At 34.2% G+C, this 131,278-nt stretch overlaps 4 protein-coding genes, 1 long non-coding RNA gene, 1 other non-coding gene and 1 pseudogene across 15 annotated transcripts; 3 read left to right on the forward strand and 4 right to left on the reverse strand.

Annotated features, from left to right (window-relative positions):
• Positions 1 to 5,931: 5,931 nt before the first annotated feature.
• Positions 5,932 to 15,818, reverse strand: LOC112732387 (uncharacterized). Of its 2 annotated transcripts, XM_072212110.1 has the most exons (10): positions 15,179 to 15,818; positions 14,935 to 15,037; positions 12,879 to 12,979; positions 8,434 to 9,134; positions 8,063 to 8,301; positions 7,773 to 7,976; positions 7,592 to 7,684; positions 7,398 to 7,502; positions 6,880 to 7,281; positions 5,932 to 6,149 (listed from the first exon to the last, which is right to left on the reverse strand). In XM_072212110.1, the coding sequence occupies exons 4-9, from the start codon at positions 8,861 to 8,863 to the stop codon at positions 7,138 to 7,140; spliced, it is 1,215 nt and encodes a 404-aa protein (XP_072068211.1). In that variant the 5' UTR covers positions 8,864 to 9,134; positions 12,879 to 12,979; positions 14,935 to 15,037; positions 15,179 to 15,818; the 3' UTR covers positions 5,932 to 6,149; positions 6,880 to 7,137. The 2 variants fall into 2 exon arrangements, with proteins under 2 accessions (XP_072068211.1, XP_072068212.1); XM_072212111.1 differs by lacking the exons at positions 5,932 to 6,149; positions 6,880 to 7,281; positions 7,398 to 7,502; ... (2 more) ...; positions 8,063 to 8,301; positions 8,434 to 9,134 and adding an exon at positions 9,338 to 10,109 and having other exon boundaries at positions 10,188 to 12,979.
• Positions 15,819 to 39,321: 23,503 nt separating this feature from the next.
• Positions 39,322 to 45,024, forward strand: LOC112732388 (mRNA-decapping enzyme-like protein). 8 transcript variants are annotated; one of them, XR_011869821.1, is made up of 15 exons: positions 39,332 to 39,636; positions 39,767 to 39,897; positions 40,012 to 40,046; positions 40,263 to 40,371; positions 40,453 to 40,515; positions 40,608 to 40,670; positions 40,804 to 40,938; positions 41,232 to 41,396; positions 41,510 to 41,550; positions 41,653 to 41,702; positions 42,614 to 42,673; positions 42,905 to 42,959; positions 43,484 to 43,849; positions 44,386 to 44,513; positions 44,662 to 45,024. XR_011869821.1 is itself a non-coding variant. In XM_072212112.1 (14 exons), exons 8-13 carry the CDS (start codon positions 41,232 to 41,234, stop codon positions 44,491 to 44,493), a joined length of 501 nt encoding a protein of 166 aa, XP_072068213.1. In that variant the 5' UTR covers positions 39,322 to 39,636; positions 39,767 to 39,897; positions 40,012 to 40,046; positions 40,263 to 40,371; positions 40,453 to 40,515; positions 40,608 to 40,670; positions 40,804 to 40,938; the 3' UTR covers positions 44,494 to 44,513; positions 44,662 to 45,024. The 8 variants fall into 8 exon arrangements, 2 of the variants coding, with proteins under 2 accessions (XP_072068213.1, XP_025636885.1); XR_011869822.1 differs by having other exon boundaries at positions 43,484 to 43,560; positions 44,263 to 44,513; XR_011869820.1 differs by having other exon boundaries at positions 43,484 to 43,560.
• Positions 45,025 to 53,459: 8,435 nt separating this feature from the next.
• LOC112732389 (DNA-directed RNA polymerases II, IV and V subunit 12) lies at positions 53,460 to 54,052 on the reverse strand. The gene is made up of 2 exons (XM_025781103.2): positions 53,827 to 54,052; positions 53,460 to 53,731 (listed from the first exon to the last, which is right to left on the reverse strand). Exons 1-2 carry the CDS (start codon positions 53,957 to 53,959, stop codon positions 53,643 to 53,645), a joined length of 222 nt encoding a protein of 73 aa, XP_025636888.1. The 5' UTR covers positions 53,960 to 54,052; the 3' UTR covers positions 53,460 to 53,642.
• A 2,866-nt stretch (positions 54,053 to 56,918) lies between these two features.
• LOC112732391 (uncharacterized) lies at positions 56,919 to 57,463 on the reverse strand. Its single transcript, XR_003168012.3, has 2 exons — positions 57,253 to 57,463; positions 56,919 to 57,157 (listed from the first exon to the last, which is right to left on the reverse strand). It is a non-coding gene; the product is annotated as an uncharacterized lncRNA (long non-coding RNA).
• Positions 57,464 to 58,622: 1,159 nt separating this feature from the next.
• On the reverse strand, positions 58,623 to 83,991 carry LOC112735138 (GDSL esterase/lipase At5g55050-like; annotated as a pseudogene).
• A 30-nt stretch (positions 83,992 to 84,021) lies between these two features.
• LOC112732392 (DNA-directed RNA polymerases II, IV and V subunit 12) lies at positions 84,022 to 87,544 on the forward strand. Of its 2 annotated transcripts, XM_025781105.3 has the most exons (5): positions 84,049 to 84,425; positions 85,506 to 85,609; positions 86,071 to 86,196; positions 86,336 to 86,428; positions 87,344 to 87,544. In XM_025781105.3, the coding sequence occupies exons 3-5, from the start codon at positions 86,157 to 86,159 to the stop codon at positions 87,364 to 87,366; spliced, it is 156 nt and encodes a 51-aa protein (XP_025636890.1). In that variant the 5' UTR covers positions 84,049 to 84,425; positions 85,506 to 85,609; positions 86,071 to 86,156; the 3' UTR covers positions 87,367 to 87,544. The 2 variants fall into 2 exon arrangements, with proteins under 2 accessions (XP_025636889.1, XP_025636890.1); XM_025781104.2 differs by lacking the exon at positions 85,506 to 85,609 and having other exon boundaries at positions 84,022 to 84,425.
• A 14,232-nt stretch (positions 87,545 to 101,776) lies between these two features.
• Positions 101,777 to 101,884, forward strand: LOC112739834 (small nucleolar RNA R71). The gene has a single exon (XR_003170770.1). It is a non-coding gene; the product is annotated as a small nucleolar RNA R71 (small nucleolar RNA).
• Positions 101,885 to 131,278: the final 29,394 nt, after the last annotated feature.

Raw genomic sequence — 131,278 nt, forward strand, 5'->3', positions numbered from 1 at the left:
TACTTAGAAACAATAATTCATAAGGAAGTATATATTGTTGCGGACAATTTACATATATACAATAATTTTAGGTAAAAAAATCCATATAAGCCAGGCTGAGAAACATATTACCCAAATCAGCCAAAATGAAAATTTTTTCAGTATTTAACCAAAGATCACTTTAATGTAATTCGAATCAATATAATTCGAACTACAATTGCAAGTAATTTGAATCAACTAGCTTCGAATTAAGAGCATAGAAATTTGCATGTAATTCGAATCAAGTTCTGTCGAATTACAATAGCATAATTCGAATCAAATCGATTCGAATTAGTAGGGAAAAACGAGTTAAACATAATTCGATATATGTCGATTCGAATTAGTAAGAAAAATAAATCAAACCTTAAAGTCTTTTTCTTATAGTTGCTAACATGGATAGCCCAACGCTGTGTCCCTGTCCCATATACTGATATACCTTCCATTAGTTTGAATAGTAAAATTTATTTTGAACATAATAATAATAATAATAATAATAATAATAATAATAATAATAATAATAATAATAATAATAATAATAATGAGATTTCTTTAAAATATTAATGAATTCGAATTCCATACAATACACTTTTGTCCAATTTTAATAGTTCATAAATATTTTTTAATAAATTTTTTCAATAAATTTATTTAAATTATACTACAAAAAATATTTTATTCTATGCAAAAAAATTTTAAAAAATGGCTTAAAAAATGTTAGGAGTACTATAAAAATTTGTAATGTTCCAATGACTTAGGTACTCAAATTTTAAATAAAGTACTCTATATAGTCATTAATAATTTAGAAATTAAAAAAATATTTTATTCCATACAAAACAATTAAAAATATATTTCATTTATTTTTCTACACATATTTCCTGTCATTATGTTGCCATTGGAATCCTCATATATTTCTAATTTCTCAACCTAACCTTCACAAATTCTAACACAATCTTCATATAATTTTACTTGAGATATGTGTCTCATTTTTTGTGATTTGTATAAGTGAGTCAATATATATAAATGGGTAATAAACATATCAGTACAAGTTTTATTATTGACTAATGATAACTCTATTTTTATTAATATAGAGAGTAAATCAAATAAATATTTAAATTATTGGTCTCTAAAATTTGAAAAAAAATATTATTCTTCGTTATAAATATGTTTATTATATTTTTTTAATTTTTAAAAGCTGTTTTACCAAACACACTTATAGTACTTGTGCTTATTAAAAAATATTTATGAGCTATTAAAAATGGACAAAAGTGTATTGTATGGAATTCAAATTAATAACTCATTAATATTTAAAAAAAATCTCGTCATTATTATTATTATTATTATTATTATTATTATTATTATTTTGTTCAAAATAAGTTTTACTATTCAAACTAATGGAAGGTATATCAGTATATGGGACAGGGACAGCGTTGGGCTATCCATGTTAGCAACTATAAGAAAAAGACTTTATGGTTTGATTTATTTTTCTTACTAATTCGAATCGACATATATTGAATTATGTTTAACTCGTTTTCCCCTACTAATTCGAATCGATTTGATTCGAATTATGCTATTGTAATTCGAGAGAACTTGATTCGAATTACATGCAAATTTCTATGCTCTTAATTCGAAGCTAGTTGATTCGAATTACTTGCAATTGTAGTTCGAATTATATTGATTCGAATTACATTAAAGTGATCTTTGGTTGAATGCTAAAAAAATTTTCATTTTGGCTGATTTGGGTAATATGTTTCTCAGCCTGGCTTATTTGGGTTTTTTACCCATAATTTTATCTTAAAATTATCTAATTATAATTTTTTGAAAATAACTACATTTTGGTTTTAAACTAATTCTATATAAATTGTGGGAGACTCTATGGATGTCAAGAAATACACATAAAATGCAAGAGATTAGCATGATGTACTAGTAAAGAAATTTTAACCTAAAGAGAATAGCAAAATTTACATACAATAGAAACAACACAAATTTTGAAGCCTAGGGGTAAATATAGTGGTTTACATGCAATTCCTATGACACATAAATATTATTTTGGTTTTAAACTAATTTCTATAACACATAAATCTTATTAGGAGGACATAGTGGTTTACATGCAATTCCTATTTCCTAAAATACATAAACTTTGTGAGCGTATAATAGTTTGCATATAATTTAATAATGTAAAAAATTCAATAAGTATAATTCACTTCTCTACTTTTTTAATTAACATGAAATTGCTAATAAGCAGGTAAGCACTAACTCAACACAAATAATTAATTAAGTCCCAAATTAATTACTAAAAAATTAATTATTAAAAATACTAAATAAAGATTACTTTGTTAAAAATTAATTATTAATTTAATTATTTTAATAAAATATTATTAATTCTAGTGATTTTTATTTTGTTAAAAGAAAAATATTTAAAAATTCTAACTCATCTTTTTAGTTATCTTCCTAATTTTTAAATAAAGTAAGTTTTGAATTGTTTGTCTTTTGTATTCTTTAAAAAACACATATATTTGAACTTATTATTTTTTTAAGTATTATGAGAATAATTAGGACTTTCAATTATTACACTTGTTAAAATATATAAAATGTATAATAACAATTCTTTGGTGACTATATAATAACTAATTTAATAATTATTTTTTGATATTTATAAAACAATTTTTTAAATATTTTAACCATAATTTCTACCTAGTGTTTACTTTTATTTTTCAGAAGTAACGATGATAAATAACATATATTAAAAACTAATACATTATTTAATAAGATTGTTTTAATATAATATAAAATGATAGATACATTGTTCATTGCTAGAGTAAATTAGTTTATATACGTTACGATATATTAATGGCACAGATTTCTCTTCCCTCAATGATATTGTTGTTTAAACACCTTTGAGCCAACTCATGGTTTAGGAATTACTTTCTTTTTACAAGTAAATCACTGTACCTTCCCAAAATTTATGTATTTTAGAAAGTAGATATTCCAAGATGGGTAAAGCATTAAATTAGTTTTTTATGTTAGGACTTAATTTTGTTTTAGTTTTTAAGGGTGTGTTATTTGAATTTAAATAAGTTTTATTTAGTTTCAATATAACTGACGAGTCCATATTTTTTGATATATTTTAACTTGATTTGAATGAATTTCATTACATAAACTCACACTTAAGTACCAAAATAGCATACTTTTGTATTATTTTCCCAATTTGGATCTAAATGTGAAAATATGCGTTTTTGTGCTTAAATTAGTGATTTTAATTCTACTTTCATGCCATTCGATGCTGTGATATGTTTTGTGAGTGATTTCAGGTTATTTAGGCAAGATTGGTTAGACAGAAGTGGAAGAAAGCATGTACAAGGGAGAATACATGAAGAAAACAAGGAAAAGTACACACAGTAAAGTGTGCGTGCGCACAAGCACCTGTGCGTACGCACAGGACCCTGCACGTGGTTTCATTAATGAAACGCGTGATGCGTGAATTCTGAGGGCTTTTGGCCCAATTTTGGAAGGCTAGAGGCTAAATTGAGGTGCTATATGAAGGGAATATCAACACATTAGAAGGGAGCTCACTTAGATAGTAGTAATTCATAGTATTAGGAGTAGGAGTAGTGTAGATAGCAAATTCTCTCTTAGGATTTTTACTTCAATTTACATTGTAGTATTTTATAGCAAGTTTGATCTTGGATTTTGCTTCTCTAATTGTAAGTATTCTTTAATTCCTCTTTAATTACATCAATTTTGCTCTCATTTCCTTTGGTTCAAGTGCTTTGTCAATATTTACAATTTTAAGTTCTTAAAATTTTGATTGATGAATTTAGTGTTTTATGCTTCTCACTACATGTTAGCTACGCATGTAAGTGAGAAAGCATTATAGGCAAAGGGAATATCAACTAATACTTGATGCAAGAGGAAAGTTAAAGTATAAGTGAATAACATGAAGAGCATGTTGCATCATGTTCACGTGAGAATTGACACGAACAAGATTAGTGATAAGTATGAAAGCATTTGGTCCCATCCTAACTCAATGATAATGAAGTACAAAAAACAAAGAATAATGAATTAGAAAGGACTAAAGCACTAATCTTTTGTGTGGAACAAGTATGACCATTAATGCTAAACAAGTCACGAAGTACCAAAACAGTGCAAGAAATTCTCAACAATTGAGTAAGAGAATTCAACACCCTTATTAAAATAAGAAACTTAGAAAATAAAATAAGAATAAGCTATAAAAACAAAATTAAAATGCAAGGAATGAAAATAAGCAAATGCAATAAAAGAAAATGGAAGAAAAGAAAAAGTTTTTTTTTAGTATTTTATTTATTTATTTTATATATATATATATATATATATATATATATATATATATATATATATATATATATATATATATATATATATATATATGTTTTTTTTGAAGAGAGAAAGAAGAAGTAAGAAAGGAAGAAGAGAGAAGAAGAAAGGTAGAAAGAAAGAAGAAGAAAAGAAGAAAGAAGAAGAAAGGAGAAAAACAGGGTGAGAATCCACGCATAAGCGTCACCCATGCTTATGCGTGGATGCAACAGGGACAATCCACGCGTAAGCGTCACGCATGCTTACGCGTGGATTGAGATTGTGCTCCCAGCACAAATCTTGCACAACTCTCGGGTTTTTTGAACCAGGAGTTGCGGAAGTGCAATCCACGCGTAAGCGTCATGCATGCTTAAGATTGAAATTTTTTTTAGAAGCATAAAAACAAAATTTAACACTCTTCTAACATATAAACATTCTAAAGCAACTAAAATTCAAATTTAACAAAAATCTTTAAGTTTTTGAAAAATTTTCCAAAACAAAACAAACAAAACTTACACTCCAAGCAAAATACTATTCAACAACAACTATTCTAAACAAATCATGAATCTAATAAGCAATCTATTAATCAAAACAAAATGTATAAGAGTATAGAAACTAAGAAAAACTACCTACAATGGCAACTCAATTTATTCATTGATTATATCTACAAGAGAATGGAAAGAGTTTACCATGGTGGGGTGTCTCCCACCTAACACTCACTACAAAAAAAGGCCTATGGTCACGGTAAAAAACCGTGACCATAGCTAGTAAAAAGAGTGACCATAGATCTATGGTCACGGTTTTGGACCTATGGTCACGATTTTTTACCGTGGCCTATTCTCTCGTGGCCATAGGTCTATGGTCACGGTTTTTTGATCTATGGTCACGGTTTCAATTTTCAAAATCTGACACTTTAGGCCACGTTTTTTTACCGTGACCATAGCCTCTATGGTCACTCCTCCTTAAAACCGTGACCATAGATAAGGCTATGGTCACGGTTTTCACCGTGGCCATAGCCTCTATGGTCACCCCTCTTTAAAACCGTGACCATAGCCCTATCTATGGTCACGGTTTTTCTCCGTGGCCATAGAATCTATGGTCACCCCACCTAAAACCGTGACCATAGCCTATCTATGGTCACGGTTTTTCTCCGTGGCCATAGCCTCTATGGTCACCCCTCCTTAAAACCGTGACCATAGCCCTATCTATAGTCACACTTTTTCACGGTGGCCATAGAGTCTATGGTCACCCTCCTTAAAACCGTGACCATAGCCTATCTATGGTCACGGTTTTTCACCGTGGCCATAGCCTCTATGGTCACCCCTCCTTAAAACCGTGACCATAGCCCTATCTATGGTCACGGTTTTTCACGGTGGCCATAGAGTCTATGGTCACCCTTGTTAAAACCGTGACCATAGCCCTATCTATGGTCACAGTTTTTCATCGTGGCCATAGCCTCTATGGTCACGGTTTTTTAAAACGGTGACTATAGCCTGTTGTTGTTTATGAGATTCAATTTTTTTAAATTATAATCACATCCCAAAATGATAATAATCACAAAATAAATCTAAAAATAAGAAATTCAAGAAATCTAAATCATAAAAGTTTCATTATAAGATAGATATGTTTAATCTTTAGTCTAAACAACACAAATCCAAATAGAGTTAAATTTTTTCAATTACATGTAATACCTCAAAAAGTACATAACACATCAAAATATTACATTTACATAACTAAGGTCATTGTAAGACCCATCCTATGTGATATTTGTATGGGACATATTTTCTTCATCACATCATGTCTTCCTGCACGTACGTAAAAGAAATAAACATGTTAGATATCTTGCAAAAATGGTTTTGATAATGCAATACATATGCAGCAAAAGAAGGGAAACATTCATCCACAACAAGACTCAAGAATTTTTCACAACCATCATTCACTTCAAACAGCAGCTATTGCAAGAATGTAGCAGTAGTGATAGCTTAGACTCATAAATTCATCAAAGTTATCACTACTGCACAAATAATTCAGAATTTAAACATTCCAGCAGCAGCCAACACAAGAATAAGGCAGCAATAATACTATGCAGCAGCATCATATAAACCAGTTTAGCACAAAAGTAAAACAATGAAATAGCAACATAGGATCAATAACAGTTTAAACCTAATCAACAGCACGAAGCAAACTAATTTAGCACAGGGCAGATCAATGAAGCAGCAGCAGGAAACTAAATTAGAACAGGGCAAGTCATTACCAGCACAGAAAAACCAATTTCAGATAGAATAAATATCAGAGTTCAAACCTAAATCCACTACAAAATCAATTGACTACCTAACCACCTAATTCAACTAAGCTAACTTAGTCAAACAGCAACCTAATCAAGTAACACTAACATGGAGTTTAATCAAAAGGAAATTTTTAACAGAAGAAACTAATTCCACTCAACTTTGTAAACTCAATCCCACTGAAATTCATGATATATCATTTACCAAAAGCATACTATTAATTTAACTAGAAGTTTTGAACAGTACTTACTTCCATATCCTTTGATACATGGTTCGATCCAAGTGAAGGAGGAATGCTTCGCCGCACATCAATTGGTGCACTACTCGCGTCAGGCGGAGATTGTTGGGCAGCTTCTATCATTACTTGTACTTGTTCTGCACTCATACCAGGATTGACTTGTTGCAACAATGTTTTAATCAAGTTTGTTAAACCGTCCAACTTGGAAGTTAAGTTATTTTGATTTTTCTCCATAGTTGAAACCACTTCATTATGTTGTTGCTGCATTTGTCAGATTTCCTTCTCCTTTTTAAGAGAGGATTTTGTGACTGATCGACCATAGAAACGAACTCTTCCATGTCTCTCCTTTCCGAAAACTGTTTGAACTGCTTCATCATCATTGTATCCTGCTTCTTTCAAATTTTGAAGATGTTCCTATTACACAAAAATAGGATCAAAATAAATGCATGCACCCAACAGCTTTAGAATAAATAAAAATAGCTAACACATTTCTTTTTTGGTGTACTTTTCTAAGAGACTAAAAAACTAACAATTGTCTCTTGTGTTCCTGAATCAGTCTCTCCTTTTTTACTCGTACGAGTTACAACAAACATCTCAGATTGTGATGGATCTTCATTGTCCTCCTTCTTTGCACGCTACAAAGAAACCACCAACATGTGACTAAGTAAACACACATAACATGAAAGATGCAAAAATACTTGAAATAAAAAGCACAAAAAAATACCAATTCAGCGCGTACTAATTCAAAACTAACTGGACCCATTCGATGATTCCATTTTTGCTTGGATCTATTTTCACGATTTTTGTCAGAAATAACCTACATTTGTTGCAATATAAAATTAAATAGAGTTAGTTAAATACACGATACCATCATTAAAGCCAAGAGAGTTGTGAAAATAACTTACTTTGATGATATCAAGCCTCCAAAATTGAACTAATTTTCGAAAATGCAGTTCAGGTACAGTCATTGGACGATTTTTCATCATCTCTCTAAATGAGTTGTACGGTGTATAGTGATATTTCTTTATGTGTTTCTTAAATTGCTTCCATGCCTCTCCGATGGTATCTATGACCCAAGGCTCAGCATCACTAGGAATGTTATATTTAGACTACAAGTAAACAACGAATAATGTTATTTTACCATACATGCTAAGCCTATTTGTAAACAATTTAAAAAGGAGAATGATCGACTCACCTTTGCATAATCCAACATTGAAGTTTTAGTCTCAATGGACACAGCTTGCCAATTAGTATATAACAATGTGACCAAATTAGAGTTTCTTGCAAGTGTCCCCAAGAACCGACTAAACAATTGAACCTGTGTCTTTGTTGGGCCTATGGGTTTGCCATTGTACCATGTTAACTCTATTTGTGTCTCCAAAGCATGAATATGCTTGAGTTGGGTGGGACCACGAACTTTTTTCTTTTTGGTACCTATTTCCAATGTCGTTACTAGAAAATATTAACAAAAATACTAATCTAATGAATAAAAGAGTAATCTAATGAATAAAAGTTAGGTTGGTGCCTTTCACTATTTGCTATTGAAGAAAGGGATAAAGGCATTACCGAGTTGACTGTCACTACTATCACCAATGGTTGGATTAAGCTCATCATAATCATATTCATATTTTTCATCATTTTCATCCAATGATATCCCATATTTTTCAAAAAATTCGTCTAAAGTCATAGCAGGGATAAGAGACTCAATCTTATGTTCTTCTTTGTTGGCATCTTCTTCATTCGATTCCTTCATCGGCATCTTATTGGTCGGCTTCTTGCTTTGACCCTCAGCGTCATTGGTATTTATCTTGACTTTATTACCCTCCACCTTTGATTTCTTCATTAGCACCTTCTTCCTAGACGGCTTCTTCCCACCTTGATCCTCATGTTCAACGGCTTTCATCTTGACTAAATGATTTTCTTCGTTGGAGTTCATTGTTGGCATCTTGATTTGATCCTCACCGTCTCTGATGTTTGTTATCTTCTTGGTTACCATTTTGCTTTGACCTTCATCGTCACCTCTTGTCAGCACCTTTTTTGGTATCTTGCCCTTTTTCCTTGTCTCATGTTTACTACTATTAGCCCCACATGCAGCTAAAACATGTTCCCTTTTTATTTAAAATTGTTTTAGCAAGGAATAAGCACTTGTGAATTGAATTTTTCCTGAATTTTTGACTGGACTCCTCATCTTCAAGGGACTTCTTTGTGACTCTATTTGTGACAGGGTCCTTAACCTTTTTCTTTTCAAATTTCCTTCATTGTTCATACTGTATAAAAAAAAAACAAAAACAAAAAAGAAGTCAAATAAAGCATCAATACTAACATTGCCAAAATTAAAAGAAAGAAGAAACATTGTAACGCATTAGAAAATAAAGTAAACAAACATGTGGTGATGCATTAGAAAATAAACATGATAATGCATTAGAAAATAAGTTAAAAAATAAAGCATCATGGACAATTTGTGCACTACCTCAAATTCAGCATCACTTTCAAAATCATCAGACACTATTTCTTTGTCTTTAGGTTTGATCTTGTTCGGTGTCACATCAACAATAGTAGGTCGCACACCCTGTCTAACCAAGTCTACCTCACCAATATCACTTAAGGGTATCGGACTATTCGCCGATTCATGTGGCTCTCTTATATTAGGGTCAAACTGTAATTGGACACCAATGTTAAACAAGTCTCTGGGAACCGTTTTCATCACATAATGCTTTTGGGGAATATATGGATCTTTCACATAAAAGCACTGGTGTGCTTGGCTTGCCAACACAAATGGTTCATCTTGGTAACATCTTTTGTTGAAATGAACGTATGTCAACCCATAATCATCTTCCTCAGCCAGAAACCACTCACACTTAAATAACACAACTTTAAATTGGCTATAATAGTCTAACTCGATAATATCCATGATTCTACCATAATATCTTATATTGGCCTTGATTGGTTTTTTGTCCTTAACACTCGCAAAGCTTGTAGTTTCAGCCACCACAGTGACACCACTATTTTGCGTTTTCCGCATCACTTCTCACCGCTTAGTATGAAATCTGTACCCGTTGACAACATAAGCAGAAAATGATTTTGCAACTTTATTTGGACCCTTAGACAGCTGTCGTATCCAACCGGGAACATCATCCTTCATGGCACGTCACGTAAACCACTCGATAAAGTTTTCATTCTGATTTTTAACGATGTTCCACTTCCGCTTCCGCTTGTCTTGCTTTTGTTGCTCACAATGTTCTCTACAAGGAGTGTATATTATTATGTAATACTACCAAGATTAGTCTAAGGAATAGAACTAATGAGAAGTGCAAATTTACCTCATGTAAGGCTCCACGTTATCGCAATTGTTCAATACATATGCATTAGCTTGAAGGAGTGACTTTTCGTCCAAAATAATTAGTTGCCCTTTTTTTCCACCCAATGGACTTCCCTTGTTTGTGAACAAATTTGAATCAGGATCTTTGGTTGAAGTGCCTGCATCATTATTTCGAGATACTTTGTTGAATCTTGTTTTCACTCCCTCATGCAAATATCTTGAACAAAAAGTTAAACACTCTTCAGCCAAATAACCCTCCGCAATTGATCCTTCTGGACGACTTCTGTTACGTACATACCCTTTTAGTGTGCACATGTATCTCTCAATCGGATACATCCATCGAAACTGGACAGGACCACCTAACCTTAGTTCATTAGCTAAATGAATAGGCAAATGAACCATTATATCAAAAAAGGTCGGCGGAAAAATCCTCTCCAACTGGCACAAAGTCTCTACAATCTCCAACTCCAAACCATTAATCTCTTCTAACGAGATTTCTTTTTGACATAGCCGACGAAAAAAGGAACACAAGCGCACTAGAGGAATAGCAACATGATCTGGAAGAATGCTCTTGATTGGTATCTGCAACAGGTAATGCAACATGAAGTGAGCATCATGAGTCTTGTAACCTTAAAGCTTTCTCTCTTCTTGTTGTACACAACGAGAAATGTTTGAAGCACTTCCATCAGGCAATTTGTTTTCTTCAAAACACCACAAAAAATAGATCTCTCTCCTTTGGTCATGAAGAAGCATGCTCTAGCAAGTTTAGTTCTTTTGCCATCCTTAGTATTTATTGGGTGAAGATTCTTTCGAATGCCCATCTCCTTAAGATCATAACGAGCTTTTGCATGATCCTTTGTCTTTCCAGGAATATCCAATAAGGTACTAATTATACTGTCAACTATGTTTTTTTCGATATGCATTACATCAAGGTTGTGCCTGATCATACAGTGCTGCCAATATGGTAACTCAAAAAAGATTGATCTTTTTTCCATTGGCCTTTATTTTTGCTTTGCGTCTTCCCAGAGGCATTATCTACTGACTTTAGCATATCTAGAACCTCTTCACCTGTTAACATTCGTGGTGGACCCCTGAATTTTGTTTTTCTATTAAAAGATCTCTTATTAGACCTCCATGCATGATCAACTGGCAAAAATCTCCTATGGTCCATGTAAACTGTCTTTTGGCTATGTTTCAAGTAACAAAAAGAAGTATCATGGTTACAACAAGGGCAAGCTAACTTTCCTTTCGTACTCCAACCGGACAACATCGTATACGCTGGAAAATCATTGATTGTCCAAAGAAGTGCAGCATGCATTTGAAAAGTTTCATTCTTAAAAGAATCATATGTATCTATCCCTGACACCCATAGCTCCTTCAGCTCTTCGATCAATGGTTGCAAAAAAATATCAATATTATTACCTAGTGAACAAGGTCCAGGTATGATTAAAGAAAGCATGCAATATTCTGACTTCATGGACATTCAAGGGGGAAAGTTGTACACCATTAAGACAACTGGCCATGTGCTATGTGACACATTCATAGTTCGAAAAGGATTAAAACCGTCACTTGCCAAACCAAGCCTCAAGTTGCGTAGTTCTTTTGAAAAGTTTGGGTACCGACTGTCCAAGTTCTTCCATGCTTGGCCATCAGCAGGGTGCCTTATGCAACCGTCTTTCAAACGCTGCTCATCATGCCACCTCAACGCCTCTGCTGTGTTTGGGCACATAAAAAGCCTTTTAAGCCTTGGTATTAAAGGAAAGTATCTTAAGGTTTTCGTAGCAACCTTATGAACTTTATTCGGAAGCGCAAAGTCCTCTTCATTGCCATCCGTAGTAGGAGTCTGATTATATCGAGACTCTCCACAGATACGGCAAACTGAGTCATTTATGTACTCATTCCGATACAGCATGCAGTCATTAGGACATGCATCAATCTTTTCATAGTCAAGACCCAACTCTTTAACCATATTCTTAGCTTTATTAAAAGAAGTGGGAATGTTCAAATCAGGTATAGCTTCTTTCAATAACTCCAAGAGGGAGGTAAAAGATGTGTTACTCCACCCATGTAGACACTTCAAGTGGTAAAGACGAATGATGAACGATAACCTCGAAAATCCAGATGTACAATTCGGATATAATTCCAGACCTGCTTCGTCTACTAGCTTATAAAATCTCTTCGCATCTTCATTCAACCCACTGTTCCCCTCCTCAAGATTTGCCATATTTTCGAATGCGTGACGCAGCAACCCGTCAATATCATCAAGGCCGCCTCGATCATCCATGTCAGTATCTACTGCTGTTGGGATTACTGATTCCCCATGATTAGTCCATCGTTTATAACCTTCGACAAACCCATAGCAAATAAGATGCTCATATACGGCGTCTCGTTCACGCCAATAAGTGTTTCCACACTTTGCACACGGACATTGGATTTCTTTTCCAACCGGTTTTTCCTTTAGGAAGGCAAACTCTAAAAAACTATTTACACTAACTATGTACTCGTTCTCAAATCTTGGTGAATCCATCCAATCTTTTGACAAAACATGATTAAACCTAATAATGCAAATATCTGAACTTACTAAACATGGTCTAATAGGTCAATTATAGTGACAATCTAGCTACCATATACACACTACCTAAATAACTAGAAGCTCAAATTATAATATATATCAAGTATGATATAAACTTACTGCTTAGTTCCTTCATTTTGAGATGCCATTTAAAGTTGTTATACACTGTGCCACAATAACTACTCAACTCCTTTTGTCTTTACCAGTCCAAAAATAATATCCTGTATGCAAAACAAAACAAACAAATTCAGGAGAAGGTAAATCTATATGAAGAATTAAATTATTAAACCTCCCTTCCCTGTCTCTAAATTTTATTTGAAAAAAGAAAAACTATATTTTTAATTTTATTTTTTTAACATCTCTAAATTTTATTTGAAAAAAAAAACTATATTTTTTAATTTTATTTTTTTAACATCTCTAAATTTTATTTGAAAAAAGAAAAAATATATTTTTTAATTTTATTTTTTTTAACATTGGAAAGAGCATTAATCTTTAAAATTGGTCTTTCAATTTAAGTTTTATACGACATTAGCTGTACCTTAATTTTTATTTAAATTTATTAATAAATAATTTTTTTATACACTTGATTTTGACATTAAAAAGGGGTTATGGTTAATTAGAGTATGTAGGGGCACAGATAAGATAAAAAGGGATAATTGAAGGGATAATAAATAATTGAAGGGATTAAAAGCTATGTTGCAAAGATAAGATAATAGTAGGGGCACACATATATATAAGAGAAAATTGAAAATCACAAACCTCACAGAATAAAAAGTCAAAATTCACAAAAGTAAAATAGAAAACACAAACTGTTTTCAATTTCGGCATAACAAGCAGTCAATCAATCACATAGCATTATATTTATAGCAACATGTCTACACCTAATTGCAATTTTTTTTTTCATTTTCTTTTCCAAGGCAACGCACAAGCTGAGCAATGGTGCTCCTTGTTTCTATGAAACTATTTTATAAAAAGTTCTCATTACATTGCACAGCAATACTATTTATAATTACTCTTAATGATCCCCACTATCCAACAGCTAATTCCTATTTCAAAATACTAAAATCGAAAACAACAAATAAATGAAAGCAGCATAGCCATTTATTTCCAGCAATATAAGTAAACCATCACTAAATAACTAATAAATGCAACAATAATTTGCTGTCCGAACACAAATTCAAGTATAATAACAGAACAGTTTACATTCATGAATTGCAATATATCTTGGCCTTATGTGAATGCTAGAGTAGAATGTTTCAAACTAAATTAAAATAAAATTCATTCAAGTGAAGGCATGATATTATTAGTGGAACATCTCAAAGGATAAAGCTTACCACTTGCTGTCACAAAACTTTTTTAATTAAGGGATGAGAAATATAGAAGAAATAGTCATATAAAAAATAATTAGTTTTTTTTTTCTGTATTTGGGCCTTGGCACAAGATTTGTGATGAACAACCAATATCACATTACAAAGCTTTAAAATCTTGTATAACATTAAATACATAATCAAATGGCACTGCAAAAAAACATTGACAACTCTTGCAAGGAGAAATTAAATACACATCTAAACAAAGACAAGCAACAATTCAATATCACATTACACAAGCATGCATAATTTGATGAGAGCCGTGAGAGGCCTTGCTTTCTTGTTGAACAAGGTTAATTAACTATCATCACTGATGACGTCACCATAAATTTGCTGACAAGGACATAAGGGGAAACAAGGAGGAATGAAAAGCCAAGTTTTAGTCATCATCATTTACCACCATAATATACTATGTAATTTTGCCATCTAGACATAATATTTAGGGATACATTGATTTATAATTTACATTCTAGCATATTAAAAAGGTCAAATATGATAAGAGCAAGTATTTAGTTAAAATAGCCTTTATCTTATTTTTAATATTGTATTTGTGTGACATAGCAGTGGATTATTTTGACAGGGTAATACAACTTTGCTGTCACTCTCTACACAAAGAACTACCCATAGCAGAAACTACATCAAGATGCAGCTAGTGATTTGATCAACTCAAATATATAGTGACTTCCCCAACAGGTAGGCGGCATAAACATTCTAGATTTTTTAAGTTCATATATAAGTAGTTATTGATTGCAAAAATAAATCACACAATCCTGCATAAACTTAAACTAAGGTATGTTGAATAATTTTACCAAGCCGTGGCTGAGAGTTGTGATATATAACTTCTCCCGCTTCAATACCAGTCTCCTCCCATGTTCTCTTCTCACATGCAGCTTCATCCAAACTTTCTCCAACCTAAATACAACAAGTGGATACATGCAAATTAAACTTCTACATGTGTGTACAACTAATTAAAACTATAAAAACTAGAAAATGATCTATGCAAACTTAGGCCAATAAAACCTAGTTCTATTTCTGCCAATCCAATATGCTTACCACTTAATAGCATCAAAGGTATTAAAACCCTATTGCTGAACTTGAAAATATTTACACGAGCACCCAAACTCTATTGCTTCTGCTGAACTTGAAAAGAGTACACATGGTGAGCTCACGGTGACAGAGAGCTCGCGGTGAGGCAGAGACACGACGCGAAGCAGTGACGGCAGCACATGACGCGAAATAGGGAAGCAACAACAAGCCTCGTGAGGAGGCAAAGAAGCAATGACGACCCTCGGCTCACGCAGTGAAGAGAGACAGAGTTCAGGTCCGCGATGGAGGGTTTTTGCCTTCGGCGATGGTTGGAGCTGGGAGAAAGGGAAACGGCGCAATGGAGAGAGACTGAGTTGAGCTCCGAAGGAGGTAGAAGAAGAAGAAGAAGAACGAAACGGTACACCACCACACACAAGGGTTTCGATGGCTAGCTAGGGATTTCTTCTTTTTCTTTTTTTTTTCTAAGTTACCAACTGGGACTAATGGGGATTTTGGGAGGGAAGGGGGAATTTTGGGAGGGAGGGAAAACGGCCACGTTTTGGTTTTGGGGAGGGATGATAAAAATAAATGAAAAAAATGGGATTTTAACTAAAGAGAAGAAACGATGCAGTTTTGGGATACCTATAAAAATAAAATTAAAAAAACCGTGGCTATAGGGTACTTTAGGCCACCTTTAATAACCGTGACCATAGATACCTTTAGGTCACTTACCAAAACCGTGACCATAGACCCTTTTAGGTCACCCTTTTGAAAACCGTGACCATAGACCTTTTTAGGCAACCCCTCAAAACTGTGACCATAGACCCCTTTAGGCCACCCCCAAAAACCGTGACCATAGACCCTTTTAGGTCACCCTTTTTGGTCACTGTAAAAAACCGTGACCATAGACCCCTTTAGGTCACCCCAAAACCGTGACCATAGACCTCTTTAGGTCACTCCAAAAAACCGTGACCATAGACCTCTTTAGGTCACCACAAAAAACCGTGACCATAGACCATTTTAGGTCACCCTTTTTTGAAAAACCGTGACCATAGGTCCTTTTTTGTCACTGTAAAAAACCGTGACCATAGACCGCTTTAGGTCACCCCCCAAAACCGTGACCATAGACCCTTTTAGGCCACCCTTTTTTAAAAAACCGTGACCATAGGTACTCTATGGTCACCCTTTTTCTAAAAACCGTGACCATAGAGGGTCTATGGTCACGGTTTTTTACCGTGACCAAAAAAACCGTGGCCATAGACCCAAAATGTTGTAGTGACTTTTATTTATTGTCCTTAAGTTGGACCTTTGGTGGGGCTTTTCTATGGTGGCTTACTCCACCTTTGAATCCTAAAATTTGAGCTTCCTTCCACTATGCACCTTGCTTCTTATTGCCAACCAACACCCAACTCTTTTCTACTTTCCAACCCACACATAGTTTTAAGTTGACCATCCGTTTCTAATAATGCATATTGATATAGGCCAAGGAAATTAAAGGATGAGATGGTTACCCATTCAACTTGTAATTTGGATGGTGACTTAGCAAGGAAGATATCTAATGGTCTTGACATTGTAGGCTCCACTTCCTTTGGCTCCTCCTTGATGACTTCCATCTTTTGACAACTTTCTTCAATTTCCTCTTGTTTGCTAACTTCTTCCAACTCCTTCTCATTAATCAAATTATGTGTTGGAGATTGCGCACCCTCCTCAACATCAGTTTCACATTCAATGGAAAAGGCTTCAACAAGATCACCATTGTCACTTGGTGTAGAGTTGTCTTCAATGATGGAGTTTCCTTCTTGTTCAACCTCCCCTAGATCTTCTTCAACTTCTTCTACTTCAACAATCTCCATCCCTTCCACTTGTTGCAAAATACACTTCATTTCCTTGTTCTCAAGTTGAGAATCCAAAATTTCCTTCATGATACTGTCCTTGGTTGATTTTTCACATTCATCATGTGGTTGAAGAGGAGATACACTAAATCTTGGAGGTTGGAAGGTGTTTTGGTTTAGGTGGAAGTATACGGGACATAAGTTCTTGGAGGGTAAAGGTGAAACTAGTGAGTGCGGTTTGGAGCTCTTCTTGCTCTTGCGGAATGATACCAAGTGTATCATCCATGGGAACTTGGTTTGAAGGGTAAAGATGTTGGGGTGGTGGTGATTCAATGGTTGCTTGTTCATAATTATCACAAGGATATGCATAGGGGGAATATGGACTAGGATTGTGTGGAGGCAATTGGTGAAAATAGGATGTGGATTGAGAATATGGTGGTTGGAATGATGGTGTTTGAGGACTATGCTGAGAGTATAGTGCATGGAATGATGGTGGTTGAGTGGCATAATCATGATAAGAACCATCATATCCATTGGAATGATATGCATTATAGGAAGGATTACCATCATAGTAGCTTGAATAAGGAGGTTGCCATGGTGATTGCTCATATGGATGTGGCTCCCTTCTCAAGAATTCATCTCTCCTATAATGTGAGACATCATTCAAGTTTCCATTACCTTGAACATAGTCATAACCATATCCAAAACCACAAGGATGAGAATTCATATGGAAAAGAGGAAATCAAAACAAAAATCTCAAAAAGGCAAAGAAAAGTAAACTCCTAATTACTAACAAGACCTAGAATTAACCAAAAAGCTAAATATTCACAATATGGACATATTCACAATAGCCAATAACATAACACTATTGCAACCCCCGGCAACGGCGCCATTTTGATGAGAGAGAAATTATTGTTGGTAAAGAATTTCTTAAAGAAATCTCGTTGTAAGCATAGTTCTAAACCAACAAACAATTCCTCACATCAAACATTTGGTTGTCACAAGTACAAACCCCTATAAAAATAACCGAAGTATTCAAACCTCGGGTCGTTCTCCCTAGGAATTGTAATGAAGTGTTCAATTATTGGCTATGAAGTATCTTTTGGGGTTTTTGAGATAAGAAACAAGAAATGTAAATGGCAAAAGAAATAAACTAACAATTAAGGAAGCTCTTGGCAAGGTATGAGAATTAGAAGTCCTATCCTAATTATCATCATCAATTGTGACATGAAAATTGTTCATTGCTCCCACTTAGTTAACCTCTAACTATGAAGGAAAGTCAAGTGGATACAATCAACTTGAGACCACAAGTCCTAGTCTAATCAAAGTGAAAGACTAACTTTAGTGACATTCAAGTTAATTAGCAACTTCCAATTATCAATCAACAAGAGAGTTTAATAATTCAAGAGTCACCAATTACTCAACCTAAGCCAAGAGGAACAAAAATCTAACTCATAACTAGAAGAAGCATTTCAACAAACACCTAGTGGGCAATACAAACAAAGAACACATAAATTGCAAGAATTAAAGGAATCTACAACTACAAAAGCAAGAGATCAACAATAGAGAACCAAAGTAATTATGAAACAACAAAGAAATCATGAATTGCATTAAAAGAAAATGTAGATCTACAAGAGAATCCATAAACTACAACTAACAATACAAAAGAACTACAAGAGAACTACAAGAGAAGAAGAATTATACAACTACAAGAGAACAATTAAAGATGGAAAAGGAAAATTAGAAGAGAAGAAGAAGTAGATCTAGATCTAAGAACTAAGAACCCTAATCTAGAGAGAGGAGAGAGCTTCTCTCTCTAACTAAAGCATGATGAAAACTAAACTAAAACTAACTAACCAACTAATCGGTTCATCCCTCTTCAATCCTTGGGTTAAATAACATCAGAAATGAGCTTGGATTGGGCCCAAAATGCTTCAGAAATCGCTGGCCACGAGTTGCCTTTAGTGAGTCACGTGCAGCTTTCCACGCGTACGTATCCCTAAACGCCAGGCAACTATGGCAAACTTTATATCATTTTGAATTCCCGGATGTTAGCTTTCCAACGCAACTGGAACCGCCTCATTTGGACCTCTGTAACTCAAGTTATGATCGATTAAGTGCGAAGAGGTCAGGATTGACAGCTTTGCGATTCCTTCATTTCTTCATGAGTTCTCCATTTTTACATGCTTTTTCTTCATTCCCTCAATCTAATCTTTGCCTCATAAACCTGAAATCACTTAACAAACATATCAAGGCATCTAATGGAATCAAGGTGAATTAAATTTAGCTATTTTAAGACCTAAAAAGCATGTTTTCACTCTTAAGCATAATTAAAGAAGAATTTACAAAATCATGCTATTTTAGTGAATAAATGGGAGAAAATTTGACAAAACTCTCTAAATTTAACACAAGATAAACCTTAAAAATGGAGTTTATCATTAGGTTGCATATTTTGTGATTTGGTTGATAGAGGTTGAGTTGGATACTTAAACTAATCAGGGATTCAATCATTTTAGTCCACTTAGCCATATTCATCTCACCTTGACCCTAACCCCATTACAACCCTAATAAGTCCTCATGATAATTGCATTCATGCATCACATGTTGTTGATTGTTAGATAAAAAGTAAATTTTTGAAAACATGATTAGAGAAGACTTGAGTGATTTGACCCTAAACACCAAGTGATTAGTGTGTACACACTTAGTGAGGGTTCAATTACTCAATTCTATGTCTCCACACTTCTTATCATATATTCTTGTAAGTTGCTTCATTTTTGATGAGTTAAATCAATTCTTTAGATTTTTGATTGCATTGAATTAATTCTTTGCTTGGCCCTATTTGTCTATACTCTTGTTTGGGAATTTGATTGCTTGTTTTCACCAATTTCATAGGATATTATAGATAGATAGATAGATATAGTATATAATATGCTTGCATGCATTTAGATAGTTGCATTCAATAAGTTGGTGACCCCTTTGGTTATTCTCCTTGTTGGTTTAGCATGAGGACATGCTATTGTTTAAGGGTGGGGGAATTGATGAGTCCATATTTTTCGATATATTTTAGCTTGATTTGAATGGATTCCATCACATAAACTCAAACTTAAGCACCAAAATAGCATACTTTTGTATTATCTCCCCAACTTGGACCTAAATGTGAAAACATGCGTTTTGTGCTTAAATTAGTGATTTTAATTCCACTTTCATGCCATTCGATGCCGTGATATATTTTGTGAGTGATTTCAGGTCATTTAGGCAAGATTGGCTACGCAGAAGTGGAAGAAAGCATGTACAAGGGAGAATACATAAAGAAAACAAGGAAAAGCATACACAACAAAGTGTGCATGCGCACAAGCACCTGTGCGTACACACAAGAAGGAATTAGCATGTGTGCGTGCATACAACCCTCTGTGCGTACGCATAGGAGAAAATTCAGAAAAGTGTGCGTACGCACACATTTGTGCGTACGCACATGACCCTGCACGTGGTTTCATTAATGAAACATGTGATGCACGAATTCTGAGGGCTTTTGGCCCAATTTTGGAAGGCTAGAGGCTAAATTGAAGTGCTATATGAAGGGAATATCAACACATTAGAAGGGAGCTCACTTAGATAGTAGTAATTCATAGTATTAGGAGTAGGAGTAGTGTAGATAGCAAATTCTCTCTTAGAATTTTTACTTCAATTTACATTGTAGTATTTTATAGCAAGTTTGATCTTGGATTTTGCTTCTCTAATTGTAAGTACTCTTTAATTCCTCTTTAATTACATCAATTTTGCTCTCATTTCCTTTGGTTCAAATGCTTTGTCAATATTTACAATTTTGAGTTCTTGAAGTTTTGATTGATGAATTTAGTGTTTTGTGCTTGCTTTATATTTGTTTGGATGTTTATTGTTGATTTTGTGATTAGTTGGTTATAGTTTGCTATTTTCCTTTGCAATTTCTTATGATTTGGTTTTATGCATACAAGGTGTTTGTGAAAATGCCAACTTTAGAATTTGAGTAAATTTTTACACCTTGGCTTAGGGTTTGAGTTCCTAGGATACTAGAGTCATGATGTCCGACATTTAGTGGTAATTCTTGGGTAGTTAGTTGGCTCTTGTATCCGTTGAAGCTAGCTTTTTACCAATTAATTTGGTAAGTTAGCTAGGACTTATGGATCAAGGTCAATTATGCTTGCTTGACTTACTCCTCGATGTTAGGGTTTAACTAGGCGAGATTGACTCATCATAATTACCATAGTTGTGGTCATGACGATGATAGGATTCCTTGGATTCTTATTCCCAAGTCAAGGCTATCCTTATTGCATTTATAGCATTTTCACTAGTTTTGATCTTGTTTTGTTTTTACTTGCGTTAATTTCCAATTTTGATCATCTCTTAGTTCTTTGATTTCTTAAGTTCTTTTAATCTTTCGTTCTTTGATTTGGAAACCACTCTGTTTGACCTAATAACCGAAGGCATAACACTTCAATTGCATCCCAAGGGAGAACGACCTGAGGTCGAAAGACTCTCGGTTTTTTGTTTTACATTTGAAAATATAAACTTTGATTGATGGTCGATTGTTGGGTTGGGACTATACTCACAATGCCAATTCTATTTTGAGATAAAAATTCCTAACCCGCTTTAGGCGATGCACCAGTAACCCAACAATAATTAATATCATCGTTCCATCATACTTTAATGTTCTTCTCTGAATAAGAGGTACAAACTCGAAAAGCACATGATCAACAACGAATGCATCACCGCGAGCCACTGGCATTGGTTCAAGCACATGGAGAATATTATCGAGAACTCGCTTTCTGCAGAAAAGTTCTGGTGGCAACAAAGACAATGCCACCGTCACCTCTACCGCAGAAAACTCCCCTTGATAACCAAAGAGTTTGGTTATATAAGTTTTCCATACCTGAAAATCAAATTTCGTTAATTATTTAATGTTGACTTTGCGGCAGGACTATATTGAAGTTAAATGAAATTTTTTTGGATTTAAATAGGATACTTTAAAACTTAAAGAACAAAATAGAATTAAACCTAAATGTAACAGACCAATTTAATACTTTATTCTCTCGATATTTATGTGGTGTTTTATATTGCATGAAAATCTTAGTATCTTCTTACAGTTTAATTAGGTTAAAATTTAATTTCTTTGTTAGTAAGTCGTAATAACCTCCAATTATTTACGTGTATTTTTTAAAATTGTTGGAGTCTCTAACAATTTATATAAAATTAATTTAGGATCAAAATGTAACAATTTTCAAAAAAATGTAATTGAATAATTTTGAGATGAAATTATTTTATATATATAAATGGCTCCACTTTTATATACATGTATAAGGAAACATTTTGTTTTTGTGATATAATGTCTTTGTGTTGGAAAAGAAACTCTACAACATTTTACTATTATCAGAAAGTTTATAATTTTATGTCTACATCAAGAGTGGGTTATTTAATACAATCTATTTTTTTAAAAAAATATTATGTGTATACTAAAAATAAGTTATAATATAAATATATTTATTGTTGTATACATTTTAAATATATATTTATGTTTTAATATATATTTTATATGATAGTAATTGATTAGTGGTTGAATTTTTGTGTATAAGTAACATAATTATTTTGTTTATCTTATCAAAATTATATAGATTTAACTCTCATTTATTTTAAAAATATATTTTAATACTATAATAATAAAACATTATTAATATTTTAATATATTCAATAAATTGAAAATGTAAAAAGTTATCTTTTTCAATAATTTTCAATTAATAAAATATTTTCTATTGTGATATTGTTAAAATATGTTCTTAGAACATATGTTAATAACACTGAAATTATATTAGCTTTTCGAAAAAAAATATTTAGAGCACTCTAAAATAATAATGTTAGCTAATTTGATAAAAATACCAGTAACAATGTATTTTACATTAATATTAATATATTTACTAATATGTATGAATTTGAGAGGGACATTATTATTATTTTTTTGTGAGCAAGGGACCTTATCAATTTAATTAAAAGTGTCAAAATTAACTCGTTATTTACTTATGTACCATTGGCATAAAAAAATATTATAATATAGTAACTAAAATCTAATCATCACCATATATAAATTCTTGAATTGCAGGTAAAACTACTTTTATAAATTTAAAATTGCGAGAACATATAAAATGATAGAAATACCTTGTTTGAGTTTTTAAAATCATATTGAAAATAAATAGTGCATTTTTTTCATGAATTATTATTTGCAAGTAATATTTTCTCCTACAAAAATAGTATGAAGATTATTTTGTTTTTCAAAGATAGGGAGACTTGAATTTGTAATTTCTAGGTGAGTATAAGAATACTATGCTATTTGAACTATTGTGTGAAAACATTTCATTATATAGTTTATATACACCATTATTTTCAATCACAACAAATATATATATATATATATATATATATATATATATATATATATATATATATATATATATATATATGGTTGCATCTAAAATGTTTCGGTAAAAAATTTAAATATTAATGTTTTTGTGAATATAATCCATTGAGATTATTAGATGATAGATCTAAAGGTTCATATTAAAATGAATATTATAAAATAAACTTATAAAAAAATACTTTAAAATAAAAAGATGTAACGAATTACTAAATCATTAGACATGTATGTATATATTGTGAATAGATGGTATAATAATTGAGTAATATAAAAAAATAAGTTGAATAAATATTAATAAAGTTTAAATATTAAAGCATATATATATATATATATAAAACATTTTTTTGAATAAATATCTTTCATTAAATAATATTACTAGAATAATAATTATTTTATTAATGCTCGTTAAAAAGGAGCTCATTCATGGCATATGCTAGTCCATCACAACCTTCAGCTCTTCCTAATATAAGCTGGTTGAAGTTGCACATCATAGGACTAGACTGTAATTTTATCTCTCACTTTATGGGTGAAAGAAAGGACAAGTTGCAGCTTCACCATGCTCTTCAGACAAAATGTTCCACATACAAAATTTTCACTTTCATCTTATCCTTCTATATATTTTATTATAAATTTTAATGGTCGAAATGATGGAAACAAAAATATTCCAATAAAACACGGTGGTATGTGTGAACCGCTTCCTATATTATATATGATCATATAAAAAATTTGAATGAACATTTAAATTATCTCCAAAAAATTCTAAATTAGACGCTCCCTCTAACTTCAAAGAAATTAAGAAACTTTTTTATGTGATCTCAGAATTAAAATTTATATACTTAGGGAGGATGTTTAACCCTTAAATTATTTTTGTAAAACCCTAAATACCAAAGCTCACGCTTCCGGCTGTGCGACTCTGATAGCTCGGGCATTACGACAACACTTATATGTTTAATACTAAAATATGAGCCTGTTTAAAACTTTAAACCGTAATACCGCTCCCAAAAAGAATACTTTCGTTCGATAACGTACATTCACAGAATACCATACAACTTACAAAAGTTCATAGAGAGTACATCCATATATATACACATATATAAATAAATAATATTACAAGCATTAGACAATACAATTCCTATCCCTCTTACAGAATATCTCAAGATAAAGGCGAGGGTACAAATAATAGTCTAAAGCAATACAGAACATTTCAACAACAACTAAATAAACTCTTCGTGACTTCTGCGCTTATATCCTGAAAGGGGAAAAATGTAGGGGGGTGAGAACATCATCCTCGAAAGGGTTCTCAGTAGAGGGTTTTTGGGAATTACTGTAATAGGATACATGAAGATAACCCGTACCAGTGATTAATAACCGTCTTATGCCTCTTTTAAAAAACTACAGTTTACAATGGAAGTAAAGTCGGAAATCTTTTTCTGAAAGAGGAACCGTTCAATTCTCAAAAGCATCAAAAGCTTTTCAAAAAGGTTTATCTATGCTGAACCAAAATAGCCTTTCATATTTTATTCCAAACCAGAAACACAAAACCGAAATTAACCATCGATTCATCTCATTTCAACCACGGCCCTAGGCCCAAACAATCCAACCATCAACCAATCACCACAGTCCAACAGAGTCCCAGTAGCAAACACAAATAGGAAGATGCAAGTACAAACAAACAGTTATTGCGAGTAGAACAATTAGCAATTAATCACATAGGTACACCAAGTATAATATGCACACCCAAACAATGTCACATAGATGCATATGATGCATGCCTGTCCCTAGTGGCTGATGATATCATCTGTCGGTTATAGAGACAACCCGACAAGTCCTGGTAGCTAACCATTAGACTGTCCCTCTGTTGCGCATCCCCAACTCGAGTTATACTCAATATAAACTTGATCATAATCATGATCCATATCCAACACCCTCACTGGTGTATATTCACGGGGGCGAGCTCATCCGGGCCTTTCACAGTGCCCGGCCACACTTACGACATAGGATCACAAGAGCTTCGAGTCTCAACCTGGAGCACGTGGTGGCTAGCCACTACTTTCTCCCAGGGAAACTCTTATCTCCGATAATGGAAGTGCAACATTCACATTTATCAATGATTCAGCATAAACATGCATTCAATCTCATCCATGGATCAACATCCATCTCAGCCATCCGGCTCACGGTTCATTCCAGAACCAGCCAATATCCATATCATACACAGCCATTCCGGCTCACGGTTCAATCCAGAACCAATCAATATGTATAATCATACATAGCCATTCCGGCTCTCAACAAAACAGCACTTCCACATTCAAAATCATCAAATTCGTGAAATCGGCATTTAAGCCATAAATCATTTTCTCAATTCATTTCACTTTGAAATCAAGTTTCAACTCTTTTCAGCCTTGGCTTTAAAGATCTCATTTCTCAAATTATCTCAGGCTCATAAGCCACTTTTACTCAAGGAAAATTCCCGTTTTAAAACAAGCCACTCTCGGCTTCCTCTTTCCAAAACTTCCAAAACCATGGAAAGTTAAAGATTCCTTTTGAAACATTCAAAATCACCCATCCAACAATGGGATTTTTGTAACAAAAGTTTCTCGGCAGAGTCCCAAGTCCTTAGGGGAGAATAGCATAGCTCATTTTGCCAAATTCATTTAAAATCATTAAAACCTTGGCTTTCCGATTTGAGTAATAAAATAAGATCTAAGCCAAACCGAGTCACGTAATCATTTATTTCCTTCAAAGCCGTTTTCTTTACTTAGGCAAAACCAGCTTCAACCCCCATGACAAATTCTAAAGCGTTTCAACTGTTCAAAATTGTTTGTCTTGCAAAAGTTCAGGATTCAAAGAGTACTTAAAACCTTTCTCAAAACATTTCAAAATGAAACTTGTCAATAGACATTTAGGTTCTTTCAAAGTCATTGAAACTCCTCTAATTGAAACCCTCGAGTCAAATTCAAAGGCATTACCCTTGTCACATTTAAAACAGCTTTAAAACATAAGTTTCATCTAAATAACTTTCTCCTGAAAGAGATACAAGCCTTCTTGAGAAGCAAGACTAAATCACAATTTCCTCTTTAATAGTTCATTTCAAAAGCATGGATCATCCTTTTCTTGATAATTCAAATAAAATAGTAGAAGTCTTTAACTCATCATTTTTCCAAACAAAATTTCAATAAAGACTCAAATTTTATAGAAATTTCGGCAGCATCTCCCCTAAAACTTGGACTTTCCCACCCGGTTCGGGTCCCAACAAAACCATTCCACAATCCTTTTCCAACAGCCCAACATCCAAAATCAGTTCAAGGCAAGCTAAATCCAACAGTCATCTCAATTCCACATTTCAAGGAAACCGTTTCAAAAATCAAATCGTTATCAGCCGAATAAACTCATTTCCAAAGCTTTAAAGAAACGGTTTAGTAACAATCATTTATCAAAAACTAGATCATTTAAAGCAAGCCAGGCTGAATTCAAGAGTGTATTTTATTTTCCACATCATCAAAATAATTGACTCAATTCAAACCAATTCTCAACGGATTAAACTCAGATTTCAAATCTTTTAAAGAATCAACTTCAAAACATTACATTTCACAAAGCCGCACAACAATTCAACCAAACCAACATCCATAATCACTCGAGTCAATCAAATAACACATAGGCAGATACAATCACCAAATACACAATATCTCACAACAGTATCCATATGTAATAATTCCAATACTTAAAACATAGTTTTTGGAAAGCGCCCCTACCTCAAAACGCAAATCCATAATCCGAACGCCTCATAAGTTCTTTTTGTCCTCAACTCGAAATCATCGGCAACCAAAACCTCGGCTCTACTTGTTACCCTCAAAATCAGAAACAGCTACAAGCGGCATAAGCAAACCGGATTCTAACTCCTAACACATTAATACCGTAAGACCTTAATATACATAACAAGACATTAACGCGGAGGTTTCGAAACGTAAAATACTCACTAAATTAACAAAATAGCCGCAACTCCATATCAACCTGGCAGCGGCTCCGTCAGCCACCTCAAGCGGCAGCGGCAATGAAAGACTCCGACAACCGCGACTGCACAACAACGTCATGACGATAAAGACCCATGAATAGAAAGGAATGGAGACCAAATGCAAGGACCCTTACTGGCAGTGGTTTTCCGGTAACGGCGGCGGGGTGTTTCTTGCGGCAGAAGTGGCTAGAAGCTTCGGCGTTGGTTCCAGTGGCCACAGAACTCTGGCAACAGTAGCAGGAGCTTCAGTTAAGCACCGCAGAGTAGTAGATCGGCAGTGGCAGAGCCGGCTTTTCCTCCATCGCGTTTTGTTCCTTTCGCACTACTCTCTCCCTCTCGTCAGCGACAGTGACGGAGGCAACCCCCAGCAGCGGAGGCAGCAAGGCTAGCTCAACTGCAGCAGAGCGCGACACGCCTCTCTCCTGGTCTCTCGCTCCCCCTCTGGCCGCGATTCACGGCGGCGATAGCAGCGTCGTTGCAATACACGGAAGCAGTGGCAGCGACAAGGCTAGCCGCAAGCTTCTCTCCCTCGTGCGCCTCTCTATTCTGGGTTCCTTCCTCCGGGACGGCAATGGCGACGCAAGGATGGCAGTGACGCATGGCTCGATGGCTGGGCACGGTGGCGGCACGAGCTCCCTTAAACCCTCCTCTGCGCGAACAGTGGCGACACAGGAAGCTTCGACGGCGATGCGACGACGAGGAGGCTTGGCGACGGTGACCCTGGCGGCATGGACTGTTGTGGCGGCGCGACGCGGTGAGCTTCCCTCCTCTCCTCAGCCTCTCTCTCTCTCTCTCTCTTTTTGCTTCTGTTTCGTTGGTTCATAGAAGGAGGGAAAAACGGCGTGTTCTTCTTGCAGCTGGGCTATTGGGGGAGGGTTTCAGTGGCGGTTGCTAGGGTTAGAGGGATTAGGGTTTCATTATTTTGAAAATTAGGGTTAGGGATAATTTTGTAATTTCAAATGAAATTGGGGAAAATATAGTAATTGAAACCCAATTTAAATCCAACACTAATTATATATAGAAAAATACTATTTGCTCATCAATTTTACAATTTATTTTCAATAAAATGCCCAAATCAAATAATTAGGAGTAATATACTGAATTTCTTCAGTTTCCAAAATAGCAGTGATAATATTTAAAATATTACTTATCTAATCCAAATCATGTAAAACCCCTCATATTTCATAACTGCCAAATTCATAATCTGAATATAGAAAATAACCCAATAATTATAAAATTGGATAAAAATCATAACTCGTCTCAAATTCAATAAATAAAACTTGCCTTAATTATCTTTAATAAAAATGATTTTCGAAATTAAGGCTATAAATAACAATATGATTTGAGACTTGATCATAATAAGACTTTTCAAAAGTTCTGGGTCTTACATCCTACCCACCTTATAAAAATTTTCGTCATCGAAAACTCATACAAAACGAAAGAAATTTCATAACAGTTCATCCTTGAACACATTTAAGGAAGTAGCAAAAATATCTCATCATATAAACATATATACGATTTTCAAATACTTTGATTGTCATATGCATAGGGATGCAAAGGTAGAAGTGTGAGTGCAAAGCAAACGCTACCAGGTAGGCTCAATGAAAAAGGTGACATGGGTCAAACATGTGATAGTAAGGTAAGGCATTGAAGGTTATAAAACAGGATGAGGTTACAACGACGTGCTCAACATCCGTACACTAATCTCATCTCAACCTCAAAGCTTCAACCTTCCAACTCCATCAAGCAGTTTACAATTCCCATATCCGATCATAAGCCTAACGATCGCAAGCTTGTTTGCAAGGGACAAAACACCCACAACTCATCATAACGTCACACACCTACCGCTTCACCTTCCATATACACATATCACGTCTTAAAGAACTAACGCATCGCGTTACTGCGTCTACAAGTCGCACGTGATATCAAAATAATTCTCAAGTCTACTCAGAAGGATACAAGATTCTAGCAAGGAGGAACAATATCAAGGATAATGCTCATAGATTTAAGAGAATGTATCCGATTCCCAGATAAACAAAGATGTCCAAGCAAAGAAGTTTGCTAGAAATAAATCGATTGACAACTCCAAAGATAACACTTGGATCCAAGAAATTCAATAGGACCAATAAGAAGAGAACCAGCGCCTTAGTTCAAAACAAATTCAAGTTGAGTCGAAGAAGTAGGAGGTTTACAAAAAAGGAATATCAAACCCAAGACAAAGCTCACAGAACTCTAGAGCACGATTACAAATACTTTCGAATACATTGTTCATGAAAAAGTCGAGAACTTGCGAAAAAAAACTACTTTGCAGTCTAGAAGAAAAGTTGAGCAACAAACATTCTTCAAGAGAGTAGCAAAAGCATAAATGTGGCTTTACTTCAATACAATTTCATGTTGAAGTAGATCATGTAGAGTTTTAAAAACAAGATGCACACCGGCTTGGCTAAGAGCTAAAATATTTTCATCAAATATTTTAGAAAATTAGTTAAGTGCACAATCTTAACCAAAAGTAATTCACAAAACTCAGGAGAGAAATCAAATGCTTGTTCAGAAACTCCCAAAGTCCATATTCAAACAAGCGTGTATAACATTTATAGTAAGTACGAAAGAGGAAGTTAAACTCTTTTTAGAAAAGAGACTCCGGAGTAAAAATTTGCTTACAAGTTGGTAAAGGAAATAAGTGGTGCCTTACAAATGAACCGGTTTCCACTAAACAAGGAAGTTCTTCAAAACTTCATTTAAAATAGCGCATCCCAACTTTAAATTAACTTCGTCAAAATTGAACAATGGTTTCAATCTAAATCAAGCAACAGAAAATAAATTCCGTTTAAAACTTCTTACAAGAGAATTCAAAACTTCTTTAAAAAGTTCAGAACAAGACTCCCAAAAGTGTTCTTAAAATCACCATCTCAGAAGAACATTCAAGAAGTTTAAGATGTACTAAAAAGGAGTCAAGCCTTGCAAGAAAGGATCTTAAACCAAAGTAGTCCAAACAAGATTCACTAGGCATGAGTCATCAAACAAGCTTTCAATTGATCCAAAAGAATACAAAAGTCATAGGAAAAGACAACTCAATCATTAGTAATTTCTCAAAGATAAATCTTTAACTAAAAACTCTTGTAGAGAGAATGAGAGAATAAACAATGCATTAATTTGAAACGAATCAAACTGACTCACATACGGATGAGATTCACAAGAGAGGACAAACCAAGATCAATGGTAATTTCACAAGATGTAAAAGATTAGTTAAAAGCAGAATCATGTATGACATTCATAGAGGTGAAAAGCTTAAGAAGGAGCGAGTCTGATCATAAGAAGAAAGCTATGAGTCCAACATTTTCAAAAGAACAACAATAGCATAAACCATGTAGTATGCTAAATCAAACTCAAATCAAAATGAATTAAGTAAAGTTTATCAAATGAAACTCAACCGGGATAAAAGTGAAAAATTCCATTTCTTTCCAGAATTTTGAAAAATACCCCAAATACATAATCAAACGAAGATGTGCATTAGAACTATAGTAAAATTACTAGAAAGTCAAATTGTATTTAAAGTAAATGCAGTTCCGCAAACCAGTAAAAGTACATGTGAGGTATTAGAAATAAATAATTATTAAACTGTATAAGAAATATTCAAAGTTCCACGTATAGATAAGTGTATATCTAGTCAACAGCAATTTTTATAAAAATCTCAAAATTAGCTGTAATTACTGTCAAATAAGAGGAAAACTGAATCAACAAGTTCTCTAAGAATGAACTCGGAACCCGGAGTTAAAAGTCACGGCACATTAAGACAAGTTCAAGGCTACATCAAGGAACACGTGAATCAAGAAGAACTCAAACAGAGGAAGATAGATGCAACAAGGATTCCAAACAAGTATATGCAATTAAGATCAAACAAGAATGCATATGAATAGAGGAATAAAGTTGAAAAATCAAACTATTTTTCAAAAGGATTAACAACCAAGAACTTCAAGTTAGGATACGAAAGAACAGGTCGACTCGAACAGAATTCAAGACACACAACTGAATAGCCTCGAGAAAAAGTTTCTAGCGTTCCCCAAAACCCGCGATTCGCTTTACTCAAAACTCGTATACCATCTATGATAACCCATTAGTGCTCTCATATACATAATTCACTAGTATTAAGCCGGCCAAACTTAATATCAGGAATTATGCAATGCAAGACTAACAGCGTTAATCAATAGACCGTCATGTGCATAAAGCTCTAAGTCTCGTCATTCGACAAGACCTAATACATGACAAACGCTCAGAGTATGCAATTGAAGCATAGTCGGTCCATTCCTCAGGCTCTACAGGAAGGACTGCTCTGATACCATAATGTAACACCCTAACTACCAAAGCTCACGCTTCCGGCTGCGCGACTCTGATAGCTCGGGCATTACGACAACACTTATATGTTTAATACTAAAATATGAGCCTGTTTAAAACTTTAAACCGTAATACCGCTCCCAAAAAGAATACTTTCGTTCGATAACGTACATTCACAGAATACCATACAACTTACAAAAGTTCATAAAGAGTACATCCATATATATACACACATATATATAAATAATATTACAAGCATTAGACAATACAATTCCTATTCCTCTTACAGAATATCTCAAGATAAAGGCGAGGGTACAAATAATAGTCTAAAGCAATACAGAACATTTCAACAACAACTAAATAAACTCTTCGTGACTTCTGCGCCCATATCCTGAAAGGGGAAAAATGTAGGGGGTGAGAACATCATCCTCGAAAGGGTTCTCAGTAGAGGGTTTTTGGGAATTACTGTAATAGGATACATGAAGATAACCCGTACCAGTGATTAATAACCGTCTTATGCCTCTTTTAAAAAACTACAGTTTACAATGGAAGTAAAGTCGGAAATCTTTTTCTGAAAGAGGAACCGTTCAATTCTCAAAAGCATCAAAAGCTTTTCAAAAAGGTTTATCTATGCTGAACCAAAATAGCCTTTCATATTTTATTCCAAACCAGAAACACAAAATTGAAATCAACCATCGATTCATCTCATTTCAACCACGGCTCTAGGCCCAAACAATCCAACCATCAACCAATTACCACAGTCCAACAGAGTCCCAGTAGCAAACACAAATAGGAAGATGCAAGTACAAACAAACAGTTATTGCGAGTAGAACAATTAGCAATTAATCACATAGGTACACCAAGTATAATATGCACACCCAAACAATGTCACATAGATGCATATGATGCATGCCTGTCCCTAGTGGCTGATGATATCATCTGTCGGTTATAGAGCAAACCCGACAAGTCCTGGTAGCTAACCATTGGACTGTCCCTCTGTCGCGCATCCCCAACTCGAGTTATACTCAATATAAACTTGATCATAATCATGATCCATATCCAACACCCTCACTGGTGTATATTCACGGGGGTGAGCTCATCCGGGCTTTTCACAGTGCCCGGCCACACTTACGACATAGGGTCACAAGAGCTTCAGTCTCAACCTGGAGCACGTGGTGGCTAGCCACTGCTTTCTCCCAGGGAAACTCTTATCTCCGATAGTGGAAGTGCAACATTCACATTTATCAATGATTCAGCATAAACATGCATTCAATCTCATCCATGGATCAACATCCATCTCAGCCATCCGGCTCACGGTTCATTCCAGAACCAGCCAATATCCATATCATACACAGCCATTCCGGCTCACGGTTCAATCCAGAACCAATCAATATGTATAATCATACACAGCCATTCCGGCTCTCAACAAAACAGCACTTCCACATTCAAAATCATCAAATTCGTGAAATCGGCATTTAAGCCATAAATCATTTTCTCAATTCATTTCACTTTGAAATCAAGTTTCAACTCTTTTCAGCCTTGGCTTTAAAGATCTCATTTCTCAAATTATCTCAGGCTCATAAGCCACTTTTACTCAAGGAAAATTCCCTTTTTAAAACAAGCCACTCTCGGCTTCCTCTTTCCAAAACTTCCAAAACCATGGAAAGTTAAATATTCCTTTTGAAACATTCAAAATCACCCATCCAACAATGGGATTTTTGTAACAAAAGTTTCTCGGCAGAGTCCCAAGTCCTTAGGGGAGAATAGCATAGCTCATTTCGCCAAATTCATTTAAAATCATTAAAACCTTGGCTTTCCGATTTGAGTAATAAAATAAGATCTAAGCCAAACCGAGTCACGTAATCATTTATTTCCTTCAAAGCCGTTTCCTTTACTTAGGCAAAACCAGCTTCAACCCCCATGACAAATTCTAAAGCGTTTCAACTGTTCAAAATTGTTTGTCTTGCAAAAGTTCAGGATTCAAAGAGTACTTAAAACCTTTCTCAAAACATTTCAAAATGAAACTTGTCAATAGACATTTAGGTTCTTTCAAAGTCATTGAAACTCCTCTAATTGAAACCCTCGAGTCAAATTCAAAGGCATTACCCTTGTCACATTTAAAACAGCTTTAAAACATAAGTTTCATCTAAATAACTTTCTCCTGAAAGAGATACAACCCTTCTTGAGAAGCAAGACTAAATCACAATTTTCTCTTTAATAATTCATTTCAAAAGCATGGATCATCCTTTTCTTGATAATTCAAATAAAATAGTAGAAGTATTTAACTCATCATTTTCCAAACATAATTTCAATAAAGACTCGGATTTTATAGAAATTCCGGCAGCATCTCCCCTAAAACTTGGACTTTGCCACCCGGTTCGGGTCCCAACAAAACCATTCCACAATCCTTTTCCAACAGGCCAAAATCCAAAATTAGTTCAAGGCAAGCCAAATCTAACAGTCATCTCAATTCCATATTTCAAGGAAACCGTTTCAAAAATTAAATCGTTATCAGCCGAATAAACTCATTTCCAAAGCTTTAAAGAAACAGTTCAGTAACAATCATTTATCAAAAACCAGATCATTTAAAGCAAGCCAGGCTGAATTCAAGAGTGTATTTTATTTTCCACATCATCAAAATAATTGACTCAATTCAAACCAATTCTCAACGGATTAAACTCAGATTTCAAATCTTTTAAAGAATCAACTTCAAAACATTACATTTCACAAAGCCGCACAACAATTCAACCAAACCAACATCCATAATCACTCGAGTCAATCAAATAACACATAGGCAGATACAATCACCAAATACACAATATCTCACAACAGTATCCATATGTAATAATTCCAATACTTAAAACATAGTTTTTGGAAAGCGCCCCTACCTCAAAACGCAAATCCATAATCCGAACGCCTCATAAGTTCTTTTTGTCCTCAACTCGAAATCATCGGCAACCAAAACCTCGGCTCTACTTGTTACCCTCAAAATCAAAAACAGCTACAAGCGGCATAAGCAAACCGGATTCTAACTCCTAACACATTAATACCGCAAGACCTTAATATACATAACAAGACATTAACGCAGAGGTTTCGAAACGTAAAATACTCACTGAATTAACAAAACAGCCGCAACTCCATATCAACCTGGCAGCGGCTCCGTCAGCCACGTCAAGCGGCAGCGGCAATGAAAGACTCTGACAACCGCGACTGCACAACAACGTCATGACGATAAAAACCCATGAATAGAAAGGAATGAAGACCAAATGCAAGGACCCTTACCGGCAGTGGTTTTTCGGTGACGGCGGTGGGGTTTTTCTTGCGGCAGAAGCGGCTAGAAGCTTCGGCGTTGGTTCCAATGGCCACAGAACTCCGGCAACAGTAGCAGGAGCTTCAGTTAAGCACCGCAGAGCAGTAGATCGGCAGTGGCGGAGCCGGCTTTTCCTCCATCGCGTTCTGTTCCTTTCGCACTGCTCTCTCCCTCTCGTCAGCAACAGTGACAGAGGCAACCCCCAGCAGCGGAGGCAGCAAGGCTAGCTCAACTGCAGCAGAGCGCGACACGCCTCTCTTCTGGTCTCTCGCTCCCCCTCTGGCCGTGATTCACGGCAGCGATAGCAGCGCCGTTGCAATACACGGAAGCAGTGGCGGCGACAAGGCTAGCCGCAAGTTTCTCTCCCTCGTGCGCCTCTCTGTTCTGGGTTCCTTCCTCCGCGACGGCAATGGCGGCGCAAGGATGGCAGCGACGCATGGCTCGATGGCCGGGCACGGTGGCGGCACGAGCTCCCTTAAACCCTCCTCTGCGCGAACAGTGGCGACACAGGAAGCTTCGGCGGCGATGCGACGGCGAGGAGGCTTGGCGACGGTGACCATGGCGGCATGGACTGTTGCGGCGGCGCGACGCGGTGAGCTTCCCTCCTCTCCTCAGCCTCTCTCTCTCTCTTTTTGCTTCTGTTTCGTTGGTTCATAGAAGGAGGGAAAAACGGCGTGTTCTTCTTGCAGCTGGGCTATTGGGGGAGAGTTTCAGTGGCGGCTGCTAGGGTTAGAGGGATTAGGATTTCATTATTTTGAAAATTAGGGTTAGGGGTAATTTTGTAATTTCAAATGAAATTGGGGAAAATATAGTAATTGAAATCCAATTTAAATCTAACACTAATTATATATAGAAAAATACTATTTGCTCATCAATTTTACAATTTATTTTTAATAAAATGCCCAAATCAAATAATTAGGAGTAATATACTGAATTTCTTCAGTTTTCAAAATAGCAGTGATAATATTTAAAATATTACTTATCTAATCCAAATCATGTAAAACCCCTCATATTTCATAACTGCCAAATTCATAATCTGAATATAGAAAATAACCTAATAATTATAAAATTGGATAAAAATCATAACTCGTCTCAAATTCAATAAATAAAACTTGCCTTAATTATCTTTAATAAAAATAATTTCTGAAATTAAGACTATAAATAACAATATGATTTGAGACTTGATCATAATAAGACTATTCAAAATTTAGCGTCATGATTAATAATCTTTTGGCTAATTATTATAAAGATGTCCACATTTGGTTAATTTATCATATTCATAAGGCTAAGCGCGACATATAGATGATTTTTTCTTGTGTCTATGTTATGCTTATTTCTTGCTCTTTATTAAGTGCGTTTGACATTAACTTTTCTTTGCTCGGATCAATTTCATGATAAATAAGTATATGTATAACACTGATTCAAAGTAGTAAAGATAAAGGTTCATGCACATTATTGACCTTGTTGACAATATTACACAAAAGAACATGATACCATTTTGAAAACAACACTTAAATTTATATAGACATGAAAGTATGAAACCGATGAGCAAGCCAACACGGAGTCTAGTTTTGTCTGATTTCTTCTGCGAGCCTCATACTGAACAACTGTAATCACAACAAATGAATAGGTAAACATATAAGTGAATGAGATAAATGAAAACAGCAACCTTCAGCAAGTGATAAAAAAAGGGGTGCTTACTGCGATGGGTGCGCTTCTTATAAAGGATGCAGTAACCACACTCACGGCACTGGATGATGTCACCGGGTTTCAGTGTGTTCTCCATCCCACAATCACCACAAATGTAGCTCACGGATCCATCCTATAACACCCTTACTACCAGAATATCACGCTTCCGCCTGCGCCACTCTGATAACTCGGGTATTACGTCAACTTCTAAACTTAATAACAAAAAATGTGCCTTTGACTCGAAACCGTGTCGCTATTTTATTTGAAAAACCGAAAAAATACTTTTACAAAAAAAAAACAAACAAGTATATACGTAAACAAAACTTCTTACTCAAGTAACTTATACACATTATATACATACAAATCATACAACTCTTATCCCTCTTACAAAAATTATAATATTAATAGCGAGAAAAGAATAATAATAACTAAACTAATACATCCATATCGCATAAGTTGAATTCAAAAATCTTCATAAGCGTCTTCCTCTACTTCCTGAAAAGAGAAGTCTATACGGGGGGTGAGAACATCATCCTCAAAAGGATTCTCAGTAGAGGGTTTTGAGAATTATCGTAAGAAGATATTATAATTAAAAACTATTTTTTAAACATAGCGATTTATCAATTTGTTATTCAAATCTAAAATTCGTATTCCTCTTACAAAAATTCCATGTAAAATAACATTTTAACTAGAACTTATCTCTAATTCAGTCAAGCATGGCCTCCAGCCCAAATCAAACCAATCCACCGTCACCGTTATCATCAATCCACCATCAAATAATCAAAATAGAAAATCAACCACAAGCACAAGCAGATACAAGGCAAACACATTTAAAGAACAAGTACAGCAAGTATCACAGTTACCAATTAAAAATAATTTATCAGATAAGCAAACCAAAACAAACAAGCACACACAACCAAATGCAAATGTAAAAACAACATGATACATGTATAATCCCTAACGCAGGTAATGAGCTCATTTGTCGGTTTCGACCTGCACCCGGCGTAATCCGACTTGCAAGTCAGATAAGGCATTCCAGTGGCATAACCTCTACAAGGTTCCAAACCTTTGCAAGCGATGATTCTCTAGTTGAAGCATGTGGTCCTTTCTCCTAGAAGCCATTCCATACACATGGGCATCCTTACACAATCATTCACACATAAAACCCATGGCTTAACATTTTCACATCAGCACCTTAATTATTTACTTTCCGACAGCCTCTCATGACCTTTTAATCATTTCATAAATCATACGTGTTGTGTTCTCTTTTCTCCTCCTTTCTTCTTCTTAACAAACCGAACTCAAATTATTTTTCATATAAAACTAACACCACTTCCTATAACCTATTCCAAACCTCTGAAACCACTTTACTTACAACAAGTTCTTCTTTCATACAAAAACCAGTTCTTACTTAACTAGAATTTTCCCAAACCAACTTTAAAACCATTTCAGATTTAAACCTCTTTCAAAAGACTAAAAAGAATCATTTATTAAGTAAATCTCACGGCAGAGTCTCGAAACTTTAGGGAGGACGACAATCAAACTCGTTCTTTAAAATTAATAAACTCCTTGAATCATAATTCCTTAAAAAGTAGTTTTTTAATCAAACTCAAAACATAAAGTCTCTTTTTTTATGAGTAAAAACTCAATACATAATATTTTCTTAATAAATCACATTCAAAGCATAAAGTTTTTCTTAATAAATCAAAGCTAAACATAAATCTTTTCTTAATAAATCAAAAACCAAATAATACGATTTCTCAAGTCCAACATTTTTCTAAATATTTCAAACAAAGTCTTGAGTTTCATAATAAAATTTCGACAGCATCTCCCCTAAAACTCGGACTTTGCCACCCTTTTCGGGTCCCAACCGAATCATTCTTAATCTCTTTTCAAACATTTCCAATAACTCAGACTAATTCCAATATCAGAAATTATTTTTGATAAATCAATAAAACTCATTCCCAATATCTTAGATCGTTTCAAATGCGGATTCATTTTCAATATAAAATTAATCTCAAACCAAGAAAATCATTTTACATAGTATTTAATCAGACCGATTTTCCAACTCAATAATCAGAAACAGTCACAATTCAATCATCACTATAACAACCTTAAACCAAGTGCAAAAGTCAACTAAACATCTCCAATCAATCAATAAATCATTTAATCTAGCATTTACATTCATTCCAGGTAACTCAGTTCAATTCATAAAACTTGCGAAATCATAAAAATATTTTTTCATATTAATATCGACTTAAAACAATTTTTAGTAGTAAATTAAGTTTAAGAAATCACCCCTACCTCAACTCGTTGAAACTCAAAAGCTATTCAGCGCATCAAAGACCCCTCTTTCTCGGCCCGCAACAGCGGCAGCCATCAAACACTACATGCAGTCACAGTAACTTCGACCCGAGCAAGAACCAAGAACTGAGCAACGGTAGCTTTATTAGTTGATTCCGGCGACATCTGCATCGTTTACCGGTGACTCACTACAAAAAAACTGGTTAAAATGTTATTAATATTAAGGCAGTTTCATAAAAACGCCACAATACTCATGAATTAAGGCGGTTTATGTCACCGCCATAATGTATTTGTAAGGGAAGGACATTTTTAATGATTTTGGCAGTAATAAGTAATAACTGTTGTTAGAAGAAAACCCAACCTAAACCTAATTGCGAATCGCAGAGGAGAGCGTGAGCAACGAGCTTCTCCTCCAGTGGCTTCTTCTCCTCTATTAATGCGAGCTTCTCCTCTATTCTTGTGAGCTTCTCTGCCATTGATGCGAGCTTCTCCTCTATCGAACTTCTGCGCTCTATGTTGTGTGAGCTTCTTACCCTAGCTCGTCTTCTCCGTGTCCGTTCTCACTTTTAGGTTTGTATACAAAATTCTCATCCTCTTCTTCTTCATCTTCTTTTGATTCATGATTTGTTACTTCCTCTCGGTTATTACTATTCTTTCGATTCCTTGTTTTATGTGTGTGAGAGTTGTGTTGGTGTGGCAGAATTCAAAAACGACATCGCCGCTGCTCTGCGAGCTTCTCCTCCATCAATGATTCTTCCCCTCCATCGGTGTCATGTCCATCAATGCTTCTCCTCTGATGGTACATTTGCTTCCATTGATGCGATTTGCTAGGTATTCTATTAGTTTCTATTCTTCGAGCTTTTCTTCTCCTCATCAACCTTATTTCGTTTGATTCTAGGTTTTGATTGTTCTATGCTAACTGCTACTTATTTTATTTAATTTCAGGTTTTGATTTTCTTCCTTGTTCAATTTATTTTTAGGTAAAAAATTGGGAACAATTTTTTGAATATCAAAACTAAATCAAATTATCTTAGGCTTGTTTCTTTTTCTAATTCCAATTATCATTTCTTTGTTACTATGCGGTTTTAATGATAATGCACTTAACGATAATTCCTGTGACATTAATCTATGTTCATGCTTTGAGGAACTTAGCGGTTGTTCCTTGATGTTCTCTCCGATTCCTTGTTCCATCTCAGGATTGCACGTTAATATTTAGATAGAGTATCGAAACAAAAAGACAAGTTGAAGAAACACAGTGCACCGAGAGATTCCAGAAAGGAAGCCCAAGCAGCGCTGCTCATATTGGTCTATATTTTATTGGCTGTGCATCCACTATTCCTCTTCTCTTATGCATGTCTATTAAAATAGAATTGTGGTTTTTCACAGCTGCAATCATTCAGTACTTTATCATCGGTGGAGGTAGCAAAGCAAGAACTGCTGGAAATTCAGGTCAGATTCTAAGCCTTAGTACATAAGCAAGGATTTAACTTTTAACTTTTATGAGATACATTAATAATTTCTGGTGTTATTTTGCAAAGCAGGAAGGAAAAAGTAACCTCAAGGCTAAGGAGCCACTTCTTCAATGCATTCATGCTTACAGGGAGGTAAAATTAACTATCTATTCTTCTTAAAGTGGGAAAGAAGGGAATGAATTTGCTTTAGTTACCTTCCCATCAATTTGAATTCCTATTTTGTTTATTTAATGTCTGTTTAAAAAATTGAGTTCATGAGTTGCAGAGAGCAAGATGACTACGAGGTTGTGAGGAAGGTGGGAAGAGGGAAATACAATGAGGTCTTTGATCTGAGGGCGTTCACTCCACCGATAATGAAAAATGCATCATCAAGATCCTCAAACCCGTCAAGAAGAAAAAGGTGAATCCAATCCCTACACCAATTGCAGTTTGTATTAACTAATATGACTGCTATTTTTAATTTAAAGCAACGCTGCTGTTTTCAGTTTTAGTATACTTTTTCACTTCATTCTATCCTCATATGGCAATGAATGCTGTGCTGGGGCTTCAATGGCCAACTTTGGTCCAGTAGTTCACTTAGTTTGTTATTAAATTTCTAATTTCAAACCTGTAAGATTTTACCCTTTCCAATACTCTGGTTGTATATATAAGTTTGTACATCTTATAAGTTGTTATTTTGGTTGTGAGCTAAAGATGTCGCAGAGTCAGAGTAAGAAACTGATGCCGAATCTGGATAGGCAGAGCACCAAGGTGCTGAATCTCACCGTCCTCCAGCGCTTCAATCCCTTCATCGCCGAGATTCTTTTCACCGCCGCTCATGTCTCTTTCTACGAATTCAACATTGAAACTAATCAGTGGGTCCGTTCTCTCTCTCTCTCTCTCTCTCTTTCTCTCTCTCTCTCTCTTGACACATTTCTATAATCTCTCATCTCGTTTCTTCAATTTCTGGATGTATTCTTTTTTTTTTCCAGAGTCGTAAGGACGTCGAAGGATCTCTATTTGTTGTCAAGAGGTCATCAATGAACACTGCTTCTTCCTCTTTCCATATGCTTCAGTTCATGTGCACTTTGATCCTTGACCAATTTCCCTTATTTTTTTATTTTGCGTTTTTCAGGAATGTGCAGCCTCAGTTTCAGTTCATTGTCATGAATCGACAAAATACAGGTTCGGATTTGTGTTTCTTTTTTTTTAATTGAATCCATTTTGTGGTGTTTTTAGTTCCAAGATTAACTACTAAATGCTAATTAATGTTCAGTGCTGGATAGATTCAATCATTCAAATATATTTTGCATTATTGTTGCTGTAGATTGCATATTCTCTTTTTGGCAGTGCTTGATTTATTATTTCCTCATTGTTTGGAGAAATATAAATGTACTAGTGCTCTGCTCTCATTCATCTGTGTGCCTGATTTGTGCTATCAGTTTTCTGATTTGCAACTTTCTTTGTAATATTTGTTCTGACAGACAACCTAGTAGAAAATCTATTGGATTTTGAGTATGAACTTAAGAAGCCATACCTATTATATCGGAATGCGGCTCAAGAAGTTAATGATATATGGTTTTACAATGAAGATGAATGTGAAGAAGACAACATCTTAAATGGTTTTGTGGTTATTTTGGTAGAACTGTATCCCTGTTAGAAATTTGCAATTTAAATTAAAACATTGTTCACTATTTCTTACTTTTACCAAACTATTTTCAGCTGGCCTATATAAGTGGTTGTCATGTGACAATGGATTTAAAATTCCCATTCCAGTTAGAATATTATGAACTATAAAGGGATTTTCCTTGTCTTGTGGACTTGTAAACTTCAGAGCATCTATTCTACCTTGTAGACACTTTAGGTTGTCTGCTAAAACAATACCTAGTTTTTCATTCTTCCATTTTCTTACACGCTATCTTCTACCAGTATAATAGTTAATGCATTATCTGCAGCCTTTCCCCTCCCCTTTCTTTCTCTTCTTCTTCTGTCTTTACTTTCCCTTTTCTTCATTTGACCCAAAATGCAAGCTGATTATTTAATTATTAACATCCGATGATAAATGCATTTTTCCTTTGTTGCTTCATATTATGCAGATCTTTCACCTCTGTCACCGGACTGGCAAGCAAAGCTAATATTCAACTCTCATCAGATAGGTTTGCCTTTAATAATATGTCATAATCATGGAAAAGAAAAGAAGAAAAAATGTGTCATCCATTATGAAATTACATGCACTGATTCTGAACCCACTCAAAATCTCTATCTATCTATACTCATTCTGCATTATCATAAGCTCATCATCATCTATCTCTTTCTTATTTTGGTTGAAGATTCCTAAATTTGGATATGAAATTATTATAATTGGATATGGTTTATTATGGGTATAGAAAAAGAAGCTGAGGCTAAAATACAAGGGGCAGTGAAGCTTTTAAAGTTCACTGGGTTAGTGGATTTTATCTATTTAGCTGCACCATCTCATAGGCATGCATGCATACCCTTATCACTACAATAATGGATACATCAATAATCAATCATTAATATAACTTCATTACATGTGATTTTTTGTTATATTTATTATTTATTTTCTAATGTTACTTATTTTAGTTTGTTTAAGTCTCATATTTTAAGTAAAAGATTAAAAAAAATTATACGTGATAATAAAATTATGTAAAAAATTAACATGATGATGAGAAGGATTCATCATCCTATATGCATCAATGGATCCGTTAAATAAAATAATATTATGTGTATTTTTGGGAATGTGGAAACAACAAATAATAGCATTGCTGCAATGGCATCCACTTTATTTTCCTAGTGGCCATTTTTCTTCTATAACCAGTCACTGTCATTTAGATATTGCACCACTATAGCCATTTTTGAGAAGACATATTAGATATATGTTTTAAAATATTTAGATAACTAACTAACTAACTTGCTTGGTTTTTTTGTTCCTTGTTCTTGTTCAGTTGTTCCAAATTTCCATTTTCATTGTAGTCGCAGAAACAGAAAACCAAACAATCATCAATCTTCAACCCTTTTGCAGGTAAATTCAGTTACCCTTTATTGTTTCTGAGGTTTTTTCTCTTTTTATTTTTATTTTTTTATATTTTACATGCTTATTACACATCATGATGTTGTATCAAAGTTTGAAACTTTGTTCGTTTTTGAGCTCAATTTAATTTGATTTGGTTTGCAACACGGCACAACATTCTCTAATTGTTCCTTATTGTTTTGTTTCTTGAGAAATCGCTCACCATGGCTTCTGAGCTTCCTAATTACTGTGCAATTTCTGGGTTTTGTTGGAAAATTATTCATGTTGAGTCATAATTTGAGTAAGTTTTTTTTTCCTGCTCATAGATTTAAGAAATTTTATGCTTAATGGGATGAGGGAAGAGTTGTGTTTTAGGTTATAAAATTTATTCTTTCTTTAATTCTTTGATGAATCTTGGTTGGTTTTAATGTAGTCCTCTCGAATGGCATTGCTAAATTTCTCTATTTTTATATTTATTATATTTGCTGCTACTTTGCTTGTTTTCATTTATTAAATACTTCTGATATTGCATACAATTTTGCTAACATTCTTACTAATCAAATAACCATAAATCAAGTATTAAAAAGAATTAATTGAAAACAGATAGTGTGTCTCAGTGTTCTTATGTAAATGAGTTGTTTGGTTATTTAGATAACTAACTAACTTGCTTTAACTAATATGAATCTGTTGGTAATAATTTTTCATGTGAAACAGGGTTTAGATCTTCAACTCTTGTTAATGTATAAGCCAAGGCCTCATTATTTGTTATATAAAATGGAAAAATGCAGAAATTACTTATCTTGTATCTGATTTCTGCTGCTGTTCTCATTCACTCAGAGAGGAAAAGGGTTTAGGACTGTGGAGTGTGTCACTGCTCATTCTGGCTCTCCTGAACGATGTAATACCTCTAAAATACAGCACAATTTGAAGTCAATTTCAAGTTAATAGAGTCACCTTAAGTTGAGGTTAGTAGGCATTCACTTCACTAGTTATCTACAAAAATAATAAGAAGATTAACTATCAGTCTTAGTAAGGATATTATTTCTAAGATTATTTGTTGTCTACCTCTCACTGCGCTGAAAGCTTATTTGTTATTTGTGTTGGTGCTTGGAGTGTTGGAGCAAGAAACAAAGATGTTGGAGCAAGTTCCTGGGATGAAACTCACACAAGAGACCAAGAAATTAAGGCAGGCTTGTTTTAAAATTAATTACAAAAGGAAGAAATTTTTGGCCTCCAAATCTTATTCATCATCACTTAGCTAAGCTACTTGTCTTGTATTAGATGAAAAAGACAGCACTTATTAGATGGTTTAAATACATTATTAGATATTAACATATTTTAGGGAACTGGAAGGGGTAGATTTGACTGATTAGTGTTTATTGCAATGTTTGTATTTTGGTAAGTTTAGTAAGACAAGGTTTTGTATAGGAGTTATTACTTTTGATTTTCAATAATAAAAATTACATATTATATTAATATTTTGTTTATGAGTTATATAATATTTCATTTATGGATTATGATTTTTTGCTATTGTGAAATTTTAATCATAAAATTATTTATTTAACTCGATAAAAATGGCTGTAAAAATTATTTTTTTAAGCGATAAAAAATGTCACTGTCAGGGTAAAATAGCGGTTCAAAAATGTCATTTTAACCAATCAAAACGCTACTGTCAGGGTAAAAATGGCGGTTTAAAAATGCCGTTTTAACCAACCAAAATGCAACTGTCAAGGTAATAACGGCAGTTCAAACCGCCGTTTTAACCTATCCAAAAACTGCCATTTTAACCCTGGAAATAACGGCGGTTTGAACCGCCGTTTTAACCAACCAAAATGCCATTCTGTCAGGGTAACAATGGCGGTTCAAACCGCCATTTTAACCTATCCAAGAACCGTCATTTTAACCCTGGAAATAACGGCGGTTCGAACCGCCGTTTTAACCTATTCAAAAACTGCCGTTTTAACCCAGGGAATTGTGGCGGTTTTCAGAAAACCGCTGTAATAACCAGAATGGCGCCCAGAATTACGTCGCTTTACGAAACCGCCATTATTGGTAATAATGGCGGTTCAAACCGCCGTAAATACCAAAAAAACCGCCGTTTTTACCAGAATTTTTTGTAGTGACTGGGCACGGCGGGCAGCCCCTAGCAACAGTTCAACAGATGCAAGGGTGGCAGAGCCAACCCTCCTCCTCACATGCAACATCACTAGTGTCCACCACAGTCACCCTTTCCTCCCAACTTGTTGGGAATAAGTAGTATGACCACAATTCAATCAATCACGTGTCAAATAATTTGTTATTGTTATTATATTAAAATTTTAATATAATAACGTACTTGATTAAATTTAGAGATTTATTATTGTGATAGTGATCATAATATTTAAAGATAAATCTTTTATAATTTAATCTAAATTGTTCTTGGCCATAGGATTATTAAAAAAAGACATTAATAATCTGGAAAGATCAATATATATATAATGGTCTTCATTGGATGAAGATTAATATATCTCATTTATTAAACTATATATATAGATGGTGCATATAGAGATATGACCATTGAACTGACTCACTCTGAGAATTCCTAATGGTTATAATTACCGCATATTTGTCAATAGGATATTCTCAAGATGAACATAGTAATAGAGTTTTCTTTGACCTGCGACTGTCATAGTAATTAACAATGTATTTATTATACTTTGATTCCGAACACCTAATACCCTAGGGTACTACTTGAATGGATATTGGGTATGATTTAAATACTTGTAGAATTAATGATTAGTTAATAAGGAATCCGTCAACTCTCGGTAAAGAGTTTGAGCTCTATGATTATAATGATTGAGATGAATAAAACCTTGGCCAAGGGGATTGAATGAATGAAGAAATGAGTTTCTTAAGTCATTCACAGTTCATTATAATAATGGTAACAAGTTAGAGTTTGACAATTAAACCATACTCTAAGGGTTAACCAAGAGCTGGAAAGATGGAAGGAATTATACTTTGTTCTTCTGAGGTTCTTAGTAAAAATATATTACTTCATACTATCGGGTCATTGAGGAGTGTTGTTAGACGCCAACCTTGATTAGTAAATTTAGTATGACTAATTTGCTACCCGCTTAGTATTGAACCTATGGGGTCACACACTAACGAGTGTTCTAATCTTTGCTGTAGAATTATTTAATTATTATTTTGATTTGATCAAATAAATAATGATATTGATTCAAAATGGAATATTATTGTATTTTTTGCTAGCACCAAGAATATAATAATAGTATGATGATTGAGAATAGTAAATGAGATTTGAGAATAATTAGTTATTTTATTTGTAAACTTGAATTCTAAATTTGGATGAGATCCTAATTGATTCTGTTTCAAATTGAGTTATGATATGATTCATAAATTTGAAAGATTCAGATTTAAAATAACAAGATATGATTTAAATTTGAATTGAGATTCAAATTTAAAATCAGTAACAAATTTCATACTATATATATATATATATATATATGCCAAGAGTAAAAGAATTACAGATGAGAATAAAACACAAGGGTTTTATTCCTTTACCTCTACGCACAAAAATGTATGTGAGCCTGATTATTGGAGAAGAATTTTATGGCGTACAAAGAGTTGCAAGAGGTTTCTCAATTTAGATAAGATATCCATTGGTCAAAGAGTTGACAGCAAAGGTTGGTCTCGGTGTGGATACGCTTAGTGCCTTCGTACCATCGAAGGAGAAAAAGATTTTTACTAGCGTACTCAGGTATTTAGATCTGATCTATATATTGTATATTATTGGAATAAATGTTAAACACAAAATAGATCTTTAAGGATTACTTTTTTCTTCCGCTGCGTGTTATGAACGCATGGTAATCCTTCAGTGGTATCAGAGCTTTGGCTTTTTTGTGTTTAAATTTTTATTCCTATTTTCTTAAAGTTTGTGAATTAATAGGATTAATTCAAATTGTTTTTAAGCATGTAATGTATTTATTTCTATTGAGATAGTTTTCTAATAAATTAATAGTTAATTTATTTTAATTATTTAATTGTGATTAAATTATCATTCTTTTAATATAAAAGTTATATTTATAATCAAATATTTTGTTTGATTTTATTTATATATTAAATTTTATTGTGATTTTGATCACAATAAAAGGAATAAGATGCAAAATATCTTTCGTTTGTTTCTTATGTATATAAGTGTATATATAAAGGTCAAATTTGATTTGATAAATTTTTTTGAGGCTAAACGTTAGTACATGAAAAATCAAATTTTGATTTGATTGATGTGTTTTGAACACTATAATTTTAGAAATTAGTTTTTCTAATGTTCTTGATTATAAAGAGCGGCCTGACAATCAAGAGTTTTATTTTCAAGATAATAATCAGTACATACATTTGATGTATTAGAGATTTAATTTTATATTTTCCCTAGATAACTTAGGAGTATAAAATGTAATCTATGAGTACTGATGAAAAATTCTCTAATAATAGAGATAAATCCTAAAAGTTAGGAGATTGCCAAACAAATAAATTTATCTCTTGTTTACAAGGAGCAACCTGACAACCAGGAGACTTGTACTCATAGATAGAATTTATTCATGCATATGATGATGTAATAAAGGGAATTAATTTTATACTTGAACCTAGATAACCTAGGGGTATAAAATATAATTCAGTTAAAAAATTGTCTGACAACCAGATAATTATTTGGGATTATAATTATATAGGATATAATTCAATCATGTTTATTTAGAATAGGTATGAGTAACAACTTGACAACCAAGGTACTCATTCACGATTCTAAATAATTTTGTCAGAAATATAGATTTCTTAATTTACTTTCATATTTTAAATTTTTAATTATGTCCACCTTTTATGTGGCATACTTGAAAGTAATATATTAAATACAATTTGAGAATTGTATTTTCAAAGGGTTATCATTGAGATGATAATATTCTCCAATAAAATTGGCTTTGAAATGGTCAAAACTTTTGATGTATTTATAATATTATTTTACAATATGGGTTGTTTTGACAACTATGAGTTCTAATTTCAAAAGCATATACCCACTATTTATTACTGAACATCTTGAGAAGATGTATGGTGTCCAAAGTAAGATAGTATGATTATCAAAGATTTTATTTAAACTAGTGGGAGTATTGGGCAGTATATTTTGAATTAAACAACTTTAGAAGTTGAAATGCCATTAGGCAAATGGCTTTTGTGAGAATTGTTCTTGCAAGCATTTTTGGAGATTTATTTTGTTGCAAACAATTTATAATTGGCTTTAATATGATTAAGGTTTGTGGCCTTTTTGGAAACTCAATATGAGTATTGAGGATGCGAATCTAAATTGCTCTTAAGGGTTGGTTTGACCAATAATAAAAATATTGAGTATTTTTATTATAAGAGTTTAAAGTAAAATCTCTAATATCTAATTGATATTCTATTGAATAGAGAATGAGATTCTCTCCATGCATAAATACTAGTACTCTATGTACTCCATCATGTTTAAGAAACATGAAATTTGATTTAGTTAAATATCACTGTTTGTTAAATATTTAGACTACGTTTTAGAAATATTACTAAATTAACAAATTTCTCACTAAATCAATTTTTTATCCATATGAGATATGGAAAAGGCATAAGTTGAAACTCAAAAATATTAGAGTTTGGAGATGTCTTATATGTGTTAAGAGATTGCACAACAATAGAATTGATATTAGGTCCGATAAATGAGATTTATTGGTTATCCTAAAGAAATAATGAGATTATTTTTATCACTCTTCTTATGATAAAGTGTTTGTGATAAGAGGTTAAACTCTTTTTTAGAAAAGGAATTCCATCTTTAAAAAAAGAGTGGGAGTACAATTACTTTTATTAGAATTGTATATCACTCAATAGAGGATATACTTTTTTCCTGAAAGTATAAAAGGTTTGATCGTCAAACTAACTTTTCGAAAAAATAGCCTATTTGTATAATGATACAATTCTATAAAGATAGATCTAATGGTTACTTAGATTTTTTTTATAATCATGTTCAATAAGGATTGTCCTTAAAATAAAATTATGCACTATTGTAGTGTGAGATTTCATGTTTTGAGAAAACGTGATATTTATTATACACTGGTTGTATTTTACCAAAGGTCAAGCAAACATGCTCAAAAGTAAAGGTATTTAAGGTCAAAAGAGTTTTGATGAATACAAATGTGCATTGAAAAATTATACACATGATTGATTGGTTCTAGTGCAAGTGGGAGATTATTGTGATAATAGTATGCCCAAGATCCAATTTATCATGATTGGCTCTCGTGCAAGTGGGAGATTGTTGGGAATAAGTAGTATGACCACAATTCAATCAATCACGTGTCAAATAATTTGTTATTGTTATTATATTAAAATGTTAATATAATAACGTCCTTGATTAAATTTAGAGATTTATTATTGTGATAGTGATCATAATATTGAGAGATAAATCTTTTATAATTTAATCTAAATTGTTCTTGGTCATAGGATTATTAAAAAAGGACATTAATAATCCGGAAAAATCAATATATATATATAATGGTCTTCATTGGATGAAGATTAATATATCTCATTATTAAACTATATATATAGATGGTGCATATAGAGATATGACTATTGAACTGACTCACTCTGAGAATTCCTAATGGTTATAATTACCGCATATTTGTCAATAGGATATTCTCAAGATGAACATAGTAATAGAGTTTCCTTTGACCTGCGACTGTCATAGTAATTAACAATGTATTTATTATACTTTGATTCCGGACACCTAATACCCTAGGGTGCTAGTTGAATGGATATCGGGTATGATTTAAATACTTGTAGAATTAATGATTAGTCAATAAGGAATCCGTCAACTCTCGGTAAAGAGTTTGAGCTCTATGATTATAATGATTAAGATGAATAAAACCTTGGCCAAGGGGATTGAATGAATGAAGAAATGAGTTTCTTAAGTCATTCACAGTTCATTATAATAATGGTAACAAGTTAGAGTTTGACAATTAAACCATACTCTAAGGGTTAACCAAGAGCTGGAAAGATGGAAGGAATTATACTTTGTTCTTCTGAGGTTCTTAGTAAAAATATATTACTTCATACTATCGGGTCGTTGAGGAGTGTTGCTAGACGCCAACCTTGATTAGTAAATTTAGCATGACTAATTTACTACCCGCTTAGTATTGAACCTATGGGGTCACACACTAACGAGTGTTCTAATCTTTGCTGTAGAATTATTTAATTATTATTTTAATTTGATCAAATAAATAATTATATTGATTCAAAATGGAATATTATTGTATTCTTTGCTAGCACCAAGAATATAATAATAGTATGATGATTGAGAATAGTAAATGAGATTTGAGAATGATTAGTTATTCTATTTGTAAACTTGAATTCTAAATTTGGATGAGATCCTAATTGATTCTGTTTCAAATTGAGTTATGATATGATTCATAAATTTGAAAGATTCAGATTTAAAATAACAAGATATGATTTAAATTTGAATTGAGATTCAAATTTAAAATCAGTAACAAATTTCATACTATATATATGTATGCCAAGAGTAAAGGAATTACAGATGAGAATAAAACACAAGGATTTTATTCCTTTACCTCTACGCACATAAACGTATGTGAGCCTGATTCTTGGAGAAAAATTTTATGGCGTGCAAAGAGTTGCAAGAGGTTTCTCAATTTAGATCAGATATCCATTGGTCAAAGAGTTGACAGCAAAGGTTGGTCTCGGTGTGGATACGCATAGTGCCTTCGTACCATCGAAGGAGAAAAAAGATTTTTACTAGCGTACTCAGGTATTTAGATCTGATCTATATATTATATATTATTGGAATAAAGTTTAAACACAAAATAGATCTTTAAGGATTACTTTTTTTTCTTCCGTTGCGTGTTATGAACACATGGTAATCCTTCACAGCCAACCCAATGTCGACGGCAGCGACAGCCTAGCCGCAGCGATGATGAAATGGCGGCGATGGAGGCACGACAGCGTGAACCAGACTCCTCTTTTACGTTCATCTTTCTCTCTTCGCGAAGCCCGCACACCACGGAACAACGGCGGCGACCTGCGGTGCTAACGGTGACGAGGCTGGTCCCGACCTTGTCTCCTTCGAGCATCTCTCCCTCCCTTCACGATTCTGTTCAATGGTGACCAAGAAGCACGACGGCAATTAGCGCGGAGCTCCTCCAGCGATGGCTGTTCATGGATAGATCGGCGACGAGCTGACGCGGTGCGGCAGTGACAACATGCAGTGGCGGTGCAGTCTCCCCCTCCTCTTCCCTCTACTCCTTTGAATCTCCCTTTCTTTTCGAATCTCCCTTTCTTTTTTGTTAGTGTATGAGAGTGAGTGAAGAATGTGAGAGTGAGGAGTGGTGGTGGGAAGAAGTAAAAGGGGGTGAAAGACGCCTGTAAGGGTTAAATTAGGGTTAGGGTTTCAACTTCGGGATTTTTTGGTAATTTAGGTAATTTTAATAAAAATTAGGGATATATAGTAATTGAAAACCATTTTTTCCTTAATCTAACACTCATTTATGAAAATTACTATTTAATTTTTAATTTTCAAATAATTAAAGATAGTCAAATTAATTTCTCTTAAAATCATAAACTAGAGTTCAAAGTCTAATTATTCAAATGAAACCATATATCTAAAATCCTCATTATTTTTCAATTACTCAAGCTTTCAAATCAATAATAAAAAAATATCCAATTAATATAAAAGTTTTTGAAAACAATATCCTGAATAAACAAAATAAATCATAATTAATTTATTATTTAATTTCTAAAAATCTGGGGTCTTACACAACCTTTCTTTTTCTAGGGTTTAGGGTTTCAAACACTCTATTTCAGGTTTTCCACTTCGGCTTCAGCTGCAACTACGTCTGCATGCCTTACCCCTTCCTAATATGCACAGTTTTATAAATAGTCTTCATTTAGGCCTTCAAATAATTATATTGGGCTCAAAATGGATCTTACTTCTATATTCTTTATAGACCTAACCTTGGCAGGAGGACCAAAAACAAATATAAGTAATACCAATATATATATATATATATATATATATATATATATATATATATATATATATATGAGTTTAATTTTAATCCATTGACAATGTAAAATATTTTATTTGGTCATACAATCATGTCGGTTATTTTGGATGACCATTCACCCGGTTGGTGTACGTGTACGCAAAACCCACACTATTTCGTACAGCAGCAGTACCAGCAAGTGCATTGGGTCATCCAAGTAATACCTGACCAAGTTAGGGTCGATCCCACGAGGATTGTGACTTGAAGTAAGCTATGGTTATCTTGCAGGTCTTAGTCAGGCGGAATCATAAAAAGTTAACTATTAGGAATTATATGCTGGGAATAGAGTTGAGAGTTGGAGTTGCTTTGTCTTTCTGAAGTAACTCTGGTACTACTGTCTTCTTTGCTTGTGAATGATCTTATTCTATAGCAGCCGTAAGTGATCAAAGCCATTGCTCGTGGTCATTGATCTCCGCTGCTACAGGTTGAACACGGCCGTGGCCATTGGCCGTGGTTACTCAATCTGACGAAGGGTGAAGCGCATAGCAGCCCATTCTCTTGGCGATCCTACTCAAAACGCCACAGACAAGGACGAATCTTCCGGATCAGAGAACACTGCTTCTTTGGATTCTAGCCTATACCACGGAGACCCTAATCTCCCCGGAGATCGACTGAACTGGTGTTTCGAGAAGTCCCCAACGAAATCGTGGATTAATCGTCTAAGAGATGTATAAACATAGCTGTTGACTCGTGCTTTTCTTTCAGGTACTCACACGAACACAAGTAGACGCGGGTGTTTGTTAGGAGACATTATTAACATTGTTGACAATATTATACAAAGAAATATGATATCATTCTAAAGACCCCGCTTAAATTTATATAGATATGAAAGTATAAAACAGATAAGCAAGCCGACACGGAGTCCAATTTTGTTTGGTTTCTTCAGCGAGTCTCATACTAGACAACTGTAATGACAACAAATGAATAAGTATATGTATAAGTGACTGCAATAAATGAAAGCAGCAACCTTCAACAAGTGCGAAAGTATGAAACAAATGAGCAAGCCAACACAGAGTCCAGTTTTGCTTGGTTCTTTCGGCGTGCCTCATACTGCACAACTGTAGTCACAACAAATGAACAGGTAAATGTATAAGTTAATGCGATAAATAAAAGCAGCAACCTTCAATAAGTGATAAAAAAAAGGGGTGCTTACTACGACGGGTGCGCTTCTTGTAAAGCATGTGATAACCGCACTCATAGCACTGGATGACGTCACCGGGTTTAAGTTTGTTCTCCATCCCACAATCACCGCAAAAGTAGCTCACTGGCTCAACCTGAGGATCCATCTTTTCTTTTTCTAAGGATTAGGGCTAGAAACACTATTTTAGGTTTTTTCACATCGGCTTAATCTAAAACTGCATATGCCTTACCCCTTCCCAATTCGCGCAGTTTTATACACAGTTTTCATTTGGGCCATCAGATAATTACAAAGGGCCCAAAATGGATCATACTTCGACATTCTTTATAAACCCAACCTTGGCAGGACCAAAAACAAATAGAAGTAATACCAATATGTATGAGTTTAATTATAATGCATTGATAGCGTAAAACGTTTTATACGGTCGTGCAATCACATCCGTTATTTTGGATGACCATTCACGCGATCAAGGTGAAAGATAATTATTTTTACTGATGTGATATTACATAATTAGATACACATGTAAAACTACTTTACACAGACAGTGCATCAAAATTAAATTATATATATACAACCAATACAGGTAATACACTAAAGTTTGGTTTGTTAAAACTTTTTGAAGAGGTACTAGTGCTTTTCAAAAGCATAAGCACCTCGTTATGCGTATGCTAAATAAAAAAGTTCATGTATTTGTACTTGTAGCTTTTAAAAGTTAAGGGTACTTAACAAAACTTTAGATGGAGCTTTTAAAGTTGGCTTGTGCTTATCAAAATTAAAATGTCTAATATAACCTCATATATTAATTAATATTCAATTTTAATTCTTACATTAATATTTATTATAGTTTTTTTTTTAATTTTAAAAGCTACTTTACCAAATGTACTCATTATTCCTTATCCTTATTAAAAGCTATTTTCAATTTAATTTACTAAATACATATGCTATTTTTAAAAAACTAGCTTTTAAAGTTAACTTTTATAAATTATTTTTCAAAAGTAAAAGTTTTACCAAACTAAGATTCTGTTTGGAAAGTAGCAAAAGCAATCTTTTTTTTTTACTTTTGAATTATGAAAAGTCATATTATGCATGTTTGGTACTACTTTTGAAAAATATTTTTATCATCCCGAGAAGTTGATTCAAAGCTTTTAAAAAAGTAGAAAAATATGACTTCTTTCATTCTCAAAAATTATTTTATCACTCCTCAAATAATAATCCTTTGGCTAATTTTTACAAAGAAGTCCAAATTTGGTTAATTTATCATACTCACAAGGCTAAGTGCAACAGACAAATGATTTATTCTTATCTCTATGTTATGTTTATTTCTTGCTCTTTGTTAAGTGTGTTGACATTCATACATTTTCTTTGGGGTGTGTACTTCTCTAAACTCAGTGGCTAACGGCATAAATTTAGCACCAAGAAGAGAAATTTTCTTTGCTCGGATTAATTTCATAATAGATAAGTATTTGTATAACACTAATTCAAAGTAGTAAAGATGAAGGTTCATGCAACATTGTTGACCATGTTGATAATATTACACAAAAGAAACATGACACCATTCTGAAGATAGCACTTAAATTTATATAGACATGAAAGTATGAAGCAGATGAGCAAGCCAACACGGAGTCCAATTTTATTTTGTTTCTTCAGTGAGCCTCATACAACAAATGAACAGATAAATGTATAAGTGAATGCGATAAATGAAAGTAGCAACCTTCAACAAGTGATAAAAAGGGTGTTTATTGCAATGGGTGCGCTTCTTGTAAAGAATGCGGTAATCGCACTCACGGTACTAGATAACGTCCCCGGATATCAGTGTGTCCTCCATCCGACAATCACCGCAAATGTAGCTCAACGGCTCGGCCTGAGGATCCTTCCTTTCTTTTTCTAGGGTATAGGGTTTGAAACACTATTTCAGGTTTTTCACTTTGGTTTCAGCTGCAACTGCATCTACCTTACCCCTTCCCAATTTGCGCAGTTTTATACATAGCCTTTAGATAATTACAGTAGGCCCCAAATGGGTCTTACTTCTATATTCTTTATAGACCAAACCTTGACGCAACCAAAAACAAATATAAGTAACACCAATATATATGAGTTTACTTTTAATGCATTGACAGTGTAAAACGTTTTATACGGTCGTGCAATCACATCCATTATTTTGGATGACCATTCACGCGGTCAATGTAAAAGATAATTATTTATTACTGATATGGTGTTACGTAATTAGATGTGCGTGTAAAACTACTTTACACTGACAATGCATCAAAATTAAAATATATATATATATATATATATATAGCCAATACAGGTAATACACTAAGACTTGGCTTAGTAAAAATAAGGTACTTGTGCTTTTCAAAAGCATAAGCGCCTCGTTATGCGTTTGATAAATTAAAAAATTTATATGTTTGTGCTTGCAGCTTTTTAAAGTTGGCTTGTACTTATCAAAATTAAAAAGTCTAATATAACCTCATACATTAATAAATATTCAAATTTAATTCTTTTATTAAATATTTATTATAATATTTTTAAATTTTAAAAGTTACTTTACCAAATGCACTTGTTATTTCTTATGCTTATGCTTATTAAAAACTATTTTTAATTTAATTTATCCAATACAGATGCAACGATTTTTAAAAAACTAACTTTTAAAAGTTAATTTTTATAAGTTACTTTAGAAAAGTAAAAGTTTGACCAACTAAAAACCCGTTTGGAAAGTAACTAATAATTTTTTTTTTTACATTTTAATTATGAAAAGTCAAATTATGAGTGTTTGGTACTATTTTGAAAAAATATTTTTAACTTCTGAAGAAGTTAATTCAGAGCTTTTGAAGAAGTAAAAAAATATGAATTCTTTCATTTTCAAGTTATTTTATCACTAAACTCAAATAAGAATCCTTGGCTAATTATTACAAAGAATCCCACATTTGGTTAATCTATCATATTCATAAGGCTAGGCGCGACAGTAAGATGATTTTTCCATGTGATTATGTTATGTTTCTTTCTTACTCTTTGTTAAGTATGTCAACATTCATACATTACCTTTGGAGTGTGTACTTCTCTAGGTCAATGGCTAACTGCGTAAATTTAGCCCCAACAAAAAAACATTTCTTTACTCGGATCAATTTCATAATAGATGAGTATATATATAATAATGATTCAATGTAGTAAAGATGAAGATTTATGCGACATTATTGACATTATTGACAATATTATACAAAGAAACATGATACCATTCTAAAGACCTCACTTAAATTTATATAGACATGAAAGTATAAAACAGATGAGCAAGCCAACACGGAGCCCAATTTTGTTTGGTTTTTTCACCGAGTCTCATACTGGACAACTGTAATGACAACAAATGAATAAGTAAATGTATAAGTGAATGCGATAAATGAAAGCAGCAACTTTCAACAAGTGATAAAAAAAATGGGTGTTTACTGCAACGGGTGCGCTTCTTGTAAAGGATGTGATAACCGTACTCACGGCACTGGATGATGTCACCGGATTTATGTGTGTTCTCCATCCCACAATCACCGCAAAAGTAGCTCACCGGCTCAGCCTAAGGATGCATCCTTTTTTTTCTATGGAATAGGGTTTGAAACACTATTTGAGGTTTTTCACTTCGGCTTCATCTAGAACTGCATATGCCTTACCCCTTTCCAATTCCCACAGTTTTATACACAGTTTTCATTTGGGCCTTCAGATAATTACAAAGGGCCCAAAATGGATCATATTTCAATATTATTTATAAACCCATCCTTGGCAGGACAAAAAATAAATATAAGTAATACCAATATATATATGAGTTTAATTATAATGCATTGACAGCGTAAAACGTTTTATACGGTCGTGCAATCACATCCGTTATTTTAGATGACCATTCACGCAGTCACAGTGAAAGATAATTATTTTTACTGATGTAGTGTTACATAATTAAATATACATGTGTAAAACTACTTTGCACTGACAGTGCATTAAAATTAAATTATATATATAGCCAATACAAGTAATACACTTGAGTTTGGTTTGGTAAAACTTTTTGAAGAGATAGTAGTGCTTTTCAAAAGCATAAACACCTCGTTATACATTTGCTAAATCAAAAAGTTCACGTGTTTGTGCTTGCAGGTTTTAAAAGTTAGGGGTACTTTAAAAAAATCTTAGATTGAGCTTTTAAAGTTGGCTTGTGCTTATCAAAATTAAAAAGTCTAATATAACTTCATACATTAATTAATATTCAAATTTAATTCTTACATTAATATTTATTATAATATTTTTAAATTTTAAAAACTACTTTACCAAATCCACTCGTTATTTCTTATGCTTATTAAAAGCTATTTTCAATTCAATTTACTAAATACAAATGCTATTTTTAAAAAATTAGCTTTTAAAAGTTAACTTTTATAAGTTGCTTTTGAAAAGTAGCAAAAGCAACCTTTTTTTTTTTAACTTTTGAATTATAAAAAGTCATATGATGCGTATTTGGTACTATTTTTGGAAAATATTTTTAACATCTTGAGAAGTTGATTCAGTGCTTTTAAAGAAGTAAAAAAATATGACTTCTTTCATTTTCAAAAGTTATTTTAATTTTTACAAAAAAAATTCACATTTGGTTAATCTATCATATTCATAAGGCTAAGTGCAATAGACAAATGATTTTTTCTTTGTGTCCATGTTATGTTTATTTCTTGCTCTTTGTTAAGTGTGTTGACATTCATTCATTATCTCTGGGGTGTGTATTTCTCTAAGCTCAGTGGGTAACGGCATAAATTTATCACCAAGAAGAAAAATTTTCTTTGCTCGGATTATTTTCATAATAGAGAAGTATATGTATAACACTGATTCAAAGTAGTAAAGACAAAGATGCGAGTAGCAACTTCGGTAGGATGGACAGAATTCTAAAAAAGCTGGTTTTGTCTATTGGAACAAACAATAGAAATTGGGAGATATGAAAACTCAGCATTCAGCTTACCAATTTCATAAGTAGTTTTTATTTCTGTAAATCCTAAAAATGGCACATATGAACTCTCTTAAAAATGAAACATAGGGATTAAATCTAAATATTTTTTAAATTTTTGGAACATTATTTTTTTTAAATGGGGTCTAGAATGAAAATTTACAAATTCATACAATTTGTAGAATTTTACATTTTTCGACCAAAATTCATTCAAGATTGCTTCAGTATCTTTTTTTAATGAGTTAGAAATTGAAGTGTCTTTTAAAAAGAAAGCTTAAGATTATATATATATATATGTTTATATTTAGCGTAGGTTTTGTTGACTTAAACAATTGAATAATTTTTTACATGATAAATTTTATCTATCAAGCAGTTAAATTCTGATATCTTACTATATAAATCAATCTAAGAAAATTTACAAAATTTAGAATTGATTTGATATGACATAGAATTTAAATAAATACTCATTAAATTTGTGAAAATGATTAAGAACCAATAAGTATTAATTTTGGTTACTTGATATGACATAGAATTTAAATAAATACTCATTAAATTTGTGGAAATGATTAAGAGCCAATAAGTATTAATTGTGGTTACTGTTGTTTTGTGTTGTTTAGTTCTCTTATTTTATTATTAATTTATTTTTTTTTTAAGAAAAAGATTGAAATTATATAAAACAAATTTTGTAGGTATTTTTCTAATGTCCTAATCCTAACTACCAGTATATATGCTAATTATACTAAAAAATATATATATGCAATGTGACCTTTTTTTTTTTTTTATCATTATGATTTATAAGTATGCATGTGATAACAATACCATAAGAAATTGGGCTCTGAATGAGATCTTGGATAGCAGCGTAAGTATCGAAATAGGAGTATCTTATGTCCTTTTTCTCCAATTGCCAATTCTTCAACAAGGTTTTAAGATCTTCATTATATTTAAGGGATTTGGATCTTCTAAAGTTTGAATTTTATTTTAGAGTTTAAAGAATAAAGTGTGATCTCTCACCATTAATTTCATAAGTGAGACCAAAAATAAATATAAAAGAAAAACTATTCAAGAGTAGAAAATCACACTTTGCTCTCTAAAATGAAATAAAAATTTTAGAAGATCCAAATCCATATTTAAGTGCCCAATAATTGGCTTCCCAGAAGCATTCTGTTTTAAGCCTGTTTGAAGGGCAACATCCAATTGCACCAATTCCCGCAATTTCAAATTTTCTTGCACCTTGCTAGTATAATCTCTGCCAAATAAATACCAAATCAAAAATAATAAAATGCATACAAGATAAGAGTTGATCCCAATAAAATCTAAAAATGATCTATTTTATTCTTTGTTGTTTGTTTACTGTGTTTAAGTGATTATTTGGCGGTTAAATATTGGTAAACTATATTTTGTCATGCCAATTTTAATTTGCCATGTCTAAATTAGATAACGTCTAATTTTTCTTAATCAAAACCAATTTTCTTATAAAGACCAGAAAAAAAAAAAAACTTATTTAACTGTTTTTTTTTTATAATCCTCTGATCATAAGCATGGTTTAGTACATTTTCACTCAAAAACAGTTTTAAGCATCCAATTATATACAATTATTTATAAGATCAATGTATGACTAAAAGTGGGAGCTAAAATAGACGACACATTAGAATTAAATTCAAATAGATTTTTTTTTCTTTTTTTTTTAACCTGTAGTTGCAGTTTTAGGGAGGAAGTCATGGAATCAACGTATTGTTGAGGGGTGCTTTTATTTTAAAGATTCTGAGTTGAAGTAACCAAAGAGATCGTTGCTTCCAATCACAAAAACGAAGATGGATTTCGAGAGATGACACTGAGGTGCAGGTCCTCCTATTTGTTAGGTCAATTGCCCTTGCACTTTGATGTAATAGTCCACTTGATTTGGCAAAGGTATGTTTTACCTCTGGATAATAATAATAATAATAATAATAATAATAATAATAATAATAATAATAATAATAAATAAATAAATAATGAAAAGTATAGGGAATTAACTTTTAGTTAATCAATAATATTAGTCGCTTTTTTTTTTTAATTCTACATATTTTTTACTTTTTTGAAGGATTTATAATTTATAATTTATAAAATGAAGATAAATAAAATAATTTTAAAAATGATAATTTCATAGTATTACTTTAATAATAATAATAATCAAGTGGGGATGGCCTATTTTGAGACATCATCATAAAGAAGAACAAGATCGTCTTTAGATATTTGTTTTTTAACCAACATTTAATCCTTTTTATCATGAGAGATTCTATAATTTTTTATTAAGTATAAAATTCTAACTCCGTGTTATTTAAAAAATAGTTTTATTATTATCTATGAAGTAAGAATATTTTGTTATCGTTTTGTTTGTCGAACACATTTCAAACATAATATTCATTCGAATGCGTGTATCTTAATAAAAAATAAGAATACAAAATATTTTTTGGACACGCTGACAGAGGAAAATTATCGATAAAGAATTTTACAAAAATATTGCGTTGCAAGTATAATTCTAAACCAACAAATTATCTTCGGTCAACATTTAAATTGTTTGTCACAAATACAAACCCAATAAAATTAACTGAAGTATTTAAATCTTGGATCGTCTCTCAAGGAATTGCAGGGAAGTGTATTTTATTATTGGCTATGAAAAATTATATTTTTTGGGTTTTGTAATAAGAAACAAGAAAGTAAAATGGTAAGAAAATAAACTAATAACTAAGAAAGTTCTTAGCAAGGAAAGAGAATTAGAAATTCTATCCTCATTATCATTGTCAATTGTGATGGTAAATGTAAATTGCTTTCACTTAGTTATTCTCTAACAAATGAAGGAAAGTCAAGCGAGCAAAATCAACTTAAGTTCACAAGTCCTAATCAAAGACTAGATTTAGTGAGGCTCAAGCCAACTAGCAACTTTCAATCACCAATCAACAAAAGAATTTTGATAACTCAAGAGTCTCTAATTAATCAAGAGTAAAGTATCATTTATGTCCCCAACATTTGGGGTAAGTCTCAAACCTATCCCTAACGTTTTAAACGTCCTATTTGTATCCCAAACGTTTGTAAATGTAGTCAATGTTGTCCTACCGTCAAAATGGTAAACATTTCGCTAACGCCATTACCTACGTGGACGCTAAGGTTGTAATCCCAAAAGTTTAGAGAGACATGTCTGCCTCTTCGCGCCCATTATACCATTCACTGAAGGAAATACGAAACGTTGAAGAAACAGAGCACCTCAACGCAAGTGTGTCCAGTCCGGTTCTCCTCACCACACACGTCTGACACTTCTTCGAGGGTGATCGCAGAGAGGGGCTGCAAGGTAGTTGGCGGGTTGTTGTTGCTTGTGTTGCATGAAAGATCACACCTTTGGTCTGGCGACAGAGAGGTTTCCTTCGACAAGGTATGTACGAGGAAGAAATTTTGTTTCTTGGGTTTTTATTTAATAGTTCGATGAAGAATAAAGGTCATATAGGAGATTGTTTATACTTTAGGGTTTATTTGAATTTATGTATTCCCAGAGAAATGTTCGTTGCGAATGTTAGTTAGGGCATGAGTTGACTTGTTTTTGGTGACTCAATCTGTGCTTACGAACTTACTAGTTTCACTATGCTGATCTGATGTAACAGGGTCTGCCGTTTAGGATGAGTTATTTTAGTGTGAAAGTTTATCACCATGGAAGCTTTGGTCTTGAAGGAGGGCTTTTGAAGTATTTGGGTTGGGAGACAACTGTGATAGACTACTGTAATGAAGATGAGTGGAGCCTGATTGAGGTTTATGACATAGTGAGCAGACAAGGGTATTTGAAAAAAGACATTGCAGCAATGTGGTACAAATCACTGGATCAGAGTACAGAAGAAGGCTTAAGGATGCTGCGAACCGACAAAGATGCAATGGATATGGCTAATATTGGGGTTAGGGAGGATATGGTGGAGCTGTATGTAGTTCATAAACTAGTGATATCCATGAAAAGGTTAAGGATGTACACATGTTAGGGAGTACTGAAACTACCATGCAGGAGCAGGCTGGTGGATCTAATGGGCCAGGCCTAATGGTAACATTTGAGGCCCATTCAGCAAGACCAGTGGAGGGGAATTCTGGCCCAAATGTGGAGGAAAAAAATGTGGGTGAGAAAGATGGAAAAGATGAATCAGATGAAAAAGAAGAGGGTAGTGATGGCAGTGAGGACGAGGACTATACTCCCAAAGGTGGTGTAGATGACAGTAGTGATTCATGGAGTTCTAATTCCAAAAATGGTTATTGCTCAGAAGATAGTGCTGCTGAGATTGTGTTTGGTGACAGTGATGATGAGAAGGAAGGGGCTGAGGAGTTAGTTGATGTCAACATCAGGGTAGGGGATACATTCGAGGCTGGCACAACTGAAACCCAAACAGATGCAGCAAAAGAGAGTAGGAGTGACAATGACAGAGGTAAGGAGAAGATTGCTGCAGGTTTAGGGGATGAGGAAGAAGGATATGAATCTGAAGATTTTCTTGATGTGCCTATTGTTGGTGATGATGAGGATAATAACAATGTTGCCAAGAGGTATCCTTTGCACAAGCAGTTAAAGGACATGAGTGAGTACAAGTGGGAGATTGGAACTCTTTATGTATCAAGAGAGGAGTTTAAGGATTGTGCTACTGCCTATGCTGTACATACTGGGAGGGGTTTGAGGTTTGATAAGGTTGACCTTCGGAGAGTGAAGGTCACTTGCGTGGAGGGTTGCAACTGGTTTGCCTACTGTGGGAAGATGAAGAATGAGCAAACATGGCAATTAACCAGCTGCCACAACAAGCATAGCTGTTCTAGGGAGTTGAAAATTGGGATTATGCATGCAAAATGGTTGAGCGAGGTTTTTCTAAACAAAATTGCTGAGAATCCAAAGATAAAACTCTCCACACTAATGAAGAAAGCATACAGCAAGTGGAATGTAGAGCTGACTAAGTCTAAAGCTGCCCGGGTTAAACAGTTTGCTCTTGATGAGTTACAAGGAACGTACATAGAGCAGTATCGGAGGCTCTATGACTACTATCATGAATTGTTGAGGTCTAACCCGGGTTCTATAGTGAAGTTGCAAGTGGAGAGACCACCAGAGTTTGCTTCTGAGAGACCAAAACCTGGTGTGGATTTAAGGACAAAGTTTCAAAGACTCTATGTGTGCCTTGATGCATGCAAGAAGAGCTTTATGGTTTGCCCTCCAATAATTTACCTTGACGGGTGCTTCATCAAGACACCATATAGAGGTCAGCTTCTCACCGCTATTGGCTGGGACCCGAATGACCAGATGTTGCCAATAGCCTATGCAGTGGTTGAAGCAGAGACGAAGGACACATGGACCTGGTTCCTTACCAATCTGTGTGATGACTTTGGCTATGACAAGATAAGGAGCTGCACCTTCATGTCTGACCAACAGAAGGTACTTATTTCTAAACTTAGTTTTAAGGAGCTACTTCATTGAACCTAGTATTAGTGTTAGTCTTGCTGCCCTAGTTATGCTGGTGTTTGAATTGTATGAGGATTAGTTTGTAGTGTATGCTGGTGTTTGAATTGTATGAGGAAGTGTTTGTAGTGTATGGGTTAGTGTCTGAATTGTACTGAGTTAGCTGCAGATGAGAACCCAACTAGGGGAAGAGTGTCTCGCGAAGGGCAGAATCAGAAGTGCTCCTATTGTTTTGCTAGAGGTCACAACAAACGGACCTGTCCAAAGAAGCGCAAAGTAGCTGCAACTGCATCGGTAAGCACTGTTAGTTGATTTTGCGCTTGTTCATGCTTCATTTTTTTAATTGTATTTAAAGATTATGATATGAGATTCTGGTATTGTGGCTGTTTACTAGGCAAATAAAGTAGCTGGATCCACAAGAAGAGCTTCCAGAATCATCTCTAGCACTAGCACTATCTCAAGCACTATCTCCAGCCAGGGTTCTAAGCAATCCCAAGCTGCTTCAAAGAAGACCACAGTCACAAGGCCAAAGAGAAAATCATCTGCCACTGATGTGAGTTCCCAACACTCTCAAGCTATTTCAAAAAAGGCTAAGTTGACTCCGTCCACCACAAATCTGAGGGTGCTGCCAAGCCCATCGAAGAACATCAGCAAATCCCAACTGAAGTTCATGGCTAGGACACCTCCCAAAGCATGGAAAAAGATGTGACGACTATGATGTGTGCTGTTTTATATTTTAAGGCTAATGTTTTATGAGTAAAGAATTTCTGTTTAGTATCTTTATAATGTCTGGAAACTAGTTTTAAGACAATAGTTTGTTATTGCAGACCATTATTGTGGAGCAAACTGTGTTCCTCTTGTTTTGTTATTTTGCTTCCAATCTTTTGTGCTTGTATCCAATGACAGCTTTATGGTTAATCATTAAGTAATATGTTACAAAAATGATTGTTCCCATCCTATTGACTTGCTTGATTTAAGTAGATTGCAAAACGTAAAACTTCATTTCATTCAACTCTTTCACTGAAACAACATTGCATCTGCACAAAATCAGCCTTTCTTCAACCAAAACTCACAAAAACATCATTGCATTACAATATCATTGAGTTCAACAAAACAGCAACTAGTTCAGCATCACTACTATTTCTAAGCCAACATACAGAACACAATTTATCTATCTAACAATTTTCTCCTATAACTCATCATAACCAGCAACATTATTCTAGTGAAAGTCTCCCAAATTTGGTTGCTGTTGTTTTTTCAAACACCAATATCAATGCAAGTGTCCATCCAAATAAAGCAACTCCTACTGCAACCATGAACCTGAACTCCACCATATCCAGTTTGCCCTTCAAATTTCTGACTTTCAATCTTAACCTAGAAACTTGTGAGGGATATTCCTCTGGTTTTGCCCATACAAAGTAGCCGCATTCTTCTCCAACCTAGAGAAAACATGAGACAGCCGAGTCACACCCATTGATGGTCAAAACTTATATCTCAACAACAAATAAAGACATGGTTAAAGCTCACATCGAAGTTAACGCAACCCCAGAACCTCCGCCCAGGATTTTTTGCCGTCAACGACGTTGCGAGCACAGGCCGTTCCCCACAGTAACAGGTTGTCTTCCTTCGACGTGCTAGGTTTCTACTTCGTGTGGCTTGCTTGCTGCCTTGGGTCGCTTTAGATTGGCATGCTTCATGCTCCATCTTTTCTCACGCAGACGAAATCGCCCTTCAGAGGCAGTGCAGCAGCAACGAGAAGCAAAGATTTGGGGATCAAGGTTTCGAAGAGGACCCTCTGCTTCACATTTATGTTTTTTTTAATTGAATAACGGTAACAACACATGCACTGCCACTGTGTCACATAACGTTCACGTAGGCTACGCCGTTAACGAAATGTTTGCCATTTTGACGGTAGGACAACATTGACTACATTTACAAACGTTTGGGATACAAATAGAACGTTTAAAACGTTAGGGATAGGTTTGAGACTTATCCCAAATGTTGGGGACATAAATGATACTTTACTCATTAATCAATCTAACTCAAGAACATAAAAATCTAAATTAAAATCCACCCAAACATTTTATCAAAACACTTGGAAGGCATAAAATAAAAACATAAAAAATTGACAAGACATAGAAAATTCTAAGACTAACCAAGGCAAAAAAATAACAATAACAAAGTAAGTGAACAATAAGAAACATGAAATATAAATTGCATTAATAAAAATTGAGAGTAACACATGAACTCATAAACTAAATTAGCAAAATAAAGGAATTAATAAGGGAAGTAGATAACTAAAGTGTTAGAACAGATAAAAGTAAGAAAAAACTAAATTAGAATAAGACTGAAACCTAAACCTAAAGAGAAATTGGAAGAAGAAACTCTAAACCTAATGTGTGTATGAATGAAAAGTGAATGATGGATCCCCTGATTCGTCCCACTCTGCAGCCTCTAATCTTCATTTTCGGGCTTGAAATTGGGCCAAAAACAGCCCAAAAATTGTCCCCAGCGTTTTCTCATAACTGAGACACGTGACGCTCGTCACGCGTATGCGTCAGCCACGCGTACGCATCGCTGAACGAATTCTTGGTCATGCGTACGCGTCAGTCACGCGTGCGCGTCAAGGCCAGCTTCTCAAAACTTCAATTTCTTGTGTTCCCTCCACTTTTACATGCTTCTTTTCCATCCTCTAAGCCATTCCTGTCATAGAAAACCTAAAATCACTTAATGCACGTATCACGGCATCAATGGTAATAAAAGAAGATTAAAAATTAGCAATTTTAAGGCTAAAGAATCATGTTTTCAATTATAGCACAAAATTAGGAAGAATTTATAAAACCATGCAATTGATATGAATAAGTGTAAGAATAATTGATAAAATCCACTCAATTCAATACAAAATAAACCGTAAAATAGTGGTTTATCATACGCTTGGACATAATTATAAAATAATATATATTTTAATATAAAAAAATATAAAATATAATTACAATTTATCTAAAAATACCTTATATTTGTTAGGGAAGCTAGTACATTTTGTGATTTGTAGTCATCAATTAGTCATTATTAATATTTTTAATGTTGTGAACTGTGAAATTACATCTAATAATGTAAATTACATACTCTTTTTTTGTTGGTTAAATGTTGACTAAATTTTAATAAAAATACTAACCTCTTAGATTTTTTCTATCTTATATGTCTCCGTATCATATTGTGTCCGATATTCGTGCATCACATGTTATTATATAGGAAGATGTTCACGTATGTTATTGTACTTGCTTGGAATATGATATTTCAAGTTTTATAACTATCGAGATTTATATTAAATAATACATCTGATCAAGATTCATTGAATAAAAATATTGTGTACATTAATCATAAACACTATGTTTGGATCCATGGAAATTAGAAGGAAAGAAAACTCAAGGAAGGAAAATTGATGAAAAATAGAATTTTCTCTTGATTGGATCAGCACAGAAATTGGATGGAAAAGAAAAACAATAGCGTGGGACCTACATCTAAGTTTTCTTTCTCAACTTGCGAAAGAAACTGCTGAAAGTTCCAAAATAAAAATAAAATTACTAATATGTACATTATTAAAATTAAAAACAAAATTTATAATATTTAATAGAAAATAAAAAAAATAAATTTAAAAAAATATTATTATTTATAATAATAATACGTTAAAATTCTAAATTATAATTAGGAACACTTTTTTAATTAAAAAAATAATTTAAATATATTAGTATATTATAATTTATATATAATATAAATAAAGATATTAATATAATTTTACTTGGTTATAATTTTTTTTCTTTTTATTTTTTTATGCAAACAAAAAAAATTCTTTTTACTTTCTTTCCATCCATTTTCTTTTCATCCAAATAATATAAAAAAAATCAACTTTTTCTTTCATTTTCTTTCTTCTCATTTTCTTTTTTTCTATTTTCTTTTCTCACATTTTCCATTTTACATCCAAACAAAGTATAAAAGACAACATAAAAAGATAAATTCAAAAAAATATTATTGTTAGTAAAGATAACACGTTAAAATTTTGAAATGTAATTGAATTTTTTTTATAAAAAAAATAATTTAAATACATTGGTATAATATAATTTACATATAAAGTAGAAAAGGGTACTAAGGTAATTTCACTTGGTTATAATTTTCTTTCTTCCTACTTTTCCTTTCATCCAAACAAAAGAAAAATTTCCTTCTATTTTCTTTCCATCCATTTTCTCTTCATCCAAATAACATAAAAAAAAAATAAACTTTTCCTTTCATTTTCTTTTCTTCTATTTTCTTTCGTCTCATTTTTCATCCTCAATCCAAACAAAGTGAAAAAGTCCATAAAAAATCTGCAACGGATTCTTTTCTTTTTCAGTTTGGAATGGATAAAAATGTTCAATCTACCCAACTTAAATTGTTGCATCGTATACAATGACATCTGTCAACTGTTAAGCCATATTTTCTCTCACAACAAATAAAAACTATTTTTTTCCCTAGTCCTCAGCTGAACTTAGTTCATAGTGGGATTTTGTTTTTAATTGAGTGAAGGGACAATTAATTTTTAAATATTTTGATTTTAGATTAATTAATTTAATTTTTTAAGATAGTAAATAATAGACATATTATATTCTTCTATTAATTCATCAATTAAAATTTAATAGTGATATTTATATATACTGTTAATTAATTATTTTAATGTGTCTATCTATGAAAGATATAGTCATGTAAATAATAACTTTGGAACGAAATTTCACTTATTTTAATAAAATTTATGATAAATAAATATGAGTTGATAAAAAAATATATAAAACTCAAAAGATAATAAATGTTTCACGGTCCAAAATCACATCGTTTTCATGTTCATGTGACAGTAACGACACATACATTGTAAATAACGAAATATATGAACAATTCTATTTTATTTTGTACTATTATTGACAAAATGACATATATATCCACTATTTGTTATTTTAGAGGACCTAATTAGTACTTTTTTTTCTTTAAAAACTAATTAATTCAAGGTTAATATTTTCAAAAATCTAATTGTTACTGTACTCTTTTTAATTTTTAATTTTTTTAAATTAACCTTTTAAATACATGTGTTATAATGGATTTTATGATATTGAAAGCTTATTAAAAATTATACAAAATAATGTTAAAATTCTTAATTTTGGTTTATTTTTTATTTTATCTAAATTTATTTAATTTGTGTAAAATTTTAAATTTTATTATTTTATACATAATTTTCATATTTCATTGACAAAATAACGATATATATATATATATATATATATATATATATATATATATAAAACTTTAGTCATATTTTGTAACTTTATGTATGAAAAAGATAAATAATTTACTTAAATATTTTATTTCTATATACCTGAAATATTACAAACTGAATCAAACTAAATAAAATTGAAAGAAAGAAAAAATCATTTCAGTTCTCATTACAATGTAAAAAATTGCATTCCTATGTTAAATATATTTTTTTTATTTCTTATTTTCAACTGAGTCATTTCTCAAACATTACATCAAATAGTTTAAATTGATTATTTTACCTTTTAACATTAAATTAATTGAGTCATCCATTTTATTTTACAAATCTCAGCCCTTTTTTATAACTTTTATTTATTATTAAAACCTTTTCATAAGCTTATTAAAACTATTTCCAATATATATCACGTGTTTAATACATGTTTTTTTATTTTAATTTTTAGCATATCTTTTTTTCTTTTTACTAACGGATCTATCTTAATTAAAGTGTGTATTTAAGATTAATAATTAAGAAATATTCTTTCTATATAGAATTTGTTGATTTGTTTTTTTTTTTTTATGTATTATAATTTATATATATGTGTATACACTCGTGTGTGTAAATAAAGATTATAAAAAGGTTAAGCTATTATTAGAAAACTCTGGTACCAAAAATTTTGTGTACTGAGATGGCTAAAGAAAACTCTGCTAGGGTTTCCACTCAAGAAGAAGATTTGAAAAAGCGTAGCACTAAGAAAGTCAAGACTCGTGATGATGTTGATCTAAATCAACCTAGTGAGTGCATGGACATTGTTGGGCAAGAACACGACGTTGAGAGGTTATCAAAAATCTCGTATAAAGAGTCTCTTCTAACATCGCCTGGCCTTAGTCCGGGAGGTGACACTATGGCCATGGATGGCATTGATGAGAATGCTCCTAACCCGAAGGATCAATGGTATATTGATGCTGAAAAGGAAGATCTCGGCGAAAAACCATTTGATCCTTGCCCTACGATTCCAGTGTCGAAAGAAGAGTTTGATGAATGGTGCAAGCCTTGGCGCAATGCGCTCATCGTCAAAGTCCTAGGCAAACGTGTGGGATTGGGATTCATTGAACAACGTCTCCGAAGGGATTGGGCCAAGAAAGGTAATATAAATGTGATTGACATGGATCGTGATTATTTTCTTGTTCATTTTTCAGATGAGGCAGATTACTCGCACGCGCTGTTAGAGGGGCCATGGATGATTGCCGGGCATTACCTCATTGTGCAACGATGGAGGCCGTTCTTTCTGAATTCTGAGAATCAAGTTAAAAAAATTGCAGCATGGATTCGTATTCCTAATCTTCCAATCGAACTTTATAATCCCCGATTCTTGTGGCGTGTGGGGTCGGCCATTGGTCAAATGCTCAAAATTGATCGTACTACTTCCATCCACTCTAGAGGACGATTTGCTCGCATCTGTGTTGAGATTGATCTGGCAAAACAACTTGTACCACGTATTTCGGTGTTGGGTAGTGAGTTAAACATTGAGTATGAAGGGCTCTACCAGATTTGTTTCAATTGCGGCAGATATGGACACCGTATGGACCAATGTGGTGAGACGGTGGTGGAACAGGTGGAGACACAGAAGGTGGAAAACACCGACCAGAAAACAGATTCAGGCGACAATCAAGCAATTGATGATAATCAAAATGGAAGTTCCACGGATTTTGGGATTCAGCATGATACTCGGCCTAATCAAAATCTCCCAAATTTTGGCCCTTGGATGATGGTGAGAAGACAAAATAAAAAGAAAAAGGCAATTAGTTCTAATGGAAAAGGAGGGAATATTCATGAAATTAATAGAGGCGAAAAATTAGCACCTGAAGATATTGTTGAAAGTATAGAGGAAGGAAGAGGATCACGCTATAATATCTTATATGAGGAAAATCCGCATGATGTGGAAGTACATGCTATGCATGTTGATAGTGAAAAATCAATTAATAACACACAAGATGGGCTTCAAGCTGCCAAGGCCCATAACAATGTTGAAAAAATCCAACCCATATACAAGAAGATCCTGAAACAAGGTGCTGGAAAAAACCCTCAAGGAATTAAAAAACCAAATCATGGGCTAATTGGGCTTAAGCCCAATGAAAAAGGTAACAAATTGAAAGCCAAAATGTTGGAACAATCCTTACCCAAAGCTAAAGAGCATATCAACGAAGCTTCCTTAGTGATTCACAACAAGAAGAATTCCGAAATGGAAGCTATGGAGTTGGTGATGTTGGAACATATGCGGTGCCTCCAAGATGATCAAAGAGAAGCTTTTGAAATCTCCAAACGGATGCAATCACCTCTTGAAGCTCATGAGGTAAGAAATAATTTTTTAATTCAAAATCCCTCTTCTTCGATGAGACCGCCAGACCCAGGGAGTGGCGTGGCTTTAAATTCCAATAAACAAACAAGTCCAACCTTGGAGAATCCAAGTAAGAATCAATTGAAGGATGGGAAGTCTTCTCATGAAAGCGCTGGTTTGGTACTTGGGACTCAACCCAGAAATTAATCTCGGTCCTCAATGACCCTCTCCATGTTTTTGTTATGATGAATATTATTTGTTGGAATTGTCGGGGTGCTGGAGGTAAGTCTTTTCATTCTCTTATTAGAGATATGCGAAAGGAATATGATGCTCATTTTATTATCTTGCTTGAAACCCATGTGAGTGGTATGAAAGGGAAGAAAATCAGAGATAAGATGGGCTTTGACGGGTCTTTTATTGTTGAAGCCATTGGACATTCTGGGGGTATTTGGTGTTTATGGGATGCAGGTATTTGGGATGTTGTTGTTCTGGATTATAGTCATCAACTAGTTCATCTTCAAGTCTCTTGCAACAATTCAGATTCTTGGCTTCTCTCAGCTTGTTACGGGAGTCCTCAACGAGCTACCAGGAGATCTTTGTGGAGTAATATTCGTTCTTTGGCTGATAATACCATTTTACCTTGGTGTCTTCTAGGTGATTTTAATGCTATTTTACATGATCATGAAAGGCAGGGCGGCTCTTCTAGAGTCATTTCGGGTGCTTGCAATGAGTTTCAGAATTGTGTGTCGGATTGTGGTCTGATTGATTTAGGATTCATTGGTTGGCCTTTTACATGGAAGAGAGGTAATCTTGTAGAGAGACTTGATAGAGGTTTGAGCAATCTTAATTGGCAGCTTAAATTTCCTGAGGCTTATCTGAAGCACCTTCCCCTTCTCAAATCAGACCACTCTCCCATATGTTTGAAGTTTGCTGCTGATCCTTCTCCCAACAGAGGAAGGAGGCCTTTCAGATTTATTGCCGCTTGGTTATCCCACCCTAATTTTAATGAGTTAGTTCATCAATCTTGGCATGTGGAAAACTCTTGGACAGAAGGACTTCTTAATTTCAAAAATTCTCTTAAAGAATGGAACTCCAATGTTTTTGGGGATATTTGGAAAAAGAAAAGCAAGATCCTGCGAAGACTTCAGGGCATCACCAATAGCCTAAGTTACAGCAGTAATTCTTTCCTTGAAGAACTTCAAGTGCAACTTTGGAAGGATTACGAGGAAGTTCTAGCCCATGAAGAGCTCCTTTGGTACCAGAAATCTAGATGCAAGTGGATAGAGTTTGGAGATAGAAATACAAAATTCTTTCATGGCTCAACTATGGTTAGGCGGAGGAAGAATAAAGTTCGTTCTCTTCTAGATGATGGTGGTAATTTAATTACTGATAAGAATACTTTGGAGAGTATGGCCTTTTCTTTTTACTCTAACTTGTATATGGATTGCCTCCCTGAGTGTCCTTTTGTTCTCACTAATGGTTTTCCTACTCTTTGTGAGGAGGACCGAAACAGAGTGGGATGAGATATTTCTAATATGGAGATTAAAGAGGCGGTTTTTGCTATGGGCAGCTTTAAAGCACCAGGAAGGGATGGTTTACAAGCTGTCTTTTATCAGAGCCAATGGGATAAAGTCGGGTCTGATCTTTGTACACTTATACATTGTATTTTTCATGAGCCTGAGAAAGTTCAAGAGATCAATGAAACTCTTATTACTCTTATTCCTAAGGTGGAACCTGTCACTAGCCTCAAGCAAATGAGACCAATCAGTTTATGCAATGTCTCCTACAAAGTTGTCACCAAAGTCCTTGCTAACCGTATTAGAAATCTCATGGAAAAATTAGTCAAACCCACACAGTGCAGTTTTGTCCCTGGCAGACATAGCTCAGATAATATCATCATTGCTCAGGAAGTCATTCATACAATGAGAAGCAAGAAGGGTCCAAAAGGGTGGATGGCTATCAAGATTGACTTGGAAAAAGCTTATGATAGAATCAAATGGAGCTTTGTTAGAGATACTCTTTTGGAGGTTGGTTTCCCAAATCATATTATCAAGCTCATTATGTCATGCATTTCCACAGCAAGGATGCGAGTTCTTTGGAATGGTGAAGAATTAGATGAATTCTTTCCATCCAGAGGTATTCGCCAAGGCGACCCCCTTTCACCATATATTTTTGTACTGTGTATTGAACGCCTCTCTCAACTGGTTAATGCTGCTGTTGATCATGGGTTCTGGAAGCCTATCAAATTGAACAGGGATGGTCCTAAGCTCTCCCACCTCTGCTTTGCCGATGATTTAATTCTTTTTGCGGAAGCTAATCTCCAACAAGTGGATATTATCAAGAAATGCCTCAAAGCCTTCTGTGACAGCTCTGGCCAGAAAATTAGCAATGAAAAAACTCGGGTGTACTTCTCAAAGAACGTGGGAAACCAAGTTAGAATTGAGATCAGTGAAGCTCTTGAATTTGCTAGAACAGATAACCTTGGAAAGTATTTGGGTGTTCCTCTTCTACATTCCAAAGTATCCAAGCATACCTTCAATGACATCATCAACAAGCTCAACTCCAGACTAAATTCTTGGAAAGCCTCCTCTCTTTCGTTTGCAGGCAGAACTACCCTGGTGAAATCTGTCCTTTCTTCTATTCCTCTTTATACTATGCAAACTGCTTTATTACCTGCCTCTACTTGTAATGTTATTGATCGTAAATGCAGGAGTTTTCTTTGGGGCGATACTGACCAATCAAAGAAGATTCATCTCATGAATTGGGATAAAGTTTGTCAACCCAAGAAAGCGGGAGGTCTTGGCATTAGACATGCAAGCAAAATGAACCATACTTTCATGATGAAAGCTGGATGGGGGCTAGTTGAGAAAAGAGATTCTTTATGGGCCACTGTGCTCCGATCCAAATATAAAGCCGGGAAGGATATCATTCCTAATGTTGAGCGAAAGCCTAATAGCTCTAACATGTGGAAGGGAATATGCAAGTCATGGCCAGATGTGAAACAAAACCATATCTGGCGTATTGGGGATGGCTCTGTGATCAAGTTTTGGCAACATAACTGGGTTCCCAATTTGGGTAGTCTTGATCAGCATGTGCTGCAGGTAAGAACTAATTATGTAGAGTATTCTAGTTCATTGATGGACTTCCTTGATGTTTCAGGTAATTGGGATTTGAACAAACTCAATAGCTGGCTGCCGGAAGATATGGTGAAGAAGATTGCTGCCATCTCTCAACCATCTCCATGGAAGATGCCGGATCATGTGGCATGGAACTTGTCATCGGATGGCTCCTTCGATCTCAAACAATCCTATCAAGTACTTTGCAACACTCCTCCTTCCTATAATGGAACGTTCAATCTGGTTTGGCGTTGGTGTGGTCCCGAACGTGTTCGATCCTTTCTTTGGTTAGTTGCCAATAATGCAATCCTAACCAATGCGGAAAGACAACGACGTCACCTCTCAACCGCGTCATCATGTCCAAGATGTAACATTCACAGCGAAACGACCCTTCATGTCCTTAGAGACTGTGCATTTGCATCAGCGGTCTGGGATAACTTGCTGCCTTTGGCATGGAATCAAAGCTTCTTCAGCTCAAACCTTCAAGACTGGCTGAGCTCCAACCTCTCTACTTCAAGAAATTGGCAATGTCTTTTTGGGGTGGTGACATCCTCTCTTTGGTTTTTTCGAAATAAGCTGATTTTTGAAGGAAACTCCACTACAGTGGCCTCGGCTATAGCTCAAATTAGAGTAAGGTTTGATGAGTTCAACCGTTCGTCAAGATCTAAAGTGCACCTGAATGCTCCCTATGCCAATCATGCTCGATTAATAAGCTGGAAGCCTCCTAGTGAGGATGCTGTTAAGTTGAATGTAGATGGCTCCTATATGGCAATAACTAATAATGCTGCTTGTGGTGGGATCTTTAGAAACTATCTTGGAGGGTTCATTAAAGGCTTCTCTTGCAATCTAGGGAGCTGCTCCATCATGCATGCGGAACTATGGGGGATTGTCCATGGTCTTCGGATTGCTACTTCTCTAAATCTTTCTTGTGTAATTGTGGAATCGGACTCGGCTTCAGCGTTAAAGTTCATCACCCAAAGCTGTCCAGCTACTCATTCTTGTTCCTCCCTTATTGAGGAAATCAAGCTCCAAGCAAATCGCATCCCTCATGTGTACTGGAATAATGTGCCTCGCGAAGCTAACTCTGTTGCGGATCAACTAGCAAAGAAAGGGCAGCACTTACCTCTTGGTCTCCATACTTTTGATTCAGCCCCTTGTGAAATTTCTCATATTCTAGCCTCCGATATAGCTTCTGTCCCTCTGTTTAGAGGCATTTAGTTTTCTGTCTTTGTTGGGTCTTTGACCCCCACTATCACCAAAAAAAAAAAAAAATAAAGATTATAAAAATTAAAGTTGTTAAACTCTCATGTTAATTCTTAAATACTTACTTACAAATTTATGAATTTAAATAAATAAAACAAGTAAACTCAATAACTTAAATTTGAATAAACTCGAGTCAGTTCGAGTAAATTCAGTAAATTCGTATAATGTGTCTAAAATTGGTAATCCTTGTGTATACTATTTTAAATTTATTTTGGTCCCTTAAGTATTAAAATATGTAATTTTGAAAAAAATAAAAATTAAAGATATGATGTCTATATTTAATAAATTTTAGTTTTTAACATCACATATTTGTGATTTATTCAAAGATTTCAGATAGAAAAAAAATATTTAATAAAGTAAGATGAGATTTTATTATTGTGTTTGCTTAATTAATACGAGAAAAATAAAATTAGAAAAACTTAAAATTATTTTATAGAAAATTTTATATATATATATATATATATAAATGAAAGAATTTGCATGCTTCAAGTGATCTTAAAAATAAATTCAAATTATTTAAGATACGAAATTTCAGTTTATACCTATAAACTAGTGTATGTTCCCGTACCTTGTACGGGATAATACATAAAATTATATTAAAAATTTTATTAAAAAATTAAATAATATATATAATAATTATTATTATAAATATTTTATAAAGTTATAATTAAAATCAAACTCTTAAAATTTTTAATATTAAAATATTAAAAATAATTAGTATTTATCTTAATCAATTTGAGTTTGTTAAGTGATCATCTCACTCGTCCGCTTAAACAACTATTAGGAGTTAGAATCTCGCCTTGTGTATATAGCAATCCATTGGCTAGCGATAAATCCTTAATAAAAGGAGTATCAATACGTGATTAGACTTGGGAGGAGTTTTCGAATACGCAGGTATCCGACCCGTCTATACCCGAATGAAAAGGGTAATAACTTGACTCGAGTCGGGACAGATTTTGCTTAAGACAGGTATCGTCGGGTTTAGGGTGTACCCGCCCCGAATATATACATATAAACACTTTTTTAGTAATTAGGATTTGCCTCACATCACACATGATTCATAACTTCACTCTATACTCTATAGCCATGCAAGATAAACTCAATCATCCTCACATAAAATCTTCTTCTTCTCGACTTCTTCACAAAAATACCGCATAACTCCTGTCATATTGTTGTTGAGTCCATCGCCGCTTACCTATTCACAACTCCCATCTTCCTTCACAGCCAGAGACGAACCCACGTTTAATATAGAGGGGGCATTTGCTCCCACAAATTTTTTTTAAAAAAATTAATACTTATATATATATATACCACTTTTTAAAGAAATTAATCAATATATATATATACCACTTATTATATTATATTTGTCTCAAAATAAAATATAAATAGTTCTTTTGTATTTTATGTTAAAAAATATTTTGTTAAACTTAACACATAATAATAATTATATTGTTAAATTTGATTTAGTATGAAAAATAAATAAATACACTCAAAAATTAGTGATAATTAATTATATTATATTAGTTAATTAATTAATAATTAAATTAAAACTTAGTTTTCTAATTAAATACAACTTAAATTATTAGTGATTTTTTAAAAATTGTTTAAGATAAAAAAATATATTATCTATGTATTAATATACTGTAATTATTTTGGTTAAAAATTAGTTATACTATGTGTATGAAATTATATTTTTATTATTTTAAATATTATAATAATGATGTGTGATATTTCTAGTTCTTATCAATATGTATTAGATAGTTTTAATTTTAAATTTTGAATATATCTAAATCAATTTAGATTGATCAAGTGATCAACTTAGTCGTCCGCTTAAATAAGTATTGAGGGTTCGAATTCTGTCTCGTATGTATAGCAACTCGTTGCTGGCCAATTGTAGATTCTTAAATGGAATTCAAATTCATGACGGATTAGTCCTTAACTTGTTGAATATCGTGGGAAGCAAAAAAAATATCTATACCTAAATTTTATTATATTTTTGTTCCCATTACTAAATTTTTCTGGGTCCGTCACTATTCACAGCTTATGTCATCATCGCTGCTCATCCCGTTACCGTCGTTGTTGAGCCCGTCGCCACCATTCTCATGTCGAGTTTCTTTTCTCTAGGTAAATTTTTCTCTCTCTCTCATTGTGAGTCTGTTAAGTTCTTCTATTCAAACATTGATATTTAAATTATAAAAAAATTGATTTTCATATTTTATAAAATATCATACTGGCAGTAATTGTAAATATGACGCTACTTAAAATTAAATAAAGTAACATAGATAAAACAAATAAAAAAATAAAAAATTACTTAATCTTGTATAAAATTTACCTATAAAATTCTGTACCAAAAAATGAAATAGTATATTAATAATATAAAATATTTTTATATAATCATTCAATTCAATTAGATTTATCTATTTAGGTCATTATTGAAAATAAATTTAAGATACTAACATACAATTACTTTAAATTAAGCAACAATTATCAATACTATATAAAGGACACACTATTCTACTAAGAATGATTGCCATAAGGAATAATTTTCCAATTTTTTATACTAATATTAGAAAGTTTATATAATATTATATAATAATATTATCATTATTAATACTATACGATATCAAAACAAAAAAATCACCGTGCTAATATAATATTATTAATATTATGTAAATTATCTTTGTATTTATTTTTCTGTGCGTATATAATATTTAATTAACACATTAAGATATATATAATATTTTGTTAATACATATATAATATAAATTGATTTACAAATTATTATTAATTCGTATATAATGTAGAATTAAATTTAATGAATTCAATTAAAATAAACAATAAATTATTTATTTTATTTCAGACTTTATAAATGAATAAATTAATTAACTAATATAACAAATTATAATTAATGTAATAAAATTAATTAAGTAATATATATTATAATAAATTATATTAATATTTAAATATTTAATCAAATCAATTAGCTGATATAATTAAGTCATGGTAATAAATTGTATTGAATTAGTTAAAATAATTAAATCGGGAAACACTCTCCAGAGCAAGCCACGTCAGCTCCATCATTAAGTGCAGACATCCGATTTTTATATAATAGAATAGATAGAATTAAAAAAAAGTATAAGTAAAAATTTTTAATTCTTCTTTTTATCTAATTCATTTAAGATTATCAGAAAAGAAAATCACAAAACAATTACCACATATTGATAACATGTATCAAAAGTAATAAAATAATTTATAATAATTTTTTTATATATTTAATTTTATTCAAATAAAATAGATTAGATATAATATTTGAGAGACTTTTTTTTTTTGTCATAGTAATTGAGAGACTGTAATTATTATTTATTAGAACTAAAAATATGTTGTCATCTGATTGTACAAAAATACTATTATAGCGAGGCCCAAATTTACTATTAATGCCTTGATCCATGAATTTTTTAGTCAAGCGAATTTTAAGATAAAATTCGAATAATCGATACTTATTTAAATAGATGATTGAGTTAATCACTCAATCAATTTAAGTTAGTTATTATGATTCTAAAGCTAAAATTTATTGTTGATAGTTAATGAATTTTTTATTGACAAACAAAAATTTAAATTATAAATAATTCTCTACATACAAGCGTTTTTTTATATAAGTCTTTACAAGTTATTTATATTAACGTGTTTCGAATCATTACTGCACGTTTTCACTGCAACTTTTTCTTCTTCTTGCTACACGTTTCTTCTTCCTCTTCCTCTTCTTCTTCTTCTTCTTTTCTTTCGTTTCTTGCCTTCTCTTTCTCCTTCTTCATTTACGTGCTTTTCTCTCTGTTTTTTTTTCGTTATTCTTGATTTCCATTGTTTTTTGACATCAAGTTCTGAAATTATTTTTGAAGAAGAAGAAGCAGCAGAAGATGAGGAGGAGAAAGAGAAAGAGTTCTGAATTATGCATAAGGTGTACTTCAATGAATTTTGAGTGTATTTCTTAAATTCTTTGGGTGTAGTTTTATAATCCTTTGAGTGTATTTCTGTAATCCTTTGGGTGTATTTCTATAATCGTTTGGGTGTATTTCTAAAGTTTCATTATCTTCAAATTTGGCAAGAAACTCATTTTCTTCGAGGAAGAAGAAGAATAGTCGTTCATAATGCATGGTGAGTAGCACGCTTTGAAAACAGGAAGTGGTTGAATAATATGCGTTTATTTGCTCTTGAATATGAAAGTGTAATGCGTGTGTTTTGTTGGACTTGTGCCAACTTATAAGACTTATAAGCCAAAAAGACTTGTATATGTGGCAGACCTCTTAAATTATACTCAATATCTATTTTACTAAATCCATGAACTTAGGTGCTCAAAAATCAATAGTAAATATTTTGTTAATTATCATAATACATACTTACACATCAAAGGAAATTTTAATACTAGATTTCTGGTAAAAATATTCTATTTACAATATATGATAATTATAACCATAAAAAGTTATTGTTATGAATCAAGTTAATGTTCATATCTCTTTATATATATAATTTAGTAAATAAGATATATTAACTTTTGTTCAAAAAAATTATTTATATATATGTAGAGATTTGTATTATTAATATCTTTTTTTAATAATTTTACACTTAAGAATAATTTATATTACATTATAAAATATTTATCTCTCAAAAATATTATTATATTAATTCATTCGTTGAATGATACATATAATAATAACAATGAATTATTTAACACATAATAGATTAAATTATGGTCATATTATTAATAATGAAATTTACATTGTTAATATTATTAATAAAAAATATTTATTAAAAATTAATAAAATATTAAATTGAGAAAGACATTAATATTTATTAAAATATTATTAATTAATGTTTTTGGGTGAAAGACATGCAGTTAAATTAAGAAAGATATATTTATATCTAAATAAATAAATGTAAAAAGAATTGATTCGTAAATAGATGATAAAAATTCATCAAGTAAAAAAATTTTTATGATGACAATAAGATATTTCAAAATTTCATCTTACAATTAGGGAGAAATTGCCCAACATACTTAAAAAGGCAACGTTTCTTAGTCACATTATATTATTATTATAATGGTTTCCAAGTTTTAATTTAACTACCCAAATTTGACTTTTCAATGCTACTTTAGAGGTGATTTTAGTAATTTCAAACCTAACTTTAAGACAAATTATAACTCACACCTTATTGGATTTAGATTCTCTAAAATTTAAATTTCACTTTAGAGAATAAAATATGATCTTTCACCATTTATTTTATAGATGGAACCAAAAATAAATATAAAAAAAAAACCATTTAAAAATAGAAGATTACACTTTACCCTCTAAAATATAAATTTAAAATTTAGAGAATCCAAATTCCAACTTACCTGTACTAAGTAATATCATATTCCATTGTCGTACACGGTATACGGGATAATTTTCCTATTATATATTCTCTCTCCTTTAATGGGAATAACTTACTTATACACTTCTATTTAACATTGAATGCAACAAATATCAACGTGCGGGGATAGCTCAATTGGGAGAGCTTGAGTTTGTGGAAAATGAAAAATAAATTGGATTGTATGAATGTCTCTTTCAAGTCCTTTAACTACCAAACAGAAATTACAAAAACTGATATTAATGATATTTGGATCTTCAATCTAGTGCATGTTTGGGCGTCATTATTTTGTTAAAAAAAATCTTTTTTTAATGAAAAAGATTTTTTTTTTATTTTTTAACGTATTTGTCAAATTTCTAGTAGTAAAAGTAAAAGTACTAGTAAAATAAAAAAAGATCTTTTTTGAGAAGCTGTAATTTACATCTTATTTTAAAAGATCTTTTTTCCTTAAAAAAGAGATGTTTTTCATGTAATAAATAAACAAAAAAGTACTTTTATATTGTTATACCCAAATATAATTGATTGATAAAAAGATTTTTTTACATGAGATATCCAAACATAAAATTACTTTTACTTCTCTATAAGATCTTTTAAAAAAAAATAACTCTAAAAAAGATCTTTTTTTTAAAAGCTCACCCAAACAAGTTTCTAGACTATTCAATTCCTAATGTAGTAATCCTAGCTAAGTCCCATTATTTTCAACATATAACAATGTATGAACAGGGTAAAACAAAGGGAGAAAAAAAAAAAAAACAATCCAAAAAAGGAATAAGAAAGATTGAACGAACTTACAGAAATTTCATCTGTTTTATCACTAAATATTCCAGCATCTCCAGAGGCAAAGCTAACACCACCCAAAAAGGACACATTCTTGTTGTTGCGAGACTTGGACACTAGGAAGAGGTAAGGTGGTGAAGTTGGGATCCCCAATTTCTCTGAGCTTCATTCAATCCAATCATCATTCATTGAATTTGAACCAAATATTAGCAACAAAGTTATACATAATTCATGCTTTAATAAAAGAATAATAAGCCAATGCTATGATAACTAGCATAACTTTTGGAGTTAAATTAACGAAAAAATTGATAGGGATTAAAATCAAAATCTATTATATTTACAAAAACTACAAATTTATTTAAATTAATAGAAATATAGTACTAAAAAGTTAAAAAAAATATATTACAAAATCAGAATTTTTTATTTTAATAAATAAATTAATTATAATAATTACTGAAATAAATAATTTTAAAAATATTTACCGAAATAAAACCCCTCCATTATCTCGTTTACACTGTAAATGATATAATTTTGCACGTATCTCGTTTACCGTATAAAACAAGATATATGTAGTTTTTTAATTTTTATATATCTCGTTTACAGATATATGTATTTGTAAATAATTAAATATAATTTTTGAAAATAATAAAAAATATTAATGATTTAAATTAAACCAAATTCTTAAAAATAGAATGTTTCAAATAATAGGAGAGGTGTGGGGGGAGGGGGTTTAACCGGGTGAGGGACTCGAGTGGGGTGGAGGATTTTTTTTTAAATAATGAAAATGACGCAGTTTTACAAAAACCAGTCGGTTTTAGTAGGGGTGGAAAAAGGCCAGGCGGCCTGCCAGGGGCTGCAGCCTGGCCTGACATAGCCTGTTATAAAAGAGGCACAGGCTCAAACTCTTTTAAAAACCTTAATATGTTAATAGGTTAGGTCCAGGCTCACTAATTAGCTTTATTGGCCTGTCAGACCTGTCTGAGTCTGTTAAAACATAATTAAATATATAAATAAGTTTTTATTATTAACAAAATTATGAGATATTTTAAATTTATTATATTTTATTATAAATATTTTTGTATATTTTAAATATTTTAAAAGATTAAAAATTCTTGTAAATATTAAATATGACATATTACATATAAATATTTTTATTAAAAAATAATTTTTTTAAAATGATATTTTTATTTTTGTAAAAAAAATTATCAGGTCTTTTAACAGGCTTCAGAACAAGCTAGGCTGAATAACAGGCCAGACCTATTACTTTATAAAAAACCTATAACAGGTTGCAGGTCAGGCTCAGGCCAAGTAACTACATGACATGCCAGGCCTGTTAGGAGCAAAGTCCTGTCCTGTCCTGGCCTGTTTTTATCCCTAATTTTCAGTTCGGTCCAACTGGCCGATTTTTGAACGGTTTGGAGATTGGACCGTTTTTTGTGCCAATTTTTGATTGAACTGGTTTGACCGATCAATTCGGTCCGATTTTCAGAACATTGATTAATCAGAAACAGATCCTCTAGCCAGTCCTTTTAACACAGAAAACCGTTAGGCAAAAAACCTACAAAGAAACCGGTTGAACCCACGATAAACCGGCGAACCAATAGAAACGGCCATTTTTTAATGGTTTTCACTTTTCAGAATTATAATTTAAAAAAAAAAAGAAAATGAATCATGTAAATACTAAATAGTACTTGCAGCCCTAACCCACAAAAAACCCTAACCCACTACGGCACTACCCCTCTCTCTCTGTCTCTCAGCCAGCAGCCCCTCTCTCTCTCTCTCAGCCAGCAGCAACAGCAGCCACCGCCGTCGCCGAACTGTTCACGTCAGCCAGAGGGTGCCTCGCCGACGGCAGTGACAGATAGAAGGTCAGCTCGAAGCTCTTGGCCGTCCATCCTCTTCTCCTCCCCGTCGTCGCCTTTGGACTTGCAGATCGAAGCTCGTGGCCGTCTTCTCTACATCGTCTTCGTCTTCGTCTTCGTCGTCGTGGACTTGCAGATCGAAGCGCGGTCGGTTGGATTTCTGTTTGGTTCCTCTCTCGTCGTTAGGTCTGCTTCATTCTTTTGTTAATTTCTATGATTTTGAGTTTCTGTTTTTTAATGATTCGAATCTATGTTTGTTTCAATTTATGGTTGCGTATTTTGTTAATTTTACTGAGTTACTGAAATCTGAAATATGATTTTTGAGTTGTTTTTTTTTTTTTTTTGGTGTTCTGAGTTGGGGGTGAGTTGCTGTTTTTCTCTATTTGTTGTGTTCTTACTTCTGAGTTAGAGTTGGTGGTGGTAGGATTAACTTTGTCATGGTGTTTAGATTGATCTGCATATGAGGACATATTTACAGCTTCTTTATACAAATTTGTCAGACCCAGCAGAAAAGTTTCAAAAGACATGCACAGAAGCAGAATAAAATCCTCACCCTCATGCCTTCTACGCATACCATAGACCATACCCCTAATAATAATATTATTGAAAAGAATATTATGGACCCTTCATTACTTGCATTTGCATATATTTCAGATATTATTGCCTCTTTACTCTTGTCAATGTATGTAGGATCACTTATTATTTTACCCTTTCTATGTTATACTCAAACAGAACCATATTCTAACAAATTTATAATTATAGACATTCTAGTTTGGAGTGAGGATATAGATAAATGAATTTTGTACTTTCATCGTCCTTCTTCCCAGGAGTATGAGAAAGTGTTCAACTTCTCGTAGTTGAGAAAAGATAAAGAGGTTAGCACTTAGCAAGTCGATGAAGCGCTTTCTCCAGCCTTATTTGTTTGTTATGCATTTTAGTGACTTAAAACAAAGAGGAAAACATTTTAAAAGTATAGAAAAAGTGATTTTTCTAAGATTAAACAAGCACCTTGTGGTTACTCATTATGTATGCCTATATATAATTGTGTGGCTGGCATGGATTATTAATTCTACAATGATTTATTTCTTTAATTTCTCCTTTTACCCTAAATTTGGGAAATTAAACGTTGGTTTGGCTTTTCTTTATTTTAATTTTGAAAAGAATAAAAAGAGATCAGATTTTTACTTATTAGATATTGTTAATGTAACAAAAAAGGTCATGCTATACATGTTTCAATATTTTGTGACTAACATACCACCAACGTAGGAAAAACAAGGAAATTGAGCTCCTTTTTTAGTAAAACACGTATACATGGAATGGAACTGCAACAATAGCCATTGGCCAAGATAAGCAACGGCTAGGTCCAACAGGTCCACATTAATTTAAACCTCATATTTTGGGCTTATATAATTGACACTATGATAGTTGATTTAATTTTGTCATGGTGTTTTACTGCTCTCTTGAATTTTGATAAATTTTGATGGATGATAGTTGATGGTGTTCTGTTAAATTTTCTGAAATAATTTTATTGATGATGGATGATGTTTTTTAAATATTTGAAATTATATATTTAATTTTTAATAATTTTATGTAATATTTTATTAAACCGGTTGAACTTCGGTTGGACCTTAGTTGAACTATTGAACTAGTAAACTAGTCACTCTATTGGTTCATTGACCAGTCTGGTTCTTGCAACCTTGATATTTTATTATATATATGATTATAATTTGATTGAATCGAAATCCCACCAATTAGACCGGTAAATCATTGAGCCTGAATCTTTAGATTGATCGGTTTCTTACTAAACGTATCTCTTTGCTCTCTTTTATAGCGTGTTGCTGCCTTGCTGCACCGAAACCTGAAACCTGAAACTTAAAATCTTTGGGTCTCTCGATCACTTAGAAATCTGCGCCATTGATGGATCCTCAAGCTGAGCCAGTTAGCTACATCTGCGGAGGTTTCTGTTTCTCCTCTCATCTCTCATATTTGTTTCTTTGATAATTCTTTTGCCTATGAGTGGTTTTGCATTCTAGGGTTCTGAAAGACGATTTGTTCTTTTGAACTTCTCTTTTTTCATTTGTTTCTTCGTTGTGCAGATTGTGGTATGGAGAATACGCTGAAACCAGGTGATGTTATACAGTGCAGAGAGTGCGGTTACCGTATCCTTTACAAGAAGCGCACTCGTCGTAGTAAGCCCTCTCTTCTACAATTTGAATTTCATAATCCTTGTTTTTTCAATTTTCCTTTCCTGTTTTCTCATTATTTTAGTTTATGTAATGTGTTGTTCATAGACGACTAATTTTTCAATGCATGAAAATGTGCACTTTGTTTGGATGGTTTATTTTGAATAATGGAGGTAATCGTAACCCTAATTTTGGTGCTGGTAAAATTGGGAACCCCTTACCTGAATGCGTTCCATTCGGAAATATATCCTTACAGTTAAACTCTCTTAGGTTTTAAAATGCAGTTACATGTTTAGGCTCCAAACTAGTCAACAGAATTGACCTTTGATTTTTGACATAGGGTTTGACTCGCTGCCTCCTTAGAAGTTAGTACAATAACAAGTACTCGTATTTAGAAGTAGTAACATGGCTTATTTTTGTGTTTATTTGGAGATTCAAGTTTTCATCCGAGCATTTGGTAATCTTGCTTGATTTCTAACAATTATAGACGGTTTGAATTTGCTGCTCTTTTTAAAGAAAACTATGAAGGAGGGTCTAGGAGTTTAATTAACCCAATCATGTCAACAATTATTTGTTCCTCTGATTTTGGATAGTTGCTCATTTGATAAGTTATATCTATAGGAGAGTTTGGTGGAAGCACTGCACCCTAAACAACTTAACCGTTGTTCTAAGGCTCCTTTTTCAAATATAACCCAATAAGAACAACAAAACCCAATGTGAAATGAAATAGATCAATAAAAAACATCATATGTTAATGTTGAATGCTGACCATCTTCGTTGTGTCTAGGAAAAATGGAAAATTATTAATGGCAGGGATTCTTTTGAGAATGACATGTTTGCATTTGATGCACTACTTTAAGACATACATGCAATTTATCTACACTTTTCATTTACATCTTTCTTTCTTTGGTTTTTATGCAGTTGTCCAGTATGAGGCACGTTGATGAAAACTGCTGTGGTGTTGTCAAGTATTTTCCAATGCAACCGTTATACACTTGTAATGAAATTGTGTTGTGAATGTGCTGTTTTGTTTTAGTGAAGTCTTATGAAACTGAAATTTAACCATCAATGATCCTTCATACTCTTAAAACTATTAAAATGATTCGTACTTTTTAAAACAAATGGATCACCTATTACTATATGCCTATATGGCATGTTAAGAAAAAGTACAAAAAAAATAGGATAAAAATCAACCGAACTCGCATTTTTAAAGACTAAACATATATATATATATATATATATATATATATATATATATATATATATATATATATAAATATATATATAAACTATGTTTCCTCTTTAATCTTTACTCTATCATTGTTTCAATCCCCCACCCCTTCTCTTCTATTTCCTTTTGGTCACCTTTTTTAACTTTTTGAGCTACTTGATAATCTCGACCCACAAGTAAAAAAAGGTTTAATTATTGTTAGTTTTTATAGTTTTGTCAAATTTTTAATTATGTCTCTATTTTTTTTTCCTTTTAATTGAGTATGTAAACTAGTTTTTTTTTCAAATAAGTTTCTTTTAACAACAAACGTTACAAAAAAGTTAAAATAAATTTACCATTATACCCATTGTTTTGTTTGCGTCGATTATTTGAAGCATTATACCCATTGTTTTGTTTGCGTCGATTATTTGAAGCTATCACCGCTAATTGAACACATCACTACCATAGTGACTTCATTATCATACGCAATCCCTCCCTCTGTCGATCCTTTCCCTTTCGTTCATCGTTTGATTCATTGCCATTCTTAGTCGTCGACGTCGACAAACACCCATTCCCTTCTCTCGATCCCTTCCATTTTTTTCATCGCCAGCATCACTGCCTCTCAATGCTGACATTGATACCTATAAACTCCCAAGCGATGAACCTCGTTGGAATGTTCTCTTTCGCCCTCAGCTTCTCTAACTCATTCTTCTAGATCGCGAATAGAGAGTTTTTTCCTTCTCTATTTACAAGTGACTTATAATATTTATTGGTTGGGTTTAGTTTTTTTTTTCCCTTTCAACATTAAGGAAATTGCCATCTCAATATAATAGAGGAGTCGTAAGAGGTTTAGGGTTCTGGAATTATTGAAACTGAAAAACCTTCTTAAGCTCATAAAATTAATTAACTAGGAAAAAAGGAGAAAGAATGTTCTCGAAGCTCTCTCTACTACAAATTTGTGCTTGTCCTAAATTCAACTTGCCTTCCCTTCCATCCCTCCTGTTATGGTCGCTAAAGTCGGGCTTGTGAGATGAAAGGAGAGGTCGAAGAGGGAGAGGCGGGAATAGAGGAGGGGACGGAGAGGAAGAGAAGTGACAGGGTTAAATTTTTCCTTATGAAAATAGTAGGGTAGAGACAATCAGGGATTCAGAAAAAAGTTAGGGTATCTTCAATTTGGGAACGGAATATTCCGTTAAACCAAACATTTTTGTTATGGTAGAGACCTAATTGAAAAAAAATATTGGTTCAGGACCCAATTGAAAGGACCTAATTAAAAATTTGGCAAAATTATAGAGACCAACAGAGTAAGTAAACAAAAAAAAAGAGCATATTGTATTATTGTGAGGACAAATTAAGATATAAAATGAAAAAAGAAAAAAGAAATTCAAGCATATACAAGATGTCTCATGGTAATAGGAGATGCATATCTTGAAGGTCCATCAAAAAGTCTATCAAAAAGTCTTGTCTGTTGGAACAAACAATAGAAATTGGGAGACATGAAAGCTCAGCATTCAGCTTACCAATTCTACAACAAGCAGTTTTTATTTCTATAAATCCTAAAAATGGCAGATATAAACTCTCTTAAAAATGAAACATAGAGATCAAATCTAAATATTTTTAAAATTTGTGGAACATTATTTTTCTTTAATGGGGACTAAAATCAAAATTCACAAATTCATACAGGATAACAACTTGTAGGGTTTTACATTTTTTTTTTCACCAAAATTCATTCAAGACTGATTCAGTATCTTTTTTTAATGAGTTAGAAATTGAAGTGTCTTTTAAGAAGAAAGTTTAAGACGATATATATTGAAGTGTCTTTTAAGAAGAAAGTTTAAGACGATATATATATATATATATATATCGTAGGTTTTGTTGACTTACATAATTGAATAATTTCTTATGCACGATAAATTTAATCTATCGAGCAATTAAATTCTGACATCTTACTATATAAATCAATCTAAGAAAATTTACAAAATTTAGAATTGATTTGATATGCCGTAGAGTTTAAATGAATACTCATTAAATCTGCGGAAATGATTAGGAGCCGATAAATGCCAATTGTGATTAGTATTGTTTTGTGTTGTTTAATTCTCTTATTTTGTTACTAATTTATTTTCTTAAACGGAAAAGATTGAAATTATATAAAACAAGTTTTGTAGGTATTTTTCTAGTGTCCTAATCCTAACTCTCGATATATATGCTAATTATATTATAAAAGATATATATGAAATATGAGGTTTTTTTATCATTATGATTTATAAGTATGCATGTGATAACAATACCATAAGAAATTGAGCTCTGAACTCTTGTCCACAACTCTTTTCATAATATCTACCTAGAGAATACACATAAAGAAAAGAGAGTATGTGTGAGCGTAGTGGTGGGGATACATAGGTTGGGATAGAGTTATGCAACCTTTTTACGTAAGATCCGCAGATTTAAAATCGGGAAGAATACCAACATTTGGAGAGTTTGTGGATAATTTACTAGAAGATGTCTCAAAGAAAGAATTATTTAATCTGTTTAAGTGGACAGAGCAGATAAACGACATATATCTGTCTCGCAAAGAGAGGTATGGGAAGATTCATTTGTTTGCTTTCATACGGTATACTACGAAAGGAGGTGTATTGAAAGCAATAAATGAAATGAACCGAATGCGGCTATGGACTAAAGAGATTTATGTGGGAAAGGCTAAGTATAGGAGGAATGTCAATGTCAAGGCAAAGCAGGATAAGAAAGATGTAGATAATAATAGTTCTTTTGCGGAAGGACTCTTTGATCGTGGGAAAAATTATGTACCCAGGGAGGATTGCTTGAAAAGCGTGCAAATAAAAAGAATCTCTATTGTTGAACACGACTACACCAAGGATGTTGAATCAGGTAATGAACCGATGAAGCTGCATTAGGACATGGCAGCAGAGATGATGACACATGATTCATGGAAGGAGGATCAAGATGAGGGCAGAATGGACTTTGCCGTTGCGAATTTGGATGAATGGCAGCACGGGTTTTTGAAACAGAAAACGGATAATCCTATAATTCAAATGGCAGTTATGGTTTGTACAGATTCTATTGGATCTCATTCAGGTAGCAATGAAGGAGTATTTGAGAAAATGGTTACCTGGGATTATGGAGGGCTAAGGGAGGGAGAGGCTGATTTGTTGAATTTAAAATCTAATGTGGGCTGGTTGCCAGATAAGTGGCCCAATAGATTTATTCAGCATAACAAAGAGAAGCCATGGGATGTGGGCCAATACCAAACAAGCCCACTTGATGGAGCTGAGATTGGGCCTTTGGTGGGCTGGGTAAGCTTACCCAGACAACACCAAGAGGAGCTTGACATGGGTAGGGGAGGATCATCGATTTTTGATGGAGAGGGGCATGGTTCCGGACGCAATGATAGTGTTGTTGCAGTGACATTTGACAACGAGTACTTAGTCCTATGTCTCCATAAGGCTGTGTTAGTGGCTATCACTGGGCATCTGACGGAGATATTGGAATCAATTAATGGTGGTAGAACATGATGTCTTTGTTATTTATGTGTATTTTGATTTTTATTAGCTATAAATGGTGATGTTTAAAGTTGTTTGTAAACTTTCAATGATTAATTTATTATGTTAAATATTAAAAAATTAAATTTTATTATGTTAAAAATGATTGAATTTAAATATTTAAAAGTATATATTTAATTTTCAATATTTTTAGTTTATATTTAATTAAACTGGTTAGAGCCGGCCGGTTAGACCTTGGTTGAATCTCTGAACTATTAAACCAGTTATTTCACCGGTTCGGTACTCGCAACCTTGATAAGCACACATTAATAAAACAGAGCCAACTGAAGATAGTTAAAATGGGGTTAGGGTTCAAAAAGGGCTTAGGATTTTTTTTATTTAAAATGAAGTAAAAACGAGGATGGAATAGGGAGAGGGATGATGGCAAACTACATGGAGGAGGAAGGAGAGATACAACTCCCGCGACAGAAGATGCAGCAGTGGTAGCGACACCATTGGCGACGAAGACAGAGGGAGAAGCTCTACCTCAGGTAACAAAACAGGATCAAGGCGAGTGCATGAAGTGTAAACCTCGCTAAATTAGCAAACAATTAGTCGATAAATTAAATTTTAAAAAAGAAAATTAAAACTATGATATTATATTAAAATATAATAGAGCTCTTTAAAATGAGAATTTTGACACTAATTTCAAAGAATTTAGCCTAAGATTGGGCCGAACGAACCAAACCGATTGAACCGAGCCCGTGGGCCCAACCAAATCACTTAACATATGAGCTAAGGCTCATATCCTCCCCTTTCAGCATGTAAAACACGTTGAGGATGCCAAGAAGGGGGAAGAACTTGTGGTAAGCTCCAAAACCCTCATTATGATTTAAATCCACCATAACTTCTTGCTCTGAGCTCCAATCGCCGTACCGTTTGCGGCCACGCGTCCACCGCGTCGAGCTCTATGATTCTATCAGATCAATTTTATAGTTATCCTTCAATGTCACCCAGCCTCTCTATTCCTCAATTTTTGAAATTAAAGAGAATCCAAGTTGAGAAATTATTGATTTTGGTTCTCTAGGTTCAATCTAGCTTGTGGAGCTTGTTGGACTTGGCTCTCTTGGTCCGTGGATACGGTAAGAATTATTAACCCTAGTTAATTCATTGAGTTAGTGTATGATTATTGAATTTTATATACGGGTATTTGAAATTAGGTGTGTATACATATATTGGAGTTTGATTTTGGGCATTGAAAGGCTTGGTAAAGGATTAGTGTTGATGCTTTGGTGATTTTGGACCTTGGAGTTGTGTTTGGCTTAGTGGGTTGCCTTGGACAAATGTGAAAATCGGCCAAGGTATGGTTTAGGTTTCGCGTATTTAATATATAATGTTCTGTAAAAACTTAGGCTAGAGAACCATAGGATAAGCTGGAATGATTATGTGTATTGAATGTTTAGCGATAATGATATGATTTGAGCATGTGTGGTGTTCACTTGATTTTGTTGGTATTGGAATGATGAATGATGATGATGATGTTCGAAGAACTTGTGATCATGGCAATATGTATACATAGGTTCGTATGTTGATGTTTGTTGACAAACTTGTGAAGTTTAAGTTGGAGTGAGATGTTATTGAGTTGAGAAATGGTAGGATTGTAAAGATGGGTTGGAATGAGTTTTAAAAAGAAAATGAGGTTTTGAAACTTTTGTGAAATTTGGTTTTTGGCCAAACTTTGGCGACCCATAACCTGGCTTCCAAACCTCCAAATGATTTCAAACTTATTTTATATGAAAATTGGGTCTATGAAGTTTATGCCATTTGAAGAACAGAGGAAAATTAATTTAAAACAGAAAAGTTATGCGCGTCGGAAGTTGGGATTAAAAAGGGTGGAATTCTGCAGCTTTCAGACTTGTGCAAATTTTTGGAAAAACGTACGCCCACGTGTACGCGTGACTCGGCATTTGCGTACGCGTTCAGCTGCTTGCGACGCGACCAACCCTTTTGGGTTGGGATTCTCGCGTACACGAGTGATGACTTTTCATGCCCACGCATATGCGTGGCCGGGGATTTGCGTACGCGACCATTCGCTCACCATGCGACCAACCCTTTCGGGTAGGATTTCTCGCGTAGGCGAGCAGGGGCTTGCGCACGCGAACAAGGGTTTCCGCATGCCTACGCGTACGCGTGGCCCCTGTTTTCTGCAAAACTGGATTTTGTATTTTTAAATCAAATTTCAGACTTCTAAACCTCTATTCTCATTATTTTAGTTATAAAATATAATACTAAGCCTAGTAGTTAGTTGAAGCTAGAAAATTGAGGTAACTTGGGGATGAAGAAAAGGGGTAAACCTGATGAATTATAAGAGGATGATGTGAAGGCTGAAAGAAGTTATGATGCCATGGCTATGATGAATGATTATGTAATGAATATGAATGGTTATGAATATTATGTGGCTTATGAAATTAATGTTATCTGAGATACGAGTTTTCCTGGGTACAGAATTGTGGCTTTCCACCACGTGTTCTAGGTTGAGACTCGATACTTTGTTGACCCTACATCGTAAGGGTGACCGGGCACGTATAAATTCCCGGGAATGGATATCCCCCATTGAGTAAGTTATATATGAATGAATGAATGTATGAATTATGAATGAAATGAGAAAAAGCTATGCATAGACTCATGGGGATGCGCAACGAAGGACAGTCTAAGGGTTTTGAACTTGTCGGGTTGGCTTGATAATCGACAGATGAGCCTCATCAGCCATAGGACAGACATACATCATGTGCATTCTGTTTGTTTTGTCTGCTATGCATTACTTGAGATTGTCTAACTGAACATATATTATGCTAATTGTATACTTGTTACTTGCACTACCTGCCTTCTACTTATGCTTGAACTTGTCTGTTTGTATGTCTTTGCTAAATCATTGGTGATGGAGGAGCGGAGGAAAGGTGGACAGGTATAGTGTTAAAGTTAGGTTTAAGTTGAGTTTGGAATTCCTTAGAACACCTACCCATTTCTAGTTTCTGTATAGTAACTTAAGTCTTATAATTTGAGTGTCGGCGTTCTAGGATTGCCTCTGGCATTCCCAGGACCTTATATATTATGTGCGTGACACCTTTACCATGCTGAGAACCTTCAGTTCTCACCCCATACTGTGTTGTTATTTTCAGATGCAGGTCAAGAGGCTCCTCGTTAGGCGTCTGGACTTCTGAAGCGGAGTGGTTACTGGGTTGTTTTGTTATTCAGTTTATGTATATATGTACTTAGCTTTCTCTCCAAGAAACTTGTTTATTTTATCCCTCTTAGAGGTTTAAGGAGAGTTAAGGTTTTATCTCTGTATTTTGGGTATTTTGGGATACGTATATATGTATGTAAATATTCTTCGGCAAGCCTTGGCTTCACAGGATGAGTTAGGAGCTAGTTATTCTGTATCCTTGACTCTTTATTCTCTCTTTCTGTTTAGTTACACCTATGATCTTTAACTTGCTTAGCACGCAAGTAATCTCGTTTCCTGAGCGTTGCGCTTTTTATTTTGCGATTTTGTTTTACCCGTTTTTCAAGGCTCCTTGTATATTACTCTTTTTCAGATACTATTATGTATATATTATATTTTAGATATCGTAATACCACACCACCCTTGGTTTACGGCTTAAGCGTAAAGCTTTGTTTGGTAGGGTGTTACATGAAGTCTTTGAAGAAGAATGCATGTGGTTGGCACTAGCTGAGTGTGGCCGGAGGTAGAGAGAGAAGAGAGAAAGAGAGATGAGAAGGTTAAGGAGAGAGAGTGTGTATGTTTTGAAAATGAGGGAGAAAGGTTCGTATTCTGAATTTAAGGTAGTTTATCATCGGATTTACCGGAGGATAAATTTGACGGTAACGTATTGCGGGTCACCAAAATATAGCATTCCACTAATTGGGTTTACCAGCAGATTTTTCTGCTGGTAAATCCCACGCTAAATTTTGCACCTATTTTTTCGTTTTTCCCTCAATTTTTATCGGTGAATTTATTGTCGGAAAAGAAAATCTGCCTGTAATGATTTGACCTGACAAATTTGAACCTAAACTGTCAGTATATCTGCCGGTAAAGCCGATGCTAATGTGACACTAAATTCGATGCAGTATTAAGCATTTTTCTTGTAGTGATAACTAAAATTCCCTATTACAGGAGAGTGTTAAGTTGCATCATTGGTAAAATTTTCTATGCAAAGAGATTGATTTGTCTCGATTGTTACGCATACCGCTTAACGGCTACCTGTGCCACTTGACATTCCACCTCAATATGACATTAGTCGATGACAAACAAATTTTATTGGAGACTGCTGTAACAAATTATTAACAAAGTTAAACATCATGACTGATATGTGTATAAAAGTTGTTGGAGACTAAATTGTTTGTTCAAATAATTCTCAATGACTGACTTAGGGTATTACTTAACAATTATATATATCTCAAGTTCTAAAAACAACAATATTTTTAAAAGAGTAAAGTACCTTTTTGTCCCAACGTTTGGGGTAAGTCCTAAAGTTGTCCCTAATGTTTAAATCATCGTATTTAAGTCTCTAACATTTCACAATTGACTCAATATTATCCTGCCATTAGAGATCTGTTAACAGAATTTACGGCGAGACAAACTTGAGACGATTTTGAAACGTTAAGGACTTAAATAGAACAAAAATGTTGGGGATAAATATAACACCCTAACTTTTAGCACCTCATGATCGCAGTAAAAGTCTGAGCGCTACTTACCTTTATTCCTTTAATTATATACTATGTTTATTTAATATTGAGCCTTCGCAAGTACGAACTGAAAGTTTAATTAAGAAACGGAAAAGTTTTATGTTTAATCACTTAATCACTGGTGCGCGAAATTGTGATCATTCCTTCCTTGGTAATGGCGCTAAAAACTCAATACGCACGTTTATGTTCTTAATTCTGTTTCACAACTTCATACAACTAACCAGCAAGTGCACTGGGTCGTCCAAGTAATACTTTGCGTGAGTAAGGGTCGAATCCCACGGAGATTGTCGGTATGAAGCAAGCTATGGTCATCTTGTAAATCTCAGTCAGGCGAATATTAAATGGTTATGGAGTTTTCGAATAATAATAGTAATTAAACAGAAAATAAAGATAGAGATACTTATGTAATTCATTGGTGAGAATTTCAGATAAGCGTATAGAGATGCTTTCATTCCTATGAACCTCTGCTCTCCTGCTGTCTTCATCCAATCAATCCTACTCCTTTCTATGGCAAGCTTTATGTAGGGCATCACCGTTGTCAATGGCTACATCCCATCCTCTCTGTGAAAAAGGTCCAAATGCTCTGTCACGGCACGACTAATCATCTGTCGGTTCTCGATCATGCTGGAATAGGATTCACCATCCTTTTGCGTCTGTCACTACGCCCAGCACTCGCGAGTTTGAAGCTCGTCACAGCCATCCCTTCCCAGATCCTACTTGGAATACCACAGACAAGGTTTAGACTTTCCAGATCTCAAGAATGGCCATCCATGGGTTCTAACTTATACCACGAAGATTCTAATATCTCGGACTCGGTCCCCTGTATTAGATATCTAAGAGATACTCATTCTAGCTTGTTGCATGTAGAACGGAAGTGTTTGTCAGGCACGCGTTCATAAGTGAGAATGATGATGAGCGTCACATAATCATCACATTCATCATGTTCTTGGGTGCGAATGGATATCTTAGAAGCGGAATAAGTTTGAATTGAATAGAAAAATAGTAGTACTTTGTATTAATTCATGAGGAACAGCAGAGCTCCACACCTTAATCTATGGAGTGTAGAAACTCTACCGTTGAAAATACATAAGTGAAAATAGGGTAAGCATGGTCGAGTGGCCAGCCTCCCATGGAGGTCTAGAGATCTCAAAATGATCAAAAGATAAAACTAAAGATATAAATACAATAGTAAAAAGTCCTATTTATACTTAGACTAGCTACTAGGGTTTACATAAGTAAGTAATTGATGCAGAAATCTATTTCTGGGGCCCACTTGGTGTGTGCTTGGGCTGAGCTTGAAGTTTACACATGGAGAGGTCATTCTTGGAGTTGAACGCCAGTTTGTAACGTGTTTCTGGCGTTTAACTCCACTTTGCAACTTGTTTCTGGCGTTTAACTCTAGAATGCAGCATAGAACTGGTGTTCAACGCCAGTTTGCGTCATCTAAACTCGGGCAAAGTATGGACTATTATATATTGCTGGAAAGATCTGGATGTCTACTTTCCAACGCAATTAAGAGTGCGCCATTTGGAGTTCTTTAGCTCTAGAAAATCTACTTTGAGTGCAGGGAGGTCAGAATCCAACAGCATCAGCAGTCCTTCTTCAACCTCTGAATCTGATTTTTGCTCAGGTTTCTCAATTTCAGCCAAAAATTACCTGAAATCACAGAAAAACACACAAACTCATAGTAAAGTCCAGAAATGTGAATTTTTATTAAAAACTAATAAAAATATACTAAAAACTAACTAAATCATACTAAAAACTATGTAAAAACAATGCCAAAAAGCGTATAAATTATCCGCTCATCACAACACCAAACTTAAATTGTTGCTTGTCCCCAAGCAACTGAAAATCAAATAGGATAAAAAGAAGAGAATATACTATTAATTCCAAAATATCAATGAAACTTAGCTCCAATCAGATGAGCGGGACTTGTAGCTTTTTGCCTCTTGAATAGTTTTGGCATCTCGCTTTTTCCATTGAAGTTCAGAATGATTGACATCTATAGGAACTTAGAATTTAGATAGTGTTATTGATTCTCCTAGTTCAGTATGTTGATTCTTGAACACAGCTACTTTATGAGTCTTGGCCGTGGCCCTAAGCACTTTGTTTTCCAGTATTACCACCGGATACATAAATGCCACAGACATATAACTGGGTGAACCTTTTCAGATTGTGACTCAGCTTTGCTAGAGTCCCCAATTAGAGGTGTCCAGGATTCTTAAGCACACTCTGTTTTTGCTTTGGATCTTGACTTTAACCGCTCAGTCTCAAGTTTTTACTTGACACCTTCACGCCACAAGCACATGGTTAGGGACAGCTTGGTTTAGCCGCTTAGGCCAGGATTTTATTCCTTTAGGCCCTCCTATCCACTGATGCTCAAAGCCTTGGATCCTTTTTATTACCCTTGCCTTTTGGTTTTAAGGGCTATTGGCTTTTTTCTCTTGCCTTTTGGTTTTAAGAGCTTCTGGCTTTTTCTGCTTGCTTTTTTTTTCTTTCTCTTTTTTTTCACTATATTATTTTATTTTTTTTCGCAAGCTTTTGTATTTACTACTTTTTCTTGCTTCAAGAATCATTTTTATGATTTTTCAGATTATCAAATAACATGTCTCCTTTTTTCTTATTCTTCAAGAGCCAATATATTTAACATTTATAAACCACAATATCAAAAGACATATGCACTGTTCAAGCATTCATTCAGAAAACAAAAAGTATTATCACCACATCAAAATAATTAAACTAGTTTCAAGGATGAATTCGAAACCATGTACTTCTGGTTCTTTTGTAATTAAAACATTTTTCATTTAAGAGAGGTGATGGATTCATATTCACTACTTTAAGGCATAGACACTTAAATACTAATGATCATGTAATAAGACACAAATATAAATAAACATAAAGCTCAAAAATCGAAAAACAGGAAAATAAATAAACAAGGAGATTAAGGAATGAGTCCACCTTAGTGAGGGTGGCGTCTTCCTCTTCTTGAAGAATCAATGGTGCTCTTGAGCTCCTCTATGTCTCTTCCTTGTCTTTCTTGCTCCTCCCTCATAGCTCTTTGATCTTCTCTAATTTCATGGAGGATGATGGAGTGCTCTTGGTGCTCCACCCTTAATTGTCCCATGTTGGAACTTAATTCTCCTAGGAAGATGTTGATTTGCTCCCAATAATTCTGTGGAGGGAAGTGCATCCCTTGAGGCATTTCAGGGATTTCATGGTGAGGAATCTCCTCATGCTCTTGTTGAGGTCCATGAGTGGGCTCTCTTGATGTGCAGTCAAATGCTCTATTACTGAGCTATGGACCCTTGAGATGAATCTTTCAATCTCCCATGACTCAGAGGTGGAAGCAATTGCCTTCCCTTTCCTCTTTCTAGAGGTTTCTCTGGCCTTAGGTGCCATAAATTGTTATGGAAAAATAAAAATCTATGCTTTTAATACACCAAACTTAAAATGTTTGCTCGTCCCCGAGCAAAAGAAGAAAGAAAAATTGTAGAAGAAGAAGAAAATGGAGGAGATGGAGAGGTGTGAGTGGTTCGTCCAAGGGGGGTTGTAGGTGTTTATGATGTGTGAAAAGGAAGGAGTGATGGTTTGAATTTGAGTGGGTGGGTGTAGGTGGGTTGTATGATGGTTTTAGAGGAGTAATGGAGATGATTGGTGAAGGGTATTTGGGGAAGAGAGTTATGAAAAGGTGTGAAGAGGAGAGAAGAAGATGTGGGGATCCTGTGGGGTCCACAGATCCTGTGGAAATCCTGTGGGGTCCACAGATCTAATGGAGCCAAGGACTTAACATCCCTGCTCCAATTAGGCGTGTAAACGCCTTCTGTAGGCAATCCTGGCATTTAACGCCAGACTGCAGCATGTTTCTGGCGTTGAACGCCAGTGTGGTGCATATTTCTAGCGTTAAACGCCAGTCTGATGCTTGTTTCTGGCGTTTAACGCCAGCTTTCCTCTGGGTGCAATCCTGGCGTTTAAACGCCAGACTGCTGCTTCTTTCTGGCGTTTAACGCCAGTTTCATGCTCTGTTCTGGCGTTAAACACCAGCCAGATGCTCCTTACTGGCGTTTAAACGCCAGTAAGCCCTTCCTCCAGGGTGTGCTATTTTCAATGCTGTTTTTCATTTTGTTTTTGATTTTTTAGTAGTTTTTGTGACTCCACATGATCATCAACCTAATAAAACACGAAATAATAATAAAAATAAAATTAAATAACATTGGGTTGCCTCCCAACAAGCGCTTCTTTAATGTCAATAGCTTGACAGTGAGCTCTCATGGAGCTTCACAGATAATCAGAGCAAGGTTGGAACCTCCCAACACCAAACTTAGAGTTTGACTGTGGGGGCTTTGGTTGACTCTGCAGTGAGAGAAGCTTTTCATGCTTCCTCTCCATGGTTACAGAAGGAGATCCTTGAGTTTTAAACACAAGATTGTCCTCATTCAGTTGAAGGATCAGTTCTCCTCTGTCCACATCAATCACAACTCTTGCTGTGGTTAGGAAGGGTCTTCCAAGGATGATGGATTCATCCTCATCCTTCCCAGTATCCAGGATTATGAAATCAGCAGGGATGTAAAGGCTTTTAACCTTTACTAATACGTCCTCTACTTGTCCATAAGCCTGTTTTCGTGAGTCTTCTGCCATCTCTAGTGAGATTCTGGCAGCTTGCACCTCAAAGATTCTTAGTTTCTCCATTACAGAGAGTGGCATGAGGTTTATCCCTGATCCAAGGTCACATAGAGCCTTCTCAAAGGTCAAGGTGCCTATGGTACAAGGTATTAAGAACTTTCCAGGATCCTGTTTCTTCTGAGGCAATTTCAATTGATCCAGATCACTCAGTTCAGTGATGAGCAAGGGAGGTTCAGCTTCCCAAGTCTCATTACCAAATAATTTGGCATTCAGCTTCATGATTGCACCAAGGTACTTGGCAACTTGCTCTTCAGTAACATCCTCATTCTCTTCAGAAGAAGATTACTCATCAGAGCTCATGAAGGGCATAAGGAGGTTTAATAAAATCTCTATGGTCTCTAGATGAGCCTCAGATTCCTTTGGTTCCTCAAAGGGGAACTCCTTATTGATCACTGAACGTCCCAGGAAGTCTTCCTCACTGGGATTCACGTCCTCTTCCTCCCTTGTAGGTTCGGCCATGATGGTTAAATCAATGGCCTTGCACTCTCTTTTTGGATTCTCTTCTGTATTGCTTGGGAGAGTACTAGGAGGAGTTTCAGTGACTCTTTTACTCAGTTGGCCCACTTGTGCCTCCAAATTTCTAATGGAGGACCTTGTTTCATTCATGAAACTTAAAGTGGCCTTAGATAGATCAGAGACTATATTTGCTAAGTTAGATGGATTTTGCTCAGATTTCTCTGTCTGTTGCTGAGTGGATGATGGAAAAGGCTTGCTATTGCTAAACCTGTTTCTTCCACCATTGTTAAAGCCTTGTTGAGGCTTTTGTTGATCCTTCTATGAGAAATTTGGATGATTTCTCCATGAGGGATTATAGGTGTTTCCATAGGGTTCCCCCATGAAATTCACCTCTGCCATTGCAGGGTTCTCAGGATCATAAGCTTCTTCTTCAGAAGATGCCTCTTTAGTACTGTTGGATGATTCCTTCAATCCATTCAGACTCTGAGAGATCATATTGACTTGCTGAGTCAATATTTTGTTCTGAGCTAATATGGCATTCAGAGTATCAATTTCACGAACTCCTTTCCTCATAGGCGTCCCATTATTCACAGGATTCTTTTCAGAAGTGTACATGAACTGGTTATTTGCAACCATGTCAATGAGTTCTTGAGCTTCTGCAGGCGTTTTCTTTAGGTGAATGGATCCACCTGCAGAATGGTCCAGTGACATCTTTGATAGCTCAGACAGACCATCATAGAATATATCCAGGATGGTCCATTCTGAAAGCATATTAGAAGGACACTTTTTGGTTAGTTCCTTATATCTCTCCCAAGCTTCATAGAGGGATTTACCTTCTTTCTGTCTGAAGGTTTGGACATCCACTCTAAGCTTACTAAGCTTTTGAAGAGGAAAGAACTTGGCTAAGAAAGCCTTGACCAGCTTATCCCAAGAGTTCAGGCTATCTTTAGGTTGAAAGTCCAACCATACTCTAGCTCTGTCTCTTACAGCAAACGGGAAAAGTATAAGCCTGTAGACCTCGGGATCAACCCCATTGGTCTTAACAGTATCACAGATCTGCAAGAATTCAGTTAAGAACTAAAAAGGATCTTCAAATGGAAGTCCATGAAACTTGCAATTCTGTTGCATCAGAGAAACTAATTGAGGTTTCAGCTCAAAATTGTTTGCTCCAATGGCAGGGATTGAGATGCTTCTTCCATGTAAATTGGAATTTGGTGCAGTAAAGTCACCAAGCATCTTCCTTGCATTGTTGTTATTTTCGGCCATGTTGTCTTCTTTTTCGAAAATTTCTGTCAGATTTTCTCCAGAGAGTTGTGCTTTAGCTTCCCTTAGCTTCCTCTTCAGAGTCCTTTCAGGTTCAGGATCAGCTTCAACAAGAATATTCTTATCCTTGTTCCTGCTCATATGAAAAAGAAGAGAACACAAAAGAAAATATGGAATCCTCTATGTCACCGTATAGAGATTCCTTTATGTGAGTATAAGAAGAGAAGAATGTAAGAAGGAGAAGAGAAAAACTCGAACAAAGAGAGGAAGATGGTGTTCGAATTTTTGGGTGGAAGAGAAGTGTTAGTAGATGAATAAATAGAAGGAGATGAAGGAGAAGACTTCGAAAATAATTGAAAAGAAAAGAAAAATAGTTTTGGTTTTAATTTAAAATTAAAATTGAAATTCGAAAATTTAAAAAAAGAAAAATGAAGTTAAATTAAATTAAAGTTTCAAGCAATTAGTTAATTAAAGAGGAATTTTGAAAAGGGGAAGGGATTTTCGAAAATTAGAAAGAGAGAGTTAGTTAGGTAGTTTTAAAAAAGATATGATTGAAATAGTAAACTTTTAAAATCAAACAAAAAGTCAAGTAGTTAATTGAAAAAGATTTGAAAATCAAATTTGAAAAGATAAGAAGTTAGAAAAGATTTTGAAATTGATTTTAAAAAAGATGTGATTGAAATTTATTTTGAAAAAGATTTGAAAAAGAAATTTAAAAAGATTTGATTTTGAAAAAGATTTTGAACTTAGCAATCAAAAAGATATGATTGAAAATTAAAAAGATATGATTTTAAAAATTAAAGTTGATTACTTGACTAACAAGAAACTAAAAAGATATGATTCTAGAGTTTAAAGATTGAACCTTTCTTACTAGGCAAGTAACAAACTTAAAAATTTTTGAATCAATCACATTAATTGTTAGCATTAAATTTGAAAATATAAAATGAAAATAGGAAAAAGATTTTTGAAAATAAATTTTAAAATTTTCGAAAATTATGAGAGAGAAATGAAAAAGATTTGATTTTTTTGAAAAAGATTTGAAAAAGATAGAATTTTTAAAATGAAAATTTGATTTGACTCATAAGAAACAACTAGATTTTAAAAATTTTTGAAAAAATCAAGTCAAATTTTCAAAAATTATGAGTGAAATAAGGAAAAGATATTTTTTTTATTTTTGAATTTTAATGAGGAAAGAGAAAAACACAAAATTAACACATAACATAAAAATTATGGATCAAAACAAAAGATGCATGCAAAAACACTATGAATGTCAAGATGAACACCAAGAACACTTTGAATGTCAAGATGAACACCAAGAACTTATTTTTGAAAATTTTTAAGAAAAGAAAAATATGCAAGACACCAAACTTAGAGATTTTTCATGTTTAGACACTATGAATGCAAATATGCATATGAAAAACAACAAAAGACACAAAACAAGAAAATATGAAGATCAAACAAGAAGACTGGCCAAGAACAACTTGAAGATCATGAAGAATGCAATGCATGGATTTTCGAAAATAATTTTTAGAAAATTAAAAAGATGCAATTGACACCAAACTTAAAACTTGACTCTAGACTCAAACAAGAAACACATAAATTATTTTTGATTTTATGATTTTGTAAAGTTTTTTTGGTTTTTTTTTTTCGAAAATTATTTTGGGAAAAACGAAAAAAGAAGAAATATTTTTGTATTTTTTTCGAAAATAAGAAATAAAAAGCTTAAAATTAAAATAAAATTACCTAATCTGAGCAACAAGATGAACCGTCAGTTGTCCAAACTTGAACAATCCCCGGCAACAGCGCCAAAAACTTGGTGCGCAAAATCGTGATCATTCCTTCCTTGGTAACGGCGCTAAAAACTCAATACGCATGTTTATGTTCTTAATTCTGTTTCACAACTTCGTACAACTAACCAGCAAGTGCACTGGGTCGTCCAAGTAATACCTTACGTGAGTAAGGATCGAATCCCACAGAGATTGTCGGTATGAAGCAAGCTATGGTCATCTTGTAAATCTCAGTCAGGCGAATATTAAATGGTTATGGAGTTTTCGAATAATAATAGTAATTAAACAGAAAATAAAGATAGAGATACTTATGTAATTCATTGGTGAGAATTTCAGATAAGCGTATAGAGATGCTTTCATTCCTATGAACCTCTGCTCTCCTGCTGTCTTCATCCAATCAATCCTACTCCTTTCCATGGCAAGCTTTATGTAGGGCATCACCGTTGTCAATGGCTACATCCCATCCTCTCTGTGAAAAAGGTCCAAATGCTCTGTCACGGCACGGCTAATCATCTGTCGGTTCTCGATCATGCTGGAATAGGATTCACCATCCTTTTGCGTCTGTCACTTTGCCCAGCACTCGCGAGTTTGAAGCTCGTCACAGCCATCCCTTCCCAGATCCTACTCGGAATACCACAGACAAGGTTTAGACTTTCCGGATCTCAAGAATGGCCATCCATGGGTTCTAACTTATACCACGAAGATTCTAATATCTCGGACTCGGTCCCCTGTATTAGATATCTAAGAGATACTCATTCTAGCTTGTTGCATGTAGAACAGAAGTGTTTGTCAGGCACGCGTTCATAAGTGAGAATGATGATGAGCGTCACATAATCATCACATTCATCATGTTCTTGGGTGTGAATGGATATGTTAGAAGCGGAATAAGCTTGAATTGAATAGAAAAACAGTAGTACTTTGTATTAATTCATGAGGAACAGCAGAGCTCCACACCTTAATCTATAGAGTGTAGAAACTCTACCGTTGAAAATACATAAGTGAAAATAGGGTAAGCATGGCCGAGTGGCCAGCCTCCCATGGAGGTCTAGAGATCTCAAAATGATCAAAAGATAAAACTAAAGATATAAATACAATAGTAAAAAGTCCTATTTATACTTAGACTAGCTACTAGGGTTTACAGAAGTAAGTAATTGATGCAGAAATCTACTTCCGGGGCCCACTTGGTGTGTGCTTGGGATGAGCTTGAAGTTTACACGTGGAGAGGTTATTCTTGGAGTTGAACGCCAGTTTGTAACGTGTTTCTGGCATTTAACTCCACTTTGCGACTTGTTTCTGGCGTTTAACTCCAGAATGCAGCATGGAACTGGTGTTCAACGCCAGTTTGAGTCATCTAAACTCAGGCAAAATATGGACTATTATATATTTCTGGAAAGTCCTGGATGTCTACTTTCCAACGCAATTGAGAGTGTGCCATTTGGAGTTCTGTAGTTCCAGAAAATCCACTTTGAGTACTGGGAGGTCAGAATCCAACAGCATCTGCAGTCCTTCTTCAACCTCTGAATCTGATTTCTGCTCAGGTCCCTCAATTTCAGCCAGAAATTACCTGAAATCACAGAAAAACACATAAACTCATAGTAAAGTCCAGAAATGTGAATTTTTATTAAAAACTAATAAAAATATACTAAAAACTAACTAAATCATACTAAAAACTATGTAAAAACAATGCCAAAAAGCGTATAAATTATCCGCTCATCAATCACAAAGATATATATATATATATATATATACATAGACTTATTTCAAGATTTTCAAATACAATTCCTACCCCTCTAAAAACCAAAATAGTAAATGGCGATGGAAAAATAAAATCTAACAACTCAACTTGTAAACATAATCTTTTATGTTCTTGTAGTTCCGCACTAAACCTTCGCAGCTGAAGCTAAAAGGGGTGGAAATATGGGGTAAGAATTGGGAAATTCTTAGTAGGGTCAGAGTATAGAGTTATATTCATTTTATATATATTTGGTCCGCAGTAACAGTCAACAAATTACTATCCAATTCAACAATTATAGAACACAGAATCCAATCATAAGCACACACAATCATAAAAAACACGCTCACAAACAAATATGCGCAAACAAATATGATACATGTCTAGTACTATACAGGCCATGAGCTCATGTGTCGGTTTGTTGTTCGATTCCCGACACTGGTCCTAAGATAAGCGTTTGGTATTGCCGTCCATATCTTAGCCAACGTCCCTTCCATGAGCGTTACGTATCGCCGTCCTCATCGAAAAACCTTCCTTTCAGTCTCGAGTGAGCATTACGCATCACCGTTCTCACCGATGCCAAGGCATCTTAGCCTAGTTTTACTAGTCTTTTTCCTTTGTTTTTAATAGGTTTTATACACTTTCTTGAGTTACAAGTAAGTCATTTGGGTAGAAATTCATATGTATTTGGATTCAATCAACCATGAGTAAATTGATGCATTTTCATGAGGTTTTATGCTTAATTGCTTATAGATCAAGGATGAGAAGAAGTCTCATGATTTTAGCATAGCTTTGATGCATTTGTTGATTAATGACAGGTGACCAAAAGGCTTGGAGGAAGGTTGAAGAAAGGGGATGTCAGCAATTGAAATGAAGGCAGCAAAACCACCCTGGGAAGAGCTCACATTTGTGCCAACGTTTGCCTCAAACTTGAGGTCAAACGTTGGCTAAAAAATATGCCCAGGAGATGCCAACGTTTGCACCAATGTTTGCCTCAAACTTGAGGTCAAACGTTGGCTTAAGAAGAACCCTGGAGAAGTCAAAGTTTGTGCCAACGTTTGCCTCAAACTTGAGGTCAAACGTTGGTTCAAAAATAAGCCCTGGAGAAGCCAAAGTTTGCGCCAACGTTTGCCTCAAACTTGAGGTCAAACGTTGGTTCAAAAACAAGCCCTGGAGAAGCCAAAGTTTGCGCCAACGTTTGCCTCAAACTTGAGGTCAAATGTTGGCTTAAAAACAAGGACTGGAGGAAGCAATTTTTACGCCAACATTTGCCTCAAACTTGAGGTCAAACGTTGGCACAATTACACACCCAGGAGGACTAACGTTTGCGCCAACGTTTGCCTCAAACTTGAGGTCAAACGTTGGCTGCAAAATGGCCTTGGAGGGAGCACGTTTGAGCTCACGTTTGACCTAAAACGTGAACTCAAACATGAGTGACAGAAAAGCACCGTTCTGCATAATTTTTAACACGCAAACGTTTGAGTTAAAGTTTGCCTCAAACGTTAACTCAAACGTAAATGCTCCAAAGTCCAAATTGCAAACGGATTTGTTCTCAAGTCCAAGAGCAATCAACTGAGGCTATCTTCAATCTAATTCCATCAAGGCCAAGGCCCAAATTCAAGGCTTAATGATCAATAGAAGGAAGTGTATAAATAGAAGTTAGTTTGATTTAGAAAGGACCGGAACTTTTACTTTGAACTTTTTACCTCTGAGGCTATCTTCAATCTAATTCCATCAAGGCCAAGGCCCAAATTCAAGGCTTAATGATCAATAGAAGGAAGTGTATAAATAGAAGTTAGTTTGATTTAGAAAGGACCGGAACTTTTACTTTGAACTTTTTACCTCTGTTAGAATTTTGATTTGTAATTTGGAGAGCTTTTATTCGGATCTTGAAGAATTGGGAGGAAAATTGAATTCTCTTCCCCTCTGGGTTTTCTGTTTTCATTTTCTGCAAAGCTTTACTTGAGTCTTAGGTGTTGAAAATTGAGAAAATTCTGTCTCAATCTCACCTTGAGATCTCTCTCTATTTTTGTTTCACTGCACCATTTGAGAAATTGAATTTTGAATTTACTTTTTCTACTGTTTGATCTTAAATTCTCTTGCAATTGATCTTTGAATTGGATCAAGGAAGGTAGTGAGATCTAGACTTGGTTTTCTAGTCTCTTGACCCCTGAGATCTTAAATTCTCTTTTAGTTATTGAAATTAAGCTACATTTCACTTTCTGTTAGTCTTCTCAAGCAATTATTCTTCTCTTGTTTAGATTTGTTGCAATTTAGTTTTGCTTGTTTAAATTTCTGCAATCCCAATTCCCAATTCCTTTTATAATTCAAGCAATTTACATTTCTTGCACTTTAAGTTTCAGTCATTTACATTTCTTGCAATCTAAGTTTCTGCAATTTATATTACTTGCACTTTAAGATTCAGCTTCTTTACTTTCTTTGCCCTTTAATTTACAAGTCAATTGTCCCTCTCCCTTTACAATTCATGCAATTTAGCTTCTGTCAATTACAAATCACTCAAATCAACTATTGTTTGCTTGACTAAATCAACCACTAAACTAAAATTGCTCAACCTTCAATCCTTGTGGGATCGACCTCACTCACGTGAGTTATTATTACTTGATGCGACCCGGTACACTTGCCGGTGAGTTTTGTATTGGATCGTTTTCCACACATCAAGTTTTTAGCGCCGTTGCCGGGGATTGATTAGGTTGACAATGATTAAGTGAGGTGGTGATCTAGATTAAGCAATTTTTCTGTATTTTTGACTAACACATTAACTGTTTGAATTTTTGCCTAAACTAACCAAAACTTCACTCTAGCAATGGATTGAAGTGTTACTGTTTTTTTGGTTTTGTGTGATTTTCTTTGTTTTAGTTGTATGTTAGGAACAAGGGGAGCTATACCCACTTTTTGTGAACAAGACGAAAGAACCCTCAGGAGATTAAGAAGAGCAGAAAGAGGGAAAGGCATTGTTGGAGAAGAGGATTCAGAAGAAGAATTCTAAGACATGGAGGAACACTCAACAAACCCAACAAATCCACCAGCAGGAGCAGCCAACAACAACAACAATCCACCACAGAGAAGAGTTTTGGCTTCCTATACATTTGCAAATCCTAGACATTATGGGAGTAGCATTCTTATTCCAAATGTTAATGCAAATAACTTTGAACTGAATCCACAACTCATCACATTAGTTCAAAATAACTGCTCCTATGGAGGAGGACCACTTGAAGACCCAAACCAACACTTATCCACCTTTCTGAGAATTTGTGATACTGTAAAAACCAATGGTGTACATCCTGACATTTACAAGCTGCTGCTATTTCCATTTTCCCTCAGAGACAAAGCTACTCAATGGTTGGAATCATTCCCGAGAGATAGCATCTACAATTGGGAAGATCTAGTGAGCAAGTTCCTTGCCAAATTTTACCCACCTCAGAAGATTATTAGATTGAAGATTGAAGTATAAACATTCACACAGATTGATACTGAACCCATCTATGAGGCATGGGATAGATACAAGGCTCTAATCAGGAAGTGCCCTCCTGAAATGTTCAATGAATGGGACATATTGCAGAATTTTTATGAAGGCTTGACATTGAAATCTTAGGAGGCTCTGGATTACTCAGCTGGAGGCTCTTTGCAACTCATGAAAACTGCAGAGGAGGCCCAAAATCTCATTGATATGGTGGCTAACAACCAATATTTCTTTGCTCACCAAAGGCAATGCCAACCATCACAAAGGAAAGGAGTGATGGAGTTGGAAGGAGTGGACTCAATCCTAGCTCAAAACAAAATGATGCAGCAGCAGATTCAGCAACAATTTGAGCAAATGGCCAAGATGATTGATAGCCTCCAAGTTGCAGTAGTAAATACAAGTCAGCCATCAACCACATGGGGGCAAGGTGAAGAAGCTTGTGAAGATCAACAGCAAGAACAAGTGAATTACATGCATAATCAAGGCGCTGGACACAATGAGGTTTATGGTGACACTTATAATCCATCCTAGAAGAACCACCCCAACCTCAAATGGGGAGACAATCACACTCAGATTCAACAACCATGGCAAAGGAATTCAAACTAAAACAGTTCGAAAAACACAAACTACAACAACCAGCAGAATAACAACCAAAATACATACAGAAAATCCCAAAACACTTACCCCAACTCTAACCATCATCCATCCAATAATCAAACCACCAACCAAAACACTTACCATCAACCCTCAACATCCCACAACCAACCAATCTCACAAGACTCTCAGAGGATCACCAATTTGGAGCTCTTAATGGAGAAAATGATGAAGCACCAAGAGATGACAACAAAGAACCAGGAAGCTTCCATGAAGAATATGGAGAGGCAGATTGGATAGCTTTCCAAGCAAATTTCTATTAAGAGACCATCAAGTTCACTACCAAGCGACACCATTCCTAATCCAAAAGAGGAGTGCAAAGTTATACAGCTAAGGAGTGGAAAGATATTGGTGGACAATAAAGAAGCAACCAAGAAAGCTATGGACATCAACACAGAGCCAATAGAGAAAGAGGAAGCCAGCAACAAGGATGTGATAGCAGGCAAGCAGGCTCAAGAAAAGGAAGACCAACCACAAATCTCAAGAAAGGGGAAGGAAGCAATGGAAGAACCAACCAAGGATCACAGGCAGGGAGTGAACTTCACACCTCCATTGCCATATCCCCAAAGGTTCAACAAAGAAGCAAAGGATCAACACTTTCATAAGTTCCTTGAGACTTTCAAGAAGCTGGAGATAAACATCCCTTTGGCTGAGGCATTAGAGCGAATACCTCTATATGCGAAATTCCTGAAAGATCTCATCAATAAGAAGAGAAGTTGGCACAAGAAAGAAACTATATTGCTCACTGAAGAATGCAGGGCATTAATTCAAAAGGGGCTTCCACCCAAACTTGAAGACCCTGGAAGTTTCTTTCTGCCTTGTACCATTGGAAGATTGAGCATCAACAAGGCAATGTGTGATTTAGGGGCAAGTATCAACCTAATGCCCTCTTCTTTGGTGAAAAAGCTTTGTATAGAGGAAGTGAAGCCAATACAAATGTCTCTGGAACTAGTGGATAAGTCAGTGATATGTCCCAGGGGTGTGATTGAAAACCTTCTAGTTAAGGTGGACAAATTCATATTCCCTGCAGACTTTGTGGTCTTAGACTCAGATGAGGATGAAGGTGATTCCATCATACTTGGAAGACCATTCTTGGCCACAGCTAGGGCCCTTATAGATGTGGAACAAGGAGAGCTGACCCTCAGAATGCATGATGAAAGTATCACTTTGAATGTATTTCCAGAAACACAGCTCATTGATGAAAAGAAGAATTGCATGGAAACTGACAAGGAAGACCTGCAATGGAAGGAAGGAAGCAACAAGACAACCAGTAATCACTGATGAGAGAACTTTTGCGTGGTCTAGAAATTGCGGATAAATCCTCGTTGCAAGTATAGTTTCTAAACCTTCAAAAGTCCTTTCATACAAACGTTTTGGTTGTCACAAGTAACAAATCCCTTTGAAATTGATAACCAAGTATTCAAACCTCGGGTCGTCTTCTCAAGGAATTGCACGGAGGTATGTTCTTATTATTGGTTATGAGTCTTGTAAATTGGGGGTTTTGAAAGTAAGGAAGCAGTGTGTTGCATAAAAAGAATAAAATAAATAAATAACTATAAAATAAACTCTTGGCAAGGTATGACAACTAGAAGTCCTATCCTGGTTATCCTTATCAATTGTAATGAGAATTGGATTTTTCTCTCACTTTGTTAACCTCTAACTATGAAGGTAAGTTAAGTGGATGAATTAATTCTGATTCCTCAGGTCCTAGTCTTTCCTTGGGAAAGGCTAGAGTTATTGGAACTTGAATTAATTCTTGAAGAATTCTAATTTTCAATCAACAATGAGTTTGATAACTCAAGTGTCACCAATGATTTAACCAAAGCCAAAAGGGGAAATATCTAAATTAAATTAAAAGCATTCATATAAATAAAGCAAAGCAAAATTAAATCTGAAAATACTTCGAATTGCATTCACAAAAGAACTTAAATCTGACATGGATATTCATAAATTAAATTGAGAAAATAAATAAAAAGAACATTGAACCTGGGATTGAGAGTCACTCCTAAAACTAAGAGAAATCCTAAATCATAATCCTAAGAGAGAGGAGAGAACCTCTCTCTCTAAAAACTACATCTACTCTTAAAATTGTGAATATGAATGCTTATTTTATGAATGGATGCATTTCCCCACTTTATAGCCTCTAATATGTGTTCTCTGGGCCGAGAACTGGGTCAGAAACAGCCCAGAATTTGCTGGTTGCGAATTCAAACACGCTGAAGTTTCGTCACTGCGATGCATCCGCATGGAGCACGCAGTCGCATCGCCTATCGTCACGGAAATTATGGCATATTATATATCAAATTGAAGCCCCGGACGTTAGATTTCTAACGCAACTAGAACCGCGTCGTTTGGACCTTTGTAGCTCAAGTTATGACTGTTTGAATGCGAAGAGGTCAGGCTGACAGCTTTGCAGTTTCTTCAACTTCTTGTATTCCTTCCACTTTTGCATGCTTCTTTTCCATCCTCCAAGCCATTCCTGCCTTATAATCTCTGAAAGCACTTAACACACATATCAAGGCACCTAATGATAATAAGAGAGGATTAATATTAGGAAATATAAGATCAAAGAAGCATGTTTTTAATCATAGCATAAATTCTGGGAAGGAATTGTAAAACCATGCAAATAGTATGAATAAGTGGGCAAAGAGTTGATAAAAACCACTCAATTGAGCACAAGATAAACCATAAAATAGTGGTTTATCAATCACCTTCCAAAGCAAGAAACAGACAACACAGCAAGAAGAAAAGAGAATGAGATGATGCAGAGTGATGAAGGAACTTAAGAAGAAATTGAAGTGTTGACCACTAAGAAGGAAAATCCCAAAACAAGGTCCTCTGTAAAAAAAAAAAAAGATCAACAAAAAGAAGAAAGAAAAGCAAGAAAAAGACTCAGAAGGGGTGGAGGAACAAGAAGATCCCAACTGAGGGGTTCTCCAAGGGTGATGAAGTACAGTTGATTTATCAACAGTTAGGAAGAAGCCAACAAGCCAATGACTGCTACACAGTTTGCAAAATACTCTCACTTGAGCATGCTGAAATTGAGCATCAAGGAACAAAAAGGAAGCTCACAGTGAGGGGGGGACAAGCTGAGACACTGCAGTCGTCAACCACCCTAAAGGGGGCCAATGTCATGCTAGTGACAATAAAAGAGCGCTTGTTGGGAGGCAACCTAACCTGAGGTAGTTTTCTTTTCATAGCTGTTTTAATAAAAAGGTTAATTAGTATTATCTATATTGCAAGAAGCTAAGTTTGGTGTTGCACACCAAAACAATCTAAGGGAGAATGAAGGATTCTAAGTTTGGTGTTCCACCAAAAACCTCATCATACAACACATTTTCACCTTATGCATAATGCTAGCTTCAAGCAATCAGATAAACTAGTTAACCAATTTGTTGTTTTCTAGTTTTTAGTTCCATTACCTTTAGCAAGGCCAAAAGAGTTCATAATTAGTTAACTTGTTACATCAGAAAGGCAGTAGCAAGAAGGGACTAAGTTTGGTGTTCACACACCAAAGTAAGTTCAAAAGCCCATAAATAAGCTTTGCATACTAACCAGCTGCCTTAAGGGCTTGAGAAGCAAGCAACTTTTGAGACTCATACAGGAAAATGGCCAACATTTGGAAACAATCTGTAGTGGGACCCAAAAGAGACACAACAAAAGGAAGAATGAAAAGCTGCAACCCAACAGGTTGTATTCGCACTTGATTCTTGTTGTTGAGAAATGTCTTAATTTTGGGAATTCTTATATGACCTGCTAAAGTGTTCATTTGGTTGCAAGCGAAATTGTTTGTCAAGAATGCTGATCTGCATAATAATTGTCATCCTTCATTACCTTGAATTTTGTTTTGTTTCCCATGTGCCTGAATAAAAGAGAAATGTTTGAATTAGGAAGAAAATATCCAATGTTGCAAAAGTGAGAATGAAAGTTAGTGGTGGTATTTTGTTGATTTAATGCATGGTTCATAAAATAAATACTGCATAATGATATGTTCTTTGAAGTGTGAACTGGTTTGTTGTTATGAAGGCTTGTACCATTTAGGAGCCCTTGAGAATGAAATAACAGAAAGAAAAAGGAAGAGAAAAAGCCAAAAGTGGCAAAGAAAATAAACAATAAGGCTAGGCACCCATAGCTTGGACCCCTAGGATTCATGCCTATGGTATTTTTGTATTAGGATATGCTTGGACAAGTAAGTTCTGAGGAGTATTTCAAAACTTGGCCACTTAGATCAACTGATTTGGGATTGCCAACTGAAAGTCCACAATAAAGAGCAACCTAGCTACAAAACACTTAGTTATCCAAAGAGATGCTGGGCATCAATGATCCTAGGAAGAAAAGGGTGAGCCATGTGTCTGTGGTGAAGGAATGTTGAGCAAAAATTAAGCCAAAGGCTTGATAAAACCCTCTAAATTCAACACAAGATAAACCCTACAAATGGGGTTTATCAACCTCCCCACACTTAAACCAAGCATGTCCTCATGCTTAAACCAAGAGAAAGCAAAGGATATCAACATTTATTCAATGAGATCTAACTAAATGCACCCTACCTATATGCAACTATCTATATGAATGTAACTAAATGAAAAATGATTCTACCTACTTGGTTAAAAATAAATCTACAACATTTTGATGAGTGGACTTTTGTATGGTTTAGAATTTCACAAATGAAATCTCGTTGTAAAGTATAGTTTCTAAGCCAACAATAATCCTTTCATACAAAAGATTGTTTGTCACTAGTACAAACCCCTAAATTTATAAACCGAAGTATTGAACCTCGGGTCGTTCTCCCTAGGAATTGCAACAAAGTGTCATTGTTATTGGTTATGAAGTATCTTTGGGGGTTTTTGAGGTAGGAGACAAGTAATGTAAAATGCAATGAAAATAAACTAACAACTATGAAAAGCTCTTGGCAAGGTTATGAGAATTGGAAGTCCTATCCTAGTTATCCTCCTCAATTGTGATGAGAATTGTCCATTGCTACCACTTAGTTAACCTCTAACCATGGAGGAAAGTCAATGGATGAATTAACTTGATTCCACAAGTCCTAGCCAACTTCCAAGGGAATGACTAGCTTTTGGTATCCAAATTAATTAGCAACTTCTAATTATCAATCAACAAAGGAATTAGATAACTCAAGCGTCACTAATTACTCCACCTAGGCCAAGAGGAACAAAATCTACACTAAAGCTAAAAGAAGCATTTTAACAAATACATAGAAGGCAATAAAAGTAAACAACATGAATTGCAAGAATTAAAGAGAGACCTAACTAGAATAGCAAGAGATCAACAATAGAAAAGGAAAACAATTATGAAATAACAAAGAACTTACCAATTGCATTGAAGAAGAAATGTAGATCTACAAAAGAAAGTTCATAAACTACAACTAACAATACAAAGGAATTACAAGAGAAGAAGAATTCTATAACTACAAGAGAACAATTAAGGAAAGGAAAGGAAAATTAGAAGAGAGAAGAAGAACTAGATCTAGATCTAAAACCTAATCCTAATTCTAGAGAGAAGTGAGAGCTTCTCTCTCTAAAACTAACCTAAACTAAACTAATGTGTGAAAGTATGTAAAGTGTGTGAAATATGTTGATTTTCCCTCAATCCTTGGCTTAAATAGCATCAGAAATGAGTTGGATTGGGCCCTCAAGGTTTTAGAATTCGCTGGCCACATATTGCTTTAAGTGGGTCATATGGCAGCAACGATGCGTGCGTGTACAGTGCGCGTACGCGCCACCATACGTGTAGCAACTATGGCAAATATTATATCATTTCGAAGTCCCGGATGTTAGCTTTCCAACGCAACTGGAACCGCATCATTTGGACCTCTGTAGCTCATGTTATGGTCGTTTAAGTGCAAAGAGGTCAGCTTGACAGCTTTTCGATTCCCTCATTTCTTCATGAGTTCTCCATTTTTACATGCTTTTCTTTCATTTCCTTGATCCAATCTTTACCTCCTAAATCTGAAATCACTTAATAGACATATCAAGGCATCTAATGGAATCAAAGGTAAGTTAAGATTAAACAATTAAGGACTTAAAAAGCATGTTTTCACTCATAAGCACAATTAACGGAGAATTTACAAAATCATGCTATTTCATTGGATAAATGGGAGAAAGGTTGACAAAACCCTCTAAATTTAACACAAGATAAACCCTACAAATGGAGTTTATCAAGGCTGCTGCAACATTTGCCACCAAGCCTTCAAAGAATAATAAGCTCTCTGAGCAAAACAAAGAAGGAAAAGTTAGCAAGGGAACAAGCCAAAGTAAAGCCTTATAGCAGCAAACTTAGTAAACCTTTAAGGAAACATCTTTTATGTAACAGCAAACAATAAATGAACCACCATTGTCTACATAAAAATCCCATGGACTGAATTCAACTATATGCTCAATAAGGATATACACACTTCTCTGTTTCATATCATTCTCTCTTATGTTTGATGCTTGCTTGGGGACAAGCAAGATTTAAGTTTGGTGTTGTGATGCCAAGACATCTTAGCCTAGTTTTACTAGTCTTTTTCCTTTGTTTTTAATAGGTTTTATATACTTTCTTGAGTTACAAGTAAGCCATTTGGGTAGAAATTCATATGTATTTGGATTCAATCAACCATGAGTGAATTGATGCATTTTCATGAGGTTTTATGCTTAACTGCTTATAGATCAAGGATGAGAAGAAGTCTCATGATTTTAGCATAGCTTTGATGCATTTGTTGATTGATAACAGGTGACCAAAAGGCTTGGAGGAAGGTTGAAGAAAGGGGATGGCAGCAATTGAAATGAAGGCAGCAAAACCAGCCTGGGAAGAGCTCACGTTTGTGCCAACGTTTGCCTCAAACTTGAGGTCAAACATTGGCTCAAAAATATGCCCAGGAGATGCCAACGTTTGCACCAATGTTTGCCTCAAACTTGAGGTCAAACATTGGCTTAAGAAGAACCCTGGAGAAGCCAAAGTTTGCGCCAACGTTTGCCTCAAACTTGAGGTCAAACGTTGGTTCAAAAACAAGTCCTGGAAAAGCCAAAGTTTGCGCCAACGTTTGCCTCAAACTTAAGGTCAAACGTTGGCTCAAAAATAAGCCTTGGAGGAAGCAACGTTTACGCCAACGTTTGCCTCAAACTTGAGGTCAAACGTTGGCACAAATACACACCCAGGAGTTTGCGCCAACGTTTGCCTCAAACTTGAGGTCAAACGTTGGCTGCAAAATGGCCTTGGAGGGAGCACGTTTGAGCTCACGTTTGACCTCAAACGTGAACTCAAATGTGAGTGACAGAAAAGTACCATTCTGCATAATTTTTAACATGCAAACATTTGAGTTAAAATTTGCCTCAAACGTTAACTCAAACGTAAATGCTCCAAAGTCCAAATTACAAACGGATTTCTTCTCAAGTCCAAGAGCAATCAACTGAGGCTATCTTCAATCCAATTCCATCAAGGCCAAGGCCCAAATTCAAGGCTTAATGATTAATAGAAGGAAGTGTATAAATAGAAGTTAGTTTGATTTAGAAAGGACCGAAACTTTTACTTTGAACTTTTTACCTCTGTTAGAATTTTGATTTGTAATTTGGAGAGCTTTTATTCGGATCTTGGAGAATTGGGAGGAGAATTGAATTCTCTTTCCCTCTGGGTTTTCTGTTTTCATTTTTTGCAAAGCTTTACTTGCGTCTTGGGTGTTGAGAATTGAGGAAATTCTGTCTCAATCTCACCTTGAGATCTCTCTCTGTTTTCGTTTCACTGCACCATTTGAGAAATTGAAATTTGAATTTACTTTTTCTACTGTTTGATCTTAAATTCTCTTGCAATTGATCTTTGAATTGGATCAAGGAAGGTTGTGAGATCTAGACTTGGTTTTCTAGTTTTTTGACCCCTGAGATCTTAAATTCTCTTTTAGTTATTGAAATTAAGCTACATTTCACTTTCTGTTAGTCTTCTCAAGCAATTATTCTTCTGTTGTTTAGATTTGTTGCAATTTAGTTTTACTTGTTTAAATTTTTGCAATCCCAATTCCCAATTCCTTTTATAATTCAAGCAATTTACATTTCTTGCACTTTAAGTTTCAGTCATTTACATTTCTTGCAATCTAAGTTTCTGCAATTTATATTACTTGCACTTTAAGATTCAGCTTCTTTACTTTCTTTGCCCTTTAATTTACAAGTCAATTGTCCCTCTCCCTTTACAATTCATGTAATTTAGCTTCTGTCAATTACAAATCACTCAAATCAACTATTGTTTGCTTGACTAAATCAACTACTAAACTAAAATTGCTCAATCCTTCAATCCCTGTGGGATCGACCTCAGTCATGTGAGTTATTATTACTTTATGCGACCCGGTACACTTGCCAGTGAGTTTTGTGTTGGATCGTTTTCCACACATCACTCACTGAGCCGTAACCTTCCTTTCGGTCTTCAGTGAGCGTTACGCATCGCCGTCCTCACTGAGCCATAACCTTCCTTTCGGTCTCCAGTGAGCGATAAACATCGCCGTCCTCACTGAGCCATTCTTATAGTGTCAAGTGAGGGTTATGCATCGCCATCCCCACTAGACACTTGGCACAAAGGCCTAAACAGTACTCAATTTCTTTTTAATCTTTAATCTCTGTTCTCCTGTGGCAGAGATTCCTCTAATTAATACATTCCTTTCTCTTATATTCCCTGCTCTCTTGTAGCAGAGGTTGTTTGGTTTCTTTTATTCTTTTAATTCTTTTGTTCTTTGTTATTTATTGAATTATATTTCCACTTAACTCAGCAACCTTTGTCTGAGTTTGGCTTCCAGTGCCATAACCTCTATAAGCAACCTCTGTCTTACAGGTGCGACTCTCTTGAGCCGATGTATGCAAACATAACCTCTATAAGAAACCTCGATCTTATAGGTGAGGCTCTCTCTAGACAATGTATGTATTGATAACCTCTCTAAGCAACCTCTGTCTTACAGGTGCGACCATCCCCTGAATTGGTCGATGTATCCCTGGAAAGCAAATTTCGGTGGGCTCACCACCATATTTTTGCTTATCTCATTTTCTTTTCGTTTTTTTCTTTCATTCTTTTCTTTCTTATCATTTCACAATATAAATTATCTTTGCATTATTCTTTCGCCTTTTCCTAAGTGTCTTATGGAAAGAATATCAAAGGTTTTTAATTTAGATTTGCTTTTCTAAAGCTTTTAGGATAATTTTCTACTTACCCTTTTAGTATATCATAAATAAAATAATATATTTTAAATAAAATAATAATATATAATATATTTCAAAAATACATTGATAATAATCTTAATAAATTAATAACAATAATAATAATTTTATTTATTACTGAAAACTTATTAAATTAAGTTTTGTTCTTAATCTTTTATAAAATATCCCTTTTATCCTTGAACTTCTTAATTATTACCCAAAATATCCCAAAACGTATATAATTACAAATAGTACCTCAATTTTTATATACAAATACAATGTTACCCTTCAAAAATAAAATTTAATTACTAATCTTTCTTTTATACCAACTTTGAAACCCTTACCCCTTTTCTCTTAAAATATTACTTGTGCTTAAATCCGTTTTCGAGTTTTTCGATTACCGATTCTTCGTAACTTTTAATCTTTTCTCTTGGCCATCAAACCTCACCAAATCTCTTCAATTTTCTTAAAATACTACATCACAATAGTCTCGAAACCATTAAAATAACCACAGCTGAACTGTTCCTCATAGCTAAACTAACAAATCACAAGCAACAATAATAATTTAACATAAACCTATTTAAATTCAAACAATAATCAACCAATTCAACATTCACTTACCAAATTCACATTTAATTATTATAAAGTTACCAAACCCTACTTCCGTACGAAATCAAACCAACGGGACCTCCGGAGAAGTTTTTTGACCGAGCTGCTGAAGAAAAAAACGGCAGGAATCGTTTGTACCTCCTAGATCTCCAATTGGCCGAACTAAAAAAAAAGAAGAGTTATGTCACCGTCAACTTCTACTGGACAAATGTAACGCCAATGTGTAGAGGAGGATGATACAAACATTTTTACCGAATTAAATTTTTTATTAAAATTATGTATTTAATATATAAACCTATGTATATATATAGAGGAGGAGGTGACTATTGTATAAGGTGAACCGTGGCACCTTTCTGAAGTTATAAGGATGGATTTTATTAATAAAATATTATTAGGGAGATAATTATTAAAGCTAAATCTATTAGATCATATATATATATATATATATATTAGAGTAAATATATGAGCTAATATAAATGTTCTGATTGGAGATTTTCTAAGAATTGATCCAACGAAATCGCGGATTTCCCTGTGGGTGGGGATAATAAGTGACTTGCTCTAATGCACCTTTTACTCAAACTAGAGGCAGGAAGTAAGTACTGGCGCAGGGAATGGAGTTTTATGAACAGGAACATCGGGGAATAGGATCCCGCCTCTTCCGTCAAGAGGAGTCGCTTTGGTTACGCAGTTCGGTTAGCTGTAATGTAATGTCTTTACCGATGCGCCCCTTTCTTGATTTAGGAAAACCTCTGACAGAGGCTGAATTTGGTTTTCAATGCTGTTTTCCATTCATCTCCTTCCACCTCGGTCCTTGACCTGCTTCGTTGCATCGGTCGAATAAAGATTTTCTAGGGCAGGTTTCTGGGAACAAGTCATAGGTCACCCGTGAAAGGATAGATTTTCTTTCTTTTTCTATATCATAATAATGGTTCCCCTTCCTTGTCAGAAGCCTCAACCTGAACCCCCTCTGGAGCTGCCTCTACCAACTAATATATTTAATACTAGAAACATAATTATTTTAACCTCTTTAAATTATAAAATTTAATTTTTAAAATTTTTTAAATAATAATTAATTTATTAGTTAATTATTTATTAATTTTTTAGGATTTACATCCTACTCTCTTACAAAAATTTTTGCCCTCGAAAATGGTTATATTGAAACAGGTTTAAACTCCCATTAAAGAAAATAAGGTCCACGAAGAGAAGTACAAAAATATCAAAGATAATGTTTGGAAGAGGTCAGGTAGGCAATTAGGTCTACAGGCAAACAAAAGTACATAGGGACAATAAGGTTTGATCGGAAAATAATCAGATCACATTTTGAGAAAATCGAAGGCAAGAGTTTCAATGAAAATAATGAAAGAAGAGATGGCACGAGTTCGTGTAGCATGAATAAAGGGTATACTTCAAAACAAATCCTTAAAACTTAACTTCTATTTCGTCTATAATAATCCATTAGTATTCCCATATACATAAGTAATTAGTATTAAGTTTTTCAGACCTAATACCATGAAGAATGCAATGGTCGACTAACAGCATTAATCAATAGACAATCATGCATGTGAAACTCAAACTCTTGTCATTAAAATAAGTCCTATCGCGTGACAGTACTCAGAGTATGCAGTAAAGCATAGTCAGTCCATTCCCACGGCTCTAACAGGAACGAACTGCTCTGATACCATAATGTAACACCCTAACTTTTAGCACCTCATGATCGCACTAAAAGTCTGAGTGCAACTTACCTCTATTCCTTTAATTATAAACTATGTTTATTTAATATTTAGCCTTCGCAAGTACGAACTAAAAGTTTAATTAAGAAACGGAAAGGTTTTACTTTTAATCACTTAATCACAAAGATATATATATATATATATATAGACTTATTTCCAGATTCTCAAATACAATTCCTACCCTTCTGAAAACCAAAATAGTCAATGACGAGGGGAAAATAAAATCTAAAAACTCAACTTATAAACAAAATCTTCTATATTTTGTAGTTCTGCACTAAACCTTTGCATTGTAGCTGAAAGGGGGGGGGGTAGAAATAGGGGGTAAGAATTGAAGAGTTCTTAGTAGGGTCCGAGGATAGAGTTATATTCATTTTATATATATTTAGTCCGCAGTAACAGTCAACAAATTACTATCCAATTCAACAATTATAGAACACAGAATCCAATCACAAGCACACACAATCATAGAAAACACGCTCACAAACAAATATGCGCAAACAAGTGTGATGCATGTCTAGTCCTATACAGGCCATGAGCTCATGTGTCAGTTTGTTGCCCGATTCTCGACATTGGTCCTGAGATAAGCGTTTCGTACCGCCGTCCTTATCTCAGCCAACATCCCCTCCCTGAGCGTTACATATCGCCGTCCTCATGGGGGAACCTTCCTTTCGGTCTCCAATGAGCGTTACGCATCACTGTCCTCACTGAGCCGTAACCTTCCTTTCGGTCTCCAGTGAGCGTTACGCATCGCCGTCCTCACTGTGTCGTTCTTATAGTGTCAAGTAAGCGTTACACATCGCCTTCCCCACAAGACACTTGGCACTAAGGCCCAAACAGTACTCAATTTCTTTTTAATCTTTAATCTCTGCTCTCCTGTGGCAGAGATTCTTTTAATTAATACATTCTTTTCTCTTATATTCTCTGCTCTCATGTGGCAAAGGTTCTTTAGTTTCTTTTATTCTTTTAATTCTTTTGTTCTCTGTTATTTATTGAATTATATTTCCACTTAACTCAGCAACCTTTGTCTGAGTTTGGCTTCCAATGCCATAACCTCTGTAAGCAACCTCTGTCTTACAAGTGCGACTCTCTTGACCCGATGTATGCAAACATAACCTCTATAAGAAATCTCGGTCTTATAGGTGAGGCTCTCTCTAGCCAATGTATGTATTGATAACCTCTATAAGCAACCTCTGTCTTACAGGTGCGACCATCCCCTGGATTGGACAATGTATCTCTGAAAAGTAAATCTCGGTGGGCTCACCATCATATCTTTGCTTATCTCATTTTCTTTTTGTTCTTTCTTTCATTCTTTTCTTTCTTATCATTTCACAATATAAATTATCTTTACATTATTCCCTCGCCTTCCCCTAGGTGTCTTATGGAAAGAGTATCAAAGGTTCTTAATTTAGATTTGTCTTTCTAAAGTTTTTAGGATAGTTTTATGCTTACCCTTTTAGTATATCATAAATAAAATAATATATTTTAAATAAAATACTAATATATAATATATTTCAAAAATACGTTGATAATAATCTTAATAAATTAATAACAATAATAATGATTTTATTTATTACTGAAAACTTATTAAATTAAGCTTTGTTTTTAATATTTTATAAAATACTCCTTTTATCCCTAAACTTTTTAATTATTACCCAAAATACTCTTAAAACGTATATAATTACAAATAGTACCTCAATTTTTATATACAAATACAAATGTTATCCTTCAAAAATAAAATTTAATTACTGATGCCAGGGCATTTTGGCCAGTTTCACTGACCTTTTCTTTACTGTTTTTAAGGTAGTTTCATGCATTTTCTTAGAAAATAAGCTAGTTTTGGGTAGATATTCACTTACATCTTGATTCAAGCATACATTGTGCACTTTACATGATTTCATGAGAATTTTGCATGAATTATATGATAAATTGGATGATGCATGATCCCATGATTAAGAGCAAGACTTTGATGCACTTTGTTTGATTGATTTCAGGCCAAAAAAAGAAGAGAAGAGCCACGTTAGTAGCTACATTAGTTACACTAACGTGGGCACTAACGTGGAAGGAAGGAAAGCCACAACGTTAGTGAGAAAAGTTAGTGGCATTAACTTTGAAGAAAGGAAATGGAGCCAACGTTAGTCACACTTAACATTATCACTAACGTTGGACCAAGATCATGAGTGGCCACGTTAGAGTCCACGTTAACTTAGTTAACGTGGCCTCTAACGTTAAGAAGAAAGGGGGGAAGCCAACGTTAGTGACACTCAACATTGTCACTAACGTTGGCCAAAGCACATTAAGCCACGTTAACTCCCATGTTAACCTAGTTAACGTGGAAGCTAACGTGAAGAAAGAAGATGGTCGACAACGTTAGTGATACCCAACATTGTCACTAACGTTGGAAGCACACAAGCCCCCAATAAGCCACGTTGACTCCCACGTTAACTTAGTTAACGTGGAAGCTAACGTGAAGAAGGAAGGTGATCACCAACGTTAGTGACACCCAACATTGTCACTAACGTTGGAATGAGCCACACAAGCCACTATGAGCCACGTTAACTTCCACGTTAACTTAGTTAACGTGGAAGTTAATGTGGCACCTGGCAGCCTGACCATGCCTTCTTCAAACACGCATAACTTGAGCCACAAAGCTCCAAATGAGGTGATTTCAGTGGCATTGGAAAGTAGGATTCCAGAGCTTTCCAAGCATATATGGCACTATATGGTTGACACTAAATTTGAGGGAGAAAACCTGTCCCGAAAGTGCAAAGATGAACATGGTATCAACCTGTAGTAAGGCCAGCTGACCTCTTCACCTTCCAAGAAGTGTAACTCGAGTTGTAGAGCTCCAAATGATGCGCTTCCAAAGGCATTGGAAAGTAGACATCCAGGGCTTTCCAACAATATATAATAGTATGGGGTGGACACTAAGTTTGAGCTTCAGAAACTGGCAATAATGAAGCCCTGATCGCTAGCGTTATTGGCACTCAAGTTTTTCATTAACGCTGGCAACTATGCCAGCGACCATGTCCACTTCAAAGGAGCATAACTTGAGCTACAGAGGTCCAATTGAGGTGATTCCAGTTGCGTTAGAAAGCTGACATTCAAAGCTTTCCAACGATATATAATAATATATAGTGGACATGAAATTGGAGCACAAACAAGAGGCATCTTTTAAGCCCCAAAAACACCAACTGGGCAGCAAGTGCAACGTTAGCCACAATAACTTTAGCACTAACGCCACACTTGTAGCGTTAGTGTGGCTAACTTTAGCACCTGGACCTCAACTTGACTCACTCTCTCTCAAGTCCACTTCAAAGCTCAAGCAAGCAAGCCCACAATTGTCAACCAATCAAGACCACAGAAGCATCTAGAATAGGAATTTTCATTTAATTGTAATTTGCTTTTAATTTCATTTTGTAATTTAAGAGAGCCTATATAAAGGCCTTAGTTTTTACATTGAATTGGGGGGGGGGGGAGTTCTGGAAAGAGGGATTGAAGATGGGTCTTTGGACTCCCTTCCCTCACACACTTTTCCTTTTCTTTCTTTGTACTTTTCATTTATGAATTTTGAAGTTTTATTTTCAGTTTCAATCTTCAACTTTACTTTTCTGCACTTTCTTTCTTTTCTATTTTTGTAGAGCAATGATCAACTAACTCTTTACATTGGGTTAGAGAGCTCTATTGTGATTCAATGGATTAAGTGTAGTTCTTATTCTTCTTCTTCTTTCTTTCCTCTTGATTTTACTAGAGAGCTTTCGATCTTCATCCAATTGGGTAGTTATCTTGGAAAAGAAACTATTCATACTTGGATCTCTTCTGAACCTTGAAAGAGGAATGAAGAGATCATGCTAGAAATGCTTTCTCATGCTGGACCAAATTGGGTGTGGATGGATATGTGACTATAATCCTTCCAACACTTGATTTGGGAAATGCATGTGGTATAATCAGTGACCATACTTCATCTCTTCTCATGAGCAATTGACCAAGGAATTGGCTATTGATCAAGATTTGAGAGATTGAATTCCAAGAAATTAGAATTCGATCAATTAAGATTGCCAAGGAGATCAATGAATGCATTGATTGAGGAAGAGATGAGAATGAACTTGATCCGGAGGATTGCAATATCTCTTGATCCCAATGTTCATTTTATTTTTTTAGTTCTTACATTTTATTTTCTTGCCATTTTACTTCTCTGCACTTTATTGCTTTCTTTACTTTCATGCAATTTACATTTCCTTGCTGCTTATCACTCCAATATGATTCGTCTAACTAGAATAATCAATTAACCATTGATTGCTTAATCCGTTAATCTCTGTGGGATTCGACCTCACTCTATTGTGAGTTTTTACTTGACGACAAATTCGGTACACTTGCCGAAGGGAGATTTGTTGAGAGACAAGTTTTCCGTGTATCAATTACTAATCTTTCTTTTATACCAACTTCGAAATCCTTACCCCTTTTCTCTTAAAATATTACTTGTGCTTAAATCCGTTTTCGAGTTTTTCGATTTTCGATTCTTTGTAACTTTTAATCTTTTTCCTTGGCCATCAAACCTCACCGAATCGCATTAATTTTCTTAAAATACTACATCACAATAGTCTCAAAACCATTAAAATAACCACAACTGAACTGTTCCACATAGCTAAACCAACAAATCACAAGCAATAATAATAATTCAATATAAACTCGTTCAAACTCAAACAATAATCAACCAATTCAATATTCACTTACCAAATTCACATTTAATTATTATAAAGTTACCAAACCCTACTTCCGTACGAAATCAAACCAACGGGTCTTCTAGAGAAGTTTTCTGACCGAGCTACTGAAGAAGAAAATGTTAGGAATCGTCTGTGCCTCCTAGAACTCCAATTGGCCGAACTCAAGGGGAAAAGGAGCTACGTCATCGTCAACTTCTACTGGACAAAAGTAATGCCATTAGAATAAATATATGAGTTACTAATATATTTAATACTAGAAACATAATTATTTCAACCTCTTTAAATTATAAAATTTAATTTTCTAATTTTTTAAATAATAATTAATCTATTAGTTAATTATTTATTAATTTTTTGGGATTTACAATAAAAATAATGCATAGAAATAAATTTTAATTTTATCCTTCAATAATATCAATTTTTTAATTTTATTAAAATTGAAATTGAAGAAAAGATTAAAATTTATTAAAAATTAAAATTATTGAAATTATCAAGGTTCAAAAAACCGGACCGGTCATCAAACCGTTTTAGTCACTGGTTCACTGGTTCATTGGTCTAACCGGTGGTTCAACCGGAAAAACCATTTTAGAATAGAATAATAAATAAATTATAAATAAATATCTTAAAATATAATTATAGTCTAATATAAATTTTAATGTCTTCCAAATATAAAGTATTACATCAACCAAAATCTAATATAACCTTTGATTTCATAATTATTAACAATTTATCATTCATTAGTCATTATATGTCACTATTGAACTTATTAAAATAGTCACAAAAAAAAAAATCACTAAATTAACTAAATCAATAACAAATATTCGATCATCTACTCATAGCTAAGCTCAGCATCATAGCATGACAAATCAGCAACAACCAATAATGTAACCAGAAATTTCCAGTCTCAATGGGAAGATACCAAGTCATCATTGAATCAGAAGGCAAAGAACTCTTGCTGTTGATGTTGTTGTTATTGATTTCATCCAATCTTGATCTCATCCACGAAAAGGGCCAATGAAGGGTGACAAGCCTCATCAAGCTCCTTTGCTTGCCATTCTTGGGGCTGTCAGCATTCTTCTTTGAGGAAACATGCCATTTCCACTCCCTATAAACAACTAGACATCAGAGACATTCTCTTAACAACTTGATATGAGGTAAAGTAGCATTAGAAGTTAGAACACAGGGTATCCTTCACAGTTCAAGTCTCAGTGTGGCATTTATCTATCTATCTATCTATCTATCTATCTATCTATCTATCTATCTATTCTTCATAAACATATTCAAAAAGGATGAATACTCACAAATTTAGCATGATTTTGAAGTAGAACAAGATAGGAACAAATTATTAAAAATAAAAACCATTCCTAAAACATGAAGCAGTGAAATGAACAAATATGCAGCAGTACAAAACCTTAGGACAAACAACACAATACAATTTTTTCTACTCATCAAGATTTTCAACATAATTTTAACAAAACCTCAGATGTCCATGATGGAGGAAGTGGCTTCAAGGGTATAAGGGACTTCAAAAACACCAAGAATGAGAAACATTATATGAAGTAAAGTAGCATTAGAACACAGGATATCCTTCACAGTTCAAATTTAAGTTTGGTCTATCTATTTATCTATCTATCTATCTATCTATCTATCTATCTATCTATGTTACTTGTAACAAAATTTTCAGCCAAATTTTAATGAAGTTTCAACACATTCTTAATAAAGAGTAACAAACTTTTCCAAATCTTTCTGATGTTAAGCATATTAGAAAAAGAAACCCAACTTTTAGGAGCCAGTAACAAAATCATGAAATTTAAACAAGATCAAATTCAGACCAAAACCATAATTAGAAAAATCAATGTCTAATCTTATTATTTATAAACATTCAAAAAGGACGGACACTCACAAATTTAGCAGGATTTTGAAGTAGAACAAGAATGAGAGCATTTGAAATCAGTGGTAACATGATGGCAAGGCACGACAGAGGCAGCAACAGAGGTAGGAGCACTGGCAGCCGTCTTCGAGCTCAAACACGGCGGAAGAAGCAAATGCTTCACCCTTCGCGCGACTCCTCCCGCAACCTCCACCCCTTCTTTCCCCTTCGCAGCGCATTCTCTCTCTCTCTCTCTCTCTCTCTCTCTCTCGTCACTTAACGATGACTATGATAACGATGGACGGCGGCAGTAGCGCGACGAAGCAGACAAAGACGAGGACTGAGACCGACTTGAGGAATAAGCTGTGATTGTTCGCGCAGAGGAGGGTGGAGCATATGCGACATGACAGCGCGACGCTGAAACAGTAGGGACGACGACTGGACCAGATTCGACGGCGGCGGTAGGACGGCAGCGGTAGGACGACTTTAAGAGGAGAAGGAGAGTGATGAGGCAAGGGTTTGAGAGAGGGAAGCAAATGCATGAGAGTGAGACCGAAAGAGCGAAAGGCTGGTTACCCTTTTCTTCTAATACCAAAACAGTGACGTTTTTGGCAGAAAAGTGAAAACCGGCCGGGTTCCGGTTCAGTCTGACCGGCCGGTTCTTGGCCGGTTCAATGGTTTCGGAACGGTTTTTAACTTACCGGTTTTACCTATTAAACCTAATCGGAATTGTTGGCGGTTCCCGGTTGGACTGGTTCGACCGGCCAGTCCGGTCCGGTTTTCAGAACCTTAAAAATTATTGAAGAAAAGTTTTTTTTTTTAATTTTTAATAAATTTTAATCTTTTCTTTGATAATTCTAATTTTTTTCACAATAAAAAATTACTTAATTTATTTTTTAATTTTGCTCTTAATAAAAAATAAATTCACTTAAAACGTTAGAGACTTAAATAGGACAATTTAAACGTTGGGGACAACTTTGAGACTTACCCCAAACGTTAGGACAAAAACGATACTTTTCTCTTTTTAAAATAAACTTAAAAAGTAAAATCGACTTGTATTTTAAAAATATTTTTAAATAAATGTATTTGTATATAAACATTATTATAAACATAATTTTAACAACCGTCATTATAGAATAACCACGATAAATGTCATAGCCCAAAATGAGCCATGACTGGCGCTCAGAGAAATAGCCTCATAACTAGCCTAATAGATTCGAATATAAGATAAATAAGATTACAAATATTTTTGATAAATTTACACTTTTTAGAATGAATAATTACATATTTTAAACAAAAATAAAATAAATAAATATGGATGGATCCTGCCTGTGACATATGGAGCAAATGACGTTTAAGAACTCAACAAAGAATATATACCTATTGCAAATAATTACTCTTGAATAGAAAAGCTCACATAATCAAATATTTATTTCTGAAAAATATTTTTAGAAAAATGGAGTGAGTTTTGCAACCCAGTGACTAGATAATACATCTATAATTTACATGAGATTATATAAACATTATTATAAAAATAATTTTAGTTAGAAAATAATAATTTATATGAATAAGTGAATCAATAAAGGAGTTCTCATACAGAAATCAAATCAAAAGTCCACACTTAGGTGGCTCCACCTCTATGGGTAGCCATTTCTCTTGTGTGTCCTAACAGAATAACAGATCTAACATGTGGCCTACACGTTAGGCTAGCAACACCCTTGCTAGCTGGAGTCTGAGTTAGATGCATCTAAGTTAACGTCATAACCGCCGTTAACTATGATTTTTTAATACGAGCCTCCCAAACCAATTCAAAACATATAATTTCAAATACAACAAATCTTTAATCTTTCAAATATATAAGGTATCGAATAAAATCAAATCAGATAATACTTCTTCATCAGAAATCTTTTCCAATCATACTTTTCTAATCATAAAAAATTTCAAACATATTTCACAATTTCAATCACACTTTCAAAGTAAGTGAATACAAACAACTACTTCAATGCTTCAAAAGTATATATTCGAATAAAATCAAATGTTCTAAAATAATATAAAGCTTCATCAAATATATATATATAGTCTCATGTAAAATTTCTAAGACATGAGCTTCATAAAAATAATTATTCAACTATAATAAATCAATTATTCTAATCAAATCAAAGTTCTTCAACAATAGTTTTATAAATATAATTAAAAACTCAGAATCGCATAAATCGAAAGGTTAATGGTTATAAATGTAAAGCCTACTCACAGCGTGGTCTTAAGGGACCGAAGAGACCGAATCTGGAGTGCCAAATTAAAAGGTGAGAAAGGTTGGAATAGAATGGACGAAAGAATGCAGAATTTAGACCAAGACAGTGGCAGCAACTTCAATTTAAACAGTTGCAACAACTACGTCACGGATGTAATCTCGACAACAACAGTAGCATCGCTACCACTTCTAGCCCGTGACAAACAACAGCAAAAACAAATTAATCAAGAAAGATGGCACAAAAATGGAGCGAGATAGTAAGGTAGATAAAAGCGGAACAGGATTAGAAAGAGATGTCAAGTACAAGCAGAATGGGGTTTGTTTTACCAAGGTAAAGGTATAGTAGTGGTGGCTCTTGGCGGCAACAATTCCGAGGACTCCGACGACAACATTTATGGCCCCAGAGACTCCGGCAACCAATGAAAAACTAGAAGCAAAAGCAAAACAGAACAATCCTTTCTCCGGTGACCTCCTCCACCTACAACGGAGGCAACCGCAATCACAATGGAAGAACAAAAGGCTGGATTTATCTCGCGGTGGTGGAAGGCAGCAACCTCTCGGCGATGACTTCTAGCAAAGCTCCCCTTTTTCCCGTTCACGCCCTCCTTCTCTGCCCTGTTTGGCGACGACTATGGCCTCAACCGAGATAGCAACGGTCTCGATCAATGGCAGCGGCGGCGATGGGCACAGCGACGACGACAAGACTCCCTCCTTCCTCTTCTCCGTCGCACGCGTTCCTCTTTCTCTATGGAAGGTTTGCAATCTCACACTCATCTCTCTCATGCGTCTCTTCTTTTCTCTGCGACGGCAATAGCGGCGCCCAGTCCCGCCGGCATCGTCTCTTCCCTTTTCTCCTTTTCTTCTTCTTCCTTTCTTCTTCAATTGCTCTCCTTCTGATTTTTGTTCTCCTCCATTTCTCTCTTTCTTTCTCCCATTTGTGGGTGCATGTGTTATAATGAAATTATGGCAAAATAAAAAATTTGTGGATTAGGGTTAAAGTTGAAA

Source organism: Arachis hypogaea, chromosome 13, assembly GCF_003086295.3.
Source record: "Arachis hypogaea cultivar Tifrunner chromosome 13, arahy.Tifrunner.gnm2.J5K5, whole genome shotgun sequence".
NCBI classification, from domain to species: Eukaryota; Viridiplantae; Streptophyta; class Magnoliopsida; order Fabales; family Fabaceae; genus Arachis; species Arachis hypogaea.

Coding starts and splice junctions, on each gene's coding strand:
- LOC112732387 (XM_072212110.1), bottom strand. CDS start 8,863: ATGGTAACCAAGAAGATAACAAACATCAGAGACGGTGAGGATCAAATC. Junction 8,302..8,433: donor TAGTAGTGACAGTCAACTCG/GTAATGCCTTTA, acceptor CATTGGAAATAG/GTACCAAAAAGAAAAAAGTT. Junction 7,685..7,772: donor GGAGGCTTGATATCATCAAA/GTAAGTTATTTT, acceptor CAACAAATGTAG/GTTATTTCTGACAAAAATCG.
- LOC112732388 (XM_072212112.1), top strand. CDS start 41,232: ATGTCGCAGAGTCAGAGTAAGAAACTGATGCCGAATCTGGATAGGCAG. Junction 41,397..41,509: donor ACATTGAAACTAATCAGTGG/GTCCGTTCTCTC, acceptor TTTTTTTTCCAG/AGTCGTAAGGACGTCGAAGG. Junction 43,561..44,385: donor AATCTTCAACCCTTTTGCAG/GTAAATTCAGTT, acceptor TCATTCACTCAG/AGAGGAAAAGGGTTTAGGAC.
- LOC112732389 (XM_025781103.2), bottom strand. CDS start 53,959: ATGGATCCTCAGGTTGAGCCAGTGAGCTACTTTTGCGGTGATTGTGGG. Junction 53,732..53,826: donor CAAGAAGCGCACCCGTCGTA/GTAAGCACCCCT, acceptor TTGTGACTACAG/TTGTGCAGTATGAGGCACGC.
- LOC112732392 (XM_025781104.2), top strand. CDS start 86,157: ATGGATCCTCAAGCTGAGCCAGTTAGCTACATCTGCGGAG. Junction 86,197..86,335: donor AGTTAGCTACATCTGCGGAG/GTTTCTGTTTCT, acceptor TTCGTTGTGCAG/ATTGTGGTATGGAGAATACG. Junction 86,429..87,343: donor CAAGAAGCGCACTCGTCGTA/GTAAGCCCTCTC, acceptor GTTTTTATGCAG/TTGTCCAGTATGAGGCACGT.